Below are 106,851 nucleotides of genomic sequence, written 5' to 3'. Positions count from 1 at the left end.
TGAAAAATGTGATAGAGATGCAGCCATGTTAGTCTGGTTTTGCTGAAACAAAAGACAGGACTATGCAGCACTTTAAAGACTAACAAGATGGTTAGTCTTTAAAAGTGCTTCATAGTCCTGTCTTTTGTTTCTCTGAGAAAAGGAGAGAGAGCTAAGAAGAGCAGCAAGAAGAACAAGCTGTGTGGAGAGACAGACCTGCAGTGTCAGAGCCAGAGGCCCATACAGCCCAAGGCGAGCAGACCCTGCGGTGAGCAGCAGACCTGCAGTGACCAGAGAGCCAAAGGGGTTAGAAAAGCAACACAAGGAACTGGAGACTGGGAAGCAGCACAGTCTGCAGCTGGGTGTGGTGAGCAGCTGGGACCAGCAAAGTGGGGGGAGAGGCTCTGGGCAGGGAGACACCACCTGCAGGCCAGACTTGGAGAGGGATTGTAACTCCAACTGAGAAAGGGATCCTGCCACCTAGAGCCTGAAGTCGTGTGGTCACTGCCAGAGCAAGCGTGTCCAACCTGCAGCCCCCTCTGCAGAACAGCCAGGGCCTGAGAGAGAGACCTGGGACCTATAAGGAATAGACTGTGAACTGTCCTTGCACTCTGCAAACTGCTGTTTGTGATGCCCCTGTGCTACAGAGCAGGCCTATGTGTTCTTATTTAACTGTCTCATGTTTTCCTTATTCCTTTCTTTTTAATCAGTTGCTGTTTAATAAATCGTATTTGCTTTGAACTGTATGTAATGATCCCTGTATCAAGAAAGCATCCAGTGTGAAGAGAGCACCTCAGAGTGGGGACACCCTACCCCTGCCCCAAGTGACTACAAGTTTGGGGATTAAGCCCCAGAAAACCTGGGCCCAGCCTTGTTGGGATTGCCAGGACTCTGCTACTCAGGAGAGTGGAAGAGGAGCCCTCAAGATCAGGGAGGCCTTTGGGTGAAAGAAGTGGGAGCAGGGACTCAGATCCTTTTGCTGGTCCATTTCACCAGGGTAGTATAGAAGCCAGGAAAGTTCCCCACAATAGCAGGACCATTCCCCCGCTTACACATAGATAGGATTTGATGAAAAAAATACAAGGGATATACACAATTGTGTTTCAAGCATAAGCCATTCAATAACAGATGGGAGTCGGTAGGGCCATCCCCAGGAGGACCCCCGATCCCCGGGCAACCCCCACCCCTACTCTGCCCCTTTTTGCCCCCACTCCACCCCTTCCCCCAAGCTCTAACCCTGCTCCACCCCCACCCCGACTCTTCTCACCCATGCTCCGCCTTCTCCTAACCCCACTGCACTCCTTCCCCACAGCCCCCTCCACCCAAGAGATGTGACCTGGGGATTACCAGGGGACCTGGCACAGGCCTGTCAGCCCCAGGGAATCCCCCAGGCCACCCTGGCCCATGCAGCTAACTTCAATATGGGGAACTGTCCCACCCATGGGATGACTGAGGAGGGTGCTGCAGGGCACCCTGAAGTTTGGGGCTTGAGGCAGTCACCCCGAGTTCTGGGAGTCAGGAAGAAATGTAATTGTAGGCAGGTCATCCCATCATTGTTATGGAGGTCCTTGCATCTTCTTCTGAATCATCTCTTATTTGTTTCTGGGGTGACAGGATGCTGCAGTTGATTAGGTTTCCTAATTCTATCACACTGATGGGCAGTTCAGGTGCTTATGTTAATATATCTATCCCATAGAACTGGAAGGGACCTTAAGAGGTCATTGAGTCCAGTCCTCTGTCTTCTCAGAAGGACCAAGTACCATCCCTGACAGATTTCCCCCATGCCTAAATAGCTCCTTCAAGGATTGAGCTCCAAATCCTGGGTTTAGCAGGCCAATGCACAAACCACTGAGCTATTGCTACCCCAGCCCTGTTGCAATGGTAGGTAGTGTGTCTCAGCTAATATGCTGAGCTAAAGCTGACATTTCCCAGATGGACAAATGAAAAAGCACAGTTATAAAAAACAATGCTACAAATTTTGTTTCCGGAATCTGAGTACGTGATGATATCAGGGGTCTTCTGAATTAAAAAGTCATCTGGATGTTGTTATGGAAGTTGTCCATATTTCTTTGCATTTCCGGATTAAAAGTTGAGAAGCAGAAAAAAAATAGGCTTATTGTTTGAATGTTGTTTGCTGCAGTGAGGAAATTCTTTACAAGGGCATTTTTGAGAACTAGTGCAATTAACCTTTAAAAACAAAAGAGGTCAATGACAAGAGCAGAAGAGCTGCTGATGCTGATGTCAGAAGCTTCTAATGCTTATAGGGATGCTCACAGTTCAACTAGACTTGGAAACACAGTTTGAGAGGTGGCTAGTGGGGTTTACTATGGCTAATTAGAACAGTTACATTTTAAGAATACATTTTGAGAGTTTCACCATAAAAAGGTCTCATTTCTAGTACAAATGCCACTCTTACAGCCCTGAAATGTGTTTTCCAAACCTCTGACTCAGCACTAAATCTGCCCAGCTCAGAATAGACTCTGCCCTTTGTGATGCAATCAGTACTTGCTAGCCAATTTCTTCTACTGACACCAGCAAAACCAAGCACAAATCTATGTTCTTGGATAGGTTTTGCTATTTACTGATCCAGCATTACAAAGAGAGTATTACCATGCACCTAGAACTACTTTGAGAACAATCCTGTAGCCATACATATTAGCCACATGCTTTGGTAATAATAATGACATTCTTTCAAACAATACCATATCTTTTAATGATATTTTAGCTATTCTATACCTACTGCTTAGAAGAGCTGACAATGCCCTGGAAGAAATAATTGATGGAATGGAAAATTTTCAAAGAAAACAGTTTTTCATTTGAAAATGCTGATTCAGTGGAAATGAAATACGCTGTGGAAGAGCAGAGAAACCCCACACCAGCAGAGAAGAGGTTAAAGAGAACTCATTGGCCTAGTTATCCCTATCCAGCTATACCTGAAGACAATGCCAGACCTGAAGGGGGAACCTGGAATAGTTCAGGGCTGCCAGGCAATGGAGCAGGATGCAGCTCTGCCTGAAGGGACATTTCCTACAGGTCTGACAGCTGGAGCAGCTGCTGAGAGAGAAGTTCTGTGTCCCTAACTGGGAAAGATTCTTGCAGAGACTGGGAAACTAGTGAGTGGACTTTGCTATTTATTTAAGGGTATTTTGGTGCCAAGCCCCTCCAGCCACACAACTCTCTCAAAAGGGCTGCAGGTTAAAGAGGCCATCATCAAACACAGAGGATAGAGGCTTCCTCCCATCATCCCCTCCCCCCAAAAAGCTTTTGGCCACAGCAGAATGGGGGGAAGATCCCCACAAGGGATGCTACTCCAGGCAGCCATTACTGATTTCCTGGAGAAAGCTGCCATTGACTTAATTCCGGCTAAAGGCAATTGGTCAAGCCTAAAAAGAAAAAAAAATCCCCTCAAGCTAATAATACTCCCCCTAGCAGAAGGGATGCGGATCTGCAGCTAAAATGGATAGCTAAGCTGAACACACACAGCAGCAGCAACTCCTTCAACAAATGGCCGGTCACCAGTTTGTCCATGATCTAACATCTTAATAGCAGCAGGTAGTTCAGCTGCTAGCACAGCAGGTGCTATACTACTGCCAGTTCCCAAAGTGGGACCAGCATGCTTCGATCCAGCAGTGGCTCCAGGGCCTGTCTGGCTTAACAGGCCTGATGATAATCCTGGGGTCTTCCTCGAATTCTTTGAGTTAGCGGCCGTGGTAGCTCAGTTCCCCTTAGAACAACGGGCCATTTTACTGGCTCCATATCTAACTGGGATAGTGAAAACCTCCTATCATACACTATACATCTGGCTGTGACTCAAAATTCGGCACAGGTCAACGCATACATTTATGACACCATGAACATCTGAGAAGAGATGTTCCAGTAATGGTCTGGGATGAGCTTTAAGGGTTAGGAGCAAGGCCCCAACTCATTCCTGGGAAACTAAGATGCTCATACTGGAGATGGCGCAGGGATCAGGCCTCAGGCAAGTCAGGAGTCCATGTGGCAGACCTGAGTTTAGTTGAACCAATTTCCCAGATATTGCCACTGGGGAAAAGGCTGGACATTACAGTATCTTCCCGTGACCATAACTGGTGCCAATCACCTCATGGAAAATTGTCTGATGGCCAGGGCATCCATGATGCCTCTCTACAAATAGGTTTGCCAGGTGTCCAGTATTGGCCCAGACAGTCAGGTATTTTCAGCCTCTGTCTGGTAAAAAAAACAAAACAGAAAATACCAGACATAAAATCTCTGGTATTTTCTGTTTTTCTCAGCCGGAAGGCCGCATGAGACATTCTTCCTCTGCCATGTCTGGCGAGGATGGGGGGAGTATGGAGCATGGTGATTTACAGGTGCAGTGTCCCCTTTCTTTTGCGTGCATTTTTTTTTTTTTTTTTTTGGTCAACCAATTCTTTTCCTTCCATGTTTAGTATTTTTTGTGAAAGTATCTGGCAACCCTATCTACAAAGGACCATGTGGTACCAAGGGCTCAGCAAAATGAGAAAGCTGACCATGGAAGGAGTCATTTTCAACCTGCTTTCTCCTCACCCAGACTCAGGAGTCCCAAGAGGGGGCAAGGGACTTCTGCATACCCCAGATCAGAAGACTGGAGTCATGATCCCACATCGCAGTTCAAGAGTCCATCAATCCATTGGATCTTAAGAAGGAAAAATCTGCTGTCCCTAAACTGGGGTGGGAGGGAGAGGGAGAATCTCAGGCAGAGGGGTCTCCTTAGGACCCAACGGAGGCCACAATTGTAACAGCAAAGATCACAGCTTGTACTTTTTGTATGGCCACCCTGGGCTTTAATTCTAAGAAAGCTCCTATGCAGAGTGCAGCTTTGAGAAAATTTGAAGTGTGGGAGCTATGATGCTCTATATATGCCAAAGTGGTTGCTGCAGAACATAGAAAGGCCTTCACGTGTGTTAGGGGTATCATGTGAAATCATAACAGAACAGGAAAAAAATTTTATCTCCCAGAAAATGAGGCAACTCTAGTGGTTGCTGAAAATATAGACCCTCTGAATGTCCATCCACCATCCCCGAAAAGATGGAAAGGTGAATGACTCAACAGAACACTTGAGACTATACTAAGGAGTTTAATTATTATATATATCTGACAGTGGGTAATAATTGCTCTCGTCCTTCCTGTTCACTGTAGAACAGGTACCATAGTGCTTTACCTGCTTCTCACTATTTGAGTTGCTCTTTGAGAGACAGCCATGAGGGATTTTAGATCTCATTAAAGAAATGTGATACAAATAGTCACTTCCATCCAGTTATGTGGAACAGCATGGGTATGTCTACACTACCCCGCTAGGTCGAACTAGCGGGGTAATGTATGCATACCGCACTTGCTAATGAAGCCCGGTATTTGAATTTCCCGGGCTTCATTAGCATAAGCGGGGAGCCGCCATTTTTAAATCCCCGCTGCTTCGAACCCCGTGTAGCGTGGCTACACGGGGCTCGAACTAGGTAGTTCGGACTAGGGTCCTATTCCGAACTACCGTTACTCCTCGTGAGTTCGAAGCAGCGGGGATTTAAAAATGGCGGCTCCCCGCTTATGCTAATGAAGCCCGGGAAATTCAAATCCCGGGCTTCATTAGCAAGTGCGGTATGCATACATTACCCTCCTAGTTCGAACTAGGAGGGTAGTGTAGACATACCCCATATTATTAACCTGTGAAAGAAGCTAGAAACTTTAGGCTTGTTCCAGCACATAACCTCTTGCATGCCCAGGGCAACCCAGAAGCAGCATGTAAGAAGATCTGCCTCCAAGTGTTTCAGCTTGGAAATACTGCTGAAAATCAAAGCTGCTAGGTCACTGGAAAGGCTTTATGAAGTGATATGTTGTGCTTGTTTCTGAATTATGAAATCAAACAAATAGACAAGTGAAAACACCAACAATTACAATATTCATCTTTCAAAGCCTTAGCAGGCCCAAGAAAGCCTGTTTATAGGCCCTTACCCACCAGAACCCAGATCTGATCCCCAGACCACCGGAACCTAAAAGGCAGGGATGTCAAAATTAGGAGTAATCTCACTACCAAACAAAGGGCTCAGATCTAACAGTTGATCATTACCTAAGCAAAACGGCCAAAGACATTCAATTGCCCATATTATCCAGACTAAACCTGGACTTCACGTCACAGAAAACCAATGTCTCCATCCCCAGGAATTGATGGAAACTCTGAAACAAGAACTTCAATCAGTGCTAGAACTGGGAGTAATCCAAGAGTCATTTAGCAACTGGAGAATCCTATCAGTACTGTACCACCTATTTTTGCATCAGTTTCTGGAAAGTCACTGCTGTATCAAAATTTGATGCATACTGTATACCACATGTTGATGTACTCTCTTCCGTAGAGAAACCAGTGGCCATGGGAAGATACTGGAAGAGTTCATAAGGGGGTGCAACTCCAGGCAAGCCATTACCTGTTGTGATTCCATGTACTCTTTTGATAGAAACCAGGCAGGTAGGTTATTCCTTCCCCCGCAGCTGATGGGAGATGATTTGCCAGCTCCCCAGCTGTCCAGGACGATTGCCAACTGGCTGGATCCTTGCCTAAGATTTCTGACTTTTTGATCTGTTTTGGAATTTAAAAAATTAAGAAATGTGACATTTTCCACAGAGATTCCAAATTGCACATAGCTCTAGTACGAATTTTGCTCTTCGTCTACAAATAAATTATATGATCCATAGTGCAGCTTTGATGTATATTTCTCAAATAATGCATTTGTCAAACTTGTAAAATTCCATGAATGATGCATTGTGGACAATATTATACAAGTTCTACTTTTGAGTGTATTAGTCTGCAAAACGAATATATCGGATGTGCTTCATAGGATTGACCTTTATATATATGTTTGAATATCAATCACCCCATGTCCTATAATACAAACTAAGTCCCTGCTCCCACAGAGAATGAGCACACGTGGAAGTCTGTACAAATGAATATTCCCAATATTATAATGAGTCTGCTCATGTACAATTTCCAGGGGCTTAAGTATTGGCAGGATCAACAAGGCCTCAGGGTATGTCTACACTACCACCCTAGTTCGAACTAGAGTGGTAGTGTAGACATACCCTCAGTGTAAATACTTGTGATCAAATAATAAGTGTCCGATAAAAATAACTAAGCATTCTGATCCCACCCAAATCGTTCTCAGCTTCATTATTCCTTAGAAGACTGGTTAAATATTGGAAATATTTATTTGAAATTCTCTTTCCTAGATCATGCAATCTGATCTAAATTAGGTGAATCCTTAAAGTGTCTTCTGTATATTTTAAAGTGTATTCTTTCAATATGTGTTTCCTTAAGAAATACATGATTAGAGCAGTCCTGCTTTTAGAATTCGCTCACCTGAAAAGGCCTTTGAACGTGATACGTCTAGACACATGCATATGTGATTAATTTTTAATGCAATAGCTTTTAATCTTCTTATTTTTATGTTTAAATTTCTTTTTCTGCAGTGCCTGCTGCTAAGTTAATTTAGGTGCTATGCTGATTAATAATAAACCACCCTAATTATGTATCCTTTAAAAAAGAAAGGTACCTGTGTTGTAAACATTTTTGCATTTTTAAAGTTTGAAATCAATGTTCTGTCCCAAAGGTGTCTAGGCTGCTGATGCTGCCCATTCTAGGATGGAAGCATCTGGCCGTTCCTGTTCAGCAAAGATGAAATCCACTTCCCTGCTGTGCAGGCGGAATGTGGTGTCTCCGATGATAACATCCAGCCCCACAACTAGAATGAGGAGCTGCTGGTGCACCTTCTTAGCTACTTTTCAGTTCTCTGGGCTGGAAGGGCAGTTGCTATTCCCCTTTGTGCAAATTGCCTGGAGTATGAAGCCACTGAATCCACATAAATTTGACTGCTCAGGGCCTCTTCAGGCCTCTTATTATGGATTTCCATACTGGACTTTATGGATCTAGAGACTCTTTTGTAGTGCCCAAAGAGTGTGCAGGTAGCCCTATTGACTGCTCTGCTATGGACACTAAGGCTTCAGTGGTGTTAAGAGAGACCCTTGTGTTGTTCCTCATAACCAGAGTGAATTTAATGACAACCCAGTGCATACTCTAGTCAGCACTTTGTTGCTCCTCCTTGCTACATTCTTCCTTATTTCTCTTTGTTCCTCCTTTGTTCTACTACTTGCTGCTTTCTTTGCTATTTTCACTTCTACTTTTTGGGTAAGCAAGCCCCGTTCTCCTAAGCACTGCTCATATGACCTGCAGTATTAATAACATGTAACCTACAGAATTAATAATAGAAACCCAAAAGAGGAATAATTTCTGACCTACTGAGCTTTTGATCATCACTACCCAATAAATCATATATTTCCCCATGCTTTTGATCAATTGAAGAAGTGGAACAGTATATATATTTGGGCCAAGAAATTAATATGCGCCAAGACCTATATGGAGAACTCTTGAGAAGGATTCGGGCAGGATGGTGTGCATTCAATTCCATCAAGGATGTCCTCAAAGGAAAAATCGATAAGACCACACGTACAAATATCTTCAATTCAATAGTGCTGCCAGCCATCTTGTATGGCACCGAAACATGGGCACTGACGAAGAGAGAAGAGCAGCGACTATTGGTAGCTGAAAGGGCAATGGAGAGAGCTATGTTGGGAATTTCCTTTCTGGATCATATTCCAAATGAAACGATCAGAGAACGCAGTGGTGTGAAAGATATTGTTGTGGAAAGCAGACATAACAAAATGCGATGGGCAGGCCCCACAGCACAGCTCATGGACAACAGGTGGACAGCAATTATTGCTGAGTGGTACCCGCAAGAACAGAAAAGACCACCCAGTCGGCCTCCAAGAAGATGGGAAGATGACATTGTTAAACGTTTTGGACGAACGTGGAGAAGAAAGGCAAGAGTACGAGAAGAATGGTGGACATGTTGTGATTGGCGCAATCTTAATGGTAGCTGAAGACCGATCGATCCAGGTGATCCAGGTGCTTTTGATCAATGGAGACACCCAGGCTGAGAGTTCCTAGATCTGAATATCTAATGGTTGGTTTGTCCTTCATTCTGTAACTCACTTCTTCCCCATGGCCAAGTTTGCTGATACTCAGAAAAGTGAATGTTTTTATTCCTGTGGTCTGTGAAGGTATTGTGTTAAGTGGGGAGAGAATTCCGTTCTTCTTTGAAATGGGTTTAGCAAACATGTTGTTAACATACAATGACTAAGATCATCATTGGTCTATGTTTTAAAAATGTGCATTTCAGTGCACCCAAGATAGGGAGCATAGAAATAAAAAACTCAAAAATCTCCAATAAGAAAAAATACAAGTGGTCAAAAAATGGGAGATGATTTTCAGAAAACTGCTTGTTAAAAATGTTAATGTTTTTTCATTGGCAATTCAAAACTTTTTTTCATTGAAATGCAAAACTTGGGTTTGGGCTCCACTTCTCATTGTTTACCAACCATAAATAGTTGCATCAGCACATCAAAAGACATACTCATGTTAAAAGTCACTCCCTCATTTCCTGTGTAAACATATCAACACAGGTAGGACATTTACCATAAGCCAAGCAGCAAGTCTGTGGCCAAGTCAATTGCTGAAACCCAATTTCCCAACTCCTTGATCTGTAGCTTAAGTTTGCAGGAGGCATAAGGGATCTGTCGAAAAAGGCTTTCTTTTTTGACAGATCCCCCTCTAGACTGTCGTTTTTTGCTGACAAAGTGCTGAGTTGGCAAAAATGGTGGCCATTTTATGCAAATTGAGTGCAGGATATTTAAATCCCCACTTCATTTGCAATGTTGACCTGCCTAATCTACATCCCTCTGCCGACAGAGGGATGCAGTCTAGACATACCTTTGGGCACTAGAAGAAACAGTGCCCAGATAGAAGCCACAGAGTCAGCCAAGCCCATGGGAGATTGAGGAGGAGCAGGGCAATGTAAGACCCCAAGGTAGGGAGAAACAGAAGAGATGCTACTGATGCATAAAAAGTGGGCCACATAGAGAGACAGCCCTCTTAAAGAGAAACAGGCTATGAGAGAGCCCAGGGACCAGTCTGGGTCAAGAATAGACCAAGGAGATGGGCCAGTGAGGAATATGGACCAGGCCAAGAGAGCTGTCCCCCATCCAGTAGGATATGGTGCTAAGGAGAGAAACAAAGGAACCGGGATGGAGAGGACACAGGAAGAGATAGGGATGAATCCAGGAACATGGGAGACTGCTGAGTCTCCAGTTAATGAGGAACAAGGACTGAGGGGCCTCCAAGAAGAGTTGCAAGAGTTGCAGGGGAAACAGCTGCCACAGAGGAGGCCCTGCACCTATCAGAGGGGAGTATGGAGTTTCAGAGAACCCAGATCCAACGTGCCTGAGAGGATAGAGAGAACATCTGCTTCTTCTTGAAAGGAGTAGAGGAAGAGAGGAAACAACTGTGGGCCCAGCTGCAAGAGGTACTGGGTCAGTGAGAGGTACTGGGTCAGAAACAGCAAAGTCCCTGAGAGCTGCAGGCTTGAGGAGGGAGCGTATGTGATGGGGCATGATGGTGGAGCTAGATAGAGGAAGTGACAAGTGTTAAAACAACTTATGGAGGCTGAGTGGCAGGCAGCCACAGCTGAGTCTGCATGTAATTAGGCTGAGTGGTAGGCAGCCAAAGGTGCGGCTGCCGATAATTAATGCACAGCTGGCTATGATAAAAGGGAAGTGGCAGACCAGGGAAGAGGAGTTTGCTGCAAGGAGCCCAAGGGGGAATGCTGGCTTCCCAGCAGGCTGCACAGCTGTCACAAGGAACGGCCTTGCTAATCAGGAAGGCTCAAAGACCTGGGAGGAGAGAGGTTGGGGTGGGAGCAGGGCCAGATTAAGGTTATAAGGAGCCTAAGTGGGAGGGAAGAGCCTAAGTATGAATTACATATTGCGGGAGATCATCAAATTATGAAGTCAGCAAACATTTATCTATATATATATTTATGTAAAATTAACACATGTATTCTACTGTGACTACACACAAACAATTTTTCCCACTGTAGCTGTGGCAAAGTTATCATTGTTGTCATCATAGTTCAAAGACCTGACAATTTCGTTCTCAGTGCTCAAGAGGAACAAAGCACTGGGATGCTCTTGAGTCATAAGTGGATTGGAGGACATTTTTGACCCCCGTTGAAAGAGAAAAAGAACATTCACCACTATAGTTAATGATTATTGGTGACAAATACAGATGTAATGCAGTATCAATATTTGGGAAACATTCTGTCAGATTGGATTCAGTGATAACTTGGTAACATCCAAATAGATAAGCTTTTTTCTATATCTGAGAATGATATGAATACAACAAATTGAAGAAATTCTTTAGTAAAATTTAACTAGGAGATGATTTGGGTACTTCTGACACAGATACTTGATAAGAGTCTGGGCCCTGTGTGGGGACTCTGGCTGAGAGAGCCAAAGGGGATCTACCAGGCTACATCTAGACTCTGGATTCTTGCTAAGAAGATTTTTTCAGAAGAGATCTTCCAAAAAAACTTCTTGCGCAAGAGAGTGTCCAGACTGCCTGGATGCTATCTCACATGTAAGCTGTGATTGCTATGGACAGAATGGCCACCAGAGCACGTGTGCTTTTTCCTCTTCCATCTTCTTCCGAAAAAACTCCCTCTTCCCCATCTACACATGCCTTTTTTCCGAAAGAGCTCTTTCGCAAAAAGGTTTCTTCCTCGTAAAATGAGGATTACCAATTGTGCAAAAAGCCCTCTGTTCTTTCGATTTACTGTCGAAAGAATGTGCTTGTAGTGTGGACGTAACTCAGGTTTTGTCAGAAAAACTGGCATTTTTCCGACAAAACTCTGTACTTTAGACATAGCCCTACAGTGTAGTTAGTCACATAAATACATTTCCTCTGTGTTCATTAGCTCTTCCACAATTAGGCTAATTGAAACATAGGACTGGAAGATAATCTGAGCGTAGGCTCTACTCCCCTGCATCTAGTCCATTCCCCTGCACTTTCAGCTTTAGAATAAGTAAGACAAAACAGAGCTATCTCTTGTTGTGGTCTCTGCCCCTTAACAAAAAAGACTTCATTGAAAATCACCATCTCAAAAGAACTATCAGGTTTGGATGGAGTTTGTTTATTAGGCTGGTGTAGAATGAAGGATCAAGCAAATGACAGACAGTGTTTGTTAAAGCGTTCACTAAATTCCAGGAGGAGTAACAGGTAATTCAAACTAAGGACTTAGTTCGAATTACCGTTTAACTGCCGCGTGTAGCTGCGGGCAGCTAGTCTGGACTAGTGGCATTTTAAAATGGCGACCAGATGGGAACATGCAAATAAAGCCAGGGATATTTAAATCCTGGACTTTATTTGCAAGTTTGAATGCCTACATTAGCCTCCCTAGTTCGAACTAGGAGGCTAGTGTAGACATAACCTAAGTAAATGAGATTTTGCTTATCCAGGTGTGAAAAAAGCAGAAAGGGACCTAAATTTATTCTTGTGCAAAAATATGTTCTCTTGGACCCTGCCTGAAGTCAATAAGGCTACCAAAGTGTAACTGTCCCCAAGAATTGGCCTTTGTTCTCACTCCCATCACAAATTGCAGTCATTCTATGCTTACCCAACATTTTCCACTTGGGAAAGAAGTTAGTTTGATTTGGGGCAGAAAAAAGATGAATGTTGGGTTTTTTTAGTTTTCAGGTTTTGGAATGAAACCAGAGGTGAAAGTAAGGTGGTGCATCCTGGTGCTCATGCAATAAGAGCCAGTAGGGGTGCTTTGTCGCAGGGGGAGGTGGATGCGCTCACAGCTGGGGTCCTGGAGCTGTCCCGCAGGCTGCAGTGCTAAGCAGCAGGAAGGTGAAATGGGCTGGCTGGAGGTGCACGCCACACTGATCCAGGACTGCCTAAGCAACCACACAGCCCCATTTAGGAAGGGCAGAAGGGGATGAGGCCTCCCCCCGATTCCTATCAATCTGCCTGTTGCTTGCTGTTCCCCTTCCATCACTTTCACGGAGGAAAGGGAGCTCCTTCTAAGCCATAGAGGGCTGCTTTACCTTGTCTTTCTTGCTGACATGAGTGCTCCATGCTCCAATAGGACTATGTGAGCAAGCTCACTCTCCCTCCCTCACCCGTCCCATCCCTGCCTCTGGCCTGAGCAGAAGGGCCTAAACAATGGGAAGGCCTAAGGCTTTAGCCTTAATAGCCTAATGGTTAATCCAGCCCTGGGTGGGAGCCAAAGGTGCTGCGGCTGTGGGGAAGTGGCCCAAGGAATCAGGTGGTAGAGCTAGAGGAGACAGTGAGAAGCTGCAGCTAAAAGCCCAAAGTGTTGGGTGGGCCTAATCCACTCTTCTCCCCTTCACTTGCCAGTGATGAAGGTGACCAGGATAGACTGCAGTTTGCCTCTGGAGTAAGAGGCTAGACTGAGGATGGTAATGGGCTGCTGAGGTAAGTGACAAGCCAGTGGGTTGCTGCTCCCCCGGAAGTGTGGAGGGGCAATAGCTCTGGGACTCAGTTGGAGGGTTGTGCCCCAAGGTGGACTCTGTGGATTTGGACCAACGTGGGACCAGACAGGGAACAGAACAAATGATGGCAGCTAGTAGAGAGTGCCATGGGGTGTGTGTGCTAGAGTTAATTCCCAGCACTACCCGCAGGGGGTGCTGTGGCAGTGGGTCAAATACCATGACATAAGGTCTGGAAGGCTGAGAGATCCACTCCTCAGATACACCAGTGAAAAGCCTGTACCTGGGTGACAGGACATGTTCTTTCTCTTGCTTTCACAAACCTTCTCCTTCCTTATCCCACAGTGTGCAGATCTCTGCCTTCATCCTGTGTTTCCCACAGTTCCCCAACCTCCGTGCTATGCACCTGCCATTCTTCCTGCAATGCGTTCACTCTTTACCCTCAGTGTTATTTCTCCTTTTGCCTCCAGCAAGGAGGCTTACAGGATCTAACAAAAAAGGCTTTCTTTCTCGACAGATGCCCCTCTAGACTGCTGCTTTTTGCCGATAAATTGCTGAGTCGGCAAAACACGGCAGCCATTTTATGCAAATTAGGCACAGGATATTTAAATCCCTGCCTCATTTGCAATGTTAACCTGCCTAATCTGCATCCCTCTGCCGATAGAGGGATGCAGTCTAGACATACCCCTTGTGAGGACTGTTCTTTCTTTAGTCTCTACTCCTGCTTGGATTGTCTCGTCTTCCTCCAAACTCTCAGGTCATCCTTTGTCATCCCTCATTCTCTCTCTCACACTCATGCACTCACCTACTTCCCATGCTAGGGAGAAGGGAGGGAAAAGAACACATCTTATGCAGGTGAGTGTTTGAGGTCAAAATGTATGAGCTACCTTTCTCCAAAGGAGATTGGATTTCAGGATGGTAAAAGGCTTCAAGGTTTTGCTTTATATCAAAAAGAGCTTGTGGTTTAATTTTCAAACTATCTTTTTGATGATTGGGCACCTAAATCCATGTTTAGACACTTAAATAAAGTCCTGGCTTTCAGGGAGCGTTCACCACATTCACTGTGGTCTGTCAGAACCTCAGATGTTCAGCAGCTCTGAAAATAACTGTGCCGGCAGTACAGATCAGGATATCCAGCTTTAGGCAATTTCATGGCCTTACTTTAAAAATCAAAATAAAAAAATAGTAGTTCTCATTTATCCTCACTGGTCTCCTCATTCAAAGAGAGCACATAAGCCATAGCTTTGCAGAACACAGATCAGCAGCCTTACCTTTTGTTCTCTTGCTCTATACAAGGCAATGAATTGCAGCACAGAGAAGTACATCAGTAAGAACACACTGCATCTAGATGTTCAGACTGAAGTCCTCATAACAAAAGCATCCCTGATGACCTTAAATGTTGTGACTAGGCAGAAGAAAAAAAAGAGGTAAATGACCTTTCAGCTGGATGTGTGGATGAGTGTGGATGCGTATGTATATGTGGATATGTCTACACTACAAAGTTAATTCGAACTAACAGACGTTAGTTCGAATTAACTATGATAGGCGCTACACAGGCAAACCGCTAGTTCGAACTTAATTCGAACTAGCAGAGCGCTTAATTCAAACTAGGTAAACCTCATTCTACGAGGACTAACGCCTAGTTTGAATTAAGTCGTTCGAATTAAGGGCTGTGTAGCCACTTAAATGGGCACGGTCTGGCTACGGTGCCCGTGCCAGGTGCAAGACTGCCAGCACCCAGCCAGCAGACCCTGCACCTAGCACAGCACAAACCAGCCACCCGCTGCCACCCACCCCTCCGCCTCTTCCTGGGACCAGGCTGGTGGTTGCCGGGAGCCTGCCCAGGTCCGCAAGAGGCGGGCGCCCACCTGGTCTAGTGTGGAGATCGTGGACCTCATCCACGACCTCCACAGTAGGCACAGCAAAGTGGCTATCTAGGGCAGGAGAGCTGCCAGCCTGGCCACCCAGGAGCAGGTTTGCATGGAAATCAGGGTGCTCCAGTGAGACCCCCGACCCTGAGCCCTGAGCTTAGAATGGCTGTACTGGGTCAGACCAAAGGTCCATCTAGCCCAATAGCCTGTCTGCCGACAGCGGCCAACACTAGGTACCCTGGAGGGGATGGACCGAAGACAATGACCAAGCCATTTGTCTCGTGCCATCCATCTCCAGCCTTCCACAAACAGAGGCCAGGGACACCATTTCTACCCCCTGGCTAATAGCACTCCATGGACCCAACCTCCATGAATTTATCTAACTTCTCTTTAAATTCTGTTATAGTGCTAGCCTTCACAGCCTCCTGCAGCAAGGAGTTCCACAGGTTGACTATTTGCCTTGTGAAGAAGAACTTTCTGTTATTAGTTTGAAGCCTGCTACCTATTCATTTCATTTGGTGTCCTCTAGTCCTTCTATTATGGGAACTAATGAAGAACTTTTCTTTATTCACCCTCTCCACACCACTCATGCTTTTATTAGACCTCTGTCATATCCCCCTCAGTCTCCTATTTTCTAAGCTGAAAAGTCCCAGTCTCTGTAGCCTCTCTTCATATGCGACCTGTTCCAAACCCCTGATCATTTTAGTTGCCCTCCCCTCTCCCAACCTCTCTCTTCCCCTCTCCCACCTCCTTTTCCCAGTCTCTCCCAGTTTTGTTCAATAAAGAGAGTTTCTATTTTTGAACACACATGTCCTTTATTTTGTACATCAGGAAGGGGGACTAGGGAGGGGTAAGTGGAAGGAGGTGAGGGAGGAATGGGGTATGAGCCCCCAACGGGGAGGACTGGGGTGGCTCTGCGGGCTCCTTGGGGTGGAAGCTCTTCTGCAGCCCCCCGATTACTCCCCCCCCGGATGGCAGCCTGCGGCAAGTGCAGCCGGACTGATGGCCGAGTGCTGTGGTGTGCCCAGTGTTGGCATTCAGGGCACTCCAAGCCAGGACTGCTTTGCAAGCGGGGAACCCCTGAGAACTGTCTGTCCGGGGTGGGGGTCGGGACCCTTTAAGCCTAGCCCTCAGCTAGCCTGAGACAGCAGCTCCACACTCTAAGTCCTAATCTGATGCCGTGCCAGAAATGCTTCCGACCATCCTTAACCTCGGTTCAGGGTCTACTCAATGTGGACATGCTAGTTCGAATTAGCAAAATGCTAATTCGAACTAATTTTTAGGTCTACTTGCACTAGTTTGAATTAGCTTAGTTCGAATTAACTAATTCGAATTAAGTTAGTTCGAATTAGTGCTGTAGTGTAGACATACCCAGAGTGTGCATGTGTGTGAGATAGAGAGAGATCAAGCAAAAGAACCAATACACTCGAGTTCTACATTATAATTTAATCAGTTGCATGATTACTAAGTTCTTGTCTTGTTTCTTTAACAGGGTAAGCAAGAACAGCTCTCCAAGGGTATGTCTACACTACCACCCTAGTTCGAACTAGGGTGGTTAATGTAGTCAACCAGAGTTGCAAATGAAGCCCGGGATTTGAATTTCCCGGGCTTCATTTGCATATTGCCGGGCACCGCCATTTTTAAATGTCCGCTAGTTCGGACTCCGTGCCCACGGCTACACGCGGCACGAACTAGGTAGTTAAGATTTGGCTTCCTATTCCGAACTACTGGTACACCTCTTTCCACAAGGGGTAACGGTAGTTCAGAATAGGAAGCCTAATCCGAACTACCTAGTTCGTGCCGCGTGTAGCCGCGGGCACGGAGTCCGAACTAGCGGACATTTAAAAATGGTGGCGCCCGGCAACATGCAAATGAAGCCCGGGAAATTCAAATCCCGGGCTTCATTTGCAACTCCAGTTGACTACATTAACCACCCTAGTTTGAACTAGGGTGATAGTGTAGACATACCCCCATTTAGTAATTTGGGGAGAAAGAGTGAGCCGGTGAGTGTGTGTCTGCAAGGATGAGAAGAGAGGAAAGAAAAAATCCCAAGCGAGAGCTGTGGTTAGGACAGGAGCTATACTGTGAGTTGAATTCATCTGTTAAAGATTATAACTTGGGGATGCTCCAGGTTCTTGAGATGCTATTGGAAAGAAGAGAAATGGCAATACTTGAAGAGGACCAAGAATCCAACAACAACTGTCTGAGCTGGTTAGTTAAGATAAGCATGAGTTTCAGTAAATAAACATTTAATGAAGTATCAGAAAGCTGATACTTGGCAGCTTGCATTTCTCCTGCTCTGTATGAAGAAACAAGGCTGTGCAAGCTCTACCTACATGGTGGTTTTTATTAAAGGAATAAGCAAAAATGGCAGAAAATGTAAATAAAACCTTAAAGTTTCATTTGCTACCAAGTCCCTTGTCCCCTTGCCGGAACACCAGCAATAGTTGTGGTACCCACATGCATGCATGACTTCATTATCATGGGTGCAAAACTATCCTTCCCCAACAGTCATGGACAGTTGAATAATCAAGTAAATGTAAATTGTATCCATGTGCAGAAACACGCTGACCTTAACAGTAAGTAAACACCTTCGGCAATCAATTAAATAGCTATTAAGGTTTGCTTTTCTCAGACTACTGAGCCAGGATCAAGTTTCATCCACTATGCTTAGAAGTTTCTCTTCAACTGTAGAATCTACCCCAGGGGTGGGGAAGCTTTCTTGCATTGGGGACCGCTGACCCACAGAAAAGTCAGCCAGGGGCTGCACAAAGTGGTAGCAAAAAAATAAAACAAAAATTCCCTCACTTGGGGCGTATCTAGACTAAAGGAATGGTCAAAAGAGAATATGCAAATTCCATGGGAATTTGCATATCTTCTTCCGATTGCAGAGCTTTCGAAAGTGAAAGTAATTAAGACATGGCTTTTTTGGTGAACCACCCCCTTTGTTGAAAAGCCGCTCTTCCTCCAAAAAAAAAGGTTTATGTGGCTTTTCAATAAGGGTGGGGGGGTCACCAAAAAAGCTGCGTCTTAATTACTTTCACTTTCGAAAGTGTGATCGGAAGAAGATATGCAAATCCCCTCAGAATTTGCATATCCTCTTTCAACCGTTCTGCGTAGTCTAGATATGCTCTGAGATGGCCCCTGACTGAGAAGGAGAACATAAGAACGGCCATACTGGGTCAGACCAATGGTCCATCTTGCCCACTATCCTGTCTGCTGACAGTGGCCAATACCAGATGCCCCAGAAGGAGGGAACACAACAGGTAATCCTCACGTGATCCCTTCCCTGTCACCCATTTCCAGACAAAACACTCCTCACATTCTCCTCACACACCAGAGCCTGGGGAGGGGGGGGTGGAGAGGAGGGTAGTAGATTTTGGGTGCTCCAGCCCTGCGGTGGGGCAGTGAGGGCTTAGGACCCCAAGTGCTGGGATCGAGGCTGAACCTTGGGGGCTGGATCCAGGCAAGCTAGGGGCCACATCGGGCCCCTGAGTGGTAATATTATAATAAGGAATAAGGACAGTACTGATGTTCTGTGTCCACAGAAGACCCAATAGACAGGAAACACAGCGAAGGAGTTGGGTTTAGATTGGAAACTCTTCTATGGGGATGACAAAAGGAGGCATGATGAAGTTGAAAAGGAGAGCTGAGGAAGACGGTGTTTGAACTTATTAGAGTAAGCACCAGATTGAGGCCTGTATGGCTGTGTCTAGACTACATGCCTCTGTCGGCAGAGGCATGTAGATTAGACACAGAGGCAAAGGCAAATGAAGCCTCAATTTAAATGATCGCTGCTTCATTTACTTTTACATGGCGGCCGCGCTGCGCCGGCAAACAGCTGCTCAGCTGTTTGTCGGCTCGCACACTAGTCTGGACGCTCCCCTGCCGACATCAAAGCCCTTTGTCGGCAGCCCCGCTTATTCCTCGTGGAATGAGGTTTACCGGGGCTGCTGACAAAGGGCTTTGATGTCAACAGGGGAAACGTCCAGACTAGCGCGCGAGCCGACAAACAGCAGATCAGCTGTCTGTCGGCTCAGCGCGGCAGCCATGGAAATTTAAATGAAGCCGCGATCATTTAAATCGTGGCTTCATTTGCCTTTGCCAAAAAAGCAAATCTACATGCCTCTGCCAACAGAGGCATGTAGTTTAGACGTACCCAAAGAGTCCAAGGTAAAAAGTATGTCATGTTCATGATATTGGTTTATGTGTGTCAACAGAGAAGGAGAGCTTCTGTCAGGACTTGAAGGCATTAGTAGACACAACATTCTTGGAGCAGGTACTGTTAGTGTCAGGAGATCTGACTGCACACCAAGGCATAAACAGAAGGCTGTGTGATATTCGTGAAGGCTATATGAATGAGGCAAGGAAAGTGCTTTTAGACCTGTGAATTGACAACTAATAGATGATAGCCAATACATGATTCCAAAAGAGGGAGTCATTTGGTTATGCACATTTGTGGTGGAAAACAGATTAATACGATATTGAGGATATCTCAACTGAGTCAAATTAGGGACTGGAAATGATATCTAGAGAAATGGAAGCACTGTAACAGAAATGCCTTATGGCAAAGATTGTTGCAGAATGTTTGGTAGAGGTAAATACACTGAAAAGAAACAAGATCAAAGTATAGGAAATTAGAGGGAAATGTGGCGAAGAAGTCTGTGCAAGAAGTACTAGATAGTGTCTGGAAACAGGTTCAGCAGGGTGTGAGGAGAAGCAGAATCACCTGGAAAGAATATGAATTGCAATAGTGGAAAAATTTTGTGGATGATGCAGATGGGGGAAAAAAACAAGGGAAAGAGAGGAATGGTGGTTCGATAATGTCATGACCATGAGGGATGGGCAGCAGCCTGGGGACTAAAGGGTTAACTGTACCTAGCCAGGTAGCATTCAGCCCAAAGAAATGCAGGTAGGGATTTCAAACTGAGACAAAAGAATTTTTTGGTTTCCCCTCTTTTGTCTCTGAGCCAGTTTTGCACTCTAAACACTGAGGGAGACAGAAGGCAAGTCTGTCTCCAAGAAAAAGACTCTTCAAAATGTGTAAGTATGGTACAGTTTAGATAAATCCATTAGGTTTTATTGTTTTCTGTTGTGGGACTTTGGATCTGATGTCTGTGCTGTTAGAAATGGGTTTTCCTCTCTTTTGTAACTAAGTTTTCACCCATGGGAGTCCCTCATGAGTATATTAATTGGTGACTTTTTCCATTTAGTCATTATGTTGCAACAGGAGTATTGTTTTGATAATAAAGTTCTTTCTTTTTTTATTAACCTGGTCTTGGTTAGTTTCTGTATCCTGGAAAATCTGTCTGTGGATACCTGCATGCCTTTAACTAGAGGGTAGCTACTACAGATTGCAACTGGTATTTTTCTCTTTTCTTTTTCAAGTTCTTCTTTGGAGAAAAGAGCTTGAGGTGCCCTGGGGGTGGTTTCAAGTGTCCACCCGTTTGTGGGTTCAAAAGCACTTGATGGTGGCAGTGGATTTTTATCCCACAAATCTAGGTGTTTTTTTTTAGGATTTTGGGCAGAAGTGATAAGCCTGGAAAGATAAGATTTTAGGATTGTTTTGAGGGCCCCCACTTCGGTATTCATCGTGCCAGAGTGGGGAATCAGCCTTGACAGATAAATAGTGATCCAAAATAAGACAATTCTGTGTAAAGAAAAAAATAATGTATTGAATGGAAATGAAAAGGAATACAATGAAGTCACGTGAGCTACCAAGCATGCAGTGAGGAAGGCCAAAAAGTGCCCTAGATAATTTGTACACCAACCCTGTAAATGTCTCAAATCAGGCTGGCCGAAAGATCTGGGCATTGCAAAAATAAGACCCAAAGAGAAGGGAGTGATACTGTAACATCATTTTTAAATGATGATTAGGGAGATGTCTAGTAATGCCCAAACTAGTGAAGGAGAGGTGGAATAGTATTTGAAAGTTTCTCAAATGAAACAAATACTAATGGAGTGCCACAGCCTGGCATAACAGAAGAGGATTTGAGAAATGAAGTACAGCAAATGAAGACTGGTAAGGCAGCAGGACCTGATGGCCAGTGTAGTCCGATAAAGTCATTTCTGCTGCTTCCAGTCTGACACCACAAGGTCAGCTCTACAAAGGATTTTATATGGTTTTATCCACCAAAGATCATGATACTATATACAGGGACAGCCCGAGGTGGGCTGCTGCAGCTGGTGTCCCAGATAGAATGCGGGATCAGCACTCCGGCCTGCATGGCCCTCAATGGCGTGATGTCATCATTGGGCGCCCCATTGAAGGCGGCACTGTACGCAACGACCAAGTCAGCCTATACGCATGGTCCGCCCCTGACTATATATATTTTTCTTAGTCTCTGAGGTGCCACAGGACTACTTATTGTTTTTAAAGTAACAGACTAACACGAGTACCCCTCTGAGACATTTTATCTTATATTATTCGCTGAGCCTAATTCAGAATAGTACTGAATATTTGTCAATATAATGTACCTAATTGTTCTTTCTATCACTCAATATTACCTGGTCTTTCTAGTGTACTTGTTCCTTTCTTAATCCTTTAGATTACCATGTATTTTCTCTAAGGGCTTTATAACATTCTGAATATTTGATAGCTAATAAAAAATCTGGGGCATATTTCAAATCTGCCTGCCTGTAATTGTAAAGTATCGTAAGGCAGAGATCAACAGGTATTTAGGCATCTAAATATGCAGACAGTCACTCACTGGGATTTTCAAAAGTGTCTCTCATAGATCATTCACCTTTGCACACCCTGCTTGAGACACCTAAACAAGACACCAAAATAAGGAATCGTTCACAGCAGATTGTGCAGCTCTTTGTAGGATCATTTCTTTTATTTCTTGTATGCTGTGCATACAGTGACATGAGAAACTTAGCTTGCTTCTTTCTTGGGTGCTTTGATTAAAATTTTTGACAATACACACAGAGATAGTTTAATCATCCTCCTTAGTCTTTAGCTTTAATACCATATTGTTTACACCTTTTAGAGCTATTGGTCCAAGCTGTTTAGATTGGTTTATGTCTCGTTCACCATTTGATAGGTACTTTCACAAGTAGGGAAGGCTGGAAACTTTATTTTAATGAAAGCTTAGATTCTGGGCACAAGATGTATCCTCTAAGAATTACTCTTATTGAACTACTACCACAAAGCCCATTCAAGCCGTGACCAATTGCTTAGGAAGGGTATGGAGCTACAAATCTAGAACATGACTCTACATTATTCCTGGACAACAGCTGCCTCTGCAACATGAGAAACACTTGGCTGTAGAAATACTTGACAAGTCATGAGCGTAGAAGCCTACGCTCCACAGTCAGATCAGTACTTCTCAACTCAAAGAAAAATAGGGTGCAAAAACTTCTAGGAATATGACACCCTTATGTGCATAAAACAAAAACCCAAACGTTTATTTTCATGTGCCACTGTGCCTGTAAAATCTACTTAAACAAAATTCTGAACAAGATTCCATAATGCTAAACCAGGTATAAATGGGATCTAACTCGAGAGTACAAAAATAATATGCCAAAAAAACCCACCTTTGAACAGAAGATTTGAACGAGAGCATTTAGCGCCAACAGTGAGTCTTATAACTTGCTTCACACCTTCTCAGGATGAAATTCTCCCCCATGCAAAGGTCCAAGTCCTATATAAATCCTTACTGAAGAGTGTTAAACGAGGGCTAGGTGAGACAATGATGTCAGGTGAGACAATGAGGACCCTGTAGTGTTCTACCACTATTGATCTCTTGTTGCTAATCATAACCCAGGGCCTCATAGTGTGGAACACAGGCAATCCCCAACTTACAACCACCCGACTTACGACCCCCCGCATTTATGACCATTTTTTAATGCAAGATAGCTCCTAAGCCCCCTTCCCCCCCAATTTATGTCCCAGCTCGCATTTACGACGGCTTAAAATGCAGACTCCACACATCATCCCAAAACAGGAAACACACAAGGTCAGTCAGACTCGCCAGTCTGCAGCTACTGCTTGAATTGAGCGCATCTCCACCACATCAGTCTTCACTTTTTAATTATTTTTGTGCATTATTTGAACTATTTAGTTTAGTTTTCCTCTATTTCCATAGTCAATTTTTGTATTTTTAGGATATGAAATGCAACGGAACCACCATTTATAACGTTGTGTCTATGAGAAATAAGGGTTTGACTTATGACAGCTTGACTTATGACAGTTCTCCAGGAACCAATTAGCTTGCAAATGCAGGTGTTGCCTGTACAAGTTCTTTCTTGCAGATGGAACGTTCTGTGCTGATAATTGAAGTTCCCTGGAGAAACTAGATTTCTCTTTCTACAGCATGGCCCTTTTGAGGCACTTCACAGATTATTACTGTCTCTAAAGTGTCTCTTCAGTCACTTCCTCCACAAACCAGACATGAGCTCTAGACCCATGAACCTGTTCCTCTCCCATTCTCTGACTTGGCATAGACATTTGGGTCAAGTCATATCATGGTTTTTGAGCCTTACAGCTGTGGAATCCAACCAAATACCTTCTCAAATGACTCCACATTTGTTTGCTCCAGCTGTGGTTTAGTGGTGCAGATGACATTGCATGGGGACTGTACATAGGAGGGTGCACAAGACCGATGAACAACTCGAGTCCTATATAATATATCTAAATAGTATCTAAATGGTGCATAAGCCTGCTAATGGTTGTTTTCATCCTAAGAAGGACAGAGTTACATAAAAATACCATAGCCATCACTTATCTAGCTGTTTACATACTAAGAGCTATGCAATTATAAACTAAGTCTCTCACCACACCTGGAAAAGTAGGTAAATACCAACACCTTTATTTCACAGAGAGGAAAAGGAGAAGAAGGACTTGTTCACAACTCTTTAGTCATGACTAAATTTTCAATAATGTGTGTGGGGACAAATGCTTGTGTGTGTACTTCAGGGTGCAAGAGAAGAATGGAAAAATCTCTGTAAGTGGGGTTGTGTGCATGCTCAGGACATTTGGACAATGGAAGATATAAAAGGATGTGACTAGGTAGATTGTGCGTGTGATCTGAGAAGACTTACAATGACTTTGGAACACACATTATGTGCAGGACTAGCCATATATTTGTGCATGCATTCTCATTTGCTTTGTTGGATTACAGCCAGATTGTCAGCGCCTTGTGGAATACAGCCCTTCACTTTGGTTCTTTTGTTCTTGACCTGTGCACAGGAAGGTAAAATATACACAAAATCTGTTAATTTTAGCTTAAACACACAAATCATCATAAAGCGGGTGTGAGATAACACAATCTGGCAATGTATTTAGATTAAGTTCTCTGGACTGGGACTATTTATATAGAATGAACAAGAATTATAAATATACTGTGGTCCTGTGCCCATATTTCAGACCTGTTTTTTGGTTCTCTGGCAATTAAAACATTGTGGTTTGGGGTCATCCTAACAATTTGTTTTATTTTAAATTTTTGGCAAATCAAAAAAGTGAAAATAACTTCATTTTGGGTTAAGCTAAACATTTTGTTTCAGCCAGAATGAAATGTTTTATTTCAAATTTGACCATCTTAATATACCAGGATTTTTAAAATGACATTTCAAAAGAAAAATAATTCTGAACTGAAAAATCAAAATACAAATATTGTATTTATTTTGAACACGTCAAACGTATTTGATACTTCTGGGATTTTTTTGGTTTTGTTTTACCCAAACAACATGGTGAAATTGATACAAATTCACAAAATGTTTCAGTATCCTTGAATCTGCATTTTTGTTTGCTGAAAAAAAGCTTATTTGAAAAAATTTGCACAGCTCCACTCACATATCTAACTGGAAGGAGGGTAGTGATAAAATAGAAACCTCTTATCAGACATAATCTTTCACTTACTGCTATATTAAGGAGCATTCAAGAGGCAAATAACTTGCTCTTTAGTATTAATTTCATAACCCTCATGGATAAGGCCTCTCTTCCAGGAGTGATTTAGAAGTCTCCATCAGAAGCAAGGATATCACTCAAACTCTTCCATCCATTCAGTGGCAGAATTTTAAAAGGATGTTTTTAAGAATCATCTCTAGCACATTTGTACCCATCTAGTTCTAAGGAGATTTTTAGTAGTATATGCACGAAGCAATATGAAATATAATCAGGCCAGGGATAAACAGCTGTAGATGTCCATGCAGAGTAAATGAGAATTTAACATTTTTAAATGGGCAAATTCTCTCTTGCACATACATGTCTGTTCACATTTGTGTTTTCAAGAACTTGTCCAAACAAATTATATGCACTTAAAATACAACTACAGAATCATAGAAGTGTAGGACTGGAGATGACTTCAAGGATGCATCTATATCTTATTTCAATCTTATTTCAATATAGCTTATTTCATAATTTGGTGCTTTCTACACAGCGCCAAATTTTGAAATAACCTACTATTCCGAAACGTCCCTTACTCCTTGAGGAATGAGGTTTACAGAGACATTAGAATAGTGAGTCTGAAATAACAGGCTTGCTGTGAAGATGCAGGATAGCTATTTTAGGATACTCCAGTATCCCAAAATAGCATTGCTGTGTAGATGTAGCCCAACAAATCATCTAGTCCAGTCACTTGTACTCAAGGCAGGACTAAGGAACAACTAAATCATTCCTGATCAATGTTTGACTAACCTTGTTCTTAAAAACCTCCAGTGACAGAGAGTCCACAAACTCCCTAGGCAATTTATTCTAGTTCTTAAACACCCGGGCTATGTCTACATTGGCACCCCTTTCCGGAAAAGGGATGCTAATGTAGACTTCGGAATTGCAAATTCCGTGGGGGATTTAAATATCCCTCGCGGCATTTGCATTTACATGACTGCCGCTTTTTTCCGGCTTGGGGATAAGCCAGAGAAAAGCGCCAGTCTAGACGTGATTCTCTGGAAAATAAGCCCTTTCCTTGAAAGTAGGAATAAGAGATCCTCCAGAAAAGTGAGGAAGAGGCAGGGCCTGCTCACAGAACCTGGCATGAATTGGTACTAGGCACCGGCTACATGCACATTCCAGATGGTAATGTTAATACCTCATTAAGGCTACGTCTAGACTACATGGCTCCGTCGACGGAGCCATGTAAAATAGTTTATTCGGCATAGTCAAAGAAGCGGGGATTTAAATAATCCCCGCTTCATTAAAATAAAAATGGCCGACACAGAACAGCAGTCTAGACGTGGTGCGGTCGACAAGGAAAGCCTTTGTCGACCGTTCCGGTATGCCTCGTGATTGCTTTGTCGACAAAGAGTGTCCAGACTGTGGGACGCTCTGTTGACAGAAGAAAGCACCTGGAAGTGCTTCTGGAAGGTCACAGGGGCAGCCATAAAGCCCAGGCAGTGCTGCATGCTTTCTGCAGAGACACGTGCTTAAAGGGATACTCCTGGACAGCCGTAGCTCTGCTCTTGCTTCTGGCTTGCCTACCTTATACAGGGAAAGCAAAGCTGCTGCAGTTTTTCTGGCTCTGGTTGCCCGGCTTTGTCGGACACAACAGCAGTTTATTTTCTGGTTTGTCTGTTTGTTTGTGTGTGTGTTTGTTTGTTTGTTTGGGTTTTAGCTTTTATAGTTGTTTGTTTCTTTTGTTCTTTTGTTGTTTGTGTGTTATTTTGGCATTTTTGGTCATGGAGCCTGAGCTGCCCCTGGGCAGGTGATGGCCCCGTACCGTGCTGATGGAAGCTCTGCTGCATGCTCAGAGCTGGATTCTGAGCCCAACTTTGAGCCCCTTCCTCAGGCTGCAACTCTGCTGCCCTTGTCCCCCAACTTATTCCTAGAGAGGCGAGTTTGGAGGCTGGACACCAGTTCGGACTGGTGGGATCGGCTAGTGCTGCAGCAGTGGGACGACGATCAGCGGCTCTGGAACTTCCGGATGAGGAAGGCCACCTTCCAGGAGCTCTGTACCTGGCTCGCTCCTGCCCTGCAGCACCAGAACACCCACTTGTGGCCTGCCATCCCCCTGGAGAAGCACGTCACCATTGTGCTGTGGAAGCTGGCCACCCCTGACTGCTACCGCTCTGTGGGGCATCTGTTTGGCGTGGGGAAGTCTACCATCAAGCCATCTTGATGGAGGTAAGTCACTCTCAGGGGACACTCCAGGGAGGCAGTTAGGACCAGACACAGGGAATTGGGGATGGGGTGGCAGAGGTAGAAGCCCTCTCAGCCTCACCCTGCCATAGCGCGGGAGGCGGGGGGTGGGAGAAGGATTGTTTGAGGGGGGGCTGTTGTGGTCTGGGGGGGTGGGGAGGAGCACCCCTCAGCAGCTGAGCCAACCCCTCTAATGTCCTGTTCTGTGTGTGGTGGTGAAAACGTTTGTGCAGTTTATTTAACTGTTGCTTTTGGAACAAAATAAAATAAACTCCTGTGATCAGAGAAAAAAATATTTGTTTCTTAGAAAATAAATTGTTTGAAAAAAAATACAGTGCGTCTCTCAGTTTGTGTCACTGGTGGGAAGGGGGAATGTCAACTTGGAAGGGGGGAGGGAAGCTCAGGGCTGAGGGTGCTGCCTGGAGGAAGAACCCCTGGCAGACTGGCTCTGGAGGCCTTCTCTCCTCCAGCTGCATGTGCGGGATGTAACAGCAGGGAGCTGGGAAGGAGGTGGGGCTGGACCTGGGTCTGGGATGGCAGGGGCTGAGGGGGAGGGGCAGGCTGAGGAGGAAGGGCAGGACCAGGCACAGGACTGGGGAAGGCCATGGCCTCCCGGATTGCTACGCAGATGTCCCTACGCTGCTGGGCGAATTCGGCCAGCAACTGCCGGTGCCACTCGGCCTCTGCCTCCAGCCTCCTCTCCGTTGAGTCCTGCAGCCTTTTCAGGACTCCAACGTGCTGGCGCTCCAGGTCCAGATAGGTGCTCCAGTGCCGCCGGGTTCCCTGTGGCCATCTGGGTGGTGGGGCAGGTGTGGCGCCCCCCTCCTGGTCAGCTGGTCCGGCTGTGGAGGACAAGAGGGAAAAGTTGTCAGTCATGCATGTTCACCCTTTCCCTGAGAGGACACGCCCTCCTTCTTGTCAGCAGGCAGTGCCTGTCCTAGGGTCAGAGGCTTCTCATGTGCATCTCCGTAAGGCATGGTGTGGCCTGGCCCGCAGCCACATCCTCCCTGGAGCCTAGAAGGTGTGCAGGCCACCATCCTGGCCCCCTCCACTCCCCAGCACACACCCTGTGGCCGAGCAGCAGAGACAAGTGTCAGGCCACGGTTGGGGTTCCTGCAGAGTATTGAGAGGCCTGCAGCTGTGAGGCAATCCCAGCATCCCCGACCCATGCCTGCACCTGGCATCACTGCCTGCAGGAGCAGGTAGTGCCTAGCAGCTCTGAAGGTGCAGGGGTATGATGGCCCTCCCTGAGGGTGGCCATGGGTGTGCTCCCCTTCCCCCAGGCTGTGATCAGCATGACATGTCACAGTACTGCACCATGCACTTTGCTCCTGCCTGCCCTGCCCTGTGTGTGTTGGACCCTCACAGCACTCACCTGATGTTCCCTCCCCGGTGTCCGAAGTTGCCTGGGAGGCCTCCTGCGCCTGAACGTCAGGCTCCTGGGTGCTCCGGGTGCTGTTCTCCTCTTCCTCCTCCTCCTTTAGGAGCTCCGGGTTCTCAGGCTGCTGTTGCGGCCGCTGCTGAGCAGGGGTCTCCAGCCTAGACTCCACCAGCTGCTCAGGAGGCAAGGGTTCCCGTGGCCCCAGGATCCTGTCCAGCTCCTCTAAATATGCATAGGTGTGTGCTGTTTCCCCGGAGCGGGAGCTGCCCTCATGGGCCCTGATGTACCCCTGCCTGAGCTCCTTGACTTTGGCCCTGACCTGCGGTGCTTTGTGGGGGTCGTGGCCTTTCCTGGCCAGGCTGTCAGCCATTCAGCTGTAGATGTCAGAGTTCCTGTGCCTGCTCTGATGGAGCTGAAGAGCCTCCTCCTTGGCCCACAGCTCCAGGAGGGCTTTCATTTCTGGCCCTGACCAGGAGGATGCCCACCATTTGGTGCCCCTGGCTTCCCGGGGGGATGAGTCCCTGGAAGGGCCAGGGAGGTTTTGGGGGGCTTGTCCCTGGGACATGGCTCACCACACAACAGAGCTCCACCATCAGGGTCCTCTCTGGCGGTGGCTTGTTGCCAGAGTGCTGCTCCTGGGTGCCTGTGCCTTTTAAAGATGGCTGCAGGCAGGAACAATAGAGTTGAAAGCCATGGCAGGAGTGTCCACCAGGGATTCTTCCTGGAGGCCTTTTCTGTCGACATAGCTTCTCCCCTGCATCCACACCTGCCTTTTGTCGACATAACTATGTCGACGAAGGAGTTATTCCTCATGGAATGAGGTTTACAGCCGTCGACAAAACTGCTGAGTTATGTCGACATTATGTTGGCATAACTCAACGGCAGTGTGGACGCAGGTTTAGTTTTGTTAACAAAAGTGGACTTTTGTTGACAAAACCCTGTAGTCTAGACACACCCAGAGAGTGGTGAGGGAATCTGTGTTGGCACATGGCAGCTGAAGCGAACTATAGTGAAAAAAGGAAACGGGCATGGGACTGGCATCATCATCCAGTTTCTCCTCCTAGTCTTAACTCCCTTCTCTCTCCTTGTCCCTATCTTTCAAATCCTGCTATCCCTTTTCCATTTCTAACATCCCCCACACACCCTGGTTTCCAGTCCGTAGTTAAGGAGCTGGCTTTTTTATAGTTGCTGACATACGCTATGTAATCTTGTTGCTGTCTCTGCCAAAGGCAGTTTGGGATTGCCCTTTCCAATATTGTCTTGAAAGCCTAAGTGTCTATTTGTACCTAAAGGAGAGGCATGTTTTGAAGACATGGGCATAATTACAAGGCGTGGTAGCACCACAAGCCTGTCTCACAGCCTCCATGTCTGGAAAGGCCTGTTTATAACTCTGCTATCTCTCCCTTACACATCTAAAGAAAACTTTATTCATTTTACTGTTGAAAGCACAGAGTGGCAAGGGGCATGCTACCAGCTATGCCAAGGCCAAGAGGGGCAGCAGCATTTGGTCATTCCAATGGCTGCAAAACACCCCTGTGTGTCTTTCTCTGCCTCATTGCTAGCCCCACATTTGGTGCAGCTCAAACTACTTGACTATTCCCCCCAGACTGCCCAATCCCATAAACCACCAGAATTGGCCCTCTTCTGGCAGCTCTGCAGGTGAGAGGCCAGGAAGTGGCTGAATCTCTGCCTTGCCTATTCAGATTTCCTCCTCTGCTCTTCCTACAATCTTTCTTGTGAGGCTGAATGATAGGAGAGTGCTGAGATACCATCCAGGCAGGAAAAAAAAATCAGTGGATAGGGGAAAAGCAGAAGCCACTCACTCCTCTCTTAGTGTATGTCTACACTGCCACCCTAGTTCAAACTAGGGTGGCTAATGTAGGCATTCGAACTTGCAAATGAAGCCCAGGATTTAAATATCCTGGGCTTCATTTGCATGTTCCTGGGCGCCGCCATTTTTAAATGCCCCGTATTCAGACTACCTGCCCGCGGCTACACGCGGCACGGACTAGGTAGTTCAAATTAAAGTTCCTAATTCGAACTACCATTATTCCTCCTGCAAGGAGGTTTAATGGTAGTTCGAATTAGGAGCTTTAATTCGAACTACCTAGTCTGTGATGTGTGTAGCCGTGGGCAAGTAGTTTGAACTACGGGTCATTTAAATATGGTGGCACCCGGGAACATGCAAATGAAGCCCGGGATATTTAAATCCCGGGCTTCATTTGCAAATTCGAATGCCTACATTAGCCACCCTAGCTTGAACTAGAGTGTAGACATACCCTTAGGGAGTTAGGGAGGGGAAACCAGGGTGAGGGAGGGATGTTGGAAGTGGAAAAGGTATAGCAGGGTTTGAGAGACAGGGAGAAAGAGGGAAGAGAGCTAAGGCTAGGAGGAGAAAGAAGGCTGATGTGGAGATGTGTGTGAAGGGACAGGAAGCAGACAGAATGAGGGGAGGGCCGTGAGGCTCTTGATTTGGTCGAAGGAGAGGACAGGCTATAGGATATGATGGTGAGGAGGGGAACAGTGGGAAGGTGGGATGGTGAGGAGGGGAACAGTTGAATGAAGGAATCACTAGAGATATTTCAGGGTGGGAAGGAGAATTTTGGCGGGGGGATGACTGGCGTTTGGAAGACTCTGTTGGGTGGGAAAAGAGGGGACTCAAGTTTTTCAGTGAAGGAAGAGGAGAAGCATGGCACGAACCTGAAGGAAGTTGCTGGGAGCCCAGATGAGACTCATGCAGGCATCTGGCCAACAGGATCCCAAGGAGGCCAGATAATGAGCAACAGCAGCAAAGTAAGTAGAGCTGGCTTGGGAAATTCAGCACCAGTGAAAATATATAGGCAAATGGAAACCAAATTCTGTATTTTTTCCCCTTTTCCTGCCCTTATCTTCTGACTTGCTCTTAAAGTCAGTGATCGTGATGGGAGGAAGTGAAAGCGCATGGAAAATGGATGGAGAGCACATTAGGCTTCTGGGAGTGGAGCTGGGAAGGTGTTTTATTTTCCCAATTCTCTCCCTTGCCTTGGGGCTGTGCATATCCATCTGAACAGGTTTTATCCTAATGCCACCAGGCTTCTCATTTAGGGGCTGCTCAGTCTGCTCCCCATCAAAGTCCCAACGGAGCGGAGTAAGGCTGGTGCCCTATACCTGGCATACCAGTGACCAAATGCTGGAGCAGCTCAGTGCTTGTGATCAAAAGGCCTAGCCAGTGAGTTAGGCCAAAAGAGATAGAGAGAATGGGTAGCATGGATATATTGGCTTACATTTTCCTGTAGCCAATAAGATCTTGATTCAAAGCCCACTGAATACTTCCATTAGCTTCAGTGGGTTTTGGATCAGCCCCTAAGTATAATTGTCCTCTAGGTCCACATGCATGAGCCTCCATTCTCCTAGCAGACACCTGGCCTGGCACTGTATTTCATAAATAGCAATCAGAATTCCAGCTGTGGAGATTTAATAATGATGCCTTTGCTCTTAACTCCAGTAGGTGTTGTGAGGATTAGTTGTTCTTTGCAAAGATCCTTTGGAGATAAAGCACCATGTGAATGCTAAGGAACAATGCCAAGGATTTTTTCTCAGTTAAATCTATTCACGCTGATCGTGCAATAGCTTATTTTTCAGCTCAGTTATTTGACAGGAAAAAGAGATCGGAGGCAGGGGTTGGTGTGGAAAGGGTTTCTTTTGCTGATGCTTTAAGTAAAGAGGAAGTGGGAAAATGGGTTATCTCTGGTCACAAAGCTTATGTTTCCATCTTTTGAGACAGCTTTGCCACCAGAGGGTTTAAAAGGTCTCTGCAGCTTGCTTTTCTTTTCATTGTCACTGATGACAGATCAACAGACTCTTAAGAGGACTGGTCAGCCTGGATTGCAAAAGAATTGCTACAATCACCAGATGTCTCTGTGAACAAGGAGCGAACTTTGCAGGCTCCTCTGCAACAATCCCTTCTGGCTGATGGGGGTATCGAGAGCAGCTGTCTCACTTTACAGGTATGTCTCTACATTGATAAGTTAAGTTCAGTTTCAGAGCATGCCCCTTTGAGAATAGCTGTCATTGGACCACATTGCCTGAAAATGCCCTTATATATGTAATGTCATCTTCCGCAAAAAGTTGCTCACCTCATGTTTCTTGTCTGTGAATTGCATATTTGCTAGGGCAAACTTTAGGAAATACTAAAACACATTTTTGAAATGCTTCTAAAATGAGGTTCCATACATGTTAATGCATACTATTTTGCTGTATTTTATAATGACAAGAATTATATATGTATGTGTGTATACAGCTAATATAGTATATATACCTCAGTGTATGCAAATCATTGTGCAGCTTATCGTGACTGTGTGTGTATGTGTACTGTAGTTAGTATTGCCAACAGTCCCATATTATAAAGGACATCCCTTACTGAAATAGAGAATTGTCTGCCCAATACTAAATCCTTGTGGATCAACTTTTATCCCAAATGTCAACAGCAGTAATCGCAAAGACATTTTTTCACTTCCCTCCTATCCTGACCCATGAGCATGGTCTTGTTTGCTTTCCCCATGCAGCACTGACAGGTCAGAGTCAGGAGGGGATGCACTTGTGAGTACTGTCTCCTTGCTGGACAGGGACTTGTGCTGAATCCAACTCTTCTGCACAGTCCCCTCTGCTCTTCCTGTGCAATCTGTGTCTGGCCGGGCAAATGGACTAAGCTGTATGCTCTGCATCTGTGCTGATGAGCCAGAGTCTGATTCACTCTGGCTGGGGTGGGGCAGTCGGTACTTCCAGGGTGTAGCCTCCTTGCTCACAGAGTCTCTGCCAATGTCCCCAGCAGAGCAGCATAAACACTAGTTGGTTGGATGCTGCAGCTGTAGCTGTGGGGAACAAGATGCACAGGAAGCTTGGTCCTGGCAGTGGAGACGACCCACACAGAGCCCTGTCCACATCCCCTGCCCCATCCCGACTCCTACAAAGATTTCTTCATCCCTGTACAACGAGATCAGGAGTTGCCGAGTGCAGCAAAAGCAGCAAGAAATATCCTTGGCAATTGTAGGTGAGCACTAATTATTATTAAGTGGTAAACAAGGATGCTAAGAACACAGTCCCTTGTTTTTGAAATACAGTATTGTCAGTGCTAACTATGGTATATACTATAGATACACCTAATTCTATTCATATATGTGTGTGCATTACATAGAGTGTGTGTTTAAAATTTAAGCAATTATGATATAATGCCAAATAGTAAAAATACTGAGATGTACATTACAGCAATTATTATAGTTTAGCTTATCAGTAAATTTGATAAGGATGTTTATGCAAATAATTAGTGATTTTTGTTTGATGCACAAGTCCAGGTTCAGCCGAACCCCTAGACAACAAAAGCAAAATGGCATTACAGTTAGTACAATTGTACCAAACTGTGGACAAATAGTTAGATAATCATTTTCTTCTTTTTGTGTCCCTAATTAATTGAGACAGCTATTATATCATACTTTCTGAAAAACTTCTAATTTGTAATAACTTCAGGTGTTTTTATCATCTGATTCTCTTTAACAACCAAGTAGTAATAAAGATAATTAATTTTAATGCTTGCAAAAATGTAATAACAGCAGTGAATTACAGTAATTAATGCAAAATAACTCTTTGGTTAGTTTATTGCATTGTTTAAGCACGACTTACAACATTCATCATTTTTACTGCTAGGAAAATAGCGGTGGAGGTTTTTCTCTATTCTATTATTATGTTTTGAAAATACTCACGGCATAACTGATAGTTATGATACAGAAATATGTCAATGGTTTGATCTAAAGAAATAGCCAGTTCTCCTCTTCAGTTTATGTAAATCAGTATAATTCCATTGACCAACTCTGATTTATATCAACAATCAATCTGGGCCATGTCTTTCATAAAAATCATAGCAGTTTGAGTTGTTACACATGTACTAGGTCAACTCTTCCATGCCTTGATGGTACAGGGATTTCCCTGACAGTATGCTTCCTTGTGGTCTGACCTGCCTAGTTTGAAATGTTTCTTTGTCTACAATAATTCTTCACATATTGTTCTTGACTTGTTTTATACCCCTTGGGACTTCATATGCTGCCAGAAGAGTCTCTCATAAGGCAAGGGTTATTTTATTTATTCTAGTCTTCTCTTGTACCTTTTTTTGTTTGCAAAAGCAAAGCATCTTTCAAGGAAAAAAACAAACAAACAGGAGACTTTCCTTTTTCATGTTTCAGTGTATGTGTGAGGAGGAAGATGTTATTTTCTGGTACACGGTACGGATGGGAAAATCCTCCTGTGCATAATAAAAGGCTTTATGCTGAAGGGTGTTGTCTTTTCTTCAGAGCCCAATACTTCAGAGCCACAGTACTTGAAATATTCAGGGAAGAGGGGAATCTCTATAGGAATTCTGTCACAAAAATTGGAGTCATATGAGAAGCATTTAATGGCAATCACATCCTAAGAGATATACAGGAGGCCTAGAATCTCAAGTGTGGTTTCACTGGAGCCTTGTTGCCAGGACTTCCCTCCAGCTGCCATCTTCTCTGGGTTTCCCTGCAAATGAACTTGGCACCAAGAGCGACTGGTGAGGGACTGCCACAGGCCATGTGACCTCTCCTCCCCCAGTCCAGGGAAGGGCCAGAACAATCCTCCTTTGCCTCAGACTCTGCCTCTTCCTGCACCACCTCACTCATGCCACACCATCTGCCCACCTACTCCCCATCTCTTCCCTGCCCTTGCTCTGACCCTGCCTTGCTCTTGCCCCGTCTCTTCCCCCAACTGAGATGGCCCAGGGTAAGAGGCTGGGAGGCCCCTGCACTCACTGGCAGCAGCAGGGGAAGCAGAGCAAGGCAGCCCCAACTCACTCTACTCCTCCAGCCACATTGTTACTTCCTGCTGGGAAGTGTGGGGCAGTTCTACCCCTTTCCCTGAGCGATGCACTAGGAGAACAAAGCAGCTCAGTAGTTCCTAGAATTTGGAGGGGAGGTCTGCTGACACTACTAGGAAGAAGGTGCAGGGGAAGTTTATCATGGAAGAACTGTCTCAAAGGCTCCCATGCCAAGAATCTCTCTCCTTCTTTGGAGTGTGCACAAGATCTGTCTGAGGGAAATGGTTTTTAGTTAGGAGAAGAGAACACTGAGGGTATGTCTACACTAGAGAGCTTTGTCAGAAAAACAGCTGTTTTCCGACGAAATTTGAGGAACACTGCAATCGCGTTCTTCAGCAAGAAAATCAAAAGAACAGAGGGGGCTTTCCAGCATTAGTCATCTTCATTCCATGAGGAAGAAGCCTTTTTGCAAAAGAGCTCTTTCACGAAAAGATGTGCATGGATGGGGAAGAGGGAGTTCTTTTGGAAGAAGAGGAAGGAGGAAAAAGCACAGGTGCCCTAGTGTCCATTCTGTCCATTGCAATCAGAGCTTATATGTGAGAGTGTCCATTCAGTCTGAATGCTCCTTTTGAAAAAGCAGATTGCTTTTCTGATGTGTTTTTGCAGTATGGATGTTCTCTTTCAGAAGAAGTTTTTTCAGAAGATCTCTTCCGAAAAAAGCTTCTTCCAAAAGAAGCCGGTAGTCTAGACATAGCCTAAGAGGGGTGAGGGTAACAGGTTTCAAGGAGGAGGGAGAAAACTTGTTCTTGTTAACCTGTGAGGACAGGCTATATAGCAAGTGGGTTTAAATTGCAGCAAGTGAAGTTTAGGTTAGACACTGTGAAAAATTTCTTAACTGTCAAGGTGGTTAAGCCCTGGAATAAATTGCCTAGAGAGGTTGTCGTAGCTCCATTTTAACAGGAGGTGAGACAAACACCTGTCAGGAATGGTCTAGATCGGTGGTCACCAACCAATCGATCACGATCGACTGGTTGATTGGAGGGCTCGACCAGTCAATCACGAGGCATTTGGGGCCCTCCCATTTCTCCCCACTCTCAAGAAGCCCCACTACTTACCTCCAGTGACAATGGAGGTAGTGCCAGCTTCCTGCGGGGTGGAAGGAAGTCCGGCAGCTACACGCCACTTCCTGGGTTTAAGGAAGTGTGCTCACTGCTCCACCTCCTCCAAACAATGGGCACGGTACCACAACCGAGGTCTGTGGTACGCCAGGGACTTGCTGCGTGGGGGGGGGGAGGAGTAGGAGTCCCCAGAGGAGGCACGCGCTGGGGCTTCCCTCCTCTGAAGGGGAAGGGGAGGAGTCCTGGGAGGAGGCTCATGCTGGGGTTTCTCTTCTCGGGGGGCGGAGGTGAAAGGGAGAGATGTCCCTGGAGGAGGTGCGCACTGGGGCTTCCCTCCTCTGGGGGGAGGATGGGGTAGGAGTCCTGGTAGGAGGTGCCTGCCGGGGACTCCCTGTCTCCTACCCCCACCAACACGCTGTCACCTGTCCCCACTGGCACCCTGTCCCCTGCCTCAGAAGCTTGTCACCTGCCCCCACTGGCATACTGTACCAACTAGCACCCACTGGCACCCTGTCCCCTGCCACAGAATCCTGTCGCCTGTCCCCACTGGCACCCTGTGCCCTGCCGCAGAACCCTGTCGCCTGTCCCCACTGGCACCTTGTCCCCTGCCGCAGAACCCTGTTGCTGTCTCCACTGGCATCCTGTCCCCACTGGCATCCTGTCCCCACTGGCACCCTGTCCCCTGCTCCCACTGGCACCCTGTCCCCTGTCGCAGAACCTTGTCCCCTGCCCCAGCACCCATTAGCACCCTTCCCCAGTACAATGTCCCCTGCTTCCACCAGCACAATTGGGGCCACATTAGTGAGGCTTGAGGAGCGGGTGGGGGTTGTAGGAGTTATTTTTTTGCATCTCAGTTGTGTGGCCCCAACTGACTTTTCTGTGGGTCAGTGACCCCCTGACTCAAAACAGGTTCCCCGCCCTTCTCATAAATAAAGACAACGCTGAAACTTTTTGTGTTTGGCAATATTTTATTTAAAAATGAAGCTTGGCCAACAAACCCCCAACTGGGTCCAAGCCCCCATCTGGCCACAGCATCATAACACTCCTGCACCCCCTCCCCAGGCCCTAGATCATATACTGGAACCCCCTGTCATGAGCCTCTCCCATCCCCAAACTCTTGCACCCCCACATCCTCAGTCTTTTTCCACAACACTTTTGCACCATCCACAGACCACAGATCTGTGTCCTGAGCTCATCATATTCCCAACATCCCTGCCCTGAGCCCCTCACATACCCCAACCCAAACTCCTGCACCCTCACATCCACAAGCCTGTGGCTTTCTCAGTACCCCAACCCGCCACCTGACACCAACACTTCCCAGCCTGGAGCCCCCTCCCTGAGCCAGCATCCCCTTCTCCACCTCCTCCTGCATCCAAATTCCCTTCCAGAGATTGCACCTCTCACCCCTTCCCATACTCAAATCCCTCACTCCCACTCCAGAGCCCACACATCCTATCTCAACCCAGTGAGGGTATGGCTAGACTGCAGGAGTTTTTCCAGGATTCCAGAGGTGTCCCAGAAAAACTCTTCCACATCCAGGGATGAGATTGTTCTTCTGCTTTTTTTTAGTGGAAGAGAAACATGCTCTTTTGGTAACCTCTGTATTCCTTGTTCCACGAGGAGTAAGGGGGCTTCCGAAAGAAGGTGTTTTTCTAACATTTGGTCCAGTCTAGACAGGCCAAAAGTTGGAAAAACCTCTTCCTACAGAAGAATCGGGGGAAAAAGCAGCAATGTAGCTGTACCCTGAGAGTGTAGCTGGGGATAGCAAGTGATGGAGAGGAGAACAGAGGGTGGGGCTTCAAGAAAGGGGTGGGGTCTCAGGGGAAGGATGGGGCGGTAGATCTTGGCTTGTTCTGACATTTAAAAAGTGATCTTGGGTGTAAAAAAGGTTGGAGACCACTGGTCTAGATAATATTTAATTTTACCATGAGTGCAGAGGCCTGGACTAGATGAGCTTTCAAGGTTCCATCCAGTCCTACAATAGTATGATTCTAATTAGCAGATGGCTCCCCATCCTTTGACAGATTGTCAAATAGACTTTCAACACTTGGCTAATGAGACAGTAGGTTTGTTTATTTAGTTGGAAAAAACATTGAACATTTTTTTTTATTAATGCAGAGTCCAACCCACGGTGAAATTTGGGAGCACAAAAAAATAATTAGGGCCACCCTAGCCACTACACAGAATCATCTCCTCCCCTTCTATTGACATGGATGGTGAGGCTGTCTCTTTCTTGAGAATCTGGGGATAACTTAGCAGAGGCCATCCAAACCAGGTGTCAGAGTGAAGCTTTGATCTCAAATTTCATCATTATGCTGTGAGGCAGGGAGGGAAGTTTCACAGGAGGGGAGTATGTCCAAATGGGGCTAGAACAGATCAATACATTAAGCTGCTTCCCTCTCAATTCAGCCTTCTTTACTTGTCCATCACATGGAATCGTCCTACTTGTTTCGCTCCCACTAAGTAACACTTTGATATTCTTGCAGACCTGAAATAGTTGATTTTTTCCAATGGCTCATTGTAGATTCTGATTCCCTCATAAAACTGAGACATGGCCTCAGAATCTAAGGATCTCGTATTAGTGCTCACTTCTCTAAGGATATGTCTACACAACAGAGTTATTTTGAAATAGCTTATTTCGCAATAACACGTCTACACACAAAATGCATTTCGAAATAGGATTTTGCTATTTCGAAATAGCGTGTCCACACTGAGTGGACTCTGAATTGCATTTAAGGCTGGACAGAACCAGTTCCAGCAGGGTACCAGGTCAGGAGTTACTTTGTGTGGCTGCTGCCTGAGGCTATCTGAGGTCTGTGCTTAAAGGGCCCCCCCTCCTTCTTCCTCCCCCCACATCTTGGACAGCCAGTTCTCAGGTTACCCTGCTTGCTTGTGTACCTCGATGAGGGACAGCAAAGCATTTTGTCTCTGCGTGCTCTGGTTGCCCTCACTCGGGACACCACAGCACTCTGCAACATGGACACTCTGGTGCTTCTCTTGGATGTGTTGCTATGAGCCTGGCTGCACTTTCTGCAGGCTGCCATCCGGTCCATCGGGGGGCTGTCAGTATCCAGGAGGCCCTGCAGGAGAGCTTCCACCCTGAGGAGCATTAAGAGCCTCCCTGGGCTTGTGCCTCATTCCTCCCTCACATCCTTCCACTTACCCCTCCCCAACTCCCCTTCCTGATGTCAAATAAAATACATGTATTTTCATGAACACAAACTCTCTTTATTTAACAAAACTGGGGGGGGGGGGAATGAAATTCTGATGAGACTGGGAAAAGGAGGCGGGAGAGGGGAGAAGAAAGGGTGGGAGAGAGGAGGGAGAAACCTGGGAGGAGGGAAGTGGAAGGGGGAAGCAAAGGGAAGAAGGAGGTGGGGAAGCTCAGGGCTCAGGGTTGGGGGTCTTGCCGGACCAACTTGGTTTTCATGCAAACCCGCTCCTGGGCTCGTATGTGGCCTTTGGTGGCCAGGCTGACAGCTATCCTGCCATAGACAGTTGTGTTCCTCCATCTAGTGAGGCGATCATGGATGTTGGGGGCATCCCCCCCAAACCTGAATAAGGTCTATGATCTCCACCCTGACCAGGAAAGCACCCGCCTTCTCTGGGCCCTGGCAGGCTCCTGGGAGCTGGCAGACTGTTCCTGGGGAGTGGTGGAGGGCTGGCTGCCAGTCACTGCTGGCTCATGTTTTGGGGCCACTGGGTCAGGGCAGTGACTGCTGGCTCTGTGCTGGCAGGCTTGGAGCTGGCACAGGCAATGAGGCCAGAGTCTACCCCTTTAAAGGCTCCAGGAAGTGGGGGAGGGAGAGAAGTGTTCTTGGTTGAGGCCAGAGTAGTCACCAGGGTATCCTGGGAAGTCTGGAGGCCCCCTAATTTGAAATAAATGTCTAGACAGCACTTATTTTGAATTAGATATTTTGATTTTGGTGTTATTCCTCATAGAATGAGGTTTACCAAATTTGAAATAAGTGCTCTGCTATTTTGAATTTATTTCAAAATAGAGGTTTGGCTGTGTAGATGCTATTAAAGTTAACTCAAAATAACGGCTGTTATTTCAAATTAACTTTGTAGTGTAGACATGCTCCATGAGAACATCCCAAAGTTTGCATTGTGTTGTTGCAGCATCCTGTCACCAGCCCATGCTGATACTATATACTGAGATATTTTCCATATTACCAAAATGTAAAACACGTGCATTTTGTTTCGTGTTGTACTCTAACTGACACTATGATGCTCTTAAACAATGACACTTGTTGTTAAAGATGTTTTCTCTATGTATGCAAATAAACCAGTTCTTTAAAAAGGGAAGTGGGAAATATGACAGTCCATCATGTGTTGTTACCAGAGTCTTTTTAAATGAGTGGTTTGTTTGACTCACTCACAGGATAATGCTACACAGCACTTACTTATGATAGCATAGAGGATATATGCTGCACCCTGCTGTAGGAATATAGATAGGGAGGCACTGCTCAGGCAAGTAAACACATACCCTACACAGCTCTGCAAGTGCTCCAGATATCCCTTCCTCCTCTACTCAGCTGGAGATTTTCCCTCACCCAAGGAACAGCTGTGGCACGTGGTGGCAGAGGCAAAAGTCTTCCCATTGCTGAAGGCTTTCTCTGCTGCCTCCCTTCTGTCAGAGCCTTTCACAGATGTATGCTGTGGTTCTCTTTTAACTGAGGCATACAGCTATACATATCCTTGACCCTGGGTTTGGGGGAGGGTGTAGACATAGCCATAGAGCAAACATCATTAGATTGACATCTTATAATTGTCGGTTATTAACATTCTTAACCCTCTTCCCCTCGAGTCCCTGCAGTTGCTCCAGCTCCACCTGCAAGATCCATTGTGGGGAAAGGACAGGTCCCTATTATTCCATGGGGAAAGGAGTCAAACCCTGACCTCCAGTTAAAGATTCCAACTCATGGAGTATCCTGGCCCTGTGTAGATATAACCACCACCAGACAAATTTGAACCTGGATTCTTTGGAGCTTAGTGTTGGAGCCTCTACAGCTTGAGCAATAAAATTTTATAGCTCAAGCTGTAGAGGATCCAACACTAAGCCCCAGAGGACCCAAATTCAAATCTGCCCAGTGGAAGTTACAAGTAAGGGCTCCTGTGGGATCTCAGCTGGGTCTCTGAAGTTTGGGAAGTGCTTCCTCAGCTACGGAAAGTGTGTAACCCACACACCTTGGCTGCAACTTCACTGCAAGTTCATTAACATAAGTTGTGATTTCATTAGCATATTTTCTACCGTTTCTTTTTGCACAAGGGGTTTTTGCGTAAAAAGAAGCCGTGTGGACTTATGCATGTCCCGGAGAGGCATAAGGATCTTGCGCAAAATGGGGGTTTTGCACAAAAAACCCCCGTCCACACTGTTGCTTTTTGCGCAAAAATCCCTTGCGCAAAAAGAAATGGCATAAAATATTCTAATGAGATTGTGATTTATGCTAATGAGTTCCTCATTAGCATATTTTCTGCTTGAAGAACTGGCAGTGAAGACATAACCCTAGTGTGGTTCACTGTCCCATGTATTGTCACCGAGACCACTTACAGCGAGAGATAACAAGGGAGCTCTACAGCTTAAGCTGAGTGCCAGCTGGCTTTACAGCTCAAGCTGTGTGGTGGCTCCTCTATCAATCTTCCCAGAGGTCCCAGGTTCAAATCTATCTGGTGGCAGCTACATGGGGTCCAGTAGGGCTTTTTGACAATAACACTGATTTTTTTTCAGTGCAATAGCTGAAGAAAGCTTGTAGTACCACTTTGTTTTCGTTGCAGTGCACAGGAATGAAGCTGCAGCATCCAATGGGAAAGAAAGCATCCAACTAGTTGAACTCTAACACAGAACTGTCCATAAAAATAATGGTCTGCTTCCTGTCCCTATTATTTCAACATAATAAGAGGAAGGGATGCAGTTCACAATAATTAAAGAACACACAAAGTCTTCTGAACAATTTGAATTCAAATCAATGGGGTCATATACTGTTTACCCAAAGGTACTCAAGAGATTAGCTGAAAAAAATCTTGGAGCCATTGGTAACAACATGTACAAACTTATGGATGATAGGCATAGTCCTGGAAAACTGGAGAAGGGCTAATATAATGCCCATCTTGAAAAAGGGAAAAAAGGAGGATCTGAGGAACTACAAAAATGTCAGTCTTACTCTGTTACCTGGGTAGCTACTAGAATAGTGTATAAAATATTCAGTGTGTGAATACCTGGCTGATGAAGGAGTGATGACTAGCAGCCGGCATGTATTGACTGAGAACAAATCATGCCAAAGCAGCTTGATTTCCTTTCACAGGGAAACTGGCTAGTGGATAGGTGGAAATGTGGTGAATCTAATATAGTTGGACTTCAGCAAGGCTTTTGACACATTCCCACATAACATTCTTATAAGTGAGATGGACAAATGTGGGCTTGACAGAAGTATGTTGCACACGTCTGCAAGCATGCCCTGGAAGCTCCCACTGGTTGAAAACTGGCCAATGGGAGCTGCAAGGATGGTCCTGAAGGCAGGGGCAAGGCATGCAGGTGCAGATACTGGACAGGAGGCACTTACCATAGCAGCACTTATGACACTGCCACATAGCCCCAAAAGCTGGTTGCTTTGAGAGGCGTATGCGGAGGGGGGGGGGGGCACAGCAGGCAGGGATTCTGCCTGTGAGTCCTGCTGGGCCACAGGACATGGATGGCTTAGTGGATTGTGGTAGGCCAGATCCAAAGGTTTGGCAGGCTGGATACCACCTGCAGTTTGTATTTTACCCACCCTTGGTTTAGACACAATAAATCCTGTATCTTGGTACAGGGTTAAATTGGATGACCTTTGTGGTCCCTTCTTACCCTATGATTCTAATTCCATTCATAACAGAAACATGTGTGATAAAATGGGGGCAATAAATTGCTTGGAGTTGTGATAACCGAGTGCTTGCAATGAAAGCCCAGTGTTTGTGTAACAAAACAATAACATCCAAGGAATGTTTAAAAAAACCCAATGAGTATAACAAAGCATGGAATTGAGTATTACTCAGCTCCATCCTTCTAATCTGACAAATGGGATGGAATAGGACACAGAACAAATGATTGGCAACTAAAGAAGTAAGTTTCCCTTTATCTCCCTGACCTCTGTCTTACTTGGATCAGAATTTGACAAAAATTGCAGCTGCTGAGTATTTTACCACCAGATATAGGTAATGGGTTTTAGTCAGACTGTAAAAATAGACCCCATACAGCAATACTACATCACTTTTCCTTCTAGCAAATTATAATATTCAAGGATGTGACATATTGCAATATATAAACACTCCCACATGTTTGGAGTTTTTGTCTTCAGTGTGGGGATTTTGATGTTCATCTCCTGGTAACACTGATGCAAGTCATATACTGAATCCTGATGTATTTAGCTGAAAATTCATTCATTTTCCTTCAAGGTAAGTCAGATAATGCAAAGGTAATAATGAGAGGACTCTCCAATTATTTAATTATGAGAGAAGAGATCTCCAAGATACTTACTTGTAACTTAATGGGAGAATGGCAGATTTTGAAACGTTCTTCTTATATAAATGACATTGTCAAATGAAACATGTATTAAAACAAATACGTTTTTTTTCCATGTGTTACTAATAACATGTATTCACGGTTGTCAACTTCCCTCATTTCGTATGTGGTTTGTGATATTTGGTGGTTTTATTACAGTGCTAGTTCCTTGTGTCATGTGACTAAAGACAGCTTTTTTTTTTTTAACTAAAAGGAAAATTGTAGTCCTCAGTTGTGGAGGAAGCTTCAAAACATGACTTTAATGCACAGCAAACAATCAAAAAATAGAAGACAAATGAAAATCACTGCCAATGTAAACTTTTTAAAAAAATCATGATTTTTTTAACTCATGACTCATGATTTTTGAACGCATGAAATTAGCAAATCTGTTTATTATTAACACTGAGATGTTTCAGAATCCATTTAACTTTTCACTGTTCATGCTACTTGTTTCCCATTTGTATTTCACTCTGCCAAGACAATGACCCAGTCTTCTTACCTCACACCCCTCTTTACCCATGTCCACACGCCCATCTCATCTGGGACTGGGTGAAGCGCCAGGGCTCCAGGAGGAGGGGGTGTGGATGGGATAAGAGGGCCAAGGCTAGGGCCACAACTAAGGAGTGGGGCTGGGTCCAGAGACTTGGCTGTGAGCAAAACTGGATGGTGCTTCTTCCTCACCCATCCCCATGGAAGGTTGGTTCAGACCCCTGCCATGCCCCTTTCCTCCGCTCCGATGTTTCTCTGTGGCCCCTAAGGGAACATGCCTGACAGGTTTGGGGATCTCTGCCATAAAGGATGTCAGTGATGCTTTCAGGAACTTAGAGCTCGAGAGTCTGGATGGCTAAGAATTGTAAGGCAGAGCTTATTTGTTTAAAAAAAAAAGCAAGTGAGAGAATGTCAAGAACATCTTAGGAAAAGGTTGATATGGTTCTTAGGCTTTTGTAAAGACTTTTCTTTTTACATAGTCTAAATTTTGGACTGAACTGGATGAGTTGGAGTCCCTTTAAACAAACATTCTTAACAAATACAGAGCCTGCTAAATAAAGACAATGCACTTTTAAGGACTTTTTTATTCACCCCTCCCCCAAGGCAGTGGCTCCCCAGAATTTTGCAAAGATATTTTAAGCTGTTCTCATAAAATAAAGGGGTTTCCAAGATCAAGTTCATAAACAGCAATAAGTAAAAAAACCTTAGTGTATCGTCATGACCAGCATTGCAGGAAGGGGCTATTTTTGGATTGTGATGATAATGCTAAAATCAATTTGTTAATGCTAAAATTAATTTTTTCATAGTACCATATATAATATTTTGTTTTGCATTACAGCTATACATCATAATGATGGAGTAGATATGTTCTGCACTGTAACTTATTTTATCAATTGTTTTATAATATCTTTATCTTCATATGTTAATCAGCTGTAAAATTATAATAGCTAAGGCAGGGGTTCTCAAAGTTTGCGAAACGCGGAGCATACATATTTCTATCTACAGCTGAATATTGTCAGTAACCTTGTAGTTATCTGAAAGTAATTAACCAATATAAAAGATTTCCAAATTGCATAACTCAGGGTGTGTCTAGACAGTTATTGCATTATTTTTAGTTGGACAGTGGTGAAACCCTTACAGTTACAAAAGTAGGGAATTTTGACAAAAGTTATTACCAACCAATTGACAAATCAAGTTTACGACTTTCATAAAAGCATAGATTTTAAGGCCAGAAAGTAGTTTTAGATCACCTAGTCTGATTTCTTGTATAACACAGAGGCCAAAGAATTTCATTGGAACTGGTCAGAGAAATTTTGATGGGGCAATATTCTGCTTGGCAATGCAGTTCTGTTGAAAGTGAAATACCGGTTGGAATAAAGGAGGTTCAGACAATGTTAGAATATCACATTTCAACAGTTTTGGGACAACACATTATATATTATAGTATAATGCAATTAAAAATCAAACTTGAAACAAGATGATATATATTTTAGAAATTTCCTTCAGAAATTTAAAATATTAGGGTTTAATTCAGACTGACAATAAAGCCAAATGTCGAAATCTTGACTTCATTTGCATTACGGAATGTTTGTTCTCTGCAGAGCTCTAAATTAACTCAGTTGCCCCTGTACTGCGGCCAGTGGCTTATGTTTGATTGAATCATATCTTCCACAAAGGCATCCAAATGTGATCTGAAGGCATCAAGAGATTGAGAATCCTCCTGTTCATTTGGTAGTTTGCTTCAGTGGCTTAATCGTCCTCACTACTAAAACTCTGTGCTTTATTACTAACTTGAATTTGCCTGGCTTTAGTTCCCAGCCATTGGTTCTTATTACTCCCTCTCTGTTAGGCTAAGGACCCTTTCAATAACCTGGTATTTTCTCCCTGTATTTTGTATTTATGCATTATTAGCAAGTCAACTCTCACTCTCCTTTCCAATACATTAAAGAAAACACCTTAAATCTTTTACTGTAAGTTATTTTTTCAGACTGCAAACCATTTTTTGGTTCTTCTCTGCACCGTCTCCAATGTGTAAACTTCCCTCAAAGGACACCAGAACTAGACAGAGTGCTCTCATTTGACTCTTGCCAATGCCACATACAAAGATAAAATTGCTGCTTTACTCCTGCTTGCTACTCTCTAGTTCATACATATAAGGATTGTATTAAGCCTTTCTGCCATAATGGTTCATTGAGAGCTAATGTATGTCCACTTACAGTAGTCACTGCTTTGCAGTATTCTTTCTACCCTGTAGTTCGATCATGTGTGTTTACTTAACCCGAAAAGAAAATAACTGCTTTACAATTAATTTAGCCTAATTCCTATAAAGTCAGTTAACAGAAACTGTTAAGAATCGATAGTAATGCAGGCAACAACTTGCAACATGCAGCAAAGAGCAGCTGTTTTTTTCTTATCCTGAGATGTTGGGTTAATAAAATTTGGCAAAACTTGTGACTGTGGTGAGCTCTGAAACTGCATAAATGAAGAACTAACCCACTTTCCCTCTCCCAAGTTCTACTTTATTTGGCAACAAATGCAGCCTTAGGGCCCCATCTGCCTAGCACTAATGGGAGCTGAAGGCTCACCAGGCCTTGTGAGGCCATATTTTTGTGCACATACTTATCAAGACTGGCCAGCCACTAAACTGCACGGGCACTTGCTAGAAGCAAGGATGAGGGCCCATTTAAAAACTAGAGTCCTTCTTCTTTCTAGCACTGAATGGTCATGGTTTTATGCTGCAATTCTCAAATTTTAGCAACCCAAAGGCTCCCATTTTGATTTAAAATTTTTAATGAACTCCCAAACTCCCCTCACCCCTCAGCTTCAGACCCCACCCCCACTCCACCCCTTTCTCCAAGTCCCCACCTCCACCTCATCTCTTCCTGTTCCTGGTCTTCCCCTGCCCCCTCCTTTTCCCTGTCTCTTTCAACCCCCTCCACTGAGTATGCCACATCCCTGTTCCTCCTACTCCCTCCCAGGGCCTCCTGTACTTTGTGACATTCACGAGACCCTGGGAGAGAGGAGGAAGATTTGATTAGCAGGGCTGGCAGATTCCCTGCTGTAAGTTCTCTCCTTCCTAGAGGTTCATGGTTTAATGTATGTAATCATACCTTAAACCTGCCATGGAGTGAAGACTGAATACTTCCCATCCTCTGCTGCGTACTAACATGCTGTAATGAGAGCTTTGAAATCTGGGAGAGATGAAGGAAACATTTCTTGAGTAAGCAGATTTTCTAAAATGACAGCTGTATGAAGTTAAAATTAACTTTGACACAGATGGATTAGTGGGTGAGTGCAGAGGAGGTGCATAAAATTTATCATATGGTTCTGCTCTTTACCACCATATCATGGCATTTACGGTATCTAATCTAATCCCATTTGATCTGTCCGTGTATTTAGAACACGCCCTTCATGGTGGCATGTGAACTCCCAACACATGGTACCATTCTGCAGGCAGAACTCCTGATGACATCTCCAAGGCCCTAGCATGCCTATTCAAAACAGCACATGGACACTTCCTTAACTTCAAGCCCATGCTAAATGCCCCTGAGGACAATGTTCAAATTAATCATGGGCTTAAATTCAGCCATAAATATGGATGGATGGAAGCATGTGCTTAAATTTTACCTGAATCACTGTCTGAGAGTCGTCTTCAAAGGCACACTAATAGCATATGATTTAATTATTATTAATAATATTTATCATGCTGTAACTCTGAGGAAGAGCATAAACTGATTCCAGGGCCCCACTGTTCTAAGGAATGTACAGACAGGTTATAGTAACAGCCAGTCCCTTTCCTCACCAGTTTACAATCTAAATAGACAATGGATATGGGGGGAAAGACATGACATAAAAGCAGAAACAATAAGGAGTCCTTTGGCACCTTAAAGACTTAAAGAGTTATTTGGGCATAAGCTTTCATGGGCAAAAACCCACTTTGTCAGATGCAGCTGATGAAGTGAGGTTATGTCCATGAAAGAGTGTTCACAAATAAATCTGTTAGTCCTTAAAGTGCCCCAGGACTCATTGTTTTTGTGGATATAGACTAACCTGGTCACCCTTCTGATATAAATGCAGAGTGAACAGTGGGACGGTGACATGTATCCTGTTAATTCTGTGATTCAGGGGGCTTTCAGTGGCAGGGAATTAGAGAAACAGAAAGATTTGTGAAAGGTGGGCAGGGGACAAGAGGTATAGATGGAAGGAGAACAGATGGGTGAAAACTGGAAGGACAAATTGACCTGACCATACTGTGAGGGAGGGAACTAGAGTGAACAAATAATCAACAAAGCAGAAAGACTGTCCAGAGCAAAAACTGAAGACTGTCCCCCATTATTTCTGAAGTTCTGCCCTGCTCCCCGGTCAGCACATGCACATGCCTAGGGACTTGAGACACTGCACAAACACTTACAAACACATTGCATTTAAGAACATTAGATGGTTTTTAAATGTAAGAGCAGCACATAAACTATTTCAACAGCCAGGCACTGCTTATAAGGCTTTAAAGATGTTTTTACCATACTCTGAAGTAATTTTCCATTTGTGCGCCTCCTAAACTTGCCCTGTGGAAAATGGAAATCTACATTCCTTTTTTGGCACTACATTTACAGCAGTTGAGTTCCTGCCATTCTGTGTTTTAGAAGAATCCATTTTCACTGAAGTTTTTATTCAAGTATGTCAATTTCCTGATTCTGTTACCAAAATAATAACAATAATAATAATAATAATAATAATAATAATAATAATAATTTCAGTGATTCCTGCATAAGGTAACTCCTGATTCAGCAATTCTGACACATTTCTGTTTTATCCTGACATAATTTTACTGGCATCAGAAAATTTACTCCTATCTTACACCAGAATAAGTGAAAAGAAAAATCAAGTTTAAGGAAAAAAGGGCTTTAGGAACACATATCTGATCTTAGATTCACATGCACATTTACCATTTGCCCTGATTCAAATTGCTTTATTTATACTGCTATAAATGTAGAGTATGTTGAACTCAATGTAGCTACATAGGGTGCTAACCTGTCACTTTAAGCAGAATTACTACTAATGCATGTCTTATATTAGTATACTTAAAGGCAGAATAGAGTTTGGTGTATTCTAAGTTCATTTGTAGGTCATTTTATGCACAATAGATATTTTCTGCATGAAAGGTGAAGGATTCAGTGAAGATGTATCTAATCAGGTCATAAGCCCACAGCTTATCAGAATCACAAAGATGGAGTATTATGCACAATTTGCTATATGCATTATTGTGCACTTAAAGAAACCCTGCCTTTTCAGTACCTGGCAGGATTCCAAAGCAGATTCCTAAGTGGACCATTCCAGTGTGGCAAATCCTCTGGGTCAAATTATGGAGTTTTTACTCAGTCAAATTTCTCATTGCAGACTAAACAGTTACCCCAGTAGGAGTTTTTACTGAATAATGATGAAAGTATTGGGCTGGATGAAATGAAAATAAAAATGAAAAAAGTACTCATTGTTTCAGATAACTTCATGCAACAAATAGATAAGGTGTCAAGGAATCAAGAAATAATGTTTTTTCTGCCAAGACCTCATTGACAGAGGGGTTAAGTTTTAGCACATTACAACTTATCTTCCTATTTGTTTCTCTGTATGTACTTTGGACTTTGAGCACTTGATAATGATTTTTTCTCTCTCCCGTTCTATTAGCAGTTTCTCTTGACAAGATCGGTTGATGCATTGGGACCACACAGATATACAAGGACTTCAAGCATAGAAAAAAAGCGGACAAAGCGCACTCTGAAAAAAGAAGCAGAATGGGCTGTGGCAAAAACTGTGGGCTGCTCACTGGGGCGATCCTTGGTGCAGTGCTGGCTATATTTGGAGGTGCCCTCATACCACTTGGAGATCACATTATTAACAAGACAATAAGAAAGGTACCAGTTCTGGTCTCCTTTAATCTCATATGATTTTGGGTTATTTCAAATCTCATAATTTTCGTTGGGAAAATTTACACAATACTGTAATTAGACATGAGGGCTTTTCTTTACTGTGAAGGTGAACTCTCTCTGATCCATGCTTTTAAGATGAGGTTTACCGGGGAGGTCGATAAAAGGCTTTCATGTTGGCAGGTGAGCGTCCAGACTAGCGCGCTGAACTGACAAACAGCTGATCAGCTCTTTGTCGGCTCAGCGCGGCAGCCATGTAAATTTAAATGAAGCCACGATTATTTAAATTGCGGCTTTATTTCCCTTTGCCGAACAAACAAATCTACATGGCTCCATCGACGGAGCCATGTAGTTTAGCCGTACCCTAAATGTCCTCTAACAGTCCAGTAAGCAGTGGAAGTATTGGTAATGCTGCTAGACAATACTGACCTTCTGTGGTCCAGAAAATTCTCTGGTTTGGAAATGGTCAGGTCCTGAGGGTGCCAGACTAGAGAGGTTCAACCTGTATTTCAACAGAAGTTGGTTTGTTTTTCTCTATTTCAAATTTAGCATAAGGGGAAAATGGTAAGAAGTAGAATCAGAAATGTAGGGGTGGAATGGACCTCAAGAGGTCATCTAGTCCAGTCCCTTGCTCTGAGTCAGAATCAAGTCTGCCTAAACCAACCCTGACAGGTGTTTGTCCTACCAGTTCTTTAAAACATTCAGTGATAGCAACTCCACATCTTCCCTTGGAAACCTGATCCAGATCTGAACTATCTGTATAGTGAGAATCTTTCCCAGATAGCTAACTGAATCTCCATGGCTGGAGATTAGGCCAATTTACATCATGTTCACTGAAGGAAAGACCAGGAGAACAATGAACCACTGTCTTCTTTATAACAGCTCTTACCATCCGGTTTTCCCCTCAGTCTGCCTTTCTTAAACTAACCATGTCCAGGGTGGTTTTTTTTTTTTTACTTTTCCACATAGATCAGGTTTTTAACAAACTTTTTTAATGAGTATTTTTCTTCTCTGGACTTTTTTTAGTTTGCCCACATCTTTCTTCAAGGGTATGTCTAGACTACAGGCTTTTGTCGACAGAAGTTTTGTCGACAGATACTGTCGACAAAGCTTCTGTTGACTAAGAGCATCTAGACTATATCCAGTTCTGTCAACAAAGCAAGCCACTTTGTCGGCATGACAGTGTAGACGCAAAGGACAGTATAGATGCAATAACACCTTCTGTCGACAGAACTCTGTCGACAAAAGGCATTATTCCTCATAGTATGAGCTTTACAGCCGTCGACAAAACTGCTGAGTTCGGTCACCATTTTTAAAACTGCTAATTTGAACTAAGGGGTTTATCTCGGAATCGCGCTTCTCTGCTGCGTGTTACTTCGGGCTAGTCAATTTCCAAAATGGTGACTGGCCGGGAACATGCTAATCAAGTGTGGGATATTTAAATCCCATGCTTCATTAGCAATTTCGAACTGGGGGCTAGTGTAGATGTGCCCTGTGTGCGTCATATGTGAATCCTCATAGGATGTGAGTGATGTACTCAGTTGGTCTAAAACTGTGCAACTCCTCTGACTGTAATAGAAAGACACCGACAGGCTTCAATCATACTGTAGTCAATGGGCCTTTATCCCTGTGCTAAACTTTAGCATGTGCATAAGTCTCTGCAGGATTGAATATCTGGTTCATGAAGATTTGGAAGCTATCATTTTTTTCCTGTTATATTATTTCCTTTGTTTGTTAATGTTCAATTGCTTACTAATCTTTGAATTTTTTTTCACATATGGCTCAATTTTGCAACAGTGCAGTCACACTCATTAGCTAGTGTGAGTGTTCCCAGTGACATGGTGTCCCTAGCCTCCTTTTGTATGGAAATGTCTGACGAGGAGGGATCACATGAGGATAACTTGTTGTGTTCCCTCCCTCTGGAGCATCTGGTATTGGTCAATGTTGGCAGACAGGATTCTGGGCTAGATGGACCCAGTATGGCTGCTCTAATATGTCTATGTTTTTATGTACTATAATGCCTTCTGGTTGAACCTTTCTGCCTGAAAAAAAAAACCTTCAACAGCCACAAGAGTCTGACCGTGCCCACCTCTTTGCATTGAGGCCCTTATGTATCACTAGGACAGTGTGCAGAACAATGAAATGAAGCCTAATAGAACTAGGTGAAAAATATATTCCATTTTGTGGAGGATTTTACTATTTGAAAAGCTGGTTTAATTTCAATTTGGAACAAAAAATTAAAATTTCAAATTTCTCCATGAAAGGGGATGAAGTCCTAGCATCCCTGGCTTTGGGGTGATCTGCATGGGCCACAGGCCCTGGAAGATCAGCTTCTCCAGAAGCCCAATAAGGAGGCTGCCAATGAGCCAGGTGAGTGGGCTGGCAGGTATCCAGACAGGTTTCCACTAGAACCTTTGCGACTTCCAGAGGAACGTCATCAAAATCATGTTGTCTCTACAACATGTTTGATTTACACAAATTGGCAAATTCAAACAAAAAAACTGCTTCAGTGGAATTTTTGCAATTCTAATACCTAGTTTAGTTCAGATTAAGTGAAAAGTCAGAAAATAGCTAAAAGCACTGGTGCATCTCAGTAGGCAATTAACCATATTCATCTAGCAATATTAGGGCTACATCTACACTAGATTTTTTTTTTTTTGCCGAAGAGGCAATGCAAATGAAGCACTCATTAGCATTTTCCCACACTCATTTGCATAATCTCTATTTTACAGGCATAGCCATCTTGCGCAAAAAGGGGCTTTTGCACAAAACAGACACGTCCACACTTCTTGTTTTTGTGCAAAAACCTCTTGAGCAAAATGGATTGGAAGAGATTATGCAAATGAAGTTCAAGAAAATTCTAGTGAACACTTCATTTGCATTGTCTCTTCCTCAAGAAGTTCGTAGTGTAGACATAACCTAGGAGATAAGAACCATTCAACAAATATTTTTGCAAACATTTTATAATTGATTAAAACTTGAAGAAACATGTCATTATAAAATATATATCACTGATATAATCTTGAGCTATACTCAGGTTTTTGGAGGTTATGCATTTACTTTGGATTAGACCAGAACATTCTTTCGGTCTTCATTTTTTTCAACATTTAGAGCATTTATGTTGCTTACATTATTGTACATTCATTTACTTGATCTAGGTATATTTTTTAGATTACTTTTATGACAAACATATCTTTACAAATGTCTACCTGATTTTTGTGGAAATGATGCATATTTATAAATACGTGTGAATTTCAGATGAGCTAATCTTTAGCTTCTTTCTCTTTTATTTCATTATGTCTATGATAATTTGTGTCAGATTCTTGAATTTTTCACCATTCACCTTCTCTGTTTCAGAGAGAGCACCACACTGAATTACAGGAGTTCGCTTAAAATTACTCTGTTAAATCATAAAATCATAGAACTGGATGGGATCTCAAGAGGTCACTGAGTCCAGTCCCATGCCCTCACAGCAGGACCAAGTAATGTCTAGATCATTCTTTATAGATGTCTGTCCAGGCAGCTCTTAAATATCTCTGGTGATGGAGCCACAATCTCCCTAGGCAATTTATTCCAGTGTTTAATCACCCTGACCCTTTCAGTGTATCTACAACGCACCATTTTTCTGGAACAATGGCTGTTATTTTGAAAGAAAATCAAAATAATGGAGGGCTTTTTCCGATATTGGTAAACCTCATTCCACTAGGAATAATGCCTCTTCCGAAAAAACTCTTTTGAAAGAGGGTATGTGTGGATGCTCCACTGCTGCTATGTCAAAATAGCCCCTCATCAGGGCCATTCTAAAGTTATTCCTCCCCAGTGCCTCCTTGGGCTCTAAATTGAGTTAGGGCATTCACATTAGGGGAGCCTGCCTCAGTCTAATTTTGAGGCTTCCCTGTAGTGTGGACATGCTATTTCAAAGTAAGCTTGCAGTGTAGATGTAACCCTTAGGAAGTTTTTCCTAATGTCCAACCTAAACCTCCTGGCTGTGTCTACACTGGCATCCCTTCCGGAAAAGGGATGCTAATGTAGCACGTTGGAATAGGCAAATCCGTGGGGGATTTAAATATCCCCCGCGGCATTTGCATTAACATGGCTGCCGCTTTTTTCCGGCTTGGGGAAAAGCCGGAGAAAAGCGCCAGTCTAGGCATTATTCTCCGGAAAATAACGCTTTTTCCAGAGGATTTGTTATTCCTACTTGAAAGTCTAGACTGGCGCTTTTCTCCAGCTTTTCCCCAAGCCAGAAAAAAGCGGCAGCCATGTTAATGCAAATGCCGCGGGGGATATTTAAATCCCCCGCGGATTTGCCTATTCCAAAGTCTACATTAGCATCCCTTTTCCGGAAAGGGGTGCCAATGTAGACATAGCCCCCTTGTTTCATTTTAAGTCCATTGCTTGTTGTCCTATCATCAGAGTCCAAGGAGAACAATTTTTCTCTCTCCTCCTTGTAACACCCTTTTAGATATTTGAAAACTGCTATAATTTCCCCCTCAGTCTTCTCTTTTCTAAATGAAATAAGACCAATTCTTTCAGCCTTCCTTCATAGGTCATGTTTTCTAGACCTTTAATCATTTTTGTTGCTCTTCTCTGGACATTCTCCAGTTTTTCCACATCTTTCTTGAAATGTGGTGCTCAGGACTGGACACAATATTCCAACTGGGGCCTAATCAGTGCAGAGTAGAGTAGGCACTATAGGATTCCATTTGCATTACAACTCTGCATCTAACATGCAGAGTGGAAAATGGAAAAAAACCTAGATTCCTTCTACCTTGCTTATCATCATCACCACCAGTCAAGTCTGTTTTGATTATTTTTTTTCAGGAAAGTTTCTCAGGTTCAGGGCAGAATATTCGAAAAATGGAAGGAAGCCAGAATAACCAACAATGTGGTAATTTAGGGCATTCATTTCAGATGTGAGAGATCTAGGTCAATTACCTGATTCAGAGGAGGAATGTGACCCTCTATCAGGTTTATGCACTGCATTATTAGCTATGAATGGGGTTTTTAGTTATCTCTGCTGTTTTGGGGTATCTATAGAGGGCTTTTTAAAGAAAAATGCCTATCTCTGTTTAATTTCAGAATGAAACAAAAATAAATTTTCAAATCAACATTTTTTTAGACAGCAGAATTACCATTTTCTGTCCAGCTCTACTGCTGAGAGTGAAAATGTGATTTTTACAACTGGTTTTTGAGAATAGAATCATAGATCCATATTTCAAAGCTTTTCACACTGGGCTCAAATCTGGTGAGAGGACACAGGCAGTACACTGCCCATTCTAGTCCTGAGTTAATCCCTGTAGCATAAAGTGGTTCATGATGGCTCTGGGAGATGTAATCTGATATGCATCCAGAGTCAATTAATTTATTTTAGAGTCTTATTGCTGGGATTAAGGAAGCAATTAACTGGCCCTTTCAGCTGCTCAGGGTCGAAATATGACACTTCACAACTACAGTGAATAAAACAGTCACAAACTAACTTCTTACTGACTTTTATCCACAATGTGCAATCACCCTGAACCTATCCAGTTCACCCCAAACAAATCCTGTTAAAGCAAATGGGACTTTGACATCAGTAAAATGGGAAAGTTTTGACTCCATAAATTAACACCATTAAACCACGAAGAGCTGAATTATGTTTTACTGCTCTGGATTGAGTTACAGAGACAAAGACATGAACAGAAGCCTGAATAATGCCAATAATGCCTGAATAATGAATATTTTTCCCTTCTGGCCCAAACCCTGCAGCCTTTACTAAAGTCAGTATGAGGTTTGCCTAAGTAGCATTTAACTCCATGGCAGTCCTTTGCTTCACTAAACATATATATTTCCATTTCATTTTTGTAACCCTAATACATGTGAGGATAATAAATCCCGAACCAGATGCACTTAGTAGTTTGACCTCTAACTCCACCATTATCTCCTAGATAAGGGGCTGTGGGCAAGTGCTTGACATATCTTGCTCTAAAACAAAGTCCACACAATATGTGGAATCAAAAAAGTCACCGTTCCTAGGATTCAATTTTCTTAACAAAAACATAGAATAACAAACTTCAGCTCAAACATTCTCCCCTAGTTTCACAGCCTCTAGGGGCCCTAGCTTGTAGGAATAGCAGAGAGCCAAGACACTGTAATCATGGTAAATGCAGGAATGTCTTTATTTCCTGTTTACATGGATTGTTACCTCTTTACTATCAGGCCTTTGACCTATGCCTATATTGCAGCTGAGAGCGCCTCCCAGTCTGGATAGACACATGCTATTTCTGTTGAAGCTGATGCACTAAAACTATCTCCATGGACTTTGCAGCTTGGGCAGCAGTTCATGTTCTCAAGCCCACTGATCCCCTGGGTCTGAATGTGGGTCGATAGCCCATGTCTCTGCCAGAGCTGCACTATTCACACTGCTAGTTTTTGGGGTCTAGCTCAAGGGACATTAGTGTGAGTCCATATGGCCATGCTGGGGGGCTCATTCCCAACCCTGGGTAGAGCTGCCCTTAGTGGTCACTCTGGATAGGAGTTCTAAACATTCACAACTAACATCACAAAATTAGGAGCTTCAGGGTGTAGCCGAGTTAGTCTGCTACAGAAAAAAACAACAAATGGTTTGGTAGCACTTTATAGACTGACAAATGATGGGGATGGTATCATGAGCTTTCCTGGGCACAGCCCACGTTGTTTTTAACACAAAATTAGTTCATCACAGACAATTAAAATTTCCCATTTAGAAACTCTGAAAACAAAACTTTTTTGATGTTATTGGACGTTTGCCTTCCTCTCTTGCCAGCCACCGGTCTGATGAAATTGACATGATTTCGCAAATCATTTTGATTTCAGCAGAACAGCATTTTCTGACAGAAGTTAGGGTGACCAGATGTTCCAATTTTATAAGGACTGTCCTAGTATTTGGAGCTTTGTCTTATATATATGCCTATTATCTCCCACCAGGTCCTGATTTTTCACCCTTGCTATCTGATCATACCTAATGGAAGTTTTTCTTAGCAGTGCTACCCAAAACACTGTTTTAAGGAACTGCTTAGGCCAGAAAAATCTCTAATGTCAGCCTTCTAACCATCTCATCCTATGCACCTGGCATAATGAGCCACCTGCCTCAGTGAGCTCATAGAATCCAATGTTCCTTGGCCAGTTCAACTCCTGATAACAAAGATAACTCTGATAACAGTTACCTTTTAGGTAAAGGCTACCAGCCTGCTACAGGTTCTGAACAGCAAAATACTGAAGTGTTCCACTTCCATCTTGCTGTGCAAGACTCACATTGCCAGAATTAATTTCCTGCATACGAAGCAATAAACATATCAGTATAATGATAACTGTTCTTAGTTTGACTGTCTGCCTATCTGTTATCTGTCACAGGCCTGATCCTCCTCTTTTTTATGTCAGTGGGAAGGGCTTGCTCCTTATTAACAACCGTGTATTTGGAAGGAGAATTTGTCCCTGCTTGCTTATCCATACCAGTGACACTATCTAAATTCCCAGCTTTAAGCACACACAGCCCTGCCCTTCAACTTGATCACCCTGATATACCGGTCCTTCAGCCCTCATATAGATTGCATTGATCAAAAAGTGTCCTACATTCTTCTTATATCCTGGCCTTCCTTCTCCATCTACAGCCATGTCTTTTCAGCTCTGTCCATAATAAGTAACAAGCAGAGACCTAATTCTACAGTGCCTAGTTGGGGCCTAACCAATTAAAAAAAAAGCCTTCCTTGGCTTCAATAAGACTTTTTTTCACGTGTAGGAACTGAAGAATTTGGCGCTATTGCGCCTGAATAAAGGTTTTCTCCTACATAACAACCATCATTGTTATCATTGTAAAAGCAGGAATTTAAAAAGGCAAAGTACTTTCAGGTAGAAAATAAAACCCTGAGAATTATTCCTTCGTTAGGAATATATTTGACTCAGCTTTACAGAAGTTGGAATGCACATTTTCCATTGCACCAGGCAGCTGATATACATATATAATGGTAAATGATAAAGTTGGACTAAATCAATGGTAACTTTGCCACAGCCTGAGGTACTCACAACATGGTCATCCCAGAAATTGTCATATTTGGTGCCCTATTCAGAGACATTATCAGGCAGCAACGTTCCTTGTTTTAATTATTTTATCACCAAACATGTTCATTTCATCATTGTGAGGCTTCAAAATGAAGCTGATTCCTGCATGGCACGTTCTGGGCGGCACACTCCAAGGGCTGGCTGAGGAGCAAGTGGTGCTGCACGGTCCAGGCACTACTGAGGGCTGGATGCCTGCGGGCTTGCCCCTTCTGCCTGACACTGCACCCTCTTCTGGGAGCATAGAGCTAGGCTCCTCTACACCTTGCCCAGGTGCCTGGCAAATCTGTTGGCTCTCCCAGGTATGTTCAATCCAGGAGCAAGTGACTGAGTTTTTCACTGGGAGTTTTTCACATTTAGGCCACAAAGAGAATTTAATCCTGTGAATTACAGAAGCACTAAATCTCTCACTTAACACACTGTAACCAATAAATGTGATATTAGAAATGGTCAGAAACATTCAGTTGGAACATAGTTTGTGGGGAAAAAAGCTTTTTGAGGAAATGGAAATATTTGCCGAAAAAATCAGCTTTTGTCAACATTTTGGGGAGTTAGTTTTTAAATGAGAATTTTCAAGGTCTGATTTTATTTTAATGAAATCCCAAAATATTTTGCAAGAAAAAATAATAATTTCACAACCTCCCCTGTAAGAAATTCTTCCCTAGGTATCTGACTAGTGGGTCTTGCTGATATGCTCAGGGACTAACTGATCACCATATTGCTGGTTGGGAAGGAATTTTCCTATGGATCCGATTGGCAGAGACTTGTGAGGGGTGACGTTTGTCTTCCCCTGTAGTATGGGGAATGGATCACTTCCACGTTTAAACTAGTGTAACTTGAAGTCTTTAAATTATGATCTGAAGACTTCAGTAACTCAGCCGAGATTATGGGTGTATTACAGGAATGGGTGAGTGAGGTTTTGCAGCCTGCACTGTGCAAGAAGTCAAACTAGATGATCATGATGGTCCCTTCTGACTGTAAGTCTATGAGTCTATTTTAGCCTGTGCAGTCTTATCTGTTTATCATGAACAGCAATCAAAAACTTGGAAAGCATCTTGGGGTTTGCACTTGATTACCCAATATCTTAATTTGAGCTGACAAATATAAAAGAGAAAAGAAACTGCTCAGGGCATAACCAAAGTCTGGAGTCCCTGTCTGATATTTCAGTGAAAAGGTCATCCAAGAGACAAGACAACACAGCATGTGATGAGCTGGTCTTGGTTTCTAGCTGGGGATTTTGCAGATCACAAACAAAATCCCAGAAGAATCATAGAATCATAGACCTAAAAGAGGCCTTGAGAAGTCTGCAAGTTCAGTCTCCTGCACTCACAGCAGGACCAAGCACCTTCTAAATCAGGGGTGGGCAATATTTTTGATGGAGGAAGGCACACCAATAATTTGGTAAGTAGTCAAGGTCCATACTTTTTCATGATATTAATAGAGGAAGTGTGGGGTCTGGGGTGGAGGTTGGGTGCAGAATGAAGTTTGGGGTTAGGGACTGGGGTGCAGGAGGAAGTGTGAAGACTGGGAGGGAGTTTGGGTGAAGGAAGTGGTTGTGACCTGGGGCACTGGACTGGGGATGCAGGGGTTTGGGTTGTGAACTAGGACAGGAAGCGGTGGTGACTGTGATGAACGGGTTTGGGTTGGCACCTAGGGCAGGGGATTGGGAAGCAGGCGTTCGGGTTGTAACCTAGGAGAGGAGGGGATTGTGACCTGGGACAAGGGCTTGGTGTTGTGGATCTGTGAGGGGATATGAGTGCAGGAGGGGGGCAGAGAGTTTGGGTTATGTGGAGTAGGGAGTAGAGGGTTGGGGAAAGGAAGGGCTGGGGTGCCAGAAGAAGGCTCTGGCTGGGAGACTTACTTGGGTGACTCCCAGCCAGCAGCCCAACACATTTCTCAGGCAGCCTCCTTGCCTGCCCCACCCTTGCCAGGGTCATGTGCATCTGTGAATAACTACAAGGCAAAGGGGAGAGGGATGTGGTGCTTCATATGTTGCCTGTTATTCAAACAAACATCTTCCATTGGCCAGAAACCAGCGAATGGGATTGTGCTGGGTGTGGAGCCAGCTCATGAAGCCACCCATGGGCTCACAGTTATGAAAGAGAAACAGCTTGGCAGCTGCTTTTCTGAGCAGCGTGCAGATGGGGGCGACACATGCGGGAAGTCTGCTTGGGATCCCTGCTGCATCCGTGGGCCAGATCCAATGTCTTGGAGGACTGGATTTGGCCCACAGGCCATATTTAGCCCAGACTTAATCTAAATCATCCCTGAGAGATGTTTGTCTAACCTGCTCTTAAAAATCTCCAATGATGGAGATTCTAGCCCCAGTTCTAGTCCCTCTGGCTACATCTAAACTGCGGGTTTTTTCGGCAGAAGATATGCAAATGAAACACTCATTAGCATATCTCGCACGCTCATATGCTTATCCTCTTCCAGTCCTTTTTGCGGAAGAGATTTTGCTGTTAAAAAGCCCTATGTAGATAGGGCCATTTGTTGGGAAAATAAACCTTTTGTGCAAGATCCCTTATTCCTCAAAAAATGAGGTTTACAGGATCTTGCGCAAAAGGTTTTTTTTTTCCCCTACAAATGGCCCTGTTTACACGGGGCTTTTTAATGGTAAAACCTCTTCCGCACTTCATTTGCAGATCTTCTGCAGAAAAAACCCGCCGTGTATACGTAGCCTATATGAATGTATAGGACAATCCCAACTTCTATTTTAAAATAGGAGTCTATAGCCTGTTTCTTACAAATGTTCCTTTGAAAATACAAACTGATTTTCTGTCCCTGGAGATTAAGTTTTTCTGCTTTGATAACTCACCCTCTTTCTCCATGCAGGGCTGGAGACTTACCAAAGCCTTTCACAATGTGTTCTTGGAGAGCAAACAGCTAAGTCAGTGGTTTTGGGATGCAGTGCTCTGACTTTACTGCCAAAAAAGGTGAGATTTTACCATGGGACAACTGGTGTGAGTTCCCTCTCCTGCTATAAAATGCTAATGGAGATTAGACACCTGTAGCGTTACCTAGGCAAGGTCAATCACAGTTGCACATACAATGTGGCATTCGCAGAGTTACATCATTGCAAAAATGACAGGTGCTTTATGTCCACTAGGGCTTTACAACAGGAGAGCTAATGCACATTTGTTATCCCATGGTCAAAAACACGCCCTTTTTGGTGGTGAAGATAGTCACAGCACGCCTTTCATAGGGCTAGAACCTCTGCCAGCTCCCAATTATCTGGAGGCTGCGGCAAAGCCAGTGTGATCGGCTGCTATAGCTTAATAGCATGAGAAGTAGGGTGGAATCGAATAGTAAGCATGCCGCTGAGAGGCAGAGACTCCTGCATTGTAATCACAGCTCTGGCACAGATTCTATACACAAAAGTTGAGTCATGTAACGATATGGTATTATGAATATGGTGCAACCTTCCTTGTTGATGTTCTTATACTGCTATAGACACCATTGCATTGGTACAATTGTGTCACCACCTGGGCTCAGACTAGTGTAATGCTCACAGCCCTACCTGAAATTGTTATACTGGCATAAAAACTGTTTTCAGACCAGACCTTAGTCAAGTCACATAACCTTTCTGCAATCGCCTTTGCTTCCGCAAAGTTAGCATAGTACCTACTTCCTGGGGCACAGGGCGGGCCAGTGTAGTGATTCCACACTATATGTGAGCAAACTATTGCTCGTCAAAGGAAAAGAATGATATAAAACCAGCCTGTGCCTGGGACCAACTACTCTTCTTATTTGGAAAATTTTCCCGGATGTGCAAAATATAGCCCAGCGAAAGTAGATGGACCCCACTTCTTCAGTAGCAGGGTGGGAGGTGGGTGGCATGGTCCCATTTTTTATATAAAGTATGTGAGTTAAAGGAGGGGAAATCCCAAAGAGGCTGCAGCTTGGATGTGCATTGAGGTGTGCTCATGGAGGATGGAACATCTGGAGAAAGCAGCTGTGAAAATTTATTTCTTAGGTGCACCCAAAAAATGCTAAGGGCAGCTCTGTCCTGAAGATAACACCCGTCCCTCTCAATAGGGCAGAGAAGGAGATCAGTCAGAGGAGGCTTCTGGTCAGGGAGGAATGTTAGTTGGTCATTGGTGGGGAAGAGATTTTCAGGCAACAGCTCCACTGATTTTGTTCTGACTTACCAAGGTAAATTTTATTTGAAAAAAAGAAAAGGCACCATTTAGATTTTTAAAAAGGAAGTACGGTAAAGATGTTGACTAGAAACCCACCTCGCTCTGCTTCATCTGCTCTCCATTAGAGGATTGGTGACCTCCTGCAGACTTTTGGTAGAGGTTGGCCCTCTGGCCTTTTCACTATTGGTCAGGATCCTTCCCAGGTGTTTATAGGGTCAAGACTGAATTCCCACTGGTGAATCATCTCCAGCTATAGGGGATGCGGAATACAAACCACAATTTGACACACAGCAGAGGGAGTTGAACAGCACTTACATGAACTCCCTTTGGGTCATATGGGGAGCTCTCTGTGGCCATCATAACCAGGATACCCCACTTCCTCCCCTGCCCAAGAATGTGAGGATAATTATTATCAAACTTAAGGTGCTTCTCCTCTAAGAAACCCATGGGAACTGGTGTTGAGCTGCCATCTCAGGGCCCTTGAGTGTCTAGGTGCTGGCTTCCTCGACAGCAAGACGGCCTCATAATGGAAGACTGATCTTTCCCCTGGATTAATATACTGCTGTGCTAGCATCTCTTGCCTTCTGGGGATTGCACGATATTAAAGGCCTTTTACTTTTTGTTGTTGTTGTTGTTGTTGTTATTGCTGATTCCTACCCTCTGCAAAAGAGCACAATGTGAAGCAAGTCTGTTGCTGCTGCATTTCTGCCCCTTCTCACACAACTATCTGTGAACATAAATTATGGCAGATATTCAAAGAGCAGTAGCAGGTTTTTAAGCTACTAGCAGGATATTTACAAAGCAGAGTACAAACTGGTTATATTTACACAAAGCAGTTATTTTAAGCAACATCTTTATGTAGCACTAAGGCAAATTCTAAATGAAGTGGTTCCTTATTACTGCCATTCTCTCTTTATGCAGCTCAGGTTTGTGCGGGGCAATATCAAAATGGCAAAATTGTGATGCAAAGAAAATCTGGAGAATTTTAATCCAAAAGTCTCCCTCCTCCCTTTTTTAAACAACATTTTGAATGGGAGCCAGCATTTTGGTGTCTATTGCTGTGATGAGTGCTGCAAATGAACTATTTAGCATTGCATGGAACTGTTACTAAGTACACGTGTGTGAATTTTTTTGGACAAATAGTTTATTCATGAAAAATACAGTCACTGGTTGGCAAAAAATGGGGGGAGGGAGGGAACAAAAAATGGAGACAGTTAAAACCATTCAGTTTGGCATTTTCAAAATTAAATATTTGACCATATTAAATTTATCTCAACTTAATTTAGTCAGCTCTTTGCTAGGCGGTTTTCTGTCTCTATTTGCAAAGTAATTTACTAAATAGTTAAAGCTTGGTTCCTTCATTGAACAATAGGCACAAATAAAGATTTTGTAAGCAACATGCAAAATATGTTGTTGTTATATTTTAAAGTTCTCTGTCCAGACTACTCAGTGGATGTGGTATTGGGACTGAAGCCAACTCCGATTTAAGTTGATAGTAACATTCCCTTGGATTTCACTGAGAGCGCTATCCGGTTATTGGTGACTTACATTAGAGACCAGATTGCGTCCTCATGTATATCTGACTCCATAGTCTAGCCTGACCACTGTTGTTAAAGATTCACCAGAAATGCTTGGCACAAGCCTCATGAGAGTGATGATCTGATTTTTGTGACCTGTTTGCAGACCCGTTACTATCCTTCTGTGTAACAAAAGCCTCAACTCCCTATCTTAGGCTATTGGTAGAAATGTAGCCGTGTTAGTCTGGTGCAGCTGAAACAAAAAACAGGACTGTGTAGCATTTTAAAGACTAACAAGATGATTTATTAGGTGATGAGCTTTCGTGGGCCAGACCCACTTCCTCAGATCAAATAGTGGAAGAAAATTGTCACAACCATATATACCAAAGGATGCTGGCCTGTGTCAGCTGATTCATAGTTGCAGGGCTTGGGCTAAGAGGCTATTTAAATTCAGAGTAGACATTCAAGTTCAGGCTGGAGTCTGGGCTTAGTGACCCTGTGAGGAAGGGAGGTCCCAGAGTTTGGGCTCCAATCCAAGCCCCACACTGTCCTTTAGCCCTAATCAGCTGACATGGGCTGGCTGCATGTTTAACTGCTGTATAGTGATACACTTAGATATCCATCACTATGGTATTTTTGTGCCTCACAACAACGCCATTCCCTTAAAGACCTGACAACATGCGTCTTACAACAAAGAGACTTTTAACACCAGATTACAGATGGAGACCTCAGAACTTTTATTTGTGCTAAAATTCGACATGTTGTGAATGGGCCTTAATCAAGATGATAATTATCTTACACATTACTAAAACGGGCTCCCCACCTTTTGATATTCATAGTGACCCAGATTAGCCACTTAACTGACTCTTACAGTAAGCAATTTCCTCCTTCCTTGTCACTCTCCCCCTCGCTCCCACCTTCTGTTCTATGTAGCTGATTTGTCAGTTTGTATTTTTGTACTTTTTTTCATTGTATTTCTCTGTTATATAATGGTCATGCCCATTCGCTTTCAGAATATGATCTGAAGAAGTGGGTCTGCCCCACGAAAGCTCATCACCGAATAAACTATCTTGTTAGTCTTTAAAGTGCTCCATGACTGCTTTTTTGTTTTAATATAGCCCCTGTGACTTAGCACTATTTTCCCCATTTTACAGCTGGGAACACGGAGCGTGGTAAGTTATTTACCCAAGGTCATAAGAAGTCTGATGGAGAGTGGGTCTTAATACCTGTTTCCTAGGCTACTGTCCTAACATAATTCTTTTTTCCACCCTGCAATGCTCAGAACAGTGATTTTACTGTTTTGCTTTTGTGCTTACAGCAAGATGTCATTGAAAATGGTACAATAGCTTATGAAAACTGGGTGGTGCCAGGGAGTCCCATTTACAGGCAGTTTTGGTTCTATGATGTGCAAAACCCACAGGAAGTGATGCAGAATGGCTCCCGGCCAATACTCAGACAAATTGGACCCTACACATACAGGTAGGCAAATGGTTTCAAAATATGTTATACGCCATATTAGTTGGATTGTAAAAGTTGCTGAAAGTGCTTCTGAAGTATTCTGAGTATTCAGAAGTAATAGATATGCCTTAATATCTGCACACATCCATTGCACACACAACCGCTTTGTTTTTATGTGCACAGATTGAGTAAATGCACATATTAATAAGAAGTGAAGTGCAAAATAATCTGATGTTCATGTGGGAATGCTTGCTTGGTGACTCAGCATGCTGGATCATTCCTGAAAACATGACTCCAAGAAAAAGTGCATTATGAAAATCTTAAGTTATGGCAGGACTCGATAGAATTGAGAAAGTTGGCAATGCGGTGTTGCATCTGTAGCTAAAATATTGGGTCTGAAGCTTCAAAAGTCTGATTAATATAGTCTGCAAAACTTCAAACAACCGAAGTATTCCTTTTCCCAAATTTGTCTACCAAGGTCCAGGTTGAGTAGTTCATCCTTGTTGAGCAAATATATAAGCAGGTGAGTGTCCTTATGGCCAATTCACAACAGGCAATAGGCTTCTTCCACCTCAGAGTCTTCTGGAGTATAATCTTTCTCTCCCAGCAACCTATTGACCCAGGAAAACAAATATAATAGCTTCTATTGACATAAGAGTGGCTCATCCAATCAGAGAACCTGAAAAATGTATGATATGGTGAACTCCAACTAATTCAGATCAAAACTTTAAGAGATCCATAGAAATATTTGTTTCCAACAAGATAATGTATATGGCCAGGGATTATCTAATCATGCATTGAAGAAATTATAGAACTCTTAGGGTGTGTGGGCAGTGCAAGTGAGGTGTATGAGTGAGGCATCTGTAGGCATATCCAAGATAGCTTAAATTGAATGAGCACAGGTCCCAACAGCAGTGAAGTCACCTCAGCATTGCTTTCAGTGAGGGATGTACATGTCCACCTAATACCCTGGATGACTCAGGCTACTAGTCCACAATGCTTGTTTGGCCATGTCTTCATCACTATTGATACCTGAGCTACCATGGTTAAAGACAGCATGGGTATAGCTACACATGCTGCCATTACATCTCTGGCTGAAGGGCAGATGTTGCAGAAGAGGGATATATTTAGAATCTTTTCACTGTCACAGTTAGAACTGGTTGGAAAGCAGTGCACGATTTTCATGAGAAAATTTTGGAATTCCCCAGGAAAACTTTTCAGCAACATTTCAAACAAGAGACACCAGCACTAGTCATGTCCAGAGAGCCATACAGCTCTAAAATCAATGTTAAACTATGCTCTGTTTTTGTTTTGTATTTGAAGGATGCGATATTTACCCAAAGAAAATATCACTCAACATCCTGACAACACAGTGTCTTATATGCTGCCAAATGTTGCTATCTTCGAGCCTGATATGTCAGTTGGGTCAGAAAATGACACCTTTACATGCATCAATCTCGCTGTTGTTGTAAGTAAAGAAAGGAAACTATAATATCCTAGCTTGGGTGTTGAAAGATTAAGAACAAAAGGAGAGAAGTTATTGCTAATAACAAACTGCAGGGTGGGGTCCATCATCTTAAAACAAAGGTGCTTGGTTCTTTGTTGCACTCTAGCAGCTTGACAATGGGCATACCATATTACATGTATATTACATGTGGGCTCCTTTACACACAATGTACAGTGTCTTTAGTTTAAAGGCCATCAGGCCCAGGGACCGATTAGTATCAAGAAAACGCAAAGCAAACAGCAAAAATTTTGGGGTGGGATTTAGCCACATAGGGCAAAGGGAATTTATTGGCCAGTTTTAATGAGGAATTGAATTGATCCTTTTGGAGACTGGAGTTTCCTCTCCATTCAGATTATAGTACAAGCAGTGCCCTGCCAGTTTTATGCACTGTTCTGACAGTCTCTTCCATCCTGCTCTGGAAGGAGAGGCTGGAACAAATCCCATGCTCATTCTATACTTGGTCTGCCTACTACAACTGCTACCAATTGTCCTAATTGGAGTCAATATGGTAGTGTCCCCTCAGCCATCCAGTCCTATTGAGATCACCGCCCTTTTAAGAAAAGCACCTTGCTCCAGAAGTCTGGGACATGAACTGGAGAATGGTGCTATACTTGTGTCTGTTTAAATTATTTAGGCATTTTCATATCACGATGACATTTGGCTTTGACATTATAAAATGCATATTCATACAGGCTCCTGATTTTGTTTCTTGAATTATCCTGAGCTCAGACAAATATTTTGCACTATTATCTTGTGTCTCCAGATTTTAAGTGGCCCTGCTTTTGTAATGCCATGAAGTGGCTCCTGTTAAAACTGCTATTCATTCATTATTATTATAATAAACTATAACAAGCTTGATGCTGTGGAATACAGAAAGGAAAAAAACCAGGAGTCAAATGATAGTACTGTTATTAAGGCACTGGACTGGGGCTCTCAAAATGTTGGTTTAATTTCCAACTTTTTTATAGACTTAATTTCCCTGTGCTTCAGTTCCCCATTTGTACAGTGAGAATGACAACACTTCCTTTGCCTCATCCTTTGTCCAGCTTGCCTATTTAAACACTAGAGTCTCTCTCACTGGCTGCGTCTAGACTGGCATGATTTTGCGGAAATACTTTTAACTTTAAAAAATACTTTAAAAAGTGCTTTTGCGCAAAAGCATCCGTGGCCAGTCTAGATACAATTTTGCGCAAGAAAGCCCTGATCGCCATTTTAGCCATCGGGGCTTTTTTGCGCAAAACAGTTCTTCCCTGTCTACACTGGCCCTCTTGCACAAGTATTCTTGCACAAGAGGGCTTTTTCCCGAGTGGGAACGTGAAAGTATTTGTGCAAGAAGCACTGATTTTGTACATTACAAAGTCAGTGCTCTTGTGCAAATTCAAGCGGCCAGTGTAGACAGCAGGCAAGTTTTTGCGCAAAAGCAGCCGCTTTTGTGCAAAATCTTGCCAGTCTAGATGCACCCACTATGTCTTCATACTGCTCTTAGCACAACAAGGCCTTCATGCTGTTTGGCACGCAAGGAGGTGGTATAACAATTTTGGGTAATGTGTGTAATAATTTTTGTGATTTTTAAGAAACCAGCTCTTAATTCTAAATTAGATAAACACAGCTCTTTTCAACTGAGAACATCCAAGAGCTTTAGCAACATTTATCAAAGCTAGTATTTCAAATCTGTATGCACCAAGTTACGCACCTACATTCCCATTAAGGACCTAATTCCAAAAAGCGTATGCTAACTTGAAGTCTCAGCTCAATTCTGGACTCTCTGTGCTGTCCCAACTGTTTCCTTGCACCATGGGAGCAGTGGCCAAAACAACTAGCTCTCATGCCTCATGTCTTAACTTGCATTCTGGATAGGCTGCATAGACGGAACTTATTATCCCTTACTCTACTTCACAGCTTCATTAATCCCAGTCCGAATCTGTCCTGCTCAGTACATATAAAATAATAAATACAGTACATCTTCTTTGGCACTGAATGTGTATAATAGCTCATACTAACAGTTATTATTATTATTGCAGGCTGCACCTGCCCTGTATACAAACTCATTTGTACAGATACTGATGAATACCTTGATCAAGTCATCTAAATCGCACATGCTACAAACCAGAAGCGTGAAAGAAATTCTTTGGGGTTACGAAGACCCCTTCTTAAAAAAAGTACCAATTTCTATGGAGCGAAGAGTTGGTGTTTTCTACCCGGTAAGTAAAATCTGTAAGGAGAATCACCTTTACTGTTCTGTGGAAAGAGTTTTGGACAGTTAACTGACAGTGGGTGGCCTAAGGGTAAGTCTACACAGCACTCAGGGCCCGGATCAGCAAAATCCAAGCGTGTGGGCCTCAGGCTAGAGCGTTAAACTGTGTAGACATTCAAGTGTGACTGGGATGACTATAGTTTGACACGTTCTGACAGCCAGGATGGGGCTCAGGTTTCAGAGCCCAAGTTGCAGACAGAGTCACAATATCTACACTGCTGTTTTAATAACTGCTGTAGATCTTTTCTCTGAGATGCGCCACCATAGGTTCTAAATCACAACGTAAACATACGAGGCTATGTCCCACTACTCACAGAGGCTAATATTACTTCATGTGGAGCAAAAAGAGGAAAGAAATGGCCATAATTACTGGAAGAGACTGGAGCGCAACAACCCTGACCCAGATAATTCTGATTCTGCAAAAATACCCCCACACGTGGACCTTGCTTCTTTACAGAGTCCCACTGGAATCATAGAGTCTATGGGTTTGTGGACTCTGTTACAGGAGTGAAGCCTACGATGACAATGATTAGGAAGTGGGAATAAATAGCTTCTCAGTGGCATTCTTGTACCTGATAACGTTGGCAGAATGTGCATTCTTCTGTTTTGTTACAGTATGGTGGAGTCATGTGGGGGTGAGAGGGCTCAGCTAAGCAGAGTGGCAGAGGTGCTAGCCAAACATTTTGAGGATAAGTGTGTGAGCAGCTGGATTTGGAAACAGTGTCCTGTTATTAGAATCCCTTTGGGAATTACTATGGATTTGTCTGCTCCTCTGCTGTGTGGCAACAGACAGAAAGACAGCTATCCAGCCAGCAAGTACAGTTCCACCTTCCTAATCTTTCCCCTAGCACTTAGTTGGAATCTTTCCCAGCTGCTGCTCAGATAAGAAGAAATACTTTATACTGTCTCCCTATAAAAATGCATCTCCCCATACTAGGCAACTGGATCTGACTCTTCAGGCCCTGATTTAGCAAAGTACTTAATTCAAGTGCTTAACTTGAGGCATATTAAATCCCCATGGAACTATTCACACATTATCAAGTTTAGCACATTCTAAAGTGTTGCACTGAATCAGGTCCTTAGTTTCTGTTTTGCTATTAGCATTAAGAAACATGCGATTCCAAACATCAGAATCTCTATCCCAACCGTAACTCCAAAATGTATAAGAATAAAAACCCACATCTGATGTTTGCATGGTCAAGAACAGCACAAAAGTCTGTAGAGGATATGAATATAAAAGGGCAATTAATCATATATGATCTCATTAAAAGTCCTGGGAGTCATAAAGCCAAACTGTTGTTCTCTGTTCTTGTGTCTTTTGCAGTATAATGGCACATCTGATGGACTGTACAGAGTCTTTAATGGGAAAGATGACATAAGCAAAACTGCAATAATTCAATCCTATAAAAACAAAAGGTACCATAAGCATTGTTTATAAGAGAAATGGACATATTTCCTAAGCATGACTCTAGACAAGACATCACAGGCCCAAGCCAGAGAGCCCATGGTAGTCAATGGAAAGGCTCTTCTTTACTTCAATGAATACTGAATCAGGTCTAAAATCATCAAAACCATATTCTCTCCTTTAGCCCACCATCATTCCATCATGTCCTTGAATTTCACGGTGTCATATAAAAAGTCTTATGTGGGGCCTGCAGCTCAGCAGGTCCAGGATGGAAGTTTCTATCCTAGGTTTACACAGCATGGTTACCTTGGACCCTGTAAGTGCAAACACCAGGTGTTTTCTATCAGACAGCCTTCATCGGCCACAGCTCCTTCTGCTTGTTAGCTGAGAGGAGAGTATGGGATAAATAACATAACCTCGGCTCTCAACCCCGTGGGAATGTTGAGAATGGCAGTGGGCCAGCTTGCGGACACTCAGTACACAGCTAAAGTATAAGATCACTGGGAGCCCTGCCCCAATGGGTCTCACCTGGGACCCCAACCTCAAAGGTGCCTGGGATTCCCCCATGCTGGATCCACGTCCACTGTGGTCCAGGGCACGAGGTGACAAGGATGGAACTCCATGCAAACTGAAGGGACATGAACATTTCTAAGTGCCTGTTACTCCATATTATGCATTGTTCTGTGTGTGTTGGTGTATAATGTCACTTTGCAGTCCTTGCATTGTGTAGCCAGCTGGCAGCATTAACACTGTAGTATTAGTATCTTAGAGTAATTAATAAAGCAACTGTCTCTATCAGCTCTGTGTAGAAGCAAATCCATAAACCTGTTCATTCACGGCCCTAGGGATCATGCTGTGGGCTGGCACAGGGAGTTACAGGTAGTGTGATCTAATGTATTGCTGCTGTTTTCCATTGCAAGTTATTGGATCCTTTTAATCCCCTATGGTCACTAGTTTCATAGAATATGATTGGATACAGTTTGGCCAAGTAAAAAGACCAAAAGGAGTTGCCACCCTTTTCTACTCTTATACCTTCTTCAATGCCTTGAACAAGTGACTATTTTATAGTGGAGCCATTAAAGCTAGAAAGTCATAGCAATACCAGACACTGATATTCAGCCATTAAAATATTAAATAAAAAAATAGTAGTATTTTTGAGGGAGCAGAGTAATCTGCTGATCCTTATGAATTACCTGTTCCGGGGAAGTCAGCAATAGCTATTGTGAATTCTAATCATGTCCCTACAACTAAATACTGGGGTAATGCACCATCACAAGAGACAGTTCAAAGAAGATAGAGGGATTTTGTGTAGTTGGCAATCTTTATTAGTCCTTTATCCCCAAACAATGTGATCTCTTAGGCCTGTTCACAGGGAATTACCATAAAAAAAAAGATTGTTCAGATTGTGTGGAAATTTAGCAATTTTACTAAATGCTATTTGTTTTCATAGATATTATTAATATTTTTCATGTAGAACATTTGTTTTTGGTAGTGAATACTTCTGAAGTATATTTTAAGTCCATATATTCTATCTCATCTGATCTTTCTCTAAGACAAGAGTCTAAACACTGTCAAATAGCCCACCAGTGTTAGGAAACACATGGATTCAATAGCATGCAAATAAAGTACTGTTGAAACTTTTTGGACACATACTTCAAAGACATTCATTTCATTAAACAGGAATTCTTATTTCCATAAGTGGCCACTGAACCTTTTGTTCTTTTCTTTTCAACCAGGAGATCTCATCAGATTTCTTTGTTATGTGTCCCTATGTGTGAAGATCAAAATGTGCACTTTTCAGCCTAGATTACATTGATTTCAGATTAAAGGAAATAACATGCAATGGAAGAACTAATTCAGAGCCCCTTTCTCCTTGCATTCACATCGGAATAGTTACAGTAAAGTCAGTGGAGCTATACCAGTGTAATTGAGGAGAGTCAGGCCCAAAACCTCTGTGAGAAGAGCAAGTGATGCAGTCCACTCAGTAACATTCTGCATCTGAATTGAAAACCAAAACAACAGCCCCCTGCATCATGAAGGGGGCCGTCTCTATATTGAAAGCATCCCTGTTCAGTGGCTACATGGGCACTGCTTCGGCACCAGGGGTATGTCTAGACTGCACCCCTCTGCCGACAGAGGAATTCAGATTAGACAAATCGAAATTGCTAATGAAGTGGGGATTTAAATACCCCGCACTTCATTAGCATAAAATGGCCGCCACTTTTTTTGGCACGGAGCTTTGTCAGAGAAAGGGCATAAGGGATCTATCAGAAAAGGCTTTCTTTAGCAAAAGATCAGCCTCTAGACTGCCACTGTTCTCCGACAAAGCTTCGTGCCAAAAAAAAGCAGTGGCCATTTTTATGCTAATGAAGCGCGGGATATTTAAATCCCTAAGTGGTTCTAACTACATTTCAAGGCCTAGCTAACTAGGTAATGAAACAGATGACATTAAACAATGCACAGTATGTAGCTTGACCAGGAACTGTTTTTGTTTTTTGTTAAAGCACTCTTTCCATCTGGAAAGGCCAGTGTGACATGATCAATGGAACAGGTGAGTCTCTCTCTCTCTCTCTCTCTCTCTCTCTCTCTCTCTCTCTCTCTCTCTCTCTCTGTTCATGAGAATTCCCATCTTAGCAAAAGCAACCCTGGGCTGCAGAAAAGATTCCAGCAGCCTTTTCCCCTTAATTGTGTGCATGGCGTAATGCATCTGAGATTTATTTTTTGTGTAATATCTGACTACAATCTGGATACCAAAACACTACAAAGAGGGAAGTAACTCACTCACAAAAAACTACATTAGAAAAAGTATTATGCAATAGATGCTGGAATCTGGTGAGTCTGTGTTTATGGATATCACTGAGAAGTCTATTACAGTAGGGAGAGTGGTGAGGAGTCCTGTGGCATCTTATAGACTAAACGAAGTGTTGGAGCATAAGCTTTCGTGGGCAAAGATCCACTTTGTCAGATGCATGTCTGAGTAGTAAGAGTGTTATAGACACAGACAATAAAGACAAATGGGCTTCTGAGCTAAGAGTGGTAAGAGATGATACAACATTACAATGGAGGATATGTGTTAAGTTTCTGTCTTCAACACATTTAGATGAAGGAAATGTGAGATGAAGCCACAAATTCATTTGGTCAAAACAAGTAGCTAGGGTAGACACAGAGGTGTTACCATTGTCATTATACAAATAAGAGCTAAGATTAAAGATACACCAAGAAGACCAAGAGGGAGAAGGTAGATAGCAAAGAGCAGAAGACCAAAATATTAATCCCATGGGATTCCACCTGAGCAACAACACATGGAGACACAAAAAAACATTGATCAGTTTATCTTGCATGTTATGGGCACCTGCAGTTCTCTTCCCAATAGGCCGTAAGCTAGAGAATATGAAACCTGACAGGTACTTGGCTGTGTCTAGACTGGCAAGTTTTTCCGCAAAATCAGATGATTTTGCGGAAAAACTTTCCAGCTGTCTACACTGGCCGTTTGGATTTCCGCAAGAACACTGACAATCTCATGTAAGATCGTCAATGTTCTTGTGGAAATACTGTGCTGCTCCCGTTCGGGCAAAAGCCCTCTTGCGCAAATCATTTGTGCAAGAGGGCCAGTGTAAACAGCACAGTACTGTTTTCCACAAAAAAGCCCCGATCGCGAAAAGGGCGATCGGGGCTTTTTTGCGGAAAAGCGTGTCTAGATTGGCCAGGGACACTTTTCCGCAAAAAGTGCTTTTGCGGAAAAGCATCCTGCCAATCTAGACGTGCTTTTCCGAAAATGCTTTTAACGGAAAAGTTTCTGTTAAAAGCGTTTTCGGAAAATCATGCCAGTATAGATGTAGCCATGATGTTTATTATGAAGGCAAAGTCAGGAAGGACTGGTTCTTTATTGCAGTCTGAGCTAGTGATTATTGGTTAAGCAGTATTGTGAGCTCCTGGGATATTTCTCCATTTCTTTCAGTTTTGACTTGAAGCTTTCACCCTTTCACTACCTTTATTTTGCTCTTTCTTGTGATGCCAGGCCTGTAAACTGTAGACCAGTGAGAGGTCACCAAAGCTAGTGAGTGGGCTGCAAGAATGTTCCTCCTTCATCTCAGTGGGCCACAAGATTTCCGTAACCAAGATGGTCTCCTGAGACACAGTCATTTTGCTAACTGAGCTTGTGTACCTAGAATTTGTGGGGTTTGCTGATGGAACCATAGTAGCACTTTGATTAGATGTGCACAGCTCTAACAATCAGTTTTGTGTGCAATCAATGCACATTTCACTACACGTATCCTTGGTTTAAGCACTTGGTGACTTAGTAATACTGATGGGGGGAAAAAACCCTATGTGGTTGAAAACCAGCAGAAACTGGCAACTTTGTGAGTCGGCAATGGTGAATAGAATGTCTCATGGGCCACATCTTGGAACCCCAATGGGCTCTATGCAGCTCTTGGGCTGCAGGTTGCCCATCAGTGCTATAGACTATATACATTCTATGGTAAATGGATTCAGTGGATCTGGTGAAGTATAAACTCAAGTTAATAAACACATAATCGATTAATATAACAGATTTTGCATATACATTCACAATGGCTGCTCAAGAGCATTTATAAGCTTGGAGAATTAAACAGTGCCCTAAGATCCTCCTTTCAACACCTATGAGAGCTGCTTCTTTGATAGAGACTGGATATGAGAGCACATGGATGGAGAATGAAGGAAAGTGTTTCATAGCCAGAGATGCAGCTGAACCAATTGTGTCTGTTCTCATTCTTTTACTTTGTTTCTTTTATGGTTGTTAACCTGTTCTCATCCTAGAATGAAATGTAACTGTGGGAATAGATTTAAAAAGGAAGGTATTCAATTCCACATCTTTCAAACCAGACCATTATTTTAAAACAGATTTTGAAATAACAGGCTTGCTATTCTGATGTCCATGTAACCCTCATTCCACGAGGATTAAGGGACATTTCAGAATAGCGGTTTATTTCAAAATTAGATTGAAATAAGATACACAATTTGCGTGGTTCAATTGTGTATCTTATTTCAACCTACTGGTGCAGTGTAGATGTATCTTGTGTGATCCAACTCAGGGTACCTCTACACAGCAGGACTAAAGCTGAAATGAACTATGCAACTTCAACTATATCAATTGCACAGCTTAAGTCAAAATAGCTTATTTCGGCTTTTAGCACTGTCTACACAGCAGGAAGTCCAAGAAAGAGCATTCTTCCTTTGACTTCCCTTACTCCTCATAAAATGAGGGTTACAGGAGTCAGAGTAAGAAGTCTTCCAGCTCGACATTATTTTGAGATTATGTTGAAATAACTTCTTGTAGTGTAGACGCGGACTATGTTATTTAGGAAAATAATAACATTAGTTATTCCAAAATAACACTGGTGTGTAGATGTACCCTCAGGCTGTGTCTAGATTGGCATGTTTTTCCACAAAAGCAGCTGCTTTTGCGGAAAAACTTGCCAGCTGTCTACACTGGCCGCTTTAATTTCTGCAAGAACACTGATGATCTCATGTAAGAAATCAGTACTTCTTGCGGAAATACTATGCTGCTCCCATTCGGGCAAAAGGGCCAGTGTAGACAGCTCAGATTTGTTTTGCGCAAAAAAGCCCCGATCACGAAAATGGAGATCGGGGCTTTTTTGTGGAAAAGTGCGTCTAGATTGGCCACGGATGCTTTTGCAGAAAAGCATCCGTGCCAATCTAGACACTCTTTTCCGCAAATGCTTTTAACGGAAAACTTTTCCATTAAAAGCATTTGCGGAAAATCATGCCAGTCTAGACGTAGCCTCAGTGTTTAGTGGATATTCAGTTTGTTGTCACAAGCAGCAGTAGGTGCAGCTAGGCTAACTGCAAATCAGAGTTCTGTATGGCAAGAATTCCTCCTTTTGTGGACTCTCACAGGGTGGAGCTGTTTTCCCTTGCTAGGTTAAATGAAGGATTTAGATAGCCAAATTAAGCACCAGAGGCAGTATTTTCATCCAAGGATTTGAAAGTAACTCAGGTTTTGCCAACCCATTACCAAGCTGTCAGGATTTAGGAATTGCACACAGACATGTGGATGGATAGAATCTGGGCTTGTATGAGAAAAGACCTTGCTGGTAACAGAAGTTGAGTGATTGCATATAAGAAAGTCTCCTTGCTCTTGTCATCTAGCCTGAGATAAGAGAAGCATTCATAATCACAAATATTTGTAAAGGATGCTGTATAATACTTAAATAGAAGCTGTTACAAGATGCAGAGAATGACGTTAAAGATTAGTTAGAACATCGTGCTGGGTAGAAGTCATATTCAGTGGGATGGTGGAGATGACATTAACTGAATATGTGGTTAGAAAGGCGAGTTTGAAAGATTAAGGATATGAGATACATAAGCACTGAGTATCCCTAATTCCAATTGAATCAATAGGACGTTTGACTCTGAAAATCAAGTCTCAAATGTTCTGGCCATACAAACTCTGGAGTTGAATCTACTAGGCTGCAGGGACATTAATACTTTTCAATGTCCCATATAAACTATGCCACATGCCCTCATATTTGTTAATAATATTGCCAGCTCACCATAGACTGTATATACTAAATTTAAGATTAAAGATTAAATAGAGCCTTTCAATGGGGTTCCAAAGTTAGGTTTATAGGTATGTCTACGCTTGCCCCCTAGTTCGAACTAGAGAGGCAAGTGAAGCATACCGAAGTTGCTAATGAAGCGTGGGATTTCTTGATTAGCATATTCGCGGCCAGTCACCATTTTAAAATGCCGGTTGCCCCATTTAACTTGCCGCATATAGACGCGGTAGTCTGATCCAAAACCCTTCCCTCGAATTAACTGTTATTTCTCATTACACAAGGAGTAACAGTTAATTCGAGGGAAGGGTTTTGTATCGGACTACTGCGTCTACATGCAGCAAGTTAAATTGAGAAACCGGCATTTTAAAATGGCGACCGGACGCGAATATGCTAATCAAATGCAGAATATTTAAATCCCACACTTCATTAGCAACTTCGGTATGTTTCATTTGCCTCCCTAGTCTGAACTAGGGGGGGAAGTGTAGACATACCCTCTCTGTACAAGCACTAAATTTGTCTTTCTTTGTCAGAAATGTATGGAAAAGACCCCAGTAAACTGTGGCTTTGTCAATGACCTCATGTCGTCAAGTGGAATTGCATTGTATCTCCTATTTTATTTCATCCACAGATGGTGCATCATTTCCTCCTTTTGTAAAGAAGAACCAGATCCTGCGCTTCTTTTCCTCTGATATTTGCAGGTAGGGCATTTGGAAGTACCTATATTATGCACCAGTTCCCATAAGTGCTTACCAAAATAATATTATCTGAAAATTATTGATGAAGTTGATGAAGCTGCTCTGCTTCTGTAACCCACACACAGTGAACTACACCCATTAGGTGTGTGTTGGTCTCTGGTCACTGAAGCATCTCAATAACCAAACCTTTGGCCTTAAAGTAAATGTGAGTCTGCTGTCTCAATGATGTTCTACTTAAAGCCTGGCTCTGCCATCCAGTAAGTAGCAGATCACTTGTGCTGGTGTAATTCAGGAGTAACTCCAATGAAGATCATCATTACACTGGTAAAAGTGAAAAGAGACTCAGGCCTCTTGAGTTCACAGGGACTATTCACACTAGTGCTCAGTGTTCGGGTTTGGGCCACAGGGCTCATCTATATCTGGGGTCAGAGGTCAGAATCCATCAAGGGGTGCACTAGTAAGATGCAAAAAAAAACAAACAAAGGAAAGAAAAACAAGCTCTCACTGATGTGACCCCTGTCTGAGAAGCAGAAAGACACTCCCCACATTTCTCTTTCACACCAGAGCCTGGGGGGCGGGAGCAGACTAGTAGATTTTGTGAGCTAAATCCCTACAGGAAGCTGGTGGGGGGCTGGAGCATCAGCATGGGCTCCCCAATGCTGGGGAGGAAGAGCCCTAAGCCTTGAGATGCAGATTCAGGCAAGCCGGAGGCCACATCTGGCCCCTGAGCTTTATGTTCCCTACCCCTAATCTACATGAATAGCAGAAATTGTGTCAGTGAGCCTGAGTCTAAAGATTTGGGCTTGTACAAAAGTGATTAAAAATAGTAGGATTGACATTTGGATTTTGTCTGGAACTTAGGCCTTGATGCCTCGGCAGGAGCCTGAGCTCAACCCTGAGCCTAAATGTCTACAGTGCTATTTTTAGAGCTATAGCACAAGCCTTGTCAGCCCAAGTCTACAGACTCAAGCTCTAAGACTCAATGTCACAATCTGCTGCTTGTTTGTCATCATAAAATCATAGAATCACAGATTAGGGTTGGAAGACACCTCAGGAGGTCATCAAGTCCAACTCCCTGCTCAAAGAAGAACCAACCCCAAATAAATCATCCCGGCCAGGGCTTTGTCAAGCCAGACCTTAAAAACCTCTAAAGATGCAGATTCCACCACTGCCCTCAGCAGCCCTTCCAGTGCTTAGCCATCCTCCAAGTAAAATAGATTTTCCTAATATCCAAACTTGATCTTCCCCACTGCAACGTGAAACCATTGCTCCTTGTTCTGTCATCTGCCATCACTAAGAACACCCTGGCTCCCTCTTTGAAACTCCTCGGGTAGTTGAAGGCTGCTATTAAATAACCTCCACTCTGCTCTTCAACAGACTAAATAAGACCATTTCCATCAACCCCTCCTCACAGGTCATGTGCCCCAGACTCCTAATAATTTTTGTTGCCCTTCTGGACTCTTTTATTTATCCTTTCTGTAATGGGGCCCATAATTAGGTGCAATACTCCAGGTGAGGCTACGTCTACACTGCAGGTTTCTTGCGCAAAAACTTGCAGAGTGTCTACACTGCACGCGCGTTCCTGTGCAAGTAAATTTACAGTAAAGTTTCGGAACAGAGGACATCTTACACAAGAGTTATTCCTCTCTCCACAAGGAATAAGCCCTCTTGCACAAGAGCTCTTGCGCAATAAGGCTGTGTGGACGGGCAACAGGGGTTTCTTGCGCAAGAAACCCTTATGGCTAAAATGTCCATCAGAGCTTTCTTGAGCAAGAAAGCATCCACACTGCCATGGATGCTCTTGTGAAAAAGCACATCTCTTGTGAAAAAGCACATGGCAGTGTGGCCGTACTCTTGGGCAAGAACTTTAGAGGTTTTATGATATATATTTAAATAAATAAATAAATAAATACATAAGAATATACATAGGACCATAAGAACGGCCATACTGGATCAAACAAATGTCCAGTATCCCATCTTCTGACAGTGGCCAATGCCAGATGCCCCAGAGGGAGCTAATAAAACAGGAAATCTTCAAGCTCTCCCTTTCCTGTCATCCATTCTCAGCCTCTAACAGAGGTTAAAGACACCATTCTGACCCATCCTGGCTATTAGCCATTGATGGATTTAACTTTCATGAATATATGAAAGTTCTTTCTTGAACTTTGCTAAACTCCTGGTCATCATAACCTGCTCTTGCAAATAAACAAACAAGCAAACAAATACATACAAATCTCATTGCTAGGGATTGTTCAGCCTTTCCTTTCTGCTTTTGCCACACACCAGTGCACCAGTTACAGACACTGCTCAATTTATTTTAAGAGAACAGAAGTTTAATTCTTTCAGAACATGTATTTGTGGGCTCAAATTTGACTTTCAGTGACAGGAATGAGCTTTTCTATTCTTTAATTTAAAATGTGTCATTTAATTTGAAAGTTTCATTAAAAGGGATCAGTGTTTATAAGTCAAATTCTTCTCCTAGAGCAGCTTACACTCCAAAACTGAAATCTGCCAATTATACCAAAGGACTTTTTGTGTACTCAGTGAAGAAGAGAGAAACTGTTTCTTTATGTAGCCTGTGGGTGCATTCAAACCTTGTCTGGCTCTTAGTTCTGAGATGAACTAATCATAGTCTCTTCTTTCTAGTCAGGCTTGCTGATGAGGGAGCCAAAGAGGGAAACAGCCCTGAGAACCAGAGATTTAACGGGGACAGGGCTCCTGGACACTACTGCTGCTACTGTAGTAGAGGCAGCAGTCAGTGCCCCAGACCCTTTAAATGGCTGTCAGAGCCCCACACAGTGTGCTGCAGAGCACCGGGCGGCAAGTGAAGGATGGCACTGGGGGGGGCAGTCCGGGTGGCATTGAGGGATGGCTGCCTGGCCCCACCCCTTCTGCCAGAGACCCCGCCCATTCCAGGAGCATGGAGTTGCTCCTCTCCACCTTGCTCAAGAGGTGTCGGCTTGCCTGTTTCTAGTAATATCAGATCTGTCTGATTTGTAGCTTAGCCTCAGCAGTTAGAAAAGAATGCAATTGAGGGCACCAAGGCACGCAAAACACTATTTTTTTTCCCTAATGGCTTATCCACACTAGAATGTTTTGCCACTTCAACTATACCAGTAACCAACAGGACGGTATGGATGCAGCTGTATCAGTATAAAACGATGTACACTAGTACTAATTCCAGTTTGCCAAGTGAAATAAACAATACGAGTATAAGGCATCTTAATACTGACCGAACTACATCCAGACATGGGGTGTGTCTACACAGCAAAGTTATTTCGGAATAATGGCTGTTATTCTGAAATAACTATGTGAGCATCTACACAGGAATTGTGTTATTTTGAAATAATTTCAAAATAACAGACAGCTTATTCCGACTTCTGTAAAACTCATTCTATGAAGAAGAAGAAGAACTATTCCAAAATAGCTATGGGTGTGTCTAGACTACAGAGTTTTGTCGACAAAAGTGGACTTTTGTCGACAAAACTATACCTGCGTCTACACTACCGCTGAGTTCTGTCGACATAACGTTGACAGAACTCAGAAGTTTTGTCGACGCTGGTAAACCTCATTTTACGAGGCATAACACCTTGGCTACGTCTACACTGGCCCCTTTTCCGGAAGGGGCATGTAAATTTCATGAGTCGTAGTAGGGAAATGCGCGGGGGATTTAAATATACCCCGCGGCATTTAAATAAAAATGTCCGCCGCTTTTTTCCGGCTTTTAAAAAAGCCGGAAAAGAGCGTCTACACTGGCCCCGATCCTCCGGAAAAAGCGCCCTTTTCCGGAGGCTCTTATTCCTACTTCAAAGGATTACTTCAAAGTAGGAATAAGAGCCTCCGGAAAAGGGCGCTTTTTCCGGAGGATCGGGGCCAGTGTAGACGCTCTTTTCCGGCTTTTTTAAAAGCCGGAAAAAAGCGGCGGACATTTTTATTTAAATGCCGCGGGGGATATTTAAATCCCCCGCGCATTTCCCTACTACGACTCATGAAATTTACATGCCCCTTCCGGAAAAGGGGCCAGTGTAGACGAGCCCCTTCTTTCGACAGAGTTCTGTCGACAGAAGGTGTTATTGCATGTAGGGTTGTGTCTAGACTACAGGGTTTTGTCGACAAAGCAGCTTGCTTTGTCGACAGAACTGAATATAGTCTAGACACTCTGGGTACGTCTAGACTACAGGCTTCTGTCGACAGAAGTTTTGTCGACAGATACTGTCGACAAAACTTCTGTCGACAAAGCGCGTCCAGACTACATTGAGTTCTGTCGACAAAGCAAGCTGCTTTTGTCGACATGGTAGTCTGGACGCAAAGGACAGTTCCATTCAATAACACCTTCTGTCGACAGAAACTCTGTCGACAGAAGGTGTTATTCCTCGTAAAATGAGGTTTACATACGTCGACAAAACTGCTGAGTTCTGTCGACGTTATGTCGACAGAACTCAGCGGTAGTGTGGACGCAGGTATAGTTTTGTCGACAAAAGTCCACTTTTGTCGACAAAACTCTGTAGTCTAGACACACCCTCTTTGTTGACAGAAGCTTTGTCGACAGTATCTGTTGACAAAACTTCTGTCGACAAAACCCTGTAGTCTAGACATACCCTATTTCAAAATAAGGCATGTATAAATGACCCACTTCTGCTATTTCAAAATAGCCTCTCATCAGGGCCATTCTAAGTTATGTTTAAGTCTCGGCTTGAAAAAGCCCTGGCTGGGTTGATTTAGTTGGGATTGGTCCTGCCTTGGGCAGGGGGCTGGACTTGATGGCCTTCTAAGGTTTCTTCCAGTTCTATGGTTCTATGATTCTATGATTCCTCCTGGGGCTTTAAATTGAGATAGCACGTCTACATTAGGGAAGCCTGGCTTGGGCTAATTTTGAGGCTACCCTTCAGTGTAGATGGGCTATTTTGAAATAAGCTATTTTGGAATAAGTATTCTGGAATAGCTTAAGTCTTATATAGGTATCATGTTATTATGAAAAAAGATCATACCTCTGACATAGTAAAACTCTTCTAATATAAAGACAGGTAGAAACATCTTTGAAAGACTTAAAACATTCCTTCACAACAGGCCCCCATAGGTGTGTCCCTCGAAAGGAGCTATGTGTACATTTCTTCTTAACTGTATATGTTTGTGTTGCTGTATTTTATATAATAGTATCATAGAACCATAGAGTTACAAGAAAGGGACCACAAAGGTTATATTATTTGTCCCCCTGCCAAGAGATGTTGTGTTGGAACCATCCAAGATAGATAACTATTCCACCTATTTTTCAAAAATCCTCTAGTGAAGGAGAGTCTATGACGCCCCTAAAGTCCCATGGTACTATTGTTCTTAAAGTTAGATTTTTTCTTGAGACTTATAAAATCACCACTTCCTCTGTCTCGTTTTTGGAAAAGTCATGTACACTTGATCGTTGTCTAAGCATTTCCACCAACTGATAAGCCAGAGCTAAAGGAGCCTGAAATCACCCAAACTGTTCCCAACAGCACTTTATCATTAAAAAAAAAGAAATTTCTAGGGACCAAAACACCTGTAATTATAATATAAACAAGAGACAATTGAAACATTTCTCTTTTATCTTCAGATCTATCTATGGCATATTTGAGAGCGAGCAGATTGTGAAGGAAATTCCCCTGTATCGTTTTACAGTACCTCGTGCAGCATTTGCGTCTCCCCTTGAAAGCCCAGAAAATATTTGCTTCTGCACAGAAAAGGATTTCTCAAAAAATTGCACATCAGCTGGAGCCCTGAACATTAGTGCCTGTAAAGAAGGTATAGTAGTAAGATGCCACTAATCCAAACAAGCTATTTGTCTTGTGGCTAAGGTACAAGCCTGTGAGTCTAGAAATTTAATTTCAGTTCTTGACTTTGTCAAGAATTTCCTGTGACCCTGAGGAAGTAACTTAATTTCTCTGAAGCATTCAATTCCTTAAACAGGAACTTGAATACTTCTTTACCTTAATAGGGGGCTGTGAAGATAAATTCATGAATGCATGGGAGATGCTCGGAGACTGTAGTGATGGGACTATTTATATAGCTTTGGAGATGGCACAAATGCAACAAATAAAAATATGGGAGATGGATAAAGAAGAGAGAGAGAGATGGAAGTTTCAATACTATTTACATATTCAATACTAAATTATCCTAAATTATCTCTCCTGTGTCTGTGATGGGGTGGGGAGAGGCGGATAAAAGAAGCTTCATTGACTGCATAAAAGTCTTGAATACTCACAAGTGCCTGGCTTCAGGAGATCTCATATACATGATGGGATAACTATCCGTGCATATTAGCAGAGTGAGAGCAGCAACTGGAGTAAACTTACAGCTGGAATTTGGCCCATATGCAGTAATTGTAATAGCAACTAATTTTACTTATGCAAACTATCTAGATGCCAATAGAATCTCTCTCTGCTTTAGGTTTAGTAAATCTGCAGAATGAATGTGTATTTTTGTGTGCATATCATTCACATACATGTCCCCTCAGATAAGACACTTCAATAAGAAAAACAAGACTAACAGTTAACTTTCCAATTTTGTTTGTCTTTCTCTACTAGGAAAACCAGTGTTTATTACACTTCCCCATTTTCTGTATGCAAGTGAAGATGTGTCCAACCATACTGAAGGACTGAGTCCAAATAAGGATGAACACGAGACCTTTTTAGATATAGAGCCTGTAAGCCAACATTTATAATATTTGTTTCTTGATGGCCATGCAGAATATTGGTTTTACAGTATAGATATAATATTAATTCATTTCAGATATGATTGGAGGAGCCCATATTTTGGAGTTTGGGTTTTGCCAAACCACATTAAATGGGGTTTAGAATTAAGCCCCAATCTTATTCTGACCTCCAAAGTTTGGTGGCTCACATAAAAGTGTTAATTTTGACTCCTCTCTCTAGTTAGCAGATTGGGGTCATTTTGGGTAGGCAAAATCTCACTCAGAATTCAGTTTTTACAAAACTATGCATAGATTCCATTTGATACAGATCATCAGAATTCAGAGATTGCCACATTGTCTTTCTTTCAGCACAAAATACAAATGTATCTTCACAATACTGTTCAGCTTATCAATATACAGGTCGAACCTCTGAAAACCAGCACTCTCTGGTCTGGAAACTTCATGGTCCAGTAGGACCTGATCCTGAGAACCTAATGGCAGGAGGGCCAGCAGCCCAGCTGGGGCTGGGGGCAGGAGGCAGCAGGTCCAGAGCCTCACAGCAGTGGGGCCTGGACCACTGTCAGCCTGTGGCAAGTGTGGGGCTGGGGAACCTTGTCTGCAAGTGTGGGGCTGGGGAACCTTGTCTTCCCATGGCAGGACAGGGGCGGGGGCTGGAGAAACTTAGCCACTTACAGTAGTATGGAGCTCGGGAAACCTGCCTGCCACAGCAGCATGGAGCCAGAGAACCCCAGTAGCCTGTGTCAGTGTGAGGTCAGGGGCCAGAAAACTCTGGCTGCCCATGGCAGCACTGGGCTGGCAACTGGAGGAGTGTGGCTACTGGTGGCAGTGTGGAGCTGGGGGAACCTGGCCACCCACAGCAGTGTGGAGCTAGGGCCAAGGGCTGGAGAAACCCAGCCATATGTGGCAGTGAGGGACAAGGGGCCTGCGGCAACAGAACAGGCAGCCTGGCTGGGGAGGGAGTAGTGGGGGCCAGAGACAGGGGCCTAGCTGGCTTGGAGCCAGTGGCAGGGGACACCTCCCCTGATCTGGCAAATTCTCTTGTGCTGGACCAGGGAGGTCCAACCTAGTCATGAAACCAGCTCAATTGCAGTACAGTCTGGTCTGCTTTCCGAATGAATGACTGTAATAATGAAGTTCACCATTTATCTGATTCCAAGGGCATTTGATTGCCACACTTTTCATCTGGGATAAATCCCAATCTAAAAATATTGCTGCACGTCTGATTTTAGTCAGTTCAAATTTTCACTCTACTTGAGTGCTAGTCTTGCAAAGCATGTGCTTAACTTGAAGTATGTGAGGAGTCTCATTGTATTATTGCAATCCAGCTAATTGCATTCTTCAAATTATACACTTTTTATGCTGGATTGGTTCGTGGCTGAATTATTTATAAAAAAAAAACAAGTTAAAACAAACAGATGATACCAAAATGTTTTACCTTTAATATGAACATTAAGATTAACTCATGTGTCTGAAAAACTAGTTGTGAGTCTCAGACCTCTTCTTAAGGCACAGATGTTCACAAAAACACCTCTGTAATTGGTACTAATGAAAGGTAACCAAAAATGGAATTCTGCCCCATGAAAAATTGGTCTGTCCTGAAATGGGATGGAAACTTGAATTCTTGGAATTTTTCACAAAACAAAATATTCACAACTATTTAGTTTTGACTTTATAAATTATAACAATGTAATCTAAATTAAGTACCTGAAGTTAGATTAGAGCAGTGTAGACAGCTCACAAGTTTTTCCGGAAAAGCGGCTGATTTTCCAGAAAAACTGGCCAGTCTAGACACAGCCTTCATGAATAGTGGCAACCCGAGTTTATCTGATGTACCTGTTCCAGATTTAAGCTTGTATTGTCCACCATCACACACATTAAATTCACTGTGGTTGTTTTAGTTGCTTTTGTTTTATTTTGTGTTTTCTCCTTTTCCATCTTTCTGGCTTTAGACCACTGGGTTTACATTACGATTTGCCAAAAGGCTGCAAGTAAACTTACTGGTGAAGCGTGAACCAAAAATTGAGTAAGTATTTTCTCTTTGTTTCTAAAACATAAGTACAATATTTTGGTTGTTAGCTCTTTTGCTATTATGGTAACTAGCTCTACAAAAATGCTTGCTAGTGTTATAGTCAATATAATTTAAATATTAAATATGCATTTCATAATGACCATGTTATGATAGTGTGTCTCAGTTCTGCAGTAGGGCAGCTATGGGTTTACATTCCTAAACCAAACCTCTGAAAATCCCCAGCACTGGGGAAATCTGTGGGAAGAGTAGATGAATGTAATTGTTCCACTACAGGTCACATCTCAGCAGTTGGCACAGGATACATGGCAGGGGTATCCTTACACCCTAGTGATCCCTGAATGCTGGAATGTCCCTTGGGAATCGGTGTGTAGCGAGCTAGGACTGGGAGCCATTAAGAAGCTGGGCTCACAATATTACAGTGGTCTCTGATTTCAGGAGAAGATTCACTTGGTGTTTCTCTCCCACCAGCTCTGAATTTAATCCAGTAATTAAGGTCCAACAATGGATACTATTTACTTTTATAAATAACTTGGCTTTAATTTTGTTAATAGAGATTTAGGGGTCTGTCCTGCAGGGTGAGGCATACTTTGGCCCTGAGCCTGCAAAGCACTTAAACATGTACATGTCTTTCAGCACATGAATAGTCCCACAGATTTCAGTGCTGGGCTAGAGTAAGGATGGCGTGCCTTGCCACTTGTAAAATTCTTTTCCAGCACTTCTGTATTTTCTGATATCACCCAAAATGGAGCTTTTAGAAAAAAAATACGAGTATACTTCCTAACTAATTTGTAGGTCCATTGGAATCAGACATAATTATAAATATAAGAAGATGCACAATTTTGTAAAATATAAAAAGTCAAGTCTTAAATATTTTCCAATTTGTGACATTTCAAAATGCAGAATGTTTCAACATGATGTGTGAAATATTTGTGAATGTCGTGAAATGTTCTGTTTTTAATTTTAAAAATTTGCTGATATTTTCATTTTTAAAATGTCCTTCTACTCAAATATTTGCAAGTAAAATTCGAATCTCCATTTTCTTGGAAATGGCTATTATGCACTAAAGCCTGATCCAATGCTTATTACGGTCAATAGAAAGTCTTTCATTGATTACACTTGCCATTGAATTGGGAACTAGAGGTATGATATGACTCTACTATCAATACAAGGGAAGAGAAGCAAAAGCAGAATTAGATACTATATGGAGAATATGAATAATATTCCAAAAACTAGTGTCAATGAAAATGATAACCTGGACCATTTAATATTCAGGAGACATACACAGGAAACATACTTTGTATTTCTTCAAAAATTGCTTACTTTTGTTCTTCATTGTTTAATTTAAAAACAAAAGTCATTCTGACTGAAAACTATAAGTAAAAATATATATTCAAGCATTAACCTTGGAATGATCCCATTATTGTGCATGCATATATATAAATATTTGGGACAAGTGATACATGTTTTTCGGATTGGACAATAATCCTTACATTAAAAAAAATCTTATTTCAAGTTAGAATGAAAGATTGAAATCTCAAACATTTTTACTAAATACAAATCCAAAACATTTTTTGGTTTGGGTCATCCAAAATAGATTGCTTCATAATTCTGAAAAATTTCATTTCAGTGTTACCCTTTTTTTCCCCTTTACCTTTATTGTAAATATAGTGGAATTTGGAACCCCAAAATAGAAAATTTCTTGTTCTTTATTACCTATGCTTTGATAATCTTAGTATTTTTACTGACCTTTTTATTGCCATCTGTTTCATTGAATTTGACACTGTTTAACAGTTTTAAATTTCAACAAATATGCATTTTTTACAACGGCCAGTCAGTCCTAACACACACACACACACGCGTGAGCACGCGCACCCTAAATATTGCAAAAGAGATTACTGTTTCCATTCATGGTTCTTATTTCAAGTACAGGTTGAACCTCCCTGGTCTGGCACTCTTGGGACCAGAGTGGTCCTGAAGAAGGGAATTTGCTGGACCAGGGGAGGTCAGGCATCCAGGTTCTCCAAGGGCTTCCTTCTTGGCTGCTGCCCCAGGAGAACCCAGAGGCCTGACCTACTCTGTACCACTTGCTTGGCTCTGCTGCCCCCAGTTCCCACATGGTGGCAGCTGCTCCTGGGGTTCCCTGATCCTAGTCCTGCATGCGGCAGCAGCTACTCCCGGAGTTTCCCAGCTCTGGATCCACACACGGTGGCAGCTGCTCCTAGAATGCCATGAACCCAGGTTGGGGCTCTCTAAACTCAGGTCACTGCCACTGCAGGCTTCTGCTGACCAGACCAACTCCACTCCTAGCTACTCTTAACCTCTGCAGCTGGGGTTCTCTGGTCTAGCAACATCTGTGGTCCTGATGGACCACGGATGTTACCAGACCAGGGAGTCCCAGATGAGAGAGGTTCAACTAGTATAAAATATATTTCTCAAACTAGTAGAAGCTTTCAAAATGGAAGAAACCTTTTAAATGTACCCACTGTATGCACACATCCACCTTCTCATAATTATTATTTACATGTGGGAGCACCTACAAGAGATACAAACCTCATTGCGGTCTAGGTACTATACACGCATTTAATTTAGAATACAGTCATAAAGTCTCCTCCCTTCAACCGACTGAGAGTTTGTAATCTAATTATATGATGAAGGACAACAGACAGATATGAAACACTGGCTTGGGGAGGGAAGATACATAAGAAAAAAAATATTATGATAATAATAAAGATATAGATAATTATACAGGTTGAAAGTCTGTGGTCTTGGAATCTCTGGTCTGACAACATCTGTGGCCCAGCAGAACTAAGGATTTTTGTAGGACTGGAGCTCCCCACTAGCAGAGGTTGCTGGCAGCTCGGAGCGAAGCTGACCGGCAGGACCAGCAGGGTAGTAGAGCCCTCAGGGGCATCAGAGCTGGCAGCTGGCAGGGCAGGGAAGCTGGCGGTGGGGGCAGAACTCATGGGGTAGTGGGGTTTGCATTTTCTGGGGTCTCTGGAAATTCTGGCAGAGTGGCAGGGTGGCCGTGAGACCAGTTGGACTACCGGGAGCTCTGGTGAGATAGCAGGGCTGCACGAGGTCAGTGGGGTGGTGGGCCCAGTGAGAACTCCAGTGAGACTGTCACAGCTTGCGGGGACAGGAGGCTGGGGACAGAAGCTCAGGTGGCTGGGGAGAGGAACCCAGCAGGGAGGTTTGCATCCCACCTTCCAGACCTCCCCTGATCTGGAAAAATTCCTTGTCCTGGACCGGTCAGGTCTTGAGGGTGCTGGACCAGGGAGGTCCAACCTGTACATACATTATCAATCTATCTTCTTTTTCACATACTTTTTCACACTATGTAGGATTGCTATAGTTTGAATTTACTGGAGGTTTCCCACGTGTTTGCATACAGATTGTGCTCTCTGACACTTTCAGAAAAGTGGTAGAGTATAGTGTGTGAGAAACTGCTATCTGGAAATTGTAAATATGCAACATGTAAATAATGTGTTGTTTTAATTCTTTTATCTCAATATTTCTTACAGTGCTTTATCAAAAATTAAAGAATCCTACATCTTCCCTATTCTTTGGCTGAATGAGGTTAGTATGTTTTCAGGTTAGACATTAGGAAAAACTTCCTAACTGTCAGGGTGGTTAAACAGTGGAGTAAATTGCCCAGGGAGGTTGTGGAATCTCCATTACTGGAGATATTTAAGAGCAGTTTGGGTAGCCATCTATCAGGGATGATCTAAACGGTGCTCGGTCCTGCTGTGAGGGAAGGGGACTGGACTGCATGATCTCTCAAGGTACCTTCCAGTTCTAGTATTCTATGATTCTATTAATCATTCTAATTATTTCAGCTTTATTAAAAATAATCTAGGAGATTTACTAAAAAAGTCCAGAGCTAAAATTTACAGTCTTGTTGGCCTGAAATTAGGCACCTACAGCTAGAGCCATAAAAGCTCATAGATACCCAACTTTCACAGAACCCCCACTCAGCTGCTGCCTAACTCTGTTAGCACCTGAAGTTTTCTAGATGCGTAAGTTTCTCCCAGTGAGCATGAGCACAGGTTCCCCAGTTGCTCATGTCATATCTGAGCCTTTGCAACTTCCTCAGACTAGGTGCTAACCCTGTTCTGCCAGTGGGGTCCAATCCAGCAGGCATTGTGCCCATATGCCTCCAAATACTCAAAACAGCTGGGCTGTGTCTAGACTGGCCAGTTTTTCCGGAAAATCATCCGCTTTTCCGGAAAAACTTGCCAGCTGTCTACAGTGGCCTCTTGAATTTCTGCAAAAGCACTGACTTTCTACTGTAAGAAATCAGTGCTTTTTGCGGAAATACTATGCTGCTCCTGTTCAGGCAAAAGTCCCTTTTGCGCAAAACTTTTGCGCAAAAGGGCCAGTGTAGACAGCACAGTACTGTTTTCCGCAAAAAAGCCCCAATTGCGAAAACGGTGATCGGGGCTTTTTTGCAGAAAAGTGCGTCTAGATTGGCACAGACGCTTTTCCGCAAAAAGTGCTTTTGCAGAAAAGCGTCTGTGCCAAGCTAGACGCTCTGTTCCGAAAATGCTTTTAATGGAAAACTTTTCCATTAAAAGTATTTCTGGAAAATCATGCCAGTCTAGACACAGCCCTGGAGTAGGAGCTCATAGGCACTCTCCTGAAAGGGGGAGACCCTTCTCTCAATGGGGCAGAGAGGATTTGAGCCCACGTCTCCCACATGCTCATGCAGGCTCTAATCACTAGGCTAAACCTCCTTTTGCAAATCTACACTTACGTTTATAAGGAAATAAGGAAAAGTTATTTACTTGTTCCCATAACATAAGAACTAGGGGTCACCAAATGAAATTAATAGGTAGCAGGTTTAATGCAAACAAAAGGAAGTGTTTCTTCATGCAGTACACAGTAAACCTGTGGACTGTGCTGGAGGATGTTGTGAAGAACAGGACTTTAACAGGATTCAAAAAAGAACTAGATTAATTCATGGAGGTTAGGTCCATCAATACTTATTAGCCAGAATGGATAGGAATGGTGCCCCTAGCCACCGTGTGTCAGGGACTCAGAATGAGTTACAAGAGAGGGATTAGGTGAGAATTACCTGTTCTGTTCCCTCCCTCTGTGGAGTCTGGCATTTGGTCACTGTTAGCAGACAGATACTGGGCTAGATGTACCTTTGTTGGCCGTTCTTATGTTCTTATGTATTATAGGAGAGGTATTTTACTTCAGGGCTCCTCCAGCTCACCTAGACTTAGGTGCCCAAGACCCTAGGGGAAAGCGCTTCAGACCCCCATTCCTCTCCTTGATATATTTCATCGATTAGTTCTGGAAGCTCCCTGCTTGGCAAGCTGACTTATGCAGCTCCCATTCTTAGGTGCCTGGCCCTGCCTAGGCACTGTATAGGGACCCGGGCATGTAAATCAGGACTGTGGAATCCACTGGGTGGCAGAGCAACAGTTAGGCACTGCAGTATGGAACATTGCAAGGATCCAGTCCTTGCCCTTTAATCCATGTATACGCCATCACACTGTTTGGTGAGAAAGGACTTGCATGCTTCAGCCGCAAATGCTCTTGCACTGTTTCAGACGGCGACTATTGATGATGAGAAAGCAACAATGTTCAGATCGAAAGTGATCTCTCCGATGAAGCTGCTGAGTTTGCTGCAAGTGGTGCTGATCATAGTCGGTTCTGTGATGTTCCTAGCATTCATCGTCTCATATTTCATTTGCCAATCAAATAAATCAAGTAAGTAGATCTCGGGTGCTAATTGTGCTGTCCCCCATGGCAGCTTCACCAGAGAAGTGACTTCAGATGAAGGTTGCCTTTTTTGGTTGGATGGAGGCTTCATCACATGCCATAATCTTTAATTAAGGATTAATCTTTAATTCCTGGTGACTCCAGGACAAGCCTAAGAGGCCAGCCCCAGAATTATTTAATAAACAGCCATATTGCATTCTAATTTTCACTCAAACTCAATACACACCCTTTCTTTTCAGGTCAGGTTTTCTTTTATAAAGTTCCAGCCTTTTTCAGCTGACATTTGCTAATGCGGTTCCTAGCCATGTTCAAACATGGTGGCTACGTCTACACTGGCATGATTTTCCGGAAATACTTTTAACGGAAAAGTTTTCCATTAAAAGCATTTTCGGAACAGAGCGTCTAAATTGGCAGGACACTTTTCTGCAAAAGCACTTTTTGCGGAAAAGAGTCCGTGGCCAATCTAGACGCAGTTTTCCGCAAAAAAGCCCCAATCGCCATTTTCGCATTCGGGGCTTTTTTGCGGAAAACAGTACTGTGCTGTTTACACTGGCCCTCTTGTGCAAATGATTTGTGCAAGAGGGCTTTTGCCCAAACAGGAGCAGCACAGTATTTCCGCAAGAACACTGACGATCTTACATGAGATCATCAGTGTTCTTGCGGAAATTCAAGCAGCCAGTGTTGACAGCTGGCAAGTTTTTCCACAAAAGCAGATGATTTTGCAGAAAAACTTGCCAGTCTAGACACAGCCAGTGTTATTGACAGACTGGAATTCATGCAAGATAAGACCTTGGGAATTGGTAACTTCCAGAATGACCTCTTGTTTTCAAAGAGTCAGTGGGGCTGTTTCAAAGAGTCAACCATACCTGTTGCCCATTGCCCAGATCAGAATTGCCTCTTTGACTGCTCCAACTGCCCATCTGTCTGGTAGAATGTCAGGTGAAACCACATAGGTGTAAATCCACATGATCTCCTAGCAGCAAGTCCCTGCTGGAATCCCTAAATCTCCTGTGCACTGCATTGTAGGGCCGCCCTCTCAGCAGAGTGATCAGGATGTATGGATCTCTTCCACAGGGTTTCCAAATTGTCCCTCATCACTACTTTGTAGCAGAACCACACCAGTTTATCTGGGTTTTGGCCCTATGCAGCTCCAGAATATAGGACAGGATATAGTTCTATGATGCACAAAGAGGTACAGCAGAGTAGTTCAAATAATAGATTTGATATAAAAGTTTAGGTGGGGATATTGGGTGAATTGAAGGAAATGAGTATATAAGATCAACATTTCAATAATATCAAAGTAAAAATATCAGATTATATAGTACAGAACAATGTTTTGTGTCACATAATACAAAACAAGAGATTGTAGTTACCATAATTACCCTTTCTCTCAGGTCAACTGAGTTAGCTATTTTGCAGGAATACCATATGGGAATACCGTATACCATATGATTAATTAACTTCTGACTTTTTCCATTACAGGTGACAAAGGAGTTTCCATGTAGGCAATAGTTACTTCCAATTTCAAACAAGAAGTTTGTACAATTCAGTGGCAGAACAATCTGGTCTCGTGACAGTGTTTATACACATTAAAACCCTATGGAATTAATGTATCTTTCCTTTCTGTGAAGAACATACAGAATCCAACTTCTTATCCAGCAACTCCTTGATATTTCAAAAGGCTCATTTTTACTGCCTTCATAAAGAGGCCACCACAAAATCATAATCTGAAACCACTACTGTGGTACCACCCTCAATTACAAATAACATATTTGCAGATGAAGACTGAAATCCAGTTTGGAATCCAGCCTACATACTCCCATTTATATGACTTGCTGGTATGCTTCTCTGGGGACTGTGAGAATAGAAGTAAAAGCCAGTGACTGATCTGGTTCCAAGAACACAGGATGGTGACCTCACAAAGATCATGAAGTTTTCTAGAACTTACATGCAGTATTTTTTTTCCTCACAAGCAATGGATGTTCTTGCAATAAAACTGCTCTCCTCTCTTCAGAGATGTGAATTATAATGACTATCAAGTTTATTGTGTAAAGTGGTTAACCATAATATCTGAATGTCAATAAAGGCTTTCTGAGAAGCTTTATTTTAAACAATGTATGTACAGACATGAACCAAATACATGCATGACTGCTAATGGTGGCTGAGATGTACCCACACACTGTTTCCTTTCTAAACATTTGTACAGCAGCCCTATCCCTGTTCTTGGTCTGTTGTGTTGTCCCTCTCTTCACCTGAACTTTCTGGCATTTCCTTGGCCAATAGTTAGGGGCCTACCAATTCACAGTCATGAAAAATCCATCACAGACCATGAAATCTGGTCTTCCCCATCAAATATGATATTTTGTGTACTTTTATCCTATACTATCAAGATTTCATGGGGGGAAGACTTGTGTTTCTCAAACTGGGTGTCCCAACTCAGAAAGCGGTTGCAGGAGGGAGAGGGTTTGAGGGACATTATTGAGAGTTTGCGGCATTGTCACTTGATTTCTGGGCTGCCTTTTGAGCTGAGTGGCTGGAGAGTGATGGCTGCTAGCTGGGCACTCAATTCCAAAGGCAGTGCCACTGCCAGCTGCAGGGCAAAAGTCAGCGTGGCATTATAACAACCTCCTGGCAATAAACTTGAGATCTCGCTGCAGCCCCCTTTTTGAGTCTGGTCCCCTACAGTTTCCACAGAGTACTATCAAAGCTTTCAATATCTGAAATCATGACACTTATAATTTTTAGAATCCTATGAGTGGGAAATTCATCAATAATTGCCCACAGCCATCTATGATTGGGCTGATCACATGGTTAGGATGCCTGACACATGCTTACCTGAACAGATTTTCTCCACTCAGCCGAGGCCTGGGATGATTATGATGGAGATGTGTTGTGTGGTTACTGGAATGAGAGTGCTTGAAGCTCAGCACTTCTCAGGACTTGGTTGGCTTGTCCTCCAAGGTGAACTGCAAAAGAAAAATAAAGCCTGAGGCTGTAGTCACAGAAAAAAGCAGCCTCAAATGCTGAACAGCATGGGCCTGGCATGTGGAAGCATTGCTGCAATCAGGGGAGCTGACATGATTGTTGGGCCCCTGAGCAATGTAGGAAGGGCAGCTTCGTGTGCCTGGAAGGAGTAGGGATTTGGGCAAAAGGGGCAGGGAGGGGCAGCCAGTCCCCAGCACCATCTGGCAAGCAAGGTTCCCTCTGAGCTACATGGTAGCATGGACCCACAGCTGCTTAATGAGCACCACCCAACCAGGGGCTCCAGGCTCTGTGCACGGAGTTGCTTAGCTGGGGGAGAGGCACTTCTCTGCATTAGCTCTCTGATGAGGGAGAAGTGCCCCTCCCCCAGCTAGGTGGTCCTGATCTCCTGGCAGGGAGGGGCTCATTAAGCAGCTGTGGGGCCATGCTGCCACACAGCTTAGAGGGAACTTTGCTGCACGGTGCAGTGCCTGGCCCCTGCTGGCCCTCAGAGCTGGCCAGGGCTTTGCAGTGATTCTAAAGGGCATGGGGCTCTGGCTCCCACTGCTGCTGCAGTAATGGCAGTGGTGGTGGGAAGCCCTGCCCTTCAGAATCACTATGCCCTGGGGCAATTGCATCCTCTGCCTCCCATCCCCCGTCAGTGGTCCTGGCTGCAATGGACTTGAAGCCAAGGGACAATATAAGTTAGTTTTTGGCTGATCTCTCACATCTGGTAGTGGAAAAGGACAGAAATTGATGGAAATGCTATTGTGTGTTTACAGAACATTGTGCTTGGATTAAAACATTAAGCTCCTCCCTGAAGTAAGGAAGAACTGACCAGGCATATTGACGGGAACGATTTGACCCTTTGGAACATGATGCATCAGAACAAATAAGCTATTTATTCTCATTTTATTTTAGGGTTTGCCCCAAATGGCTATAGGAGCTATAGAAAATCAATACTATTATTCTTTCCTCTGAGCTAGCATATGTTGATATTGATATAAAATATAAACACTTGGAGATCTTTTTTCACCAGTATTCCAGGGTCCTAGCCTGATAAAAAACCAAGCCCGCTGAGAAAAGCACACAGAGCACATTGGTAACAACAATCAACATTATAACTACAAGGAATTAGAGCTGGTGGAATTATTAACTTCTTATGGTTGGCCAGATCCTCAGATGATGTAAACTGACGTAGGTCCATTGAAGTTAAGAGAGGCAAACTGCTTTACAGCAAAGGAGGCTATGTCCCAGTAATTGTTGGAACAATTTAGCTATGTTCCTTTTTGCTAACCATTTGTATCCTGATCTTGATTGCTGTTAAATTATTGTAAGTGTAACCCTTCTGCTGGGTAGGCCTAGCAGTAACCAGGGCTGGGTTCAATATCTTGGGGTCCATCTCACACAGAACAGGCTCAAGCCCCCACTCAGTAATCTGGGAAATTCACACACCCCTGGGTGCCTCTGAGAGGCAATGCTTCCCCACTCGCAAGCACTGAGTCTGAGTGTAGGAAAGATACATTTAATGAAACAGAGAGGCTACGTCTAGACTGGCATGATTTTCCGCAAATGCTTTTAACGGAAAAGTTTTCCGTTAAAAGCATTTGCGGAAAAGAGCATCTAGATTGGCATGGATGCTTTTCCACAAAAGCACTTTTTGCGGAAAAGCGTCCATGCCAATCTAGACGCGCTTTTGTGCAAAAAAAAGGGCCGATTGCCATTTTCGCGATCGGGACTTTTTTGCGCAGAACAAATCTGAGCTGTCTACACTGGCCCTTTTGCACAAAAGCTTTTGTGCAAAAGGACTTTTGCCCGAACGGGAGCAGCATAGTATTTCCGCAAGAAGCACTGATTTCTTACATGAGATTATCAGTGTTCTTGCGGAAATTCAAGCGGTCAGTGTAGACCAGCTGGCAAGTTTTTCCACAAAAGCAGCTGCTTTTGCGGAAAAACTTGCCAGTCTAGACACAGTGGCTATGTCTAGAATGGCCCCAAATTCCAGAAAAGGGATGCAAAGCAGGTAAGTCAGCATAGGGAAATCCGCGGGGGATTTAAACATCCCCCGCGGATTTAAATAAACATGTCTGCCGCTTTTTTTCCAGCTTGGGGAAAAGCTGGAAAAAAAGCGTCTAGACTGGCGCGATCCTCCGGAATAAAGCCCTTTTCCGGAAGATCTTTTATTCCTACTTTCAACTTGAAAGAGATCCTCTGGAAAAGGGCTTTATTCCGGAGGATCGCACCAGTCTAGACGCTTTTTTTCTGGCTTTTCCCCAAGCCGGAAAAAAAGCGGCGGACATGTTTATTGAAATCCGCGGGGGATATTTAAATACCCCGCGGATTTCCCTATGCTGACTTACCTGCTTTGCATCCCTTTTCCGGAATTTGGGGCCAGACTAGACGTAGCCAACGGCTGTGTCTAGACTGCATCCCTTTTTCGTAAAAGGGATGCAAATTAGACCTATCACAATTGCAAATGAAGTGGGGATTTAAATCTCCCCCACTTCATTAGCATAAAAATGGCTGCCGCTTTTTTCCGGCTCGGAGCTTTGCCGGAAAAAAGTGCCAGTCTAGATGCGGATCTTTCGGAAAATAAAGCCTTTTCTGAAAAATCCCTTATCCTTTATTTTAAGAGGGATAAGGGATCTTTCGGAAAAGGCTTTATTTTCCGAAAGATCTGCGTCTAGACTGCTTTTTTCCGGCAAAGCTCCGAGCCGGAAAAAAAGGCAGCCATTTTTATGCTAATGAAGCGGAGGAGATTTAAATCCCCGCTTCATTTGCAATTGCAATAGGTCTAATTTGCATCCCTTTTATGAAAATGGATGCAGTCTAGACACAGACAGCCAGAGAGAAGTCATACGTCATTAACTTGGGGGAAACACCACAAACAGAGTTCATAATACAAACATGAGCTAAGCCCTGCCCCAGCCAAGAATCACCTGAAGTCCAAAGAGTCCGACACCCCAAAAGTCTCTGTCCTTGGTCTCTGTGCCACCCAGAGTCCCAAAGTTCACCCACAGGGTTTCACCTCCCAACCTGGGTAGAAATGGGGGTGACGGGATAGATAGGGGGCACCTTACAACACTCCGCCATGCTCCACCAGTTGTCTTGTCCTACGCCACTGGATGCTCCGCTGGTCGCCTGCCACTGCTGGTCACCGCTCCTCGTCTGCTGCCACTCCGCACCACACTGCTGGTCACCGCTCCTCGCCTGCCACTGCTCCACGCCATGCCACGCCACTGGTCGCCGTGCCACACCGCTGGTTGCCGCTCCACACCGCTCCTCGCCTGCCACCACTCCACGCCACGTTACGCCACCAGCCAGTGATGCCCACCAGCCACTCTTCTGGTCGCCATCACTCCACTGGCTGCAATGGGTCTGGCTCTCAGCCAAACCAGTGATTTCAGCTCTCCATGATTTCAACTCTTTAGCCACCAGCTGGACTGGCAAATGAATCCAGCATTCACTGGACTAGCAAAAGAAAAGACTCCTCGGGGGCTGTGTCTAGACTGGCCACTTTTTCTGGAAAAGCAGCTGCTTTTCCGGAAAAACTTGCCAGCTGTTTACACTGGCCACTTGAATTTCCGCAAAAGCACTGACGATCTCATGTAAGATTGTCAGTGTTTTTGCAGAAATACTATGCTGCTGCCGGGCAAAAGTCTTTTTCCAAAAATCTTTTGCGCAAAAGAGCCAGTGTAGACAGCAGAGATTTGTTTTCCACAAAAAAAGCCCCAATCACAAAAATGGTGATTGGGGCTTTTTTGCAGAAAAGCTCATCTAGATTGGCCACGGACACTTTTCCGCAAAAATTGCTTTTGCAGAAAAGCATCCTGCTAATCAAGACACGCTTTTCCAAAAATGCTTTTAACAGAAAACTTTTCCATTAAAAGCATTTCCAGAAAATCATACCAGTCTAGACATAGCCAGGAAGCCTGCTTTAGGTCTGTCCTTAAAACAAAAGGGGAAAGGGGCAGGTTGAGCCAGTCTTTTTGCTTACACCTGGCAGGTGTGAAGCAGGCTGACTCCAGCCCTTTAACCCTTCACCCCAGCTTAGTTCACTCAACTCTGGAAGGGGGGAGGCTTGTTCCTCCGAGACCTCTTCCCATGATGGTGGTGTCTCTCCTGCAAACACTGGTGGCATGTTTTACAGTTCCCACATTTAGGGGTAGCATGATTAGTGACCCCCACAACAGCCCCAAATTAGTTACAATTCTCCACATTCCATTCTAACACTGACCCTCCATCAGCCCTGGCTGAATGGGATTTACATAGCCACACCTCGTATTCTCTACTGAGCTGCATTTATATATCAACAGTTAATTACCTTGCAGAGCTAAACAATTGTAGTGGGCACAACCACCCCTTCTTTTAGCTGGCTGATAGCAAGCAGCAGTTCAGCCCCTGCTTACATTAGCAAATTTCAGCCCATGTGTTTCTCATAAGTTGTTTACTCTGAGCCTGCTCTCCACTGCTTTGTACTTTGTATATTTATTTAACTCTGGGCAAAATTATAGGAAAGAAACTGCCCTGCCAGATCATGAGGTATTGCCAAGGCACATTTCCAAAAGTTCAGAATGGGGAAGTCAGGAAGAAAGGTACCTTTCAGCTGACTTTCAGATCTGCTGATCCTGGAGCAGTTTGTGTGTTGGTCGGGTCATGGGCACAAAGTTAACTTGCACTCGTTGCTAACAACCTTATGAGGCTGCTCTGACAGCCAAGTATTATTGAGGTCCAGTGATGACACTTTCTTTTCCCCAACTCTGAGTGCTACATTACTTTGAATGGCCCTAAAGACAGTGGCTGTGTCTAGACCGCTTGAATTTCCACAAGAACACTGATGATCTCATGTAAGAAATCAGTGCTTCTTGTGGAAATACTATGCTGCTGCCGTTCGGGCAAAAGTCCTTTTGTGCAAAAGGGCCAGTGTAGACAGCTCAGATTTGTTTTGCGCAAAAAAGGCCCAATCGCGAAAATGGTGATTGGGGCTTTTTTGTGCAAAAGAGCATCTAGATTGGCATGGACACTTTTCCGCAAAAAGTGCTTTTGCAGAAAAGCATCCATGCCAATCTAGATGCTCTTTTCCGCAAATGCTTTTAACGGAAAACTTTTCTGTTAAAAGCATTTGCAGAAAATCATGCCAGTCTAAACGTAGACATTTGGTGTAACTTAAAACAGTTCTATGTTACTCTTATTTACAGTAGAGACTCACCACATACCCAGAGCAGGGGTCATGGGGGCATAAAGGTCTCTTGAAGTCAGTAAGATACCTTTATCCCTTCTCATTTTAAGATGAATCAAACACGGCTCTACATGCTCTGACTCCCAGATCCCATGCAATAGCTGGTCTTTTTGTGCCATAGTGTAAGGGTGAAATTTCACCCCCTTTGCAGTGTTTGGCAAAACTCCCATTGACTTCAAAGGGTAAGGATTTCACCCTACCGTTTTGGCCTGATGTCTATTGCCAGCAAGTCACATTTTCTTGGCTTCATGTCTGTTGCAGCTGTGGTCCAGAATGCCAGCTCATGATTTTAAAGTCATTGGGTCCAATCCCACAGACATAAGCCCAACTGGTCTCAACATACTATTGAGCGGTTAGGTAATACATATTCACCAACCAGCTTGCCCTTGCAGTGTGGTTGGCAGTTATTTTGCTCAGGGCACTGTTTACAGAGCTTCTAAATTTATGTACTGAAAACAATAAGCTAATGTTAATTATATATGTTTGTACTTGAGTTACCAATAAGCTCTCCATTTCTCCTTGTTAAGCCACATACTGAATATGCATTTATGGCAAATGGTTCCAAGACTTACAAGTGGAAAATAAAACTCACCACGGAATGAACACCCTCCATCTGAAATTCATGACTGAAGGTATAATTTACTACATAAAGGAGATTTGGCTGAGGCTCATTTCAAGGTGCATGTGTTTCATCTATGGTGTACAAGTCACAGTCTCTTAAAACTCCATTTCACTTTTATACATCTATAGTATTTATCATACCATAAATGCTTATGGCATTCTGTGTTTATACTATACATCATTATAATTATGCTTCAGATTATTGGAGATGGCCTCCCAAGTGGAGTTGAAATAACCTATAGGATGGATAGCAGCTTTTTACAATCTGGGGCACTTCAGAGCCAAGACCAAAACCATACCAGCATCATTGGAAGACCTTCAGTACGCTGATGATGCCCAGGTCATCGTCATCTCAGAAGATGGGCTCCAAGCAATCTTCAACCTTTTTTCCATGCCCTACCACAGGTTGGGACTGACTCTCAATGCATAAAAGACCAAGGCTCTCTTTCAGCCAACAATCACTATATTGTTATCCAAACCAACAATTACAAGTACTGGAGAATGTCAACAGCTTCACTTATCTCGGAAGCTATCTGTCCAGCAATGCTGACATTGATGATTAAATCTCCCATTGAATCTCCAATGCCAGCACAGCTATTGGACTTTTATGGAGGTGAGTCTTTGATGACCATGACAGACCAAGAGTGATGTCTACAATGTCATAGTCATCCCAACTTTGCTGTATGGAGATGAAGCCTGGACTCCCTATAGGTGACATATTAAAGGTCTGGAGAAATTCCACCAAAGGTACATGAAGAGAATATTGGGCATCATGTGGCAAGATAGATGAACCAACGTTAGTGTCCTTGGAGGGGCTGATTCCTGCAGCATTGAAGTAATAATCGCCCACAGCCAGCTATGATTGGCTGATCACATGGTTAGGATGCCTGACACATGCTTGCCTGAACAGATTTTCTATACTCAGCGAAGGCATGGGATGAGATCTTGTGGTGGGCAGAGGAAATGCTACAGGGATGTTCTTAAGAACACTTTGGTAAAATGAAACATTGATGCTGACATCTAGGAGAGGTAAGGGAAGGACTGGGTAACCCTGAGGACAACCATCAAGAACGGTTCCCAACACTTTGAGATCAAGTGATGTCTTCATGAAGAAGATCAGAGAGTCTGATGTAAAGAGTGTGCCTGGGTTCGTATTTGTGCTGCTGGTGTCGATGCCACTGGAGATAAAGACCTCACATACAGCCACTGCCAGAGAGTGCTCCTTGCCAGAACTGGCCTCATTTCTCATCTATACACTTATCAGTTATAGGCAATCAAGAGGAAATCTTACTCTATTTGAGGGATCCCAGAGAGAGAGAATATAAGGGCTAGATTGTGCCTTTCAGGACACTCCTAAGCAAGGGTGGAGTGTGACATGCATCACCTCAGGAGCAATGCCAGGAGACCTTGTGTCCCTTCCTGCTTCCCTATGGAATGGGAGGAGTAATAATCTATAGATGGCCTATACTGGCAACAAATTACAACAGCTGGCTCAACTGCATAGGTTGGCTGCATTAGAGAGCGGAGCCTTTGATGCACTCATCTCACCGTGCTTTTTCCTCACCTGTTCTAACTCCTTCATCACTCCTTATCTGGAGATCCCAAATAATCTTATTCCCATCACAGGTGTGGCACCTGACTCATAATCTGTTTTGGGATTTCAAACTTAATTTGTTCTTTCAAATCCTTCCTTAACAACTCTAGCAAACAGCAGTTCACCTAGATTAGATGTGCTGTTACATCCTACTAAAAACAAACTGCAATCTCAGACATCCAGATGACACAAAAACAAACTAACCATTTAACCTAATCCAAGTCACATTTCTGATTAGGTACAATGTGTGTTCTCCTGTCTCTTCTACTCTATTCTAAATGAGCACCGAATTTGTTGGCTACTTCTACGTAGAATTCTCAGCAGCACTGGATATAACTGGGTTGAAGTTTTTCCTTAGACTTACAGAGCAAAAATCACCAAGCTACTGTAAGATTGTACCAATTTTGATCACTACTCAGTTCAAGAAGGACTAGAAAGCTTTGAGCCATGCGCCACCCAATGGACACATATTTGGCTACATTTTTTTAAGACTGAAACTTTAGTGAGGCAAGATGGGTAAGGTAGTATCTTTTATGGGGCCAATGTCTGTTGTTGAGAAAGGCATGCTTTCAGTATCTAGAGCTCTTTTTCAGGGCTGGGCAACAGGAGCTGACTTCTTAGAAGATATTTCCTCACCCACCTTGTCTCCCAATTTAAACCTAGCCCATTGTGTTCTCTCCTAGCTTTGGCCCAGTAACCCCTTTTATACAGAAGGCCTGAAATGTTTGGTGCTGAATGCTAACTCCTCTTCTATCACTTCTCCGTGGGTCCATGGAAAGAACAAAACTGGAATCTAGATCCAACAAATGGAATGTATAATGCCAATATGATTGTGTCTTCTCTTTAGATTCTGTATTAGATTAATCCAGAAATAATCTGGCTGCTTTAAGCGTAACTGGAGCTCTATCCATATCTGTGTAATCTACCCTGAATACTGTTACCAATACTTGCATTGGACTAGAGCTGAAATCCCTTTTTTTTTACAGGGTGATTAGCCACTGTGACGATGTATGTATTTATCTTATGACTCTTTGGCTCCTTGTCAATCAATAGTGATACTGAATTACCAGGCACCTTTCCCTGCACATTTTAGCTGAACTCATACACAAAAACATCATTGGCCTAAAAGTTCTGTTGTCTACACCAGTGTAAAGCAAGAGTAAAAATACTTAAGTCTATGAAGTTTCACCCTTGTAAAACTGGGATAAAAAGAGTATCCGACGCCTATCGGGTTTCATTTATGCACTTGTTATTGCTGTTGCTAATAGCAGGCCAAACACTAAAGTCTTTACTCTGTAGAGCTGAGTCAATGGCACAACAATTGCATACAGCTAGGTATTCATTCGAATTCAAAAGCAGGTTTGTATTTAGTTGTCTGTGCTCACCTGTGATACTCACTTTTGTAGACAGTTCAAGTGCTCAGGTTTTACCAGAGCCAGAAAACTTTTTAGCTGAAACATTCAATTATTGGTTGAGTGTCATATTCAGCTATATTGGGTAACTAACGCTTTCTTGATTAATTTCAGAAGTTATATAGCCAGAACACAATTGCAGCTCAATTAATGTGTTAGCAATTACCTATCTCTTTCAGTTACTTCCCCCCATAGTGCATGATAGTCTTACTTCTTTAGGTTTCCAAAAGGCCCAGGTCACAGTCAGCGTTCCCATTGAATACAATGAGGATTTTATTCAAGTGAGACCTGCAGGATTTGACAGTAGATGAACACACCTGCAATTCAAAGACATTCAGTTCTAGTTCAGCAAGGGCCAGATGATACCCCAGAAAGGTGAAACATAAATACCATGTGATTGTGCAAGTAGCCAGTGCAGTGCAACTCGTCACTTTTTAGCCACCATTCTGAAAGATCTGCACACCCAGAACTAATCACTCAAGCACAGTTTGTACAAGAAAATATATCTTTTTCAGTGCTCACCTCAAATTTACAATCTGTTTGCAAGAAATTTGTGAGCTGGAAAAAGGACATCCTCTTATACCATTCCATTTGGAGATTATTCTTTTTCTGAGCAGCTCCTTCTGTATCCCATGACGAGACGTGGACAGGGCAGATCTCCCTGACTTAACACCTGGTTCCTAACCATTTCCACTGTCTGGTGCTTTGGCAAATGTATCTTAAGATTCTGAGGATTTCCATAGTCAGGCCTTCTACTTTTTTGATATGTCTCTTCAGAAATAACTTCACTCTGAAGAACTTTGACAACCCTGTTTATATTTGAAGATGTTTCATTACTGAATATCTTGCATTGAATGTAAGGTGGCTGTCTCAGTGTGTAATGGTGGCAATGGCCACTAGATGGCAATACTATATCTAATGCTGACTATTTTGAGTTTTCCAAAAAGCCTTCCATGCAGGCTAGTTCTACCCATTAGAGTGGACAAGAAGGGAATGTTAAGATTGCCTTTTTCATTAAATTTAGCACATAAAACAATATTGTAGCATCACCTCACAAATGTTATGGTGCAATAATGGAATAATTTATTTGTGTGTCCCTGTTAGCGTGAACAGGATGGGTTGAACACATAAGCCTGACTGATGGCAGCTTGGCACATGGTAGCTTTATTGACTAATGAGGGCCAGTTACACTGAATCAGATAGGGCAGGCATGATTATAAGTAAGGCCTAGTTCAAATGTATGGATATGGAGTGGGAGTGGGGTATCTATCTATCTATCTATCTATCTATCTATCTATCTATCTATCTATCTATCTATCTATCTATCTATCTATCTATCTATTTAAAGTTGTTACAAAAAATGACAAAGAAAACAATCCAAATTCACTATAAAACTTTAACTAAAATCATGTTCCACCACATTAATGTCATTAGCATACACAAAACAGCCATTAGCCCACTGTGCATGATTTATGAGCATATCTTAATATTTTACACTACAGCGTGTGCATTACGGACTTTGTTATGGCGCTTGGTTTAAAATAAACACATGTGTTTTGACCTTATTTCTGTATGTCATCAGGAAAATGTTATTTCTACAAAACAAATGTACCTACATAGGTATTTTTAATAGAATTTGAACTTTTAATCATTATTGTTTTAATATGTAATAAATTATCTAAAGCTCCAGTACATGAGAACACAGCCTGGAGTGGGGCCAATAATAAAGTGCAATACCATGTGTGGGGGAACCAACTGCGCACACCTCACGCCGGCCCCAAATCAGATTAAGTGATGGTTGTGGAAGCCAAGCACACACAGGCCTGATTGGCTGGGGGTGGGAGATGGGCGAAACTAGACACACACATTCGTGACTGATGGTTGGAAAATACGGAAGGACTGTCACATGCAGACTTGATTGATAGAAAGAACTGGGCATGTTTAGTTTAGAAAAGAGAAGACTGAGAGGGGACATGATAGCAGTTTTCAAGTATCTAAAAGGGTGTTGTAAGGAGGAGGGAGAAAAATTATTCTCCTTGTCCTCTGAGGATAGGATAAGAAGCAATGGGCTTAAATTGCAGCTAGGGAGGGTTAAGTTGGACATCAGGAAAAACTTCCTGCCTGTCAGAGTGATTAACACTGGAATAAATTGCCTACGGGGGTTGTGGAATCTCCATCTCTGGAGATATGTAAGAGCAGGTTACACAGACACCTGTCAGGGATGATCTAGGTAGTGCTTGGTCCTGTCATGAGGGCAGGGGACTGGACTTGATGACCTCTCAAGGTCCCTTCCAGTTCTATGATTCTACGATAGACATGGGGCACACTTAAAGCCTTCTCCAGGAGGAGCTGCCACAGAGGAGGGATTATGCACAGCGGCATGAGATCATGTGAAAG

At 43.3% G+C, this 106,851-nt stretch overlaps 1 protein-coding gene across 8 annotated transcripts; it reads left to right on the top strand.

Annotated features, from left to right (window-relative positions):
- The first annotated feature begins 32,512 nt into the window (after window positions 1–32,512).
- On the top strand, window positions 32,513–94,731 carry CD36 (CD36 molecule (CD36 blood group)). Of its 8 annotated transcripts, none has more exons than XM_075926457.2 (14): window positions 32,513–32,697; window positions 50,343–50,566; window positions 65,626–65,786; window positions 67,089–67,233; window positions 69,294–69,473; window positions 70,851–70,942; window positions 73,436–73,482; window positions 78,120–78,189; window positions 83,771–83,958; window positions 84,741–84,859; window positions 86,818–86,891; window positions 90,419–90,473; window positions 92,456–92,615; window positions 94,110–94,731. In XM_075926457.2, the coding sequence occupies exons 2-14, from the start codon at window positions 50,447–50,449 to the stop codon at window positions 94,130–94,132; spliced, it is 1,434 nt and encodes a 477-aa protein (XP_075782572.1). In that variant the 5' UTR covers window positions 32,513–32,697; window positions 50,343–50,446; the 3' UTR covers window positions 94,133–94,731. The 8 variants fall into 8 exon arrangements, with proteins under 8 accessions (XP_075782572.1, XP_075782544.1, XP_075782566.1 ...); XM_075926429.2 differs by having other exon boundaries at window positions 50,340–50,566; XM_075926451.2 differs by lacking the exon at window positions 32,513–32,697 and adding an exon at window positions 33,547–33,736 and having other exon boundaries at window positions 50,340–50,566.
- Window positions 94,732–106,851: the final 12,120 nt, after the last annotated feature.

Source organism: Pelodiscus sinensis, chromosome 1 (assembly GCF_052426305.1).
Source record: "Pelodiscus sinensis isolate ZL-2025 chromosome 1, ASM5242630v1, whole genome shotgun sequence".
Taxonomy (NCBI): Eukaryota; Metazoa; Chordata; order Testudines; family Trionychidae; genus Pelodiscus; species Pelodiscus sinensis.
Note: the sequence above shows the minus strand (reverse complement) of the source record. Positions and strands in the feature narration are given on the sequence as shown.

Coding starts and splice junctions, on each gene's coding strand:
- CD36 (XM_075926457.2), top strand. CDS start 50,447: ATGGGCTGTGGCAAAAACTGTGGGCTGCTCACTGGGGCGATCCTTGGT. Junction 65,787..67,088: donor ATTGGACCCTACACATACAG/GTAGGCAAATGG, acceptor TTGTATTTGAAG/GATGCGATATTTACCCAAAG. Junction 86,892..90,418: donor AAGCGTGAACCAAAAATTGA/GTAAGTATTTTC, acceptor TATTTCTTACAG/TGCTTTATCAAAAATTAAAG.